Source organism: Scleropages formosus, chromosome 21 (genome assembly GCF_900964775.1).
Source record: "Scleropages formosus chromosome 21, fSclFor1.1, whole genome shotgun sequence".
Lineage (NCBI taxonomy): Eukaryota > Metazoa > Chordata > Actinopteri > Osteoglossiformes > Osteoglossidae > Scleropages > Scleropages formosus.
Window position 1 is genome coordinate 23,825,970 of NC_041826.1, and position 138,448 is coordinate 23,964,417.

At 46.9% G+C, this 138,448-nt stretch overlaps 10 protein-coding genes and 1 pseudogene across 29 annotated transcripts in view; 5 read left to right on the forward strand and 6 right to left on the reverse strand.

Annotated features, from left to right (window-relative positions):
• The first annotated feature begins 1,287 nt into the window (after window positions 1-1,287).
• On the forward strand, window positions 1,288-11,848 carry tgfa (transforming growth factor, alpha). The gene is made up of 6 exons (XM_018728732.2): window positions 1,288-1,543; window positions 2,341-2,397; window positions 5,917-6,031; window positions 6,236-6,385; window positions 6,964-7,073; window positions 8,988-11,848. Exons 1-6 carry the CDS (start codon window positions 1,489-1,491, stop codon window positions 8,993-8,995), a joined length of 495 nt encoding a protein of 164 aa, XP_018584248.2. The 5' UTR covers window positions 1,288-1,488; the 3' UTR covers window positions 8,996-11,848.
• Window positions 11,849-11,957: 109 nt separating this feature from the next.
• On the reverse strand, window positions 11,958-20,144 carry LOC108920140 (high affinity copper uptake protein 1-like; annotated as a pseudogene).
• A 2,083-nt stretch (window positions 20,145-22,227) lies between these two features.
• On the reverse strand, window positions 22,228-26,228 carry hdhd3 (haloacid dehalogenase-like hydrolase domain containing 3). Of its 5 annotated transcripts, none has more exons than XM_018728774.2 (3): window positions 26,177-26,228; window positions 23,623-23,957; window positions 22,228-22,793 (listed from the first exon to the last, which is right to left on the reverse strand). In XM_018728774.2, the coding sequence occupies exons 2-3, from the start codon at window positions 23,950-23,952 to the stop codon at window positions 22,398-22,400; spliced, it is 726 nt and encodes a 241-aa protein (XP_018584290.2). In that variant the 5' UTR covers window positions 23,953-23,957; window positions 26,177-26,228; the 3' UTR covers window positions 22,228-22,397. The 5 variants fall into 5 exon arrangements, with proteins under 5 accessions (XP_018584290.2, XP_018584288.2, XP_018584291.2 ...); XM_018728772.2 differs by lacking the exon at window positions 26,177-26,228 and adding an exon at window positions 25,420-25,483; XM_018728775.2 differs by lacking the exon at window positions 26,177-26,228 and adding an exon at window positions 25,412-25,452.
• Window positions 26,229-26,380: 152 nt separating this feature from the next.
• On the forward strand, window positions 26,381-30,360 carry coq4 (coenzyme Q4 homolog (S. cerevisiae)). Of its 4 annotated transcripts, none has more exons than XM_018728767.2 (7): window positions 26,381-26,699; window positions 26,973-27,125; window positions 27,317-27,413; window positions 28,516-28,618; window positions 28,779-28,908; window positions 29,115-29,208; window positions 29,631-30,360. In XM_018728767.2, the coding sequence occupies exons 1-7, from the start codon at window positions 26,540-26,542 to the stop codon at window positions 29,809-29,811; spliced, it is 918 nt and encodes a 305-aa protein (XP_018584283.2). In that variant the 5' UTR covers window positions 26,381-26,539; the 3' UTR covers window positions 29,812-30,360. The 4 variants fall into 4 exon arrangements, with proteins under 4 accessions (XP_018584283.2, XP_018584284.2, XP_018584285.2 ...); XM_018728768.2 differs by having other exon boundaries at window positions 26,976-27,125; XM_018728769.2 differs by having other exon boundaries at window positions 26,381-26,597.
• An 83-nt stretch (window positions 30,361-30,443) lies between these two features.
• On the reverse strand, window positions 30,444-34,935 carry trub2 (TruB pseudouridine (psi) synthase family member 2). Of its 2 annotated transcripts, XM_018728765.2 has the most exons (8): window positions 34,747-34,935; window positions 33,952-34,074; window positions 33,346-33,420; window positions 32,791-32,852; window positions 32,162-32,243; window positions 31,889-31,961; window positions 31,435-31,571; window positions 30,444-31,298 (listed from the first exon to the last, which is right to left on the reverse strand). In XM_018728765.2, exons 1-8 carry the CDS (start codon window positions 34,862-34,864, stop codon window positions 31,039-31,041), a joined length of 930 nt encoding a protein of 309 aa, XP_018584281.1. In that variant the 5' UTR covers window positions 34,865-34,935; the 3' UTR covers window positions 30,444-31,038. The 2 variants fall into 2 exon arrangements, with proteins under 2 accessions (XP_018584281.1, XP_018584282.2); XM_018728766.2 differs by lacking the exon at window positions 32,791-32,852 and having other exon boundaries at window positions 31,435-31,585.
• A 2,953-nt stretch (window positions 34,936-37,888) lies between these two features.
• On the forward strand, window positions 37,889-47,749 carry entpd8 (ectonucleoside triphosphate diphosphohydrolase 8). Of its 6 annotated transcripts, none has more exons than XM_018728791.2 (10): window positions 37,889-37,896; window positions 39,831-39,977; window positions 40,230-40,347; window positions 41,262-41,412; window positions 42,453-42,612; window positions 42,999-43,229; window positions 44,295-44,558; window positions 44,992-45,102; window positions 45,384-45,518; window positions 46,486-47,749. In XM_018728791.2, the coding sequence occupies exons 2-10, from the start codon at window positions 39,849-39,851 to the stop codon at window positions 46,678-46,680; spliced, it is 1,494 nt and encodes a 497-aa protein (XP_018584307.2). In that variant the 5' UTR covers window positions 37,889-37,896; window positions 39,831-39,848; the 3' UTR covers window positions 46,681-47,749. The 6 variants fall into 6 exon arrangements, with proteins under 6 accessions (XP_018584307.2, XP_018584304.2, XP_018584305.2 ...); XM_018728788.2 differs by lacking the exon at window positions 37,889-37,896 and adding an exon at window positions 37,948-38,188; XM_018728789.2 differs by lacking the exon at window positions 37,889-37,896 and adding an exon at window positions 38,214-38,412.
• Window positions 47,750-48,298: 549 nt separating this feature from the next.
• On the reverse strand, window positions 48,299-53,235 carry LOC108920119 (zinc finger protein 391-like). Its single transcript, XM_018728644.2, has 2 exons — window positions 52,742-53,235; window positions 48,299-50,778 (listed from the first exon to the last, which is right to left on the reverse strand). Exons 1-2 carry the CDS (start codon window positions 52,941-52,943, stop codon window positions 49,130-49,132), a joined length of 1,851 nt encoding a protein of 616 aa, XP_018584160.2. The 5' UTR covers window positions 52,944-53,235; the 3' UTR covers window positions 48,299-49,129.
• Window positions 53,236-55,906: 2,671 nt separating this feature from the next.
• On the forward strand, window positions 55,907-72,805 carry LOC108920168 (PH and SEC7 domain-containing protein 1-like). Of its 4 annotated transcripts, none has more exons than XM_018728718.2 (16): window positions 55,907-55,924; window positions 58,276-58,897; window positions 61,052-61,145; window positions 61,600-62,053; window positions 63,500-64,168; window positions 64,483-64,563; window positions 65,924-66,036; window positions 66,664-66,722; window positions 67,229-67,318; window positions 67,889-67,932; window positions 68,203-68,375; window positions 68,914-68,984; window positions 69,696-69,841; window positions 69,917-70,061; window positions 70,743-70,889; window positions 71,540-72,805. In XM_018728718.2, the coding sequence occupies exons 2-16, from the start codon at window positions 58,475-58,477 to the stop codon at window positions 71,825-71,827; spliced, it is 2,997 nt and encodes a 998-aa protein (XP_018584234.1). In that variant the 5' UTR covers window positions 55,907-55,924; window positions 58,276-58,474; the 3' UTR covers window positions 71,828-72,805. The 4 variants fall into 4 exon arrangements, with proteins under 4 accessions (XP_018584234.1, XP_018584233.1, XP_018584232.1 ...); XM_018728717.2 differs by having other exon boundaries at window positions 55,913-55,930; XM_018728716.2 differs by lacking the exon at window positions 55,907-55,924 and adding an exon at window positions 57,627-57,736.
• A 2,495-nt stretch (window positions 72,806-75,300) lies between these two features.
• Window positions 75,301-94,958, reverse strand: LOC108920169 (paired box protein Pax-8-like). 3 transcript variants are annotated; one of them, XM_018728720.2, is made up of 12 exons: window positions 94,890-94,958; window positions 94,241-94,354; window positions 82,244-82,409; window positions 80,460-80,500; window positions 80,055-80,252; window positions 79,896-79,972; window positions 79,493-79,618; window positions 78,781-78,959; window positions 78,218-78,312; window positions 77,937-78,032; window positions 76,686-76,772; window positions 75,301-76,549 (listed from the first exon to the last, which is right to left on the reverse strand). In XM_018728720.2, coding segments are annotated over exons 4-12 (1,080 nt in total). In that variant the 5' UTR covers window positions 80,462-80,500; window positions 82,244-82,409; window positions 94,241-94,354; window positions 94,890-94,958; the 3' UTR covers window positions 75,301-76,329. The 3 variants fall into 3 exon arrangements, with proteins under 3 accessions (XP_018584236.1, XP_018584238.1, XP_018584239.1); XM_018728722.2 differs by lacking the exon at window positions 94,241-94,354; XM_018728723.2 differs by lacking the exon at window positions 80,460-80,500.
• A 13,364-nt stretch (window positions 94,959-108,322) lies between these two features.
• On the reverse strand, window positions 108,323-117,357 carry LOC108920125 (VIP36-like protein). Its single transcript, XM_029247096.1, has 8 exons — window positions 117,165-117,357; window positions 116,008-116,126; window positions 115,428-115,545; window positions 115,154-115,236; window positions 112,386-112,547; window positions 112,053-112,167; window positions 111,473-111,595; window positions 108,323-110,214 (listed from the first exon to the last, which is right to left on the reverse strand). The coding sequence occupies exons 1-8, from the start codon at window positions 117,289-117,291 to the stop codon at window positions 110,072-110,074; spliced, it is 990 nt and encodes a 329-aa protein (XP_029102929.1). The 5' UTR covers window positions 117,292-117,357; the 3' UTR covers window positions 108,323-110,071.
• A 5,590-nt stretch (window positions 117,358-122,947) lies between these two features.
• The window catches only part of LOC108920175 (potassium channel subfamily T member 1-like), a 28,052-nt gene continuing 12,551 nt past the window's right edge, over window positions 122,948-138,448 (forward strand). For both annotated transcript variants that reach the window (XM_018728736.2, XM_018728737.2), the window contains exons 1-18: window positions 122,948-123,332; window positions 127,955-127,993; window positions 130,120-130,199; window positions 131,320-131,431; window positions 131,774-131,827; window positions 132,206-132,254; window positions 132,440-132,499; window positions 132,640-132,714; window positions 132,981-133,064; window positions 133,822-133,916; window positions 134,095-134,275; window positions 135,019-135,183; window positions 135,679-135,815; window positions 136,525-136,588; window positions 136,824-136,932; window positions 137,086-137,194; window positions 137,481-137,630; window positions 137,703-137,923. In XM_018728736.2, the coding sequence (XP_018584252.2) occupies window positions 123,169-123,332; window positions 127,955-127,993; window positions 130,120-130,199; window positions 131,320-131,431; window positions 131,774-131,827; window positions 132,206-132,254; window positions 132,440-132,499; window positions 132,640-132,714; window positions 132,981-133,064; window positions 133,822-133,916; window positions 134,095-134,275; window positions 135,019-135,183; window positions 135,679-135,815; window positions 136,525-136,588; window positions 136,824-136,932; window positions 137,086-137,194; window positions 137,481-137,630; window positions 137,703-137,923 (1,948 nt within the window). In that variant the 5' untranslated portion in view covers window positions 122,948-123,168. The remainder of the gene's footprint in view (window positions 123,333-127,954; window positions 127,994-130,119; window positions 130,200-131,319; window positions 131,432-131,773; window positions 131,828-132,205; window positions 132,255-132,439; window positions 132,500-132,639; window positions 132,715-132,980; window positions 133,065-133,821; window positions 133,917-134,094; window positions 134,276-135,018; window positions 135,184-135,678; window positions 135,816-136,524; window positions 136,589-136,823; window positions 136,933-137,085; window positions 137,195-137,480; window positions 137,631-137,702; window positions 137,924-138,448) is intronic.

Below are 138,448 nucleotides of genomic sequence, written 5' to 3' on the forward strand. Positions count from 1 at the left end.
AAAATATACATCCTTTTTTCCATTCAGCGGACTTCAAATTTCAACACGGCAGCATTTTACTTCTCACACAGTCATGTGACTTTCCAGTCCGCCGATGTGCTTCACGTGATCCGGAAAAAGATGCGCCACACAAGTACAACGAGGCACACGTGCGGTGAAGCCAAACTGGGGCTGAGTTGATGGGCAGCTGCTGTCACTTAAGAGGCCATCAACCAGGACTTTAGGAGCAGCTTTTGGCCTTTGTGTCTCGTTTAGTGTCACTTGTGTTTTACTTTGCGCTCAGGAGCGGAGGAGTGTTGTCCTTGTTCTATACCACTGGCAGTGATAACAGTAAATAACAACAGTAATAATAATAGAACGAAAAACAAAGGCAGCTGATGTGAGGACTGAACTCATTGCAACACCTGACTCCAATTACCCCCCCAAGGTCATTATCCTGGAGGTCCACAGACACTTTCCATCAATACTTTGATTGTTCAACGATTTGTTCAGTAAAGATGCGATGCTGTATCATTTGCGGTTGTTTATTGTAACTTACATGGAAACCTAGATCACGTTTGAGGAGTCATTGGTGCTCAAATCCAGATCGTTCCCAAGTGTTGGAAAACTTCTCACAGCACTTCTCCTGGTGAGCATGTAGCCGAAAGAGGGGAGGCCACACCTACCTCGCTGGGGGGCACGAGGCGGGAATAATCAGTGTGACCAGAGGAAAGTGTTTCGGTGAACAGCTCTTTCAGTGATGAGGGGCTGCAGGAAAACACAAAGTGCAGATGTCTCACATACGCTGGCCAACGGGGGGGGGGGATTGTTCGCAGGCTGAAGGTCAAGGGTTCGAGACCCCCCCTCCTGCTCTAGTGCCCTTCATCGAGGTACTGGCTGTGACAAGATGCTGCAAAAGTGATGCAGTTTCACAAAGGAGTAAATCAGGGTTGTAGGAAAGCCTTTAAAACATGATATGTGGTGTTTCCCAGAGGACAACCTGTACTGTAGTAAAATACTGTAATAACAGGAAAGGGTGACCCCCCCCCCCCCGCACAAGTAGTCAACTCGAAAGTGGGATCCAACCCGCTGCGATCAATTACGGGTCACAGCGCCTCTCTTCTGCCTGCCGGGTCACGAGCTGAGCGCGCGCGCTTCTCCGACGAGGAGCTCGCGACACACACGCGCGCTACTGGGCGTCCGTTCAGGAGTCGGAAATTGGGGGGGGAGGGGCGGAGCTGAGACACCTGACAGGTGAGGGAGGGCGTGTCGCTAACTGCTGCTGCTGCTGCTCCGGAGGAGGACGACGTGGTAAAACAGAGTAAATGGACAGATTCTCCCGAAGGAAAGGAGCGAACCGGTGAGTTGAGGGGGAGTCCGGCGACTGTGATGGTGTTGGTGGAGCGGTGGCGCACTGAGCTTTGAACCCAGCCCCCCCCTTCCCCCCCCAACACCCCCCGCGATCGGTGCTCGGACACAAGGAAGCCCCGGCGAAGTGCAGCGCGCGCGATGGAGCGCTTAATCCGGGATGTGATCATCAGCAGCATCATCATCAGCATCATCGGTGAGTCGAGCTCTTCTCACACATCCACAAAGAGGGGGGGGTGACCCGTTTAGTCCGAGCCATGGCATAGGGAATTTTTTTACTGACTCTGGTCAGTTTGGGCGAAAACGGCCCACATCCACCCGTGGAGAGTCAACCAAGTCCCTGTGACTGTGAGCAGGACACGTGTTGAGGTCGGGTGCAGGTGGCGCGTGGGGGTGGGGGTGTCGGTCATCTCTGCTGGATTTCCCGCTGGGGCCAGTTTACTCCGTTTACCCTCATCATTTCCCACAGTGATGGACCCTGCTGGTGGTGCTTCTCGGAGCGATTTTTTGAAAACCCAAGATAATACTAATAATATTATTAGTAATAAAACTAATAGCTGCTCTTAAGTGTAACATGGGTGGTTTATTACCACTTTGCAGTCAAGTTTTACCATGTTTCCCTAAGTTCTCCAGCACAACATGATTTCTTCAGGAAGTTCGTGTTTAAACCGGATCAGACTTTACTAATGTTGTTGTTATTATTATTATTAATAATAAATGATTAATATCGGCTCTACGCGCTGTAGTTAAGAGGAGCCGTAACGGGTTGAGTCTCTTGTGATTTTATCACCAAACTGCCCCCCCCCCAGTATGTTCGCAGCTGACACGAATGTACCCTGAAATACCTTGTTCACAACAAGTACCTGCTGTCCTGCAGCTCCTCTGTCTTCAGTCGCTCCACACGATTTCTGCTCTTTCTGCCATAATAAGATGTGACATTTTACATTTTAATCTTTTCAATATGTTCATATGTTCCTCTTCACTCCTCACCAGGGTCAGTGTTCACCTCCGCACAGCTCCAGGAAAATTCCACAACAGCCCCAGTAAAATGTAAGTTTAACATTTGGCACTTTTACGGTCTTTCTTGTGCACGTGACCAGTAATACTGGCTTTTTTTCTTTCCCCCCCCCCACACTTCTTAAGTACAGAAAGTGTATATGACAGAAATGTCTGCTCAGCATGTATTCCATTTTAGTCAATGCATCCGTGTCAATGGTGCAATTAAATATACCTGTGTAGCAATGGGCTGGTAGACGAATTTAAAAAAAAAAAAAAAAGGTAAACGGGGAAAAGGAACGTGTTCAAAATGTGTACATTGTTTTATTCTCAAGTGTGTGAACGAAAAGAGGTTTTGAGAAATTCTATTCACTCTGCTCTTGATTCAATGGAATTCCTGGTGTAATATTTCTCAAGTGTGTTTCACTGCAAATGATTTAATATCATCAGTGTAATTTTAATTAACCTTCTCAAATGTATGTCTGGCTCAGTGGAGTTCAGTGTGACCCATAGTGACTGTGTGTGTGTGGCACGCAGAGGTGCTTTACCAGCGCTGCCCTCTCACATATAATGGCTGTAATGATGGATATTATTCCTAAGTACTTCTGGTCGGAGGGGATGCGGTGGCGCAGTGGGTTGGACCGCAGTCCTGCTCTTTGGTGGGTCTGGGGTTCGAGTCCCGCTTGGGGTGCCTTGCGACGGACTGGCGTCCCGTCCTGGGTGTGTCCCCTTCCCCCTCCGGCCTTACGCCCTGTGTTGCCGGGTAGGCTCCGGTTCCCTGTGACCCCATATGGGACAAGCGGCTCTGAAGATGTGTGTGTGTGTGTGTGTGTGTGTGTGTGTGTGTGTACTTCTGGTCGGACTCCGGGAATCACATCTGTACAGGTGCCGGTCGCTCATCGGCTGGTTTGCCTGACTGGGAGGTGGGATAATGATGAGCTCTCAGGCTTGTTGTGTCCCCGCTAAATCTTCCCTTTATTTCGCCGTGACCCTTCCAGCATGTTGTCTCCGGGTACTTAAAGGAAAGATGACTGACTACAGTCATCGTTGTCCCCAAATACTCACTTCCAAGGAAGGAAAAGGCACACATTTGTGGAGTCGTATGATACGCCATCATCTACAGACACCGAATGATCTTTCATTTCCAAGAGAAGCAGAAACGCACAACTCCGTTTTACCAGCTGCTCTTTCAGTACCGTCATCGCTGACCAAAGCTGTGGGTCTGTCAGGTTATCTGACTAGGAAGTACAATTTTCTGTAGAGGTCCTCGGTCATGGTGAGTTGCGAGAATTCTCAGGGGTTGAACAGCTGTGCTCTCACCCCACTGGGTGAAAGCCAACAAATACGATCATGTGGGACTCGTGCATATCGCTGTAACGTAAACCGGATTGTCGCCATCGGGCGGATCTGGGCATGAGTATAAATCCCCGTGATCTGCTTCTGGTACCTCTGTGAGGTCTTCTCCCAAATGTCTGGTGTCAGCTGGAAAGTTTTGATTCCCAAGGAAGAAGTCAATTGCCTTTCGATACGTGGTGATCTGCCATGGTCCGACACCCAAAGCGGGGACAGTCGAGATGCTGCGCCGCTTAACATATTTCAGAATGACAAATGGGAACTGATCTGGGGCTCTGCTAGAGTAAAAATCCCACTTCCTGCTGGAATACCCTTGATTGAAGAGCTTACCCTATACTGATGTTGTACAAATGGATAAATCAGTCTTGGAGAGAAGTGTCAGCTGTAGAAATAAATGTAAAGTACTTTGTGGTTTACCTTATAGCAGCACTCATAGCTCTTCGTCATAGATGGTGTGAGTAATTTAAACCTCACTGGGTTTGGAGTTGAATTTGTCGTAAACTGGGGAACCCTTTTGGGCTCACGTTGGGTTCCGGTGCAGTTTTCCTGCCCCAGCTGCACCCTAAACTCCGCTGGGTGGCACTTTTGAAGGACTCATTTCACTTTGTTTGTCTTTGCTGTGCTGAAAAAAACACAAAAGGCTGAACTGAGAGTCACTTTTCAGAGCTTTCTAAGAAATGGGATGAAAGGGGATTTACCAGAGAAAAGGCAGCGACTCCCCAATGCTTCATTTCATCTGAATGCCTCCCATCCTTGTGCTGCCAGACTTGAAGTGCGAAGAAAAAGGACAAAGAAGGGTAAAAGTTGGTGAGCAAGGACAAGAATAGAGAAATGTAAAAAGGTTTTGGGGGAGAGCGAGGCTGAGCGCACATTCCAAAGGACTGATGGAAATGGATGTAGCTGCTATAATGCATCTTTCCTTTTTATAGACGTATATCTGCTTTCTTTCACTGAAACCATTTATAAAGCATCATTGAATGTCAATTTGTGACACTTGGGTGCCTGAGAAAGAGCACTTGGTGTATTTTTGGTGCAAATCACTGTCTCTCACTGTGTCTCCCTTTGGTTTCCTTGGTTGTCTTATAAAGTCAATGACAACTGGGAGGGGGGGGACTAGACCCTCGAATGGTCTTCAGAAATGAGCAATATGACAAAAATAAAGCCCAAAGGGTCTGGAAAGCTCCCAGAGCCAAAGACTCTTGAAAGGTTTGTCATTTGATTGGTCACCGTGCCCTCGATCAACGGACACGGCGAAGACGCCGCTCGGGGTCACGGGTTTTGAAACGCGGTGGAGAACTTCAGGGTTCGGCTCTCGATTCGCTCCGTTCGTTGCTCGCTTAGGCGACTTTTCTGCAATGGTTAAGGCACCGTTTTGACTTGATACTCGGACCTGTTGGGACCTAAACCCAGACGGCTGTTGAAGCGCAGTCCAGTAGCTCCTTTGGGGGTTTTCTTTGGCGTCGCTTTTGTACTTCTGCACAAGTTCTCTTTGATATTGTGGTTGTAATCGGAGAAAGGGCCGTACCAATTTCTGTGCGCGTTGTGTCCGTATTTGTGTTACTCAGTCGATGGGTCGTGTCGCATTTATTTTGTTACTTGAGGTTTTTACAGAAATTTATTAGAGTAATTTTTGGCTTTGATACTTGAGTTTTTCTCAAGTGCGTTTGTAAGGAAAAATGTACTTCTGTTTCTATAACTTTTTTTTTTTCTTCCACTTTTAACGTCCTCTTACACCACAAGCCCAGTAGGAACACCTCCTTACCGTATTACTGTCTGCTGTCCTCTGCATTTATTCTTGGCCAATCAGTTTATGGCTAAATTCTGTACCACCTTCACTGACAACCTACTGCATTCAGGTTCAAACAAGCTGATAGAAGTTGGGGTGGGAAATAATCTTTAAACTATTTGCCTACATTTTGAGAGGTGAACTTTTAAAATTTACTAGGATAAGTGACACTATCAATTCAGACACATGCATGATTTTTATAGAAGTAGCTTTTTATGTTTTACAAATATAAATGGCAGGTATCTACTGAAACTTCGCACTTTCACAGTCATCCTTTCTGGCAAAAGGTGAAAATCGGTGTCTGAACTGGACGTCTGCTCCGAAGCAAGTTGAGAAAAATATTGCAGTTGATGGTACTTTAATAAAATTGTTGGTTTTGATATTGTAGTCATAGGCTGCATTCAGCAGGGCCAAACTATCGTTGTCCCTGACAGATCCCTTGGCGGCGGCTGTTCGCTCTCACTTCGACGACTGTCCGCGTTCCCACGAGCAGTTCTGTTTCCACGGAACGTGCCGTTTCCTGGTGCAGGAGGAGACTCCGGCCTGTGTGTGAGTACGCCTCCAGACATCCTGCGTGCGGCGAAGCGGCGGCAGCAGAAATGGGGTTGTTTGCTTGCTTTATTTGAGCTTTGAGTTCTGAGACCCAGGATGGACCAGGAGCCGTAACCCCGTTCCCCAGTAGATGACCCGCCCTCTCCTCTCCTCTCTCCTCTCCCCGTCCCCCTTGCTTTCTGCTGCTGCCGCCCGCTCCAGGTGTCACGCGGGATTTGTGGGGATGCGATGCGAACATGCCGACTTGCTGGCTGTGGTGGCCACCAATCAGAAGCAGCAGCCAGTGGCCACCCTGCTGGTGCTCTGTGTGGTCGGCAGTGTGATGCTCATCCTCTTCTGCACCATCTTGCAGTAAGTGTACATTTGTATCCTGCGGGCACCCGCTGACACCGTTTTATATGGATACCGTACCTCCTCCCAGTATCTGGTGTTAATTAATTTCTGCAAGTCCTTTCATAAAGTGGGGGGGATCAAGATATCAAAAAGTTCTTCCTCTAATTTCTGCTGGTGGGGGGAAGATCAATTCCTGGACCCCAAATACACACATTTAATAACATTATTTCTATTCTTTATAATGAATGCTTTTTTTTTTTTTTTTGAGTCCCACTTATCAGCTTTTATAAGGTGGTATTATTGCTGTGGTGTGTGTGTTCGTTTTTGAAGTTCATAAGACGATGTATCTACAATGTGTTCATTTAATGGGGACACATATTGTGGTGGTGTATCTTGCTCTCCTAAAGCTCAGGCACCCTGGTACTTTCTAGGTGCAAAGTACTGCTTTATCTTTTCCTGATGCCATCTAGACTTTAAAATTTGAAGTCTCTCTCATGTAATGTTTGAAAAATTTTACCACGGCCTTTTTCCCCACATTGATATAGCAGATGGTTTTGCGCATGTGGCGGTATGAACTAAAGCCCTTCCTCCTGCAGCTGTTGCCGACGGCGGGGTCGCTGTGTGCTGGACTCGTTTCTGTCCTGTTGTGCTGACAAACCCAGCACTTTCCTGAAGGGCGGTGCCTCCTGCTGTCATTCTGAAACAGGTAAAAAAAAAAAAAAAGCTGGTTTGCAGTTAATGTTTATGACTTTTTAAACACTTTTTTGTCCAAAGCTACATCCAATGAACTCTATGTAGTGTTACCAGCCCACACACCTTATTCACTGTGGTAACTTACACTGCTAGATACACTACTTACAATGGGTCACTCATCCATACATTAGTGGAACACACGCACACGCCCTCTCGCTGTCACTCATACACTATGGGGAACCTGAAAAGCATGTCTGGACTGTGGGAGGAAACCAGAGCACCCGGAGGAAACCCATGCAAACTCCGCACAGACTGAATGGGCTGAGAGACAGCAGGGCTACTTGCTGTGCCACTGTTCCGCCTCCATTTAGCATTAATCTTTTAATATTATTCATAATTATCCAACCACTCTGTCACAACAAATGAAAGCTTGACAGATGGTCCTCAATTTGTTCAAGGGTTAGTTGTTAAATTGGATAAATGTTGTTCTATAGTGGACAAGATGCCACCTTCCTTTAGGCCTTTTAAGTTTTATTTTCAGACATTTTACAGAAAACTTGAAAGAAAATTAAATTGTCATTAAAAATCTCCACAACCCTCTTATTTTAATACGTACTGAGGTGTTGACTAATTCATCACATAAGCAGTTGTAATATTTGTCAACGTGGCCATTTTTAACTTTATTATATATTAAATACATATATAAAATCAATAGAAGCATCATATCTATGTACGTTTATTTATGCCCTCGTTAGTTTATATTGTTTGTATTAATATAGAGCTGCATTCAAACTTAAATGACTGTAAATAAAAATACTTTGTCCGGACAAACGTGGTGCCGACTCGGTCCCAGGAACATGTAGAATTCATCACGTCGTGGATGAGTGGCGCTGAGGAACAAGGAGGAACATCACCTGGTGGAACAAGGAGAATCTGTCGACTCCTACATGTGAATTACTGCCAACTACTGGCCAGGTGTAGAACTGCAGGTTATTGTTACTCGGTGACATTTTCGAAAATGAACGAGAAAACGCAGTCGTGCATTTTTTCAGTGCACTTATTTTCGTCCTTACATTTTTAAATTTTGAACCCTAACATTCCCAACGTAAGGAGTCGGTGTCCTCTGTCTTCTCGCTTGGGGGCTAATTGATCGCCTGCAGAAGTGTTTTTAACGCCCTTCTGCTTGCTGTATAGTTGAACGTCTGATCACAGCGGAAACTCCTGAGTCAGTGAAGATCCATCTGTTTCCATCATTGAGCCAATGACCCTTGCAGGGCTTCACCAGAACAGTGCAGAGCTCTTCGAAATATTTTACCAGGGTCCGTCTTGCCTGCATCTGGTTACTCTTCTATAAATATCCTTTTTTTTTTTTAATAAAAAAAAAAATTGCGATTCTACCGTTTGTCATTGCAAAGGTCCCCCCACACAGTGGACAGTGTAGTTTATGAATATTTTGTGCATATCATGTCTTGCGTCATATTCAATGGTTCACCTTCCTCACACCTCATGTCCAAGTTACCATGGTGTACCTACTTTTTTGTGCTGAGCTCTGTTGTATATGAGAGCCTGTAGATAGTAACCCTTTTCGTCACATTACTCAAAAATGTACTTGGGATGTCACGTTCCAAACAGTCCCCAATAACTGAAAATGGTTAAATTGAGCTAGTTGTACCTCTTGCTGGGTTTCAGCTGTGGAAGTTGCTTTTGGACATAGTGATGAGACAAAGTGGACCTAAAATCTATGGACACCAACTCTGCCAGGTCCCAAAGTTGGTTGTGTGACAATAAGCTGCTGTTGGACTTTTTTTTCCCCCGCCATCTTTTTAATGCAAAAAACCAAAATAGAGGTGGTTTAAATATATTGAATTTGGGAACAAGTGATTGATTGATGCAGCTCTTCTCTCTCTCTCTCGGAATCTCTTTCCAGTGGTTTAAGAGGAGGCCTTCAGCTTTTATCCCCCCCGACAATGCAACTGTCCCAGTCTCGTCCAGCAGCCCCTTCTCGCATCCCCCTGAAGCAGCACTACTGGTTTTGCAGAAATTTCTATGGATGTAGCGACTCTTGAGAAGCCCCGGCCATAAAAGACTGAGCTGAATATAGATTAGAGTCAGCTTCTCATGTTGGTAGAAAGGAAAAAGTTGACAAAAGAGAGGAAGTGGATGTTTATCAAAGTTTTCAAATTCCCAAGGATTTTTTTTTTTTTTTTAAATTTACAGTCACAGTCAACATGAATAGTTCTTCCGATTATCGTGGCGCTTGAACCTCAGGCCGGTGGAGCTTTTTCCTTGAAAAGAAGAGTTGTGGTGGCAGTCTTGGAGAGTGCAGAAGAATGAAGAGGCGCCCAGCCTGCATTGAGAATCGCTCAAGTGGCCTGCCGTCTTTTTTTTTTTTTTTTTGACGCGATCGAAACAAAGGGAAAGTCAAGCAGTTCGGCTGGACCGCGTCTGAAAAGACGACTGTTTTGGAGTTTGTAGCGTTTCAAAGAATTGCTTCATATAACAGAGACCACCTCTGGTCTGCAGCACTATGGCTCGGTCTGCAGGGAGGAGAACTTCTTTAAAATGCAAGCGGCAAAAGCCCCTTAAATCCCGCTGTCGCCCCATCGCAGAAATGTCTTCCTCGATAGGAGGAGGTTTCTGTGTTTTACACACCCGTCTCACCAGTGACTGGTTAAAGTATCGAAATTGCACAGATTGATTAATTTTGTGGCACGAAGGACAGGAAGAGGACTTGCACCTAACTGTTAGTTCACACCTCGTTGTCACGCAGGTTGCGAGGGGCTGAAAAACGCCTCTCTGACGGCTACTGATGCAAATAATTGCAAGGATGCGAGAAACTTTAGAAACTCCCCGTTCGGCTTCAGTAAAGTGCACTTTTACGTGTGTATCGTTCCAAAATATCGCCAGCTCTGTAGGACTGAACACTTTGGAAACCTGACTCTCGGGACCCAAATAGCTGATAGAGAAGGTGCCCAGTGCTTATTGCTCTGTCGTCTGAAGTACAGTACTTGCCAATGAATTTACCATGATTGGGAAAGTTGAGGCTGACGGAAGGGTACCGGACCGCTGACCTTGGTCCTCTTCACACGACGTGATCTTTCACGCACTTTTCTTGCCCACGCGCTCCAGCAGGACAGATTCATTGCGGTTCGAGAAGATCTCCGTATTCGTCCTGGACGTTGGGCGGAAGACGTGTTTGGTGCCACCGGGGCCGATGTGTTTAGATCAGCTAACTGACTAATCCGAAGCCATGAGCTGATTTAATTTAGCTTGCTAAAAGTTTAGAAACACTTGACCGTTTTGACCAACACTTGACTGTTGTTTGCACTCCAGGGTCATGATTACTGGACAAACGGTTTAAAAAAAAGTCACATTTACTCTTGCGATGAACACCTGCACAAACTGACTTTTTTTTAATAACGTCGTCTCATCTAAATCCATCTTTGCAATGTTCCTTTCGTCACGTTTACGGCTGCGGGAGTATCACGACCACTTTGACCGTGGAATCGACCACAGAGTGTTCGTCACCAGTGTCACACTGCTGTGTTTCTGTGCACTAGTGCCACGCCGCCACCCTTTCTCATGTACGTAGTTTTAATGTATTATTTATAGCAGCAGCATTATTTTAATTGGTACGTTGCAATGTGGTTTATGGGTGGGACGCAGACGGGGGGATTCGAACATGAGCGCCGCCGTTAAGAGGCTCTTTGTGTCCAAATAAGCGGTCGAGCTGTTGAGCGCAGGGCAGAGCCCCACAGAGCTCATGTTGGTTCTTGCTTTATTGGCGCTTTAATTCAAAGGCGAAAAACGGCTTCGGGTTCTTTTGAGATTGATCTCGTGAACCGGCTTTCCTGCAGGTTTTTTTTTTCTTAAATTGAAAACAAAATACCTTGGTAAAATTACACCTGCTACAGTCATGTAGAGAACTTTACTGGAGCTGAGCTCACCAGATGGGGGTCGCTTTGTCTCCAATGGCTCATTTGCAGCAGATAGAATTTGTGCAATTTTAATGCATCAAGCATGAAAATGTGTTAAATCTTCTTAAAGAATCCTTTGAGTAGCGATGCGTTTACACCTGTGTGATGCAGTACTTTACTCGTGGAAACAATCGTCTCAAAGCGCCGCTCAACTTTTCTCTTAAACTGTTGAAATTTGCTGTAAAATTGGTGCTAATAACCAGAGTGCCATCAAACGGGGTTTTCTCGATCCCTGTGAACGGTGCACTTCATCACTCTCACTTCCAGCAATAAACATGTTACACCGATTAGAGCAGCAGTTTTAAGCGCTTTGGTAGGAGAAGAATTGATCGTTACGCGAACGAAACTGTGGCTCTTCCAGTTGTCTCAACAGTAAAACATGGTGAAGTACTGTGGGCTTCCCGCTCGAAGGCCGTTTCGTCGTGTGTAACGTGCAGGTTGGACACACGGCACGGTGCGTGTCCTTTGACGCAGGGCATCATGAGAAGTACAAGCGCTGTAAACGATGGTAATTTTTGAGGTGAAGACGGTGGGAAAAGTAGAGGGATCATAAATGTGCGACACACCTTCGAAGTGTCCGGTTACTTTCTGTCCTGTAGACTAGAGTAAATTCTGCCTTATTTACCAGCTGTGTGGAGCCTCTGCTCAGCATTCCTTTAGCCTCCAAAGTGAAGAACCTGCCGGAAAGTTCTGGGATCGAAAGCGGTCTCGTGTTCGAAAGCATCGGCGCTGCTTCTTGGGTTTTTGGTCTCATCTCCCCCAGCGCCTGCTTTAGGGTCGCTCTGCCCCCACCCCCCTGCTTTTCTGTGCTCAGCACTACTCTGCACATTCATCTTTTATTCCCTTCTTCTGAATATTTTAAGAAGGAGGGAAAGAAAACGCAGGAAGTTGAGCTCCAGGCACAATTTAATTTATTCCTTTTTTTTTTTTTTTTTTTTTGTTTTCCCTCCATGTGTTTACCTCCCTGTTCACTACTGTGTTTGCACTCGGTCAACTGGAATATGGAGACACTGCTGTAGGAAATAAAAATGTCATTGTCTTAACGAGAACTGCTTGTTTGTGCTTTGTGTGTGCGTGCGTGCGCCCGCTTGCACTGCTAGCGTACGTTCTCCATCGCTGCCCAAGCATTAGTTGGGTGACCCTCTTACACTGACAGCCGGATTGCCGCAAGGCCTTTCGGAGTCTCCCGCCTGAGCTGCTGCCACACCCTGGCTGTGCTGCGGAGGGGTGGGGGGTCCCGGGGTCCCAAAGGTCTCCGAGCGAAGCGTGAAGGAATGAGGCGACGTGACGCCTGCCAACAAAGGGCACCGTGAAATGTGGGCGATGTCTTTGTAACCCTGTGTCGCCTCTCAGAACCATATGGCCTGGTGTCCATTGTCCACTTTGCTGTCCACTGTGACCCCTGATCACCCAGAAATTCATGTCAGTTTCATGACGTTTGCAAAATATTTCACAGGTACGGACGGGTTTGTGTTGAATGCTGTCGCTCCGCTTTTAACCTACTACACATTTTACCATTGAAAATGTCCTTGGCTTTACGCCTTAGGAAAGGGATGTTGTAGCTCTTTTGTGGTGTGTGTCTAAATATATTTATATATAATTTTCTTTTTAAGCTTAACTGCCAATTTTTGTGACTGGTACAAAGAGACTGTGTCATTTTCTTTGACTGATAGAATTAAAGAGCGAGAGTGCGCAATATTTGGAACAGCGTTCGAGGCGCCAATGAATGCTCTGTACAGTATATCAGCGATTCACAGAATGTCTGCTGTACTGGACTCAAAAAGCTTTTATTTCCAAACGGACGTGGAAATGTTGGCGTAAAATCGAACAGTGAAAGGGTGTAAACATGAACTGAGCGGCATCCTGCCATGATGTTCAATAAGTGCAGAATTAAATTCTAATAAAAATAGCGAAACTGCTCCGTACGAAGATTCTGACGTGAATTATACCATGTTCCACTCTTTAAAACTTCTGTCTCTAGGATTAAGGCCGAGGCCGCCGGACGTTTGCGGAAAAGGGAGGACGCACGCCTTGCGTTACCGGAATGTTCCTACAGCAAACGCACACACTTTCTCCTCCTGAAATACACATGTAAATAACCGTTGTCCTCAAAGTGCAGCTGTTATAATAAATGTGACTTGGGAATATTGGGGTTCTTTGAAGAATGGAAAGAGCGTTACTGTGTTCGCAGCTCTGAGCCCCATGTGACACAATTGATTTTGGTATTTAGAAAGAATGTGTCACTTTATTAGGAAGGAAGCGAAGGATTCGGCCCTCGTGCCACCGGGCGAGTCGAGATCAGTGGCAGTGCTCCGTCACGTCCACCACCACCGCCCTCCTCCAGCCGAAGAGGAAGTAGCCGACGCCGGCGCCGGCCGCCACCGCCATGCACAGGTAGCCGTTGTAGGTCATGAAGAGCAGCATGAGGAAGTAGCTGAGGACGACCTGGACGACGTGGAGCGCCGTCTGCAGCAGGTGGGGGGGGCTCAGCAGGCGCCGCCTGGTGGCGGGAGACAGAAGCGGAACAAAGGGCGGGTGTGGAAGGGACGCGTGGCGACCTTTACGCTCATCTCGCACTTTTCCCCACAGCCATTTACAGTGATTTACCCTTTTATACACTGGAGCAGTTCAGGGTAAGTACCTTATTGCAGGGTACAGCAGCTGGAGGTGGGATTTTGGGCCCAAAGCAGCGGCTCTAACCGCTAGATCTCAGATTAACTGGGGAATGAAGGAGTGAGATGGGGGTGTGGTGATGCGGTGGGCTGGGTCGGGTTTGGGTTCGAGTCCTGCTTGGGGTGCCTTGTGGCACGCTGGCGTCCCGTCCTGCGAGGCCGGGCTAGGCTCCCCTTTGCTGTGACCCCACTTGGACAAGTAGCTTCAGAGTGCGCATGTGCGCAGAGAGAAGGCGTGAGAATCGTTTACGGGTCTCTCCTGGGACATGTGACGAGCTGAAAAAGTGGTTCTTTGCGCCAAGGACAAACGTCCCATAGCGCCCCCCCCAGCTGACATCACCGATGATGCATACCGGTGCGCGCCCCCCCCCCCCCCCACGCCATTGCAGTTTCCATTCCGAGTGGGTGGTGTTGCCCTCTGGTGGCGAAGCGCGGTATTGTGGCAGAAATGCCAAACCCGACTTTGACAAAACAAAGCTGCAAAGAAAATGTAATAAAAAGCAATAAGAATGAACTGCGAAATGTTTGTATTGCCGATTATTTGTAACTCGGAGATTGGACACAAAGTACGGGTTTTACTCCGCCAGTTTCGGGCCGAAGGTCGGAGCAAAATGTTGCTGCTCATCAGTAAATTGCAAGGCCAAAATGACCTCCTCGTCGAAGCGGGGCTCCCGGTTCCGTAAACCTCTCGTTTCACGAAACGTTTGTTCTCGGCGCTCAGCTCCTCACGCTGCGCTGCCGAATCGATGGAAGCGCCAGAGAGGCTCTTCGCTCCGGAGGATCGGCCCCAAGATCCCCGGTCGAGCGGAGGCCTACGTGTGCGACGTGAACGTGGTCCTTTCCTGCATCCTACGCCTTTAACGGGACCTGCCAGCGCCGGTGTGCTTCCAGCTGAGTAAAACGACGTTCTGCTTTCCCTTCAAGGCGCACACGAAGACGCCTTGGCCCGAGGACACGGCTCCATCGCAGCTCCCTGGATTTCAAGGGTTAAAGGTGTCGCCTCACCGTGAGTGTACCGCGGTAAGTGTACGAATGGTGAGATGCTGTGAGATGAAGCGAAGGGCTGAATTAAGGACTCGATAATAACAGAATACGAAAAGCGACTCGTGATGTTGGGTTTTAAACACGTTGACCTTGTTGACCTCCTGTGTGTCGTCACCGATTTCCCGTTTCAGTCCAGCTCAACGCTGCGAACCGCTTCCTTACCGACGGAAAACTGCACATCGTGGGCTTCTCAGGAATGTTTCGGACTGCGGTGAAGTTTTACACACCGGCAAGGAAATGGAAACGTCACCGAGAGCGAAGCCTGAGCCGTAACTTTTACAACAAGAGCAATAATAATTAATGTTTTTGTCGAGGGACACTAACTGACACTGACCTGTCTTCCTGACAGCCTTAAATATGCGCCGTTTACCGAAATAAGTGTCAGGAATGGAATCCTGCTGATAAAAGCCTTGGAAATACATCATTACCAAAGTTTTTTTTAAAACGTTTTTAAAGAAAACAAAAATTTCCATAATGGAAAAATTCAAGTGAGACTCAAGGTTCACAATGTGCCCCTTGGAGAAGCATAAATCCAGATAAATGCACAGAGTCTGAACCACTTGTCCCATACGGGGTCGCGGGGAACGGGAGCCAACCCGGCAACACAGGGCGTAAGGCCAGAGGGGGAGGGGACACACCCAGGACGGGACGCCAGTCCGTCGCAAGGCACCCCAAGCGGGACTCGAACCCCAGACCCATCGGAGAGCAGGACTGCGGTCCAACCCACTGAGCCACCGCACCCCTATTCCAGATAAACACATAGAGTCTGAACCACTTGTCCCATACGGGGAACCGGAGCCAAACCCGGCAACGCAGGGTGCAAGGCCGGAGGGGGAGGGGACGCACCCAGGACGGGACGCCAGTCCACCGCAGGGCACCCCAAGCGGGACTCGAACCCCAGACTCGCCAGAGAGCAGGCGCCGGCCAACCTCGCTGCGCCCCCACCCCCCATCCAGATAAAGACAAATCACAGAATTTAGCGAGACAGAAAATAACACAAAGATGAATTACTGAAAAAAGTCACTTATAATGTCTTCACAGAGACGCATTCTTGCACTTTAACGCAGTTACATTTATTCATTTAGCTGACGCTTTTCTCCGAAGCAACTCACACTCTTGAGGTTGCAATTATTTACCCATTTATTCAGCTCGGTAATTTTACCGGAGCAATGCAGGGCAAGCACCTTGTTCAAGGGTGCAACAGCCAGAGGTGTGGCTCGAACCTCCGACCTTCGGGCCAAATGCGGCGGCGGCGGCACTAACCGCTACGCTACCGGTTGTCCCGCAGCCTAGTCATAGGACCCCTTTGGCTGACCCAGGACCGACCCAGGACCCACCCAGCAAAGAGCGAGCGACTCACCTGACGGTCCTGCGCGCGTCCAAGAGGACGTTGCCGTCGTCGAGCCCCGGCGCGTCCACGGAGCTGTAGCGCACGCTCACCCGGCTCCTGCGCAGCGCGAACTCGCGGCCGACCTTGAGGCCTTCGTAGGCGGCGGCGAGCAGGAACACGACGAAGCAGGCGCCCGCCATCTCTGAACCCGAAACACAGCCCGCATGTGGACAAGGCGTAGCGCTGCGGCGTAGCGCTGCGCCGCACCGCGTTTTTTATACTGCAGCGACCGAAGAGACGCGTGCGGTAAGAGGGGAACGATGAGCCGACCTCCAGGGGTGCGGATGATCAGCCCGGGGAACAGCAGCTCGACATCGGCGTAGCCCAAGTAGAAGGTCATGTGCTGTTGGGAGGCGAGGACAACAACAAGATCTAGAATGAGACAAGCGTTTCCTGACTAGTCTAGAGTCCACGTACGAAATATTTCATATAATATTTATTCTACTGACAATATATGTGAATAAATCTCGATTCATGATCATGCAGCTCAGTTTGGTCACGGCTGAAACTTGTTGAGAAGGCCGCAAGGCGCGAAACGCGAGCCGGCGTCATTCACGAGAGAGGAGCTGAAGCGCCGCTCGACTCCGGTCCCAGAAAGTGCCGTTTCAAGGTCATTTCCAAGCGACTCCATTGGACCGTAATGAGGTTTACTGCGGTAAAGAAGTGTAAGAGCCGGAGGAGTTTACATTATTTTAAAATCATTGCAAGTCCCCTGTTACAACTGATGTATTGGTCCTAATTAACCCAATTTGAGATCTTAGTACCTCTAGTCATGCTCTGAAAACAATATCTATATATATAGTCTCCCATATGCGGTATATACAGTATATAATATGATATGTTTAGACTACATATTGGAGAGTAAAACAAGTGTTTTAATGTTTTCTCTTATTCTGGTTCAACCTAATGTTGACGACGTCCTTAAACACTAATAAACCAAATGATACTGGATATAATAATGTAACTTTATATTTCTGCATTGTAGCGACCATGGAGAAAAATGATGTGTGCTGTTCCTACGAGGGAAATGACTCGGCGGTGTGCTGGAGGTGCGTGGAAACGCACTGCGGTCAGCGCTGATGGAGTCAGAACGCGGTATTTCCTCTTCCGTTTCCGGGTCCCATCCGGGGAACTCACCATCATCGCGGAAGCGTGGCTCCGAGCAGAGCCGCCCGGAGCTCCTTGGCCTCCACCGGAGGACTCTGGAGAGTGACGGAGACCAGGGGACTGATGGGAAGCTTCCATCGTACCGCGACCATGTGGAAAGATGAGAAGAACAGGAAATGGGTGAAGATGTAGAGCAGGAGAAGCCGGGGGCGCGGCGGCGCGGCGGCGCAGCGGGTTTGACCGGGTCCTGCTCTCCGGTAGGTCTGGGGTTCGAGTCCGGCTTGGGGTGCCTCGCGATGGACCGGCGGCGTCCCGTCCTGGCTGTGTCCCCTCCCCCTCCGGCCTTGTGCCCTCTGTTGCCGGGTTGGGCTCCGGCTCCGGCTCCGGCTCCGGCTCGCTGGGAGAAGCAGTTTCAGACTGTGCGCGTCGTCGTGTGTGTGGTGCAGGAGCAAGAGTGTGACGATCAGGGCTGCGTTTCAGCTCCTTGAGGAAACGCTCAGTCCCTGACACTTTAGTTTAAAACCGAACTTATTTTCGAGACTAAAGTTGGTTGAGGGAATAAACAGATATGAACTATTTTGTGAGGACCGTGACAGGTCTATACCGTGTTTACATCATAATAGGCAGTAGAGCTTCGGCTTTCTAAGAAATTTTTTAAACTAGTGCTTATTATTATTATTATTATTATTATTATTATACAGGCTATAAAAACAAGTCTGGTAGTGTATAGTAAATCCTCAGATGAAGTGGAGTGCAGAAGGACCACATTTCTTTGTACTTTCAGTAATTCCAATAGCTGGCAGTTGGCGCGCACACACACACGCGCGCGCACACACACATTAACAGAGAGGACAAATGTTTACTTGACCCCACATTATAAATTTTCTACTTCTGCTTCTGGGAACACAAACAAAACCCTAAGTCGGTTTTAGTTCTGTTATCCTTACACTACACACACACACCCATGAGCAACTTTTCATTGAGGAACTGAAACACACACACACACATATATATATCTATGATGCTGTTTGCATGTATTCATGTATTAAACCTTTGGAAGAGATGAGTAAAAATTCAGTTTTTACCCGTTTTCAAGTACCTTGGTAAACTTTACTATTGCCAAAGCTCTGCTCCACACACACACACGTAGGAGCTCTTCAAAAACACAGTGATGTAAATATTCGAAGAATGTAGTAAACAACACCTATAAACATCGTTTTCTTTCCTTCTTTCCCTCATCTGCACGGTGTCACTTTTAGCAACATTCCAAAATGTTTTGTTGATCTAAAACTATTACAGTAATGAACAGAACAAGGTATTTATACATCACTTTTACCATATTGACAAAGTGAATTGTTTTCTGCATGATTTTTTTTTTTGCAAGAAAATGGTCAAGTTCACTGTAAAATATTAACACTGGAGATTTCAGGAACAATCTGTGCTGTAATGATGAGTCTGCAGGGGGGCAGTGAACAACTGAAGGGTAAGAATGAGGAAGAAGCTGCTGGAGCACTGCAGTGTCACTCAGTCGCATGACTGACACACACACACACACACACACACACACACACACACACACCCCTTCTCGGAGAAGCAACATCTGCGGTTCCATCCACCTCACGAACCCCAAAAAGGACCATCAGTAAAATTCCCTTCCCTCCTCCCTTCATTAAAATAAATACCTTTTATTCCTTACGTCATACAGCACAGCTGCAGCAGGATAGGAAAAATAATTTTTGACAAAATCAGGTATTAAACTGATTTATATGCGATGAAATAAGACGACAGCAGGAGACCGGACGTGCGGTCCGCATCCGACCGTCTTCGGCTCGGCTCGGTGCCGTCCGCCCTGGTTGGAAACGTCGCTGTCGTGTTCAAAGTAGAAACCAGAGGCTGAAACCGAATTAAACTAAATTAAATTAAATTATTTTTTCCCTCGTTTTTAACATTTTCCCAGATACTGTCCCTCCAGAGAAGAGCAGCCAGCAGCTCTTTTGCAGCTCGCTGTTGCTCACATGACACCACTAGTGACTCTTATGACTCGTGCGATTTCCATATGATTTTATGATTCGAATGATGGTATGAGTCATACGAAGAGCTATATTTTTCATATGACTATATGAGATATGATTTTCTATGAGAAAAGCGTCTGCCAAATGCGCGACACAAATAAGACGTCGAGAGAAACATCTAGAATTTATGTCGAAGTTGAGGGCGGGGTTAACACCGTTCCACGCACTCAGCAGGGACACGGGGGACCCAACATGTTGAGTTCATGTTCAGTTATCTGACACTTTGCTCCAAAGCAACTTACCGTGTTAAACAACTGTTTACCCGTTTATTTATGTGGGTCATTTTACCGAAGTAACTTTTCGGGGTAAACAGCTGGATCAAGGCTGGTACGGTCACAGGTGAGATTCAAACCTGCAACCTTTGGCTCCAAGTGCAGCAGCTCGAACTGCTGCCCCACCACCACCACCATTGGAGAAAACTGAATTTTGTCAGAGTTAAAACGGTGATGTGGTGAGGAAACGGCTCGTGATTCAGTAGGAAAAGCCCTTTGGCGAACAATTGTACCGCAAAGGAGTGAAATACAAGTACAACGGTAAAAAAAAAAACACCACTGTCGTCATTCAATGTGTTTCTTAATAATTATCCACAACATTTTAGTAGTAAATGTACTAGAGAAACACATTCAGAAATATCAAAACACAGGTCAGAGTTGCCCCCCCCCCAGGCCGCCACTGTCTCTTATTTACCTTCTTTTTTTACCTCCTTTCTTACCGGGGTGTTTGGATGCAGCCGCTGGAAGGAAACTTGAAGCTGGAGCTTTGGGAACCCCAGGCCGACCGCTCTGTCTGTGTGTGTGTGTGAGAGAGACACTGCAAGGGGGCTGAGCTACTGGATCAAAACCGCCTTCATCATGTGATTTCCTTCACGCTCCAGGCTCCTGCACCGACTCTGCCCACAAGTGTCTCCGCCTCCTGCTGCTCCGCTCTGCTCCGCTGTACTCGGCTCCGCGGTAAAACCACACGTACCCTGACCTCCGCTCTGCTCCCCGGGTAACCCTTACCGTGCCACTAAAGCCATAAAGCTGTAGAAGTGGGCAAAGGCTGCCGCCGGAGGACAGCATTTACAGCAACAAGACTCTCTGGACCCAAAGGTTGCAGGTTCAAATCCCACCTCCCGCTGTAGTCCCCTCGACTGCGGTACTTACCCTGAATTGCTCCAGTAAAAAATGACCCACTTGCACAAACGGCTAAATAATTGTAAGTAACTTAAGACTGTAAGGGCAGCCTGTGGAGAAACGCACTTCACACCCCTGAGCGCCGTGGGGCTTCATCGCAGAGGAGCGGCAACAAGGTTCTTATGACACCTTTCAGGATGAATTATTGATTATCATTTTTGTCATCGTCATTATTATTGTTCTTGCTGTTGTCTTATATATATATATATATATATATATATATATATATATAGTTATTATAGTTTATATGTATAAATACTCCTGCATGACTCACATTTAGGTGGGTGATTGAAGCTTTCAAATGTGATTTAGTCTCCAGTAAAATTTATGCACACAGGTCCATCAAAAGAGTTTTAAGAATTATAAGGTCATTTCCCTCCCCTAGTCTTCCTGTATAGAATAAAGATGTTGGTGACGATGATGATGATGATGATGTGTGGTTTCCTGTATGAAAACATTGCTCTGTACAGTTTGGCAAGTACCTCCTGTAGGTGTGTAAAGCTGCTTGGACGACAGCGACAGCGCGCCGGTGGAGAAGCGCCCAAAACTGAACTGACCGCATTCCTCACCCTCCGCACCCCAGGGCCTAACGTTGTTGTCGTCTCCATGACAACCTGGCTCGAGATGAAAGGCACACGTTCGTGACCTAGAGCTTGTTTCATTCCGAGGGCAGCAGAGTTGAGCGGGAACGTCCCTATTGTGTCCTATCAAATCAGCGTCACGCAAACGCCACCAAGGACTGCGTCGATACACACCTTCGCGTTCACAAACCCGCAGACATAATGCACTACCCCCCCGAGGCATCGTGCTGCTCTGAAAGTACTCTACTTTACTACATGTTCTCACTTTTCAGTTTGTTGGCCTAGTTATTCCTGCTCACCTCCACGGCCTTTACCCTCGGGTGGCGACACGGCACTCGGGCTCTTTGCGCTCCAAACGTTTGAACGTGAAGGTCTTTGCGCAGGAAAATGATGCCATTTTTGGAAACTCTGCAACTATTATATTTGGTAGCATGATCCAAACTCTGATTCCATAAGTACAGCCTGTGGGAGGTGGACAAAATGCTTGACACTCAAAATAATACACCTGTCCCTCACCTAACGGGGTTCATTCATTCAAAGAAATCAGCCACATAGTCGATTTTCTGCTGAGATAAAATGACCCTCATTTGTTATGGGTCTACAGTTTAGAAGTAAAAAGTATCTCCAGGAGGAAGACTGAAAGGTGGGACGATACGCTGTCTGCAGTTTTGCAGGCACTCTACCGGTCCATGGCACACACACACACACACACACACACATTTTCAGAACCGCTTGTCCCATACGGGGTCACGGGGAACCGGAGCCTACCCGGCAACACAGGGCGTAAGGCTGGAGAGAGGGAGGGGACACACCCAGGACGGGACGCCAGTCCGTCGCAAGGCACCCCAAGCGGGACTTGAACCCCAGACCCACCGGAGAGCAGGACTGCGGTCCAACCCACTGCGCCACCGCGCCCCTCTCCGGTCCATGGCAGTGACGTTCAAATTATACTGTATATCTCGGTTGGCCTGGAACGCACCCCCAGCCCCCCCCAGCGGGAGGAAACTGAACGAGTGACTGACGTACAGTTACTTCATATACATGTTCAGTACAAAACTGACAAACAAAAACTGAATCGTGAAGAAAAATGTTGTTCAAAGACTTTCCTACTTCAGAATCATCTGAAACATTTTTATAAAAAATCATCCCTCTATTGTCATTGTATTTGATATAACATTATTTTATAATCATTAATACAACTACATACTTGCATTACAAGCATAATAAAATAATCTCTGATACAACAGGCAGAAACTTCCTGTGCATTCAAGTAGAAAGAATTGTTTCCGTCTCGGTGTCCAACAGGCGTCCACACGCGTTCAGTCCGCATCCCGCACAAGTACAGATGGCAGCTCGTCGAGGGAGTGGAGCCGATGCCCTGCGGGGACCGTCGGCAGCTCCTGGCCTCTGCTCCGGTCCAGAAGATAGCCTCGAATACCCAGGGAGCGTGCCGTGACATAGTCGTTGACGTAGCTGTCCCCGACGTGGGCCACGTTCACGGCGGGCACCCCGCACCGCTCCAGCGCTTGTCGGAAGATGCCCGGGTCCGGCTTCGCCACCCCGGCTTCCTCTGAGGTCACCAGGAACGAGAAATAGGGGCGCAGGCCACAGCGGTGCAAGATGACCTCGAGGCGCTTGTCAAAGTTGGACACGACGCCCTGGTGGAGGCCCAAGGCGACGCAGCTCTGCAGAGCCCGTTCGGAGTCGGAGAAGACCTGAACACAACAGCGCCTGAGGTTAGATTGACCACAAACCCGACTTGACCGGGACTCAAAGCCCTTCTTACCAAATACACAAACAAACGAGTTACACAGACGCTCCGCTATTCCGTCTCCTCATATGCTGCTTTCTATGAGTATCTGCTTGGAGATTATTAATACCTATTGATTATTAATACCTATTGTTAACTGGTCCGACCGTCAGTTATACAGTGCTACGCATCCAGTCCGGCCGCCAGATTTCACTCGAGAGGATTTAGAAATATAACAAGATACTCTGTGCTTTAATTGTCTTATTTTTTTAGTTTAATGTGACATATGGCCTTTGTCTTCATCCCAGGAAGTTTACCTCATGAAATCAATATTTTAAAAAATAGAAACTTAACAGATTTTAATTTTTGTACTTAGATTTAAAAGTAAAAGGAAAAAGCAGTTTAACATAAAATGCAGTGAAATTAAAACACATTCTCACATCTATTCCGAAAGTGGACTTTAAAAAAAGGACTGCAAAAAACAGTGGATGGAGGTACACAATGACTGTGTGAGTGTGTCTGAGAACGCTTCCCCTCGACACACAACGTTTTAAACTTTTTCCACTGCTTTGCAAAGCATGGATGTTCCTGCTCATTGTTTAACCTTCTTCAAGGATAATGACATAAGTAAAAAAAAATATAGGTCTGTGGTGGACTGGTGTTCCATCCAGGGTGCAAATCAAAGCCTTGCGCCCAATGTTTTCGGGATGGGCTCCAGAGCACCGCGACCCTCAGTAACCATGAGTATAAATGCATCTTTGAACTGATGAAAGGTGGCGCTGCAACCTCCTCACCTCCCAGGTCTGTGGTCCACTGAATCCCTGGTACAGATTGCGTGCTAACGTGTCCAGAAGGGCCTGGTCCCCCACCCCGCACTGGGAGAAGGTGTCCCGCACCACCCCTGACCACCAGGCCTTAGCTCCCAGTCCCTGGGCTGTACCGTAGTTGGGGTAGCGGGCAGAGTGCTGGCGATACGCTCTGCCGAAGGCCGTCTGCACCTCGGCAGCAGGGAGCCTGAGGCCGAGCCGCGCCGCTTCTTCGCAGTACTGCTGCCCTACTGACCTGCGCACCCGCAGCAGGGTGTCCTTCACGTCCCACAGGACGAAGCGCACGGCCCTCGCCATAGTGCCTGGAACAAGGGAGACACGGCGACACACCGCTGTTAAAAGTGGGACGTTGTCAGCGCGACCTGCCAAATTAATGGTGAAGTCGGCAAGTACATTTAACAAGGCAAAACAAGGTATGGCGGCACTCCGGGGGGGTACAGGCCATCGGTAAAGAGTGACATAAATAAAAATAAAAAAAAACAGGTGGAGAAACGGCAATGCAGAGGAGTGTACCATACCCATCACAGAGGACACACACTTAAAATATAGGGAACAGATATTTATCTATATTTATGGCTGATCCACTTACTGAGCTCACAAGCTATGAGTTTACAGTTTTTTAATAAAAGACTAATTAAGAAATGAACAAACAACCATAGAAGAGCTCACTAAGGCATTATGAACCAGGGGGATGTTGAATTCTGCTGGATTTAACAGCCCCTGCCCCATATGTACAGTAACACACCCTCATACCTCAAACATCATTAACACAACACACACTGTCTGAAACCACTTGTCCCATGCAGGGTCACAGGGAGCCGGAGCCTAACCCAGCAACTCAGGGCGTAAGGCCAGAGGGGGAGGGGACACACCCAGGACAGGACACCAGTCCATTGCAAGGCACCCCAAGCAGGACTCGAACCCCAGACCCGCCAGAGAGCAGGACTTGGCCAAACTCGTGTGCCACTGCGCTCCCTTCACAACACATCGTGCTCATTAACTTAAGCATAAGGTCAATAACACACACACTTACTCACTCTGCAGAAAAGCAAGATCATGGGACTACACACACACACACACACACACTTTCAGAACCGCTTGTCCCATACAGGGTCGCAGGGAACCAGAGCCTAACCCAGCAACACAGGGCGTAAGGGACACACCCAGGACAGGACACTAGTCCCTCACAAGGCACCCCAAGCAGGACTCAAACCCCAGACCCACTGGAGAGCAGGACTGTGGTCCAACCTACTGCGCCACCGCACCCCCTATGATCATGGGACTATATTCAGATCAATCCCTGCCCACTTTAACATTTAATGTAAATTTGCCAGATAGAATCTATAGCATTTAAATGTGTATTTACTGGTTCATGAGGATATAAAACGGACTAATTTCTCCAAAGCCTTAACTTAAGCCTTGTTGTTGAATGCGGCCTTTTTTCGTACGGATTTGATTTCCATGTAGTCTAGACTAGGGTTGTGGACGTAGAACGTGTCGATATAATAAATTACCGCGTTCTGGGTCACAGACACTAATACCAGGGTAAACTGGTAGTATATAATAATTAATAACCCTGAAAGAACCACGTTTTAATTCGAAATAACACCGCAACCTAGTAAGTGCACCTTAGCTCGCACCACAGGAAGCGCTCCCTCGTGCCGTCAGCAAACTGCACCGCTTTGACCCCCCGGGAGGTTCGCGACGGAAACGGCTCCGCGAGACAGCGCTCCGACTGCACAGTCCAGCACTGTACCTATTCACCTTGGGCACGCGGACCACCTCGTTCTCGCGGAGCCCCATCTCCGTGCCGCGAGGGCTGCTCGAACCCTACTGGCCCACTGCTGCAGGGGCGGGCTCATGGGGCGGAGCTACAGTGCGAGGCCGCTAGCGATTGGTTACGTCCGACGAACGTCATTTCCAACGTACATCTGCCCACCCTGCCATTACGCCTTCAATACTGTACATCAATGAAGACAGTCTGCTTAGGAATACGGTTAAAGAGGTGTCAGTTAAGGTGATCCGCAAAATTTATCCAGCAAGTCATTATTTTTAGAAATTCAAAAAAGACTTAAATCATTCATTATCTGAAACCACTGTCACTGCAGTGGGAAACCGGGCTGCCTGAGTTCTTACGATTGGTGCACTGCAAGGCCAACGAATCATTTCTTAATCAGTCTACGTATTTTAAGCCAATTTTCAAAATAAAAGTCACCTCTTAAAAAATAACATTTTATAACATAAAATTGCCGACAACCGCTTCATGTAGTGTCGGGGTGAGCCTATCGTAAAATGGCTATTGTGACATACAACGTTCTAGTTTTAAAATACTGTGCGTCACGAACATAGAAATTGCTCAAAGGATGGGAATGACTCAGCTGCTGACTGAATATTATATATGATAAAATATACGTTTAAATTTCTTATTTATTTAACAGTAACTTCGTACATTTCACCAAGACATGGAGAAATTTTTTGCTGCCTTCAGCAAGTGTACAGAAGGTATACTGCATTTACTTACAGCTCTAACTTAGGTTCCATATTTAAATTCGCATTTCATCAGCGGTAATCGCTTAACACAATGGGCATCGGGGAACCTGGTTCGACAGCAGAGCTTTACATAGCTCGATGGACTCCATCGCAAAATGCGCGTTTTTACCGAATATTACGGTAATAATATTAACCAATAGGCATCCAGGAAAGTAGTTCCTCGGTATGTGTTTTCGTAAGTTTGACCCATGCGGGCCTCCGTAGAAAAAGAGTAGCTTGATTCGTTCAGTCGGAGTAACCTCTAATGCTTAATAATATAAAAAGAGTATCTTCGGAACTGTAGGATTTATGTTTAACGGAGTTCATTTTCGGTGGTGTAACACATCGTGGCACAATGTCAGTGGTCTTCCTGCCTCGTGTCCTTCGGATTTCGGCTCGCGCACTTGGGACGGGTGCGAGCAGCCGCCCTGTGGGGTTCCGCGCGCATGCGCCGTTTCCACTTTCCCAGTTTCTTATTGCGGTCGTAGGGCGAGCAGTTCACGCGGGCTCTTTGTGTGTGTGAGAGATTCTCTTTAAGTTCTGTATTTGTCCTTAAGTCTGCATTTGTGTGACATCTTGTCATCCTGGCCCTGACCCTAGTCACCAGTGCATGAGGCCTCAGTCAGAAAATTGACTTATAGGTTGCTGTGTGAGATTTTTGTTGTTAACTTAATATTCCAATTTGCTGTCCACATCTGTCTGTTTACTGGTCATATTTACACGTCATGTGACCTGCTGTGGTGTGCCGGTCACTCCTCCTGTTGAACCCGGACCCTGCGTGTCTCCAGCAGGGTGGGCCGGACACCGCGGCTGCTCCGGCTGGACGTCTGATGGCGGTCCTGGACACCTGTATGGAGGCCACATCCCCACTAATCCTGTCCAGAAGGCCCTGCTGGCCGTGGGGTCGGGAATGGCGGCCCTGCAGAACCCATACAGACACGGTGAGAATGTCCACACGGCAGCTACTTGATTGAAGGAAATCGGAGCAACTTGGTTATTAAGATTATAATTAATTTCAGTTTGGAGAGTTTCCATCAAAAAAGATATGTGGTGTGTAATACATTTGGAGAACTTCCTGAAAGACCTTAAACAGGTAATGAATTAGTAGCCTCTTCTCTTCTTGTCCTTACAGACATGGTGGCAGTGCTGGGGGAGACCACTGGGCACCTGGCATTGCTGAGACTGAGAGACAGGATGAAGAGTAGCCCAGAGGGACACAGCATACTCAAGTAAGCTGTGCATCTCCCTTGTGCTTAATACACCAGTTACCACACCGACCCGTTCTTCGCATCACTATTCTGTGCCTCATTGTTTCATGTGCTGCATGCAGTGCATCTCAACATTGTCACATTTTAGTTAAAAAAAAAAAAACTGTTTTGGCTTCTTTCTCTGCCTTGCAATTATGTACATGTTTATGGAGAAACCAGAGGGTAAATCAGACACACAAAAATAACGTTCTGGTTGACAAGAGTCACATCCGGCTACAGTTCACATAGAATAAGACATGCTGAACACCTGTGAGTGAGTATATGTGGAAAAACTCGCATCATATTTGAAGTGCCTTGCAAAAGCATGAAGAACGTTAACCTGTTCTTTCATTTTACTGAATCACAAATAGTACTTTGAAATTTTGTCTCTGTGACGTGCGGGAGAATATTTTGGGTCCACATGAGACCAAGGCAGCGCTTTTAACGCCATCCCTACAGTGAAGTGTGGTGGTGGCAGTATCATACTGTGGGGAAGCTTTTCATCAGCTGAGACAGGAGGAATGGATGGAGTGAAATACCAGGAAATACTGCAAGGGAACCTTCAGTGTGCTAAAAACTGAAGCTTCAAAGAAAGTTCCGTTGTCAGCAGCACGGTGGCCTCAAGCACAAGGCCAAAGCCGCACTGGAGCGGCTCGAGGACAAAAAGCTGAATGTCCTACAGCGGCCCAGTCCAAGTCCTGTTGTCAGTCCCCCCTGAGAATATGTGGCACTGTCTATAAACTGTGGTCCACAAACATCATCCATCCAACATGAACAACCTGGAGGAAATCTTCCTAAAAGAATGGGCCCAAATTACTTCTGCACAGAGCAAAAAACTGGTACGTAGGTACTCAAAAGAGTTCAAGGTCTAACTGCAGAAACAGATGACACTTCAGATTTTTCTTAAATATTTTCTGGCGTTATAGATATATATTTTTTTATAAAATGACACGCAACAAAACTTCAAAGTACTATTTGTGGTTCAGTAAAATAAGGAATGGGTCAAGCATCTCAATACTTTTTGAATGACTGCATAAAACCTTAAATGATAAGACTAAATGAGACCGCGCTGTTTGTTTTGTAGGGAACGTCCACGCATTCGCCTCTCTACCCTTGATCTGACTGAGATGTCTTCGCTGCCAGATGGATCACTAGGGAGGGAGTACCTTCGCTTTCTCAAAGAGAACGTGAGATTCTGACTCCTGGAGAGAATGCTGTCTTTTTATGGTTGGAAAATCCTCTTTCCAAGCAAATGACTTACGTGAGAGAACATGCCTCAAAAGCATGCTTAAGCATGAAAAACTGAGTAGTAATAATTTTTTAACAATAGATAATTTTGTACTGTAGCGCGTTACGCCAGACTCGCGGGCGGATGTCAAGTTTGTGGACGACGAGGAACTCGCTTACGTCATGCAGCGTTACCGGGAGGTGCACGATCTGCTGCACACGCTGCTGGGCATGCCTACCAACATGCTGGGTGAGTGTACGCACAGAGCACCTCCACACGGTGCACTGTGTTAGTATTCAACTGATACAGTGCTGCTGCTTTGTGTGTGTGTTTGTGAGAGAGAGAGAGAGTTTTTTTTTTTTTTTTTTCTCTCTCCCTCTCTTCCATTTTTTCCCACAGGGACTAAGTGTGAGCTTTCCTCTCACTAACAATCCAAACCATTGGTCTAAACTTAGGTGAAGTGGCAGTGAAATGGTTCGAAGCTGCTCAGACCGGCCTGCCTATGTGCATTCTGGGAGCTGCTTTTGGACCCCTCCGCCTGTCTGCCAGGTATGTGTATGGTTTGTTACATTACAAATAATGTTTCACTGTATACTGTACCAGCTGTACATGGTTGAAATGACAATAAAGCCTCTCTTATTTTGTAAAAATAGCTTCTCTAACATTTTGAGTACATTAATACTGGAGTCAAGTATTCTTGTTGATCTTACTGAAGTTGCACGTTGCATTCTGGGAGACGGGTTCTTGTTAGATGGTTGAAATTTAGATTTTGCTGTAGCATAGCTACCTGGCTTTATAAACATAATAAATGGATCGTTTATGTTCATAATGCAAATTCATGTCTCAGTAGATAATATAGGTACTTCCTAAACCAGTTTATGATTAGTCTTAATCACCGTTTCCATTGTAATGGACTCCTGTACCACACTGTTGACGAGTGCAGCGTGTGACCGCTGGCGTGCTCTTTCCAGGCGTCTACAGCTGCTGACAGCCTCGCTGGGCCCGTGGGCGCTGCGCAACGGGCGACGTTCCAACTGCGTGCTGAGCATCTACTACGAGCACCGCTGGGGTCAGAGCTTGACCTCTCTAAGAGAGGAGCTGTGTATTGAGCCGCCACCACTTTCACTGAGCACACTCAGGAAGACCACCTAGCAGTCACGCCAAAGGGGTGGGGGGGGCTTGACCATTTGCTTTCGGCTGTGCGGACAGTGTGCTCAGTTACACTGCGACACTCTGGCTTCAGTTCTGTGAGAGAACGTGAGGGAGGTGCCAGAAGACCAGCGTCTGGACACATGTTCCTGAAGTTCCCTTTGTGGTCTCAAAGTTGTGTGTGGTCTGAGCTGTGAAGAGTACAAGGTGACTTTAGAGTCCAGTGGGAGGACTTTTACATATATTGTGTGATCATGCAAATTGTGATTGACACTGCAGTAGCCGTCATACGGTACAGCCTCACATTTGTGTGTGTGTGTGTCCCCACAGAACGCTGGTTGAGCCACACTGGTGTGGCATCTGCTGGATAATCAATCATTTCATGTCAAGGGTCCATCTTTTAGTACCACACCTGGCAAGAACTGTCTGAGTCTTGAATGTGGAAGACTTTTTTTTTAACCTTAGTTTTTTCAGTTGCTTAAACATTTAAAATTGATCAAATGTGAAACAAGATTTGATTAAAACACTGTCTCTTACTGTTAAAAGTGCAAACTGTTCTGTGCCTTTCATCATTTGCATTGATGCCAAAGGTTTTTAGTGAGATGCATGTTTCGTAAATCTTTCGGAATTTTGTGTGGACCTTCACCGTTACTGTCCCCACACAGCTACATTTAAGGCAAGAGGTAGTGTAGTGGTTAAGGTCCTTAGTTCAAATCCCACTCCTACTGCAGTATCCTTGAGCAAAATGCTTTGAATTGCTCCAGTAACGTACAGCCGAAATCACTGAAGAGAAAAAATGTCAATGTATCAACCATGGTGACTTACCTCAAAGGTATTGGTTAAATCAAGGCTAATTTGCTGATTTCTGTTGTATAAATAAATGAAAATTTTATTTTGCCTACGCTGCTTGCACTCAGTCATCAGTTTTCTAATTGCAGTGCAATTAGGATAATGTATCCATTTATCCAAATGCATAAAAAAAGTTTCCAGGGACATACATCACTGTAATTTTGTTACTGTAACATTAGGTTCCTGACACTGTCAACCATAGAAATATATTTTTATGTTTTAATGGGGAAAAAAAAACCATGTTAAAAAATCTGGGATTTTTCTTGACATTAAGAGGTAAAGTTATATGTTTATGAACAGAGGTAGCCAAAAAAAAAATCCACTGGACCAAAAGTTCTCTTCCAGTCTGACAATGAATGTGACACTGAGTTTTACTAACTTCTACCCCATAGTCAAGGGTTTATGGGGCTCTGGCTGAACCGTGTTCACTTCTCCACCTGTCCAAGTGGCCCACGAGCAGTGGACAGCCTGCGTGATGTCGGGAAGGGTCCAGTGCTGGCGTGTGAGGGCGTGCTGCAGCTTGAAGGGGCCGTCGCGCTCGCGCCGCACCCCCGTGCACACAGCCGAGCTGCGCAGCTCCAAGCCTATCTCATGCACCAGCCTGCGCAGGTACTTCTGGGTTTCGTTCACACAGTGAACCTCTGTTGTAGAAAAGAGGAAAGGGGCTGTGTCAGCGCTCTCTGCATCTGTCCACTCCTTGGCTCATTTACACATTTCTATTTTGGTGGATCTGGGCCAATGAACTGGTGTTCACGATCAGCCACACGCACGTCTTACCCAACGTGAAGTGGGGTGGTGCGAATTTCAGGCACCTCAGGCCAGTTATGATCGGGGGGGACTTGCTCTGAGGACGCAACGAGCCCTTGGCTGCCAGCTCGTATGCCTCTTGGGAGCGCATATCCACGTTGGAGTACCTGCAGACAGGCATCTTGTTCAAAGATAAAACACCAAAGAGGACATAAGCAGGTGGTTTGGCGCAGTATTCAAAATAACGAAAAAAAAATTAGAGCATTTAATGTATCACTATACACCATAATCCTGGAGAAATTCACAACCAAGCAAATGTCACATCCAGTTGTGTTACACATAAAATCCAAGAGATCAGCTTTGATGTGCTGTTGTCACACTGAGACATGGAATAACAACCAGGTGTGTCGCCCTGCTGCAGCGCTGTGTACAGTGTAGAAACAAGGCATGCACTGAGGGGAAGGCAATTGCAAGGTCCACTTACGTGAGAAGGGCTTTCTGATTGACGCCCTGGATCATGGCGAGGACGCTCTCCAACTTGTCCTTGGTAACATGACCTGAGGAGCACACAGAAACAGAAAAATTTAACACAGAAAGTTAGTCTGATCACAAACATTGACTAAAGCAAAACTCGTAATAACCATCAAATAGCTGTGTACCCCATTACTTTAGTTATGCAGCAGAACGATTATCGATGAACCAACCAGACATCTGTTTAATCAGCAAATTGTTTCAACTGTTCATTCATAGACTGTACCGTAAGTGGTTCTCTCTATGACACGGCCGTGACAGGAGAAATCGTCTGTGGCTCTGCCAAACTCCCCCTCGAGTGTGTAATCCTGGGGCAACCATAATGACACACTCAGTGACACATCACACACGTATGTCGCTCCCTGAACTCATTTCTGAAGACATAAACATTTTATAGTCTATTTTACAAGTCCACATGCTTCACTCATCAATTTTGTAAAATGTCAGCACAAACGCCACCTGCGTTTCTCCACAAAGTCGACGGATCTCCGCAGTGTTTACAGTTCTTATCCAGTGTTTTGTAAGCACTGGTCGTCCGTCACTACAAAAGTTTCACATTTTATGGTGTGAATAGCCAAACAGCACTGAAATATATTTTACAGTTTACTTCTTAATTTATCATAACTATCCAATATTTTTAGAGTGGCAATATCTGTATTATTATGCTTTTTATAGTATTGAGGGAGCAAATCATTTTGGAGTTACAAACAAATCAAGTTATAAACAGTCTTCAGGTCCCAGTTGTGTTCATAAGCCGAGGAGTCAGAGGTTTTAAACACCTCACACACACAAACAGATACGTAATACATCATGACCATTTTTCCAATTACATTCTACACACACAGTAATACCTACTCTAGTATTATGGGAATTGTACATCTCTGTCAGCCTCACGTTCCCCTGTCCAACACCTAAAACTGGGACACAAAGCTCATAGTTAGATTAAAAAAAAAAAAAAAAAGGGAAAAAAAATCTACCAAAACTTAAATTGCCTGGAATTCCTGGCAATTTCTTTTACTCAAACACTGTTAGTAGTACTATGTAATTTCTATTTTAGTGCTTCATTTGAATTTATATTCAGTCATTTAAATTTATTTGCAGTGAAATTTGTTTTTAGAGAAAACTGGTACCGCAAGCAAAAATGTAACTGGTAAACTTGTGATCAATAAATGTTTGTGTCGAGTTCCTGCCTATTAAAGGATATTTTATATTGAGATATTTACATATTTTTGTCCTTCCAAAATTGGATACGTTTAAAATTTGATGAGACAGGTGAAATGTACCTGTCCTGTGGAGTACCTGTCCAAACGCAAAAGTTCACGTCGAGTCCTAGACAGATGTTAGTTCCTCTTTGCTTTGTCCGATAAATACATATTCACGTGTGCTGACCTTTCACCGATGGACACTTACCAAGGATGCCTGAGGAAAATACGTCCAGCCGGTGTCCCACGCCGACACGCAGCTTCTGAAACTGTGGTCCTGCAACTAGTTTCAGTTTCCAAGTCAGAGACAGATAATTGTCACAGCCGACACTTATTAGTCACGTTTACCCTGCGAGACTCATTTACTACACACCTTTCTCTAGGGTACTACAGTAGAGAGGGTGGGCGGTTTTGTTAGGTTTACGTAGCAGTTCGTGCCCCATCCGCCAAGATTTATGATCTCCAGTTTAACGTCAATCTGCAGTTTTTGTTTTCCTCTCCTTAACCGGCGACTGGCCTCCACATCATCACTTAGTCACCGCAGAGAACAAACTGAATTTCTGCATTTATCGACAAGTCTGTTCTTTTTAAAATAATAGAAATGTGTTATTTGTGCGGTCCGCTGTCGTTTGTTTTCGGTCCGTCATGCGTTTTACCCGTCACCTGTTTAAGTGTTTAGTGTGTCTCGAGGACAGAGCGCTATATAAGAAAAAAGTTTGTCGAACAGTAGTTCTACAGCGGATGGACATCAAGTAATAGAAATGAGTGAACAAGCGCGCGCGCGCACGCACGCACAGACAAGGTGTACACTCACCAAGAGGATGGTCTGCCAGCACAGGGAGGACAGAAGCCTCCAGTGTAACTCGGTTGTCTCTGCAGGGCTCTGGGAGAAACTTCACCTGGGAACGGGGAGCTGGACGAGGAGCTCCGTTCAGTCCTACACACACACACACACACACACACACACGTGCATGCAGCATTGGTAAAAGTTTACAAACAAGACCTTGTACCTTCCCCAGCCAGGTTCTGGAAAACACACATATATATAAGGAGCGTCCGATTCAGACTTCTGTTTGGCGCTTCTTTGGTTCCTTGGGTTCAAGAGGTTCACTGTGATTCATGTACTTCTTCTTCCAGATGTGACCCTTCCTCTGCCACCTGTTACTCTTCCATTCTGAATCCCACAACAAGCGTCACACACTGCAGCAACTGAACACATTGATTCACTTCTGGAATATTTCTATATCAACAGAAACTAGGGTGTGACGGTGTAAGTGCAACAGTGATTCATGTAACCGTTTTCCGCTGTGTCTGTGTGCGGAATCGTCCGTGTGTGTGTGTGTCCGTGCTTGGTTGATGTGCTGTTCCTCCCACCGTCCTGTGTGCTCTTCTTCTGTAGACTAAATTCAACAACAACAACAAAAATAAATAAAAATAATAATAATGTGCTTCACGCGACCAAGAGAAGAGGCGCTCGCAGGGACTGTCACTGTCAGTCAGGGCGGTGTGTAACTACATTCCGATTCCCGTGAAGAGCTCTGAGGAACGAACACACACACACACACGACAGACAGAGTGAGTCTGACGTCGACGTCTCTCTCTCACTTACCTCTCAGGAGGTTTGTCTCCACCGTGTCACGGACGAGTTTCCAGTGAACTCCGGGCGGTTTGTACACGGCGAACAGCCCCTCCAGGGCGCGGTACAGCCGAGCTGCCGGCCTCCCCATGTCTACGGCGCCGCTCAGCGTAGCGGCCCGAACTCTTCCGCGGTTACTCGCGTCGTTCCACTCGTCCCGGAAACCACCGCCAGACGTGACCCGGAAGCGCAATCCATTTCCGGGTAACGCTGCTCTCCTTCGGTGCACGTGGAGTGTCCTGCAGCCGAACGCTAACCGCCGGCGGCCCCTTCTGGTCGGAGTGTGAAACGACAGGAGCCGCGTCGAGCTCCAGCGCGCCTTTCCCTTCCTGCGCTCATTCATTGAGATACGCATTTCACACACATATTGAAATATTTCATGAATCGCTCTCAGGCTGAGTTCCTCCATAGCTGCCCACCCTGAAGGATTCTTCGTCACTTTCTCCCGTCTTTGGGGCTGCCTTCCTATTCTTTCACAGTCCTTCAGACGCCGTTTGGCCCCGACTCGGCTGTCCATCTCCGCTCTTTATTCATTGGGACTGAATGAGCTGCTCCTCTCTTTTTACTCTCTCTTCTGGGTGTCCCATGTGAACCACTGTGTTTCTTGCAGTTTCTTCCTGCCGCTGTTCACTGGAGGTTTGCGATGAAACTCTTTTCTTTCCTCCTGTGATATAATTCGGTGCTTCTCACCGCCTCCTGCGCAATAACTTCAATTCCCCTGAAACACCGAAACCCTCCCGACACCAAGAGACGAGAAGCGGAAATCCTCCTCCAGTCCTCATATTTGGACGCAAACTCTGAGATGCAGTGGACGGCTTTACCATATTATGTTAGCTTTTACACCGATTTACCCATTGCTCAAGGTCAAGGCTCCTGCGGTGGGAAGCGGTATTTGATTGCTACTCTTTTCATTTCATTCTTAATTTATGTTTCTTCTGAAATTGAAAAAGGAATCGGCGCTTTTATTGTATTTATGCGTGTGTAGTATCTGCTCGGTGACTGGTGAACACACACTTCATGCTCTTTACATTTGCATTATCATTTACAGTACTGGGGGGGTGCGGTGGCGCAGTGGGTTGGACCGGGTCCTGCTCTCCGGTGGGTCTGGGGTTCGAGTCCCGCTTGGGGTGCCCTGCGACGGACCGGCGTCCCGTCCTGGGTGTGTCCCCTCCCCCTCCGGCCTCACGCCCCGCGTTGCCGGGTTAGGCTCCGGTCCCACGCGACCCCGTATGGGACAAGCGGTTCTGAAAATGCGTGCGTGTGTATTATTTAGAGTTTTTACTTTGAGTGGGATCTCACTAAATTGCTGCATGTGTGTACAGTAATGCCATAAATGACAAAATTCTTCTCTATAGTGACAGAGTGAACATTTTTCTTTTCTTATGCAATTATATTGTATTCTTATGTATCATTGTATAATTGTACGTGTTCGTAAGGGAAGAAATATTAAGATAATCTATCCGCTCGCCGAGAGCCGAGTTGGCGTGACAGAGGACAATTGGCTCCAGCGCGGGAATGTGAAACGAGGAGTTCCGGCGAGGCCCCGTCTCCGATTTTCCACAAATTCGGCGTCAGCGGACATAAAGCCTTGAGTGCGATTAGCAAATGTATAATTGGCCGTGACGGCAGATGATGGGCGCCCTTTGTGCGTTGGCAGCTCTGCTTTTGTGCCGCTCTAATCGGGAGTTCACGGCGGCCCGGGACGCACAGGTGCGGAGGACGTTGCGGCGCAGCCTCGGTCCGCACGAAGACATCGTAAGAACGATGCGAGTCGACGAGGTGGAGGGAAAGGGTTCGACGCGCAGCTCACCGCACACCACACCATCCCGCATCGCCTCCGTGTGCGTTTGCTGGGAATTAGTGAAAATAAAGATGGACGCAGATCGGCCGGAACACAAATCAACGCCTTTTGTTACTAAATTGGAAACGTCCCATTACAACGGTCTACGTGCTGTACAATCATGACCACGTAATACCATTATAGAGCACAATAGGATAAAACATATACATAAATATGTTATCTTTGGAGATATTTTCAGCTCTTTACCAGGGTATGAACATCCTTAAGTGGATGAACATCAGTAATAAGCCTCTTTGGAAGTTGTAACAAAACTGTGGAGCAGGTTGCACGTTACAGGCCTCCAGTGTTTTATTATTATTATTATTATTATTATTATTATTATTATTAAGGAGGGTGCAGTGGCGCAGCGGATTTGGCCGGGTCCTGTTCTCCGGTGGGTCTGGGGTTCAAGTCCCGCTTGGGGTGCCTTGCAATGGACTGGTGTCCCGTCCTGGGTGCGTCCCCTCCCCCTCCAGACCTGTCAGGCTCCGGTTCACCGTGACCCTGCTTTGGACAAGCAGTTTCAGATGATGTGTGATTATTATTATCATGGGCTAGTGGGTTTATTACTTTATGTGGAAAATATTACAGCACATTTTAACAAAATGCTTCCTTTTGAAACTGTCTTTGTTTATCGTTTATTGTATTATTATCTCATTTATTAGACACTTTTTCTCCAAAGCTACTTGCAATGATTTACTCGTTTGTACAGCACAGTAACTTTTACCGTATCGATTCAGGGTAAGTACCTCGGTCACGGCCACTACAGCAATAGATGGGATCCGAACCTGGGTCCTCCGAGCGCAGAGCGACACCTCGAACCACCGCACCCCCTGCTGTTCCCTTTCACTGTTTGAGCTGCGAAATACAGTTGCACTTTATTTGACATCATTATGAACATGGGAACCAAGCGGAAGGGACACTGCCGGAAGGACCCGGAGCCGCACGTTAGAGCAGCACAGGTGACGGAACTAAGGTGCGGTGGAAAAAAAACGTGAATGTTTGCTGATATCGGTCTCCTCTTTCACCTCGTGTGTTACCACATTTTACTGTGATCCTTACTCATGCAGCACCCTGGGTGCACTCCTCTCGTGCTGCGCACACGCTGCCGCCGCACTTCTCCGGCCGTCTTATTTACCAAAGTTTGCTTGCATGTGGACACATCATTACCAAGATGTGACATCCCAGCAGCGGTCCCTCCCCCCGGCCCCCCCCGGCACGATCCACCGCTATAAATTGCACAAGAGAGCGGGTGGACTGGTTGCGTTTCCTCCAGGTGCCAGGTGAGTAAACAGCCTGTAGTGCAAAGGTGCGGGTGTGTGACGTCACACTCGGCGTCGCTGGCGGGGCTTCGGCTCAGAGAGACAGAGGCCGCACGCGCAGCTGGCTATGAATAAATGATGAGCGCCGGTGTATAGCGGAGCACGCGACGGTGGCTTTTTGAGGAGGGGGGGCCCAAAGGGCCGCGCCAGGTGCTGCGTCGGATCACATCCCTCCGGCGAGGTCCCGTGGCCTGCGGTGTCATCGTTCGGTGGACGGTTATCTCCAGCTCCCAGCGGTTAATGCGTAACCAGGGTAAAGGAGCCAGCCTCTCAATTATTAGTTAACCTGCCAGCGCCGGGGGTTCCGAACTCTCGGCCTCTTCCTGCTCCGGGGCCCTGAACCTCAGCGGCGCTGCTTGGGGAACAAGGAGCCCCGGATCGGCCGGCCTGGACGGGTGGCGGAGGGCCGCGGGCGAGAGAGAGAGAGAGAAAGAGAGAGAGAGAGAGAGCAGCGTGTTGCGATGGAGTGACACGCAGGTTAGTCACACACTTGCTGCTCCTGTCCCGTCGCACGAGTGTGCGAGACACGAAGCGCGGACGGATTGGAGCGACAGCAGCGTGGACGTTCGGCCTCATCGCCCGCCATCGCTTTGGAAACGTCTATTCGCCCGTGCGACGAGCGTTATCATCCATACCGGCGGGCACCGGGCTGCGCCGCTACTGGGAACTGCAAGGTCACACACATCCCGAGGAGGGGATGCAAATACGCGGAGTGCCGCTGAGGGAGAACAAGCGTGTGTGTTGTGCGCGCGAGAAGTGCCGTGAAGGCTGGTAATACTTCGCTGTGCAGTGCAGGGTGAGGTGAACACAGTAAAGCTGCTGTCCTCACGAAAGAAGAACCGTTTTTGGGTTTTCCTACTGGTCGAATGAGCTGCAATTTCATGCTGCACTTTTGAATATTCCTGTAAAATATGAGCGTTTGTTGAAAGGATTCCGTGAAAAGGACTCGTTGCAGTGAATCCGTTTCCGTTAATTATTTTTGTCTTAAAATCAAGTTTTAATTTAAAGAGGATGTTGTGAAAAGATTAACGAATTTCCTCTAAAAGTTCAGTCATCTTGGAACATCTAGTCTCGTAATCACAGTTACAGTTTGTACAGTAATGACAAAATATGCTGCTTTCTTTAACACTCATGGACTATAAAATGCCAAACTGCTCTCTTAAAACCCTTTATTCTCCTTCTCTACTGGAAAGTTGGAGCCGCAGTGATTTCACTATATTTGAACATATTTAGTGATAAATTTCTGAGAATAACATATTTAATAAGAAATATCTGGGAACAAAACAGAGTTTTGGGATAGTGTTGCCAAAGCTCATTTTACATATGAAACAATTCGCTCATTGTGTGGAATACTATGGTTTCACCAGGGTACACTATACAATGCATGACTGCTTCCATTAGAACAAACAAAAAAAATAGTAGTGTTTATCATCTCTTTGTGTCTTTATTTTAAATGCGCTAATGAAGGTATTTAAACTTCATTAAAATGAAAACTGCAATAGGTAACGTGGTGAAACCTACAGCCTTATAGCCTGAATTCCACTGTTTCCTCTCCTCTGTGACTCTACTGCTCCAGTTTTCAGTGTCCAAAATGTATGAAAAAATTAAGAAATCACCTTCACAGGCACAGTCACTTATAATATCACTATATTATAATATTACTTTAATAGCATGCTTATTATCATTATATCATTACATTATTGTGATAAAGCTTTTAACTCTGAAACACACCATGGGTTTATTTTACTGGTAAGAGCACCTTTACAGAGCAACGATGAAGAGGTGATAAATGTATCGCATCCCTGGAAGTGAAATTAAATCGCATCCCATAAAATGATGCTTTTACTGCCCCGTCATTAATTTGGCCGTGTGCCTTTGCGTTTCCTTCAATGCAGTTTGGCTCTCGTGAAGTCATGGGCAAGTTGGCCATCAAGCAAACACTGGTGGCTGCGCTGGTGGCAGCGGTGGGATGTGTGTCCATCATTGCTTTGATCCTCACACTCGCCCAGCATCACAAAGCTGATTTACCACCTGGCTTTCAGGTAACTATACACAGGCGTCCTCTTCTTACGTATCGACAAGATAAGATAAGCTACTTAATTGTCATTGTATGCAGTAAAATGAAATTTTGTGTGGCAGAACAACAGCATCACTTTTCATTATTAATCTACTGATGATTCATTATTAATGTATTAATTATTAATCTATTAATCCATCAGATATTAATGAAGTGTAGTTGTTTGGCTAAAACCGAATGCGGCTCAATCGGTGCTCTGTCTCCACGGCTCCTTCAGTACGGCATGGTGTTTGACGCCGGCTCCACGCACACCGCCCTCTTCCTTTACCAGTGGCCGGGGGGCAAGGAGAACAACACGGGTGTCGTGTCTCAGGTCCTCGTTTGCCATGTGGATGGTCAGTGTCTGTCTAGTTCAAAGCTCCTCGTAAAGAAGCTACCTTTTGGCACATCGTTCTGCGTACCTCCGTCACGAACCGATTCCCGCTCTCCATCTACCCCTTTACCCTGTTCCTGTCTCCACACAGGATTCTTTTCCGAGAATCGGGACCTTTTCTCGTCTCTCTCATCATCTGTCCTGTTCTGTATTGTATACTGTAGTATTGTATTGTATTGTTTGTAATGTATGTATTAACACAATATGTATTGCACAATATGTATTATATACACAATGAATGTGTTACATTTTAGGTGCATATTTTCGCACCATGAAATGTGAATGAGAAAAATTGTACTAACTGTGGGTAGAAATGATTGCACATTTATAGTTGTATAATTGATCATCAATAATATTTATGAGCCGGTGGAGCCAGGAGAAGGAACGGAGGGACCGTCGCCGAAGCTTTTCAGCGTTCTTCTTTTCTCTTTGCTCCGTCATCTTGGTGCTTGTTTCTACTTCACACAAGGTCACGTCCTCCGTATCGCTTTTTGTTTTTGCCTACATAGCTCTTGCTTTGAAAACACGCTCCTGTCCCACCCACGCGAGCACCTCGACTCCAGAAACATCCGTCAGGTGTAATTAGTCCTTAAGACTCCGCATCTCGTAGGACTCCTCTTTAACACACTGCGATACGGCGCATTCCCGAAGGTTTCCGTCTGGAAAAAATAGAACGTATTACACACGTACATATTACGAGCTGTTCCGACACGTTTGCAGCAGACGCAGCACCCGGCCGCTGAACTTTACCCTCACATTTCTTGATAAACTCCACTCCCTCTTCCAAGTCACCTGCTCTTTTTCTTCCTCGAGCGCATGCGGTGTTCACTAGGTCAGTCACGTCGCCCTGAGAGTGACCCTCTCCCCTCCCTTTAGGCCCCGGTATCTCAAGCTACGGTCCCGACCCCCCGGGAGCTGGGCGGAGCCTAACGCCGTGTCTGGATGTTGCCGGGGATGCCGTCCCACCCGGGCAGCGGGGGGCGACACCCGTCTACTTGGGTGCCACGGCTGGGATGCGGCTTCTCGCGTGAGTCTCGTGCGTCCGTGAAGAGTGAAAAGTAGACTCGCTTTCCCACGGGAGACGCTGGTGCCGATCTACAGCAGCTCATCAGCGGGTCCCCGTCCTGCGCAAACAAGCACAAAACGTACAAACTGCGCTTTACACCCAGGACCAGGACAGAAAGGCTCATTTTAACTGATGTGTAAATGTTTATCTAAACTGCAAAGGTCCACAATCCAAATGTACATTTATATATATATATGTATTGTGGATATATACCTTACATATTTACTTTATAGAAATAGCACTATAATCACACTATACTGGTCTGGGCTCATTTTGTGGAGCTGCTGACTAGGAACTATTGTATTAAGTTTAATTATAAAGCAAATATTTTATACAGTATATACACTGCTGATACAGATAGTTATTAATCGTTGCCTCAGTGCAAACACTGCAGTTTTGTGCTTCAGTTCATTATTTTACCATAAACTGCTGAAAACCCTGGTTGTTCAAGAAATACACCATTTTATTGAAGCACCATTGAGAATAATGCAATCGTCAACTAATTTATTACTAAATCTGGAATAACGTGTATGCGAATGCTTTATATGTGTGTGTGTGTGTGTTTATATGCACACAACACAATGACTGAAAATGGACTGAACAAAGTTCAGAAGCAGTAGACATACTATAGATATATATTTACTGCCTAGATACTATAGATATATATTTACTGCCTAGACCAGCAGCGCAATTCATAAAAAAATGTTTCCTGCAAAGTAGCAATATTTCAAAGGAATAAGGTGGCGAGGCGTCACAAAGTGTTTTCACGGAATATAAGGCAGCAGATCTTATTCAGTTTTCAAATAAAACTGTCCATCAAGAAACAAGGGCTTCATTTTTTTTTCCAAGAAAATGAAACAATGAAGCAAAATGTTTGTTTTTTTTTTTTTTTTTCCAGTTTTTTGATTTTAGCAGCACCATTTGCCTAGAACCAAGTGGACCTAGTTTTATGAGGCGAGCCTTCTTTACGGCCCGGACGCTACGACTTTAACCCTTTGCAGTTTGCAGAATGCCACTCGGTCCAGCCAGGTGTTGGAGGAGGTAGCGAAGACCATCCAGAGATACCCCTTTGATTTCCGAGGGGCGAGAATCCTTTCCGGCACGGAGGAGGGGGCGTACGGCTGGATCACCATCAACTACCTGTTGGAGGGATTCATCAAGGTGCGTCCGAACCGGAAAACGTCGTAAGGACGGGATCGCAGCGAAAAAGTAAACCATGTGTCACGTTCGCGCTTTACTCTACGAATAGTGGCACGCGAGTAAATTTTAAGAACTTCAATTCAAAGGAACATCGAAGCTGCAGAGTTACACAGTGGCGCCGCAAACGTACCTTCGTACATTGATGGACTTTTAGCGAACGCGACGCAGGTGTCGGACGGGCCTTCGGTGTCCCGAAACGCGACCGCTCTTCGCAAAACGACGCCCGGATGTGTAGAAAAGCGAGTCGGCCTCAGCGTGTCGTGTCGCAGAAGAACCCCGGGGTCCCCGCGGCACCGGACGCCTGCGAGGCCTGTGACGCCTGTGACGCGCGTGTCCCTGTGGAACAGTTTTCCTTTCAGGGGAAATGGCTGCATCCCGCGGGAGCCGAGATCCTGGGGGCTCTGGACATGGGCGGCGCCTCCACGCAAATCGCCTTCAGGCCGCGAGAGCCCGCGCAGGAGCCGGAGTCGGCCGTCCGCTTCCGACTCTACGGCTTCGACTACGACGTGTACACTCACAGCTACCTGTGTTACGGCAAGGAGCAGGCCATGAAGCGGCTGCAGGCGGAGCTCCGTCAGGCAAGTGGACGGAACCGGTCCGGGGAAGCGACGACAGGTGGACGTCGCTTGGTTCGTTCGGCGACAATCTCAGGTCTTTAAGCGACAGAGCTCCGAATGACAAATGTTCAAAGATGCGGCAGTTTTTGAGCTCGCTTATTTATTTTCATTTCCATTTTTGCGACGGTCTCTTGCCGAGCGAAAGTTGGTCATATTTTCATTTAGGGCCACTAGTTGCCATTAAACACACTCGGGGGGAAGAGGAGGAAGTGGAGGGAGGGGGTAGGTACAGGTGGACTGTGCTTCGGCGTCTCACCCATTTTCCAGGCGGAACTTGTTCCGTGTATTTTTCTTTGTCGTTGCTATATCCCAAACTTACAGAAAGCACCCAATGAATAAATAAAGGTACGTGGCCATTATTACACTTTTGTCATCGCATTCCTGAAAGCGGCCAAATACAGATCGGTCGTTTCCTTGCGACCGGTGAAACGCAGTTCGGAATTCAAGGCGAAACGCTTTTCGATACTTTCTCTAACCCGCTGTCCTCCGTCCGCTCGGCCGATTCGTTCTCCTGGGGTCCTGAGACACAGCAGGAGCGCGCCGTCTGCTACGTGTCAGCACAACACGCTCAATAGGAGATGGAGAACCTGATGTATTTTTTTATTTCTAGTCATTTGAAAGCAGACATGTTTAATGCTTTAATGCTGCTTCACGTTAATAAAAGGTAAGAGCGTCCCGTCCATGTCGTGCCCCGTCTCACACCCTGTTTCCAAGCGCACCGAGACCCCGCTTTGTGTGAGCTACAGATGGAATCAGGTCTCAAAGCCAATTTTTACTTCTTAATGGCTTTATCTGATGTTTCTCACCCATCGTATCAGGTGAATAAAACAAAGGAATAAGCAGTAATATTGAGATTTTATCGATTGCGGCGTACAGCGAGGGAAGAACTCAGAATCATCAAAATCATCAACAGACATCCAGTCCCACTTGTGTTTCTCGGTTGGGGTAAATAGGACAACGGACCCCTTAAAAGTGGTTTTCTTTTTCAACTTTCACATGGGATACAAATGCTCTTATGTCACACAGGCAAACTTTTCCCAGAGAATCAACCACCCTTGCTACCACATGGGCTTTGAGCTCACGGTGACCCTGGGTGACCTCTACGCCTCTCCTTGCATAAGGAAGCCCGCACAGTTTGACCCTGCGGCCAACGTGACCTTTTTCGGAAGCGGCGACCCCCAGCGGTGTCTGGCTCTCGTCAGAAAAATATTTAATTTCACAGAATGCCGCTTTCCTCCGAACTGCGCCTTCAACGGCGTCTACCAGCCAGCTGTCAACGGATATTTTTTTGTAAGTCTGGGCCGTTTCTGCATATATTTTTCAGGAATGAATATAGTTTTCAACATGTGTAATGTGCAAAATATGAAAAGTGCAAATGGTAAATAGTCTAAGTGCCGAGTTTAAAAGTATGAAAGTTACACACAAATATTGTACAAGATAGTAGTTATTGTGATAAATTCACACTGATTATTTTGTTTATATAATTAATATACAGTATAAGAGCGAGGGGGAAGTAAGTGTAAGAGCCATCGACTCAAATTCCATTTGTAGTTTTAATTAATAAAGGCATGAATTATCTGATTAATGTATGTAGATATTCATACATTTATGAAATAACATATAGATGATTTACAGTATGTATGTAATCATATTATTGGTAATTTTTAGATGTGCAGACATATATCAGGATTGTTTTCAATGGCATGTCTGACCGTATTTTCAGGCCTTCTCTGCGTACTTCTACACATTCAACTTTCTTGGCCTGGCCCCTCGGGCTCCGCTGGACCGAGTCAACAGCACCATAGACGCCTTCTGCAGGAAGAGCTGGAAAACGGTGACACGCGCACATTTTCGCAGTCGCTCACGTCACGGTTCCATCGTACGCCGATAGCAGCCGTTTACCATGTTTATGGTTCACGGTGCAAGAAGGAACGGTGATGCCGAGCATGATGGAGGCGGTGCCGACGATAGAGCTGGCGATCCTCAATGAGCCGTGATAGCGGCGGCGGTTGTCAGAGGGTCGCTTCGGTTGCGTGATGTCGGAGCGATGATGGCGGTGATTTCGGGGAAGGATCGCAACCGTCGCGATGACGCAAGATGTGCACCTTTTCGCAGGTGAAGGCAGAGCATCCGAAAGAGAAAGAAAACTACCTTCAGGATTACTGCGCCTCGGCCGTCTACATGACGACTATTCTGCTGGAAGGATATCGTTTCAACGAGAGCTGGGACAACATCTACTTCCAGAAGAAGGTGAGCAGAACTCTCACTTGCGCATCCAACGCGGAAAAGCAACGCGAACAGGCGGCCGACGGCATCGGGCTCGGTCTGTGGCGCGTGTGCGAACGTTGCACCCGGCGCACGACGCGGATGTGTGTTTTACGCACTGAAAAGGGGCTTGAGGACCGGACTTACTTTCAAGACGGAAGTTTGTCATTTGAACGCAGTCATAGGGTAGATTTACGCCGTTTACCGCATAGGCCGACGGCGCACTTCCCACGGCGTTACCTGCAAACATTTCGAGGTGATCGGGTGGCGATGCGTCATGTGACGATTTCACGGCAAGTAAGAGAGCAGACCTTCGGCGTGTCCTGTCGCTGACATTTACATCTCATCTATCGATTGACCACGACGTATCGATTTTCCTTGAAGTGACGCACAACGAAAGGGCATTTCCTGCGCGGACAGGGACACGGGATTCGTGAAGAGCGCACTTCAAAATCACCGCTTTTGCACAAGCGGCGGGATATAGATATAGAACAGTCTAGAGCTGCGGAATTAGAGGAATTTGAATTTGAATCCGAACTAGAATAGCGAGCCCCTGAGACACCGTGTCAAATTCATGCTAACAACCCCATAGTGTGTGTGACAGAAAGAGAGAGAGTGTGTGTGTGTTCCACTGATGTATGGATGAGTGAACCAGAGTAAGCTGTGTATCTAGCAGTGTAAGTCATCACGGTGAATGAGGTGTGTGGGCTGATAACACTACATAGAGTTCGTTGGAAGTCGCTTTGGAGAAAAGCGTCTGCTAAGTGTAGAAATGTAAACGAAAATGTAAACAAGCTTTTAGAGGAATGAAGCAGCTCTCGGTTCCAGGTAAGTCTGCAGGGGGGGGAACCACTGCATTCCGCCGATACCCTCCAGATTCGCCAGGAAAATGAACAATTGTTTTATGAAGAACGTAATCTCCTTTCTGCGTGGGTGTCCTGTCCCCCCCCAGGCAGCAGACACCGATATCGGCTGGACGCTGGGATACATGCTTAACCTCACCAATCTGATGAGCAGAGAAACCCCTCCGGCGGTGACGGGGGTGCTTGCCGAGCAGTGGGCCGCGGGCATCTTCTTCATCTCCTTCGCCGTCTTCCTCAGCTTCCTCATTCTCATCCTCCTTTTCTCCTGGAATCCAGACTACTGACGGAAGAGCTCGCATCGTTTATCGATAAATCCGTACAGATTTTATTACTTCCAGCGATACAGGCTTTCGAAGCACAAGGCGAAGGACTTAGTACAATGTTTGTTTTTATAAGCAGCCTGTACTGATACAAACGTGCAGCAGCATAAGGAAAAAGTGATGGGTCTCATCATGTATCATAAGCTGGAAGTGGAATAGCACAGTGACACTTTTCACTCTTCTTTATAGTTACAGTAACTCATTTGTAAAGGGATTTACAACGTTAAACTACGTAGAGTTATTTACCCATTTATACAACAGGGTCATTTTACTGGAGCAATTTAGGGTAAGTACCTTGTTCAAGGGTACTAGAGCTGGAGGTGGGATTCAAACCTGCGACCTTGGAGTTGAAAGGCAACAGTGCCAACCACTGCGCTACCAGCTGCCCCAATTAGTACTAATCCATATGTTAATACTGTATTTAATGTAAGAAAAAGAAACAACGAAGCTAAATGTTTGCTTCTGAATTTATAGTAAGGAAAATGCTTCGACCGTCACATTTAATGGGACTGCTACTGTATCCTGGGACTGTCTTTGAGAACTTTATTACTCAGTGGCTGCAGCTAAGCATTTATGGTAGAAAAATTTATTTAATCTTAGCATTATTAAAAAAAATTCTCCAGTGGACAAAGCTGGTATGAGAACTAGAAACTCTCAGATCATTATTAACACTGTTTTATTAATTTATTAAGAAATTGTCAGTTCATTAATTGGTTCACTTGCATTTTCATCACGTGGCTCACAGTACTCCACCCATTTGAACAGCAGGGTATTTACTGGAGTAATTTGTGGTAGGTATGTTACTCAAGGGTACTGCAGCAGTAGCAGGAACTGATGCTTGAATGACCTTCAGCCTTCCAGTTACTCGTTTAGGTCCTTAATCTGTACACTTCCTGTTGCCCCGCTGGTAAAATTAATTCGGCAACTTATTAATCTAAAGTTTGCAAAAATGATTTAGAAAGATTTAAAGTGATGTTTCATAATAGCCTAAGAACACCGGATTATAATAGTAGAAAAACAGCTCAGCCCAAGAGCGGTTTATTGGCAGGAAAGTGTCTGAAAGGACAACTCGTCAAACCTTGAAGAGGATGGGCGAGAGCAGCACCGAAGGGCCGCGCCGTTTCCACTTGGTCAAGAACGAGAGCACGAGGCTACGGCGGGCACCTCTTCACCAACACTGGAACACTGAAGAGCGGTGAATCATTGTCCGGTGTGACAAAGCTGCCTTTGTGTCATCACATGCTCATACGTTCAACACGGAGATTTGATCTTGACGTTTCCCCTCACCAGTGAACGGGGCCATTTGGTGGCTTTTTCCTATTTTAATTGTTTATGCTTAACTAAAGGTATGATATCATTCAGACTTACAAATGAGTGTGTGTGTGAGGTCTTCTGGTTGGACCTTGTGATGTCCTCTCTTGGCTGTTAGAGGGGGTCACAACTAAGTCCAGCTAAACTTTCCATATATGGATTTGTATACTTTGATTTGCATGGAGTTTCATCTGAAAACTCAACTTTGAACCCTCAGTTCACACAAAAAAAATCAAGCTGTCTGAACAGAAATGAGACATTGCCTTCCGTCGGTAAAATTTTAATTATGCAACATTAAAAACCGAATTTGAACAGAGCACATTGTACAGACAACGTGGATAATACACTCAATTTAGATTCTTACTAATACAGAAGCGTAACATATTCTCACAAAATTTGTTTCAGTTAATGGGATCCTGACAAATCTGCTCATATTCACCAAGTATTTAGCATATATATATTCTTAAATCAACATTGGTTTGTTAACTTCCACTCAAGTTATTAATTTTAACAGAGAAAAAGCAGGAACAGATCTGCACAGGAAAAAAATACATTTTTACTCTTAATTGCTTCTTGCCATTTTTCCATCTTATTTTTAATATTTACACAGAAACTCACTATCTGACTTTTAAAGTTAACTAATACTGATGTCGTTTATCCATGGGGGCTGGGGAGGGGGGGCTCATATCCACAGTACATTCAATACAGACGCTCAGAGCTGCAGTAAGTGTCCTTATGGCCTCAAGTGTTTTATCGCCAAGACCTTAATGCACTTATGGAGGGGGGGGGTGTTCCCATTTAGACTATATGCAAACAAGTTTTCCTTTAAAATTAACTGCTATAAATAATATTTCAACATATTCACCTTTTACATGAATTACAGTAAAAACCAAACTTCAGTCACTGAATTTCAGAGTTGAATTAGTGTGATAGGACTTCTGAAAGAGCTTATGGAACAGAAAATAACAGCCATTCTATACATTTCAAAACCTGAGATGAAAGGAATTTTAAAAATGCAACCATCATGAATTTAATTAAAAAAGAAAAACTATTTCACTACGAATTAAGTGGTAAAATCTATGAAGACAGGCAAGTGTCGACATCACATTATCTCTACCGTTTGGATCTGTAAATCGTTGTCGAGGGAGGTGTCCGACTCGCTGGAGCGCTCCTGCTCCTGGTCCTCCTCCTGCTCCTGCTCTCCGTGGGGTCCGTCGCCCACGTGGACCTTCAAGTGCTTCTTCAGGGTCGACCGGTCGCTGTAACTCTTGCCGCACTCGGCGCAGGGAAAGAGCTTATCCTTTGTGTGAACCTGCTCGTGTCTTTTGAGATGCCCGGAGCGACTGAAGCTCTTGTCGCAGTAGGAGCAGCTGTAGAGCTTCTCACCTGTGTGTGTGCGCAGGTGCAGCTTAAGGCTGCTCGTCACGCTAAACTTCTTGCCGCAAACTTTGCAGCTGTAGGGCTTCTCTCCGGTGTGCATCCTCATGTGTATCGTCAAGTGCCCCGCCTGGCTGAAGGTCTTTTCGCACAGGGAGCAATGGTAGGGCCTCTCGCCCGTGTGCACCCTGTAGTGCGTTTTGAGGTCGCCTAAACCGCTGAACCTCTTGCCACACTGAGAACAGCCGTACGGTTTTTCCCCCGTGTGAATTCTCTGGTGCATCCTGAGGTTGCCTGCGTTGCTGAAGGACTTCTCGCAGACGCCGCAATGGTACGGCCTTTCCCCTGTGTGAGTGCGGAGGTGCACTTTGAGCTGGTTGTGCTCGCTGAACCGTTTACCGCAGTGAAGACAGCAGTACGGCCGTTCTCCGGTGTGAACGCGCTTGTGGATCCTCAGCTGCCCCGGCTGGCCGTAGCTCTTCCCGCAAATGTTGCAGCTGTACGGTTTCTCCCCGGTGTGAGTGCGCTTGTGTGACTTGAGCAGGTCGGCTCGACCGAAGCGCTTCCCGCAGTAGGTGCAGCAGTGCGCCTTCTCCCCACTGTGCGTTCGCAGATGGATGTTCAGGGAGCCCATGCGACCGAAGCTTTTATCGCACAGGAAGCAGTGATAGACGCCCTGAGCGGCTCTGGAATGTTCTTCCGCATCGACGTCCACGGCAGAACCGGAAGCCTCCAGACTGCCCTGCAGCTCCATGCCCTGTCGCTCACGTTCCGCGGTGGGACTCTCGCTCGTTCTTCTGCTCACGTCCACATCCAAGCGAGGGAAGAGCAGCTGGGAGGGGTGTCCCACGGCGAACTCGGCGTCGAGCTGCGCCTGGCCTCGCCGTCCGACCGACAGCTGCGCGTCGGACTCGTTGGCATCGGACTCCTCATTTTCGCCGTCGTCAGCATTCAGGTGATGGTCGGATATGATGGTCACGCTCACTTCGCAGTCACTCTCCCTGGAGTTGAGCTCCACGCTCCCGGGGGACTGTACACCGGCGTAGTCCGCTTCGGTTTTGACGTGCGCACCTGGCACGTAACCGGGAAACTTTGTTCTGGACAGATCTACGGCACACTCGCTGTCTGCACCTGCTGATGTAATCGTGGAAACCGCTGCATCGAGGTCACGTTTAACTCTGTTCGATCCAACGGGGAGCGATTCCCAATCCGCCGCTGTACCGCTGCCCTCATCACTCTCGCCAAGGTCCTGCCGCTGCGGCTTCGCTGCAAACTGGCACGCTCTTTTCCGAGTGCCGACGTGACCCAGCGGCTGCACCGTCTCCTTGGCAGTAACTTCATCACCGTCGACGCCGGCACCTCTGCCTTCAAGTCCTGGAAAAGCACATGGGAGGAGCACGGCGTAAGAGTGTTCAGAGCCCCAAGGGCTTGTGGGAAATAATGACACAAAAGGAACATGTTACATCACTTGCAGGTGTTACTTTTCAACAGTCTTGCTCCACCGTGCTACTCTTTCGTCTCTAGTTCCACATAACGGATCGTATCACACTATTGGGCTCCTACCACATAACCTCTCGGATAAATTCGGTCATCGACGGGATTCTTCAAGGGCCTCAGGTAACAAGTCCAACGCTACACTAAATACATCGGTGCTTTATTACTGACAGAGCCATTAAGTAACAGAGCACTGGTTAAAAGTATCGTGACATCAACTCTGAGCTCAGGCCACAAATTTAGTCTTGAAGTGTTATATTTACTATAGTACTATATTTGCTCTTACTGACTAAATAAGCTATGAAGCCAAAAAAGAGCAATACATTTACATTTTGAATTTAGGAGGCACTTTCCTCCGAAGTGACAGACAATTCCGGGGACATAAAGGTGCAGGTCCACAGATGGAAACACACACAGACACACACTACTGCCAGGCTGTCTGATGTCTGCTTTAACCAGCATACATGACTCTCCCAGTAGTTGCATGGTTAACTGGTAAAGAAAGTGCAATGAAACTTTCTAGTTACTCATTTCCTTGACGTCTTTCCCCAAAGCGACCGAGCAATATCACGATCAAGCTGTTTTTAATTATCGCTCCTCTATATAGCTTGTATACAGTGGAACAAAATGTCGTTTCTCTGCAGACCACAGTGCAGGAGTACAGGACAAAAAAATGGGCTGTAAACCGAAGGCAGTTTGTAGTGTATGGAGCGATGCATTATTTACCGATTTATACATCTGGGTAATTTTACTGCAAGAGCTCAGGGTAAGTACCTTGCTCAAGGGTACTACAGCTAGAAGAGGGATTTAAACCTGTGATCTTTGGGTCCAAAGGTAGAAGCTGTAACCCCTACACTAGCAGCTGTCCCAAGGTCATGGTGTGGACACGTCAGAAGAGAAGAGGGTCTCTGTAAGGGATGTGCTTTAAGACCCTTCTCCGACACTGTAAGGATTCAGCAGTTCTGAGGGACAGGGGGAGCTCACCGCACCACATTGCGGACCAGAACCACAACCGAGGACCACCAAGCGGGCAGAGCTGGAGTGGAAGGGCGCAGCAGTCTGCCTATAAACCACAACACACACACACACACACACACACACACACACACGAGAGGACTTAAGAAACGCAAATTATACTTTTGCGACATGATGATTATTGCAGCTGAGCGCACATTAAAACTGCAGGTTTGAAGAACTCAAGAATGGAACGTGCCTGGTGCTGGTTTCAAACAGACACACTGCTTAGTTCAGCATAATCAGGCTTCCATAATTAACGTTAATAATTTCGCGGTAGAGAGAGCACAACCTGAGAGACTCAGTCGCGCGCTGGAAGGAAGGAAGGAAGGAAGGAAAGAATTCCGCCCAAGTGAAGGAAACGCTTTAAATTTCAGGCTCTTAGTTTCTATCTTTCTTTTTTGCACCGTGACGGAAGGTTGTATTTGCCCACAAAAACAGAGAAAAACACTTGTCTTGACCGCAGGTTCACGACGGCACTGCGCCCTTCTCAGCACGTGCATCGACAACGTCGTTCGTCGCGCTTCCCCCCCCCCCTTTTTTTCTCCAGACTTCAGCCGTTTTTAAAACGGTTCGTCGCTTCTCGACGGACGAGCAGGACAATGACGTGGAGGCCGCGCTGCAAATGTGCGCAAGAAGCGGCACTTTGCGGTAAAAAATAAGGCGAAAGAGCGCGGACAAAAGAAGGTGAGGAAGCACGAGACAAAGGGGCGCCGGCGCGAGAGCGCTGAGCCGCTGTGCGCCAGGCTGTGTGTGCGCGCGCGAGAGAGCGAGAGAAAAGAGAGAGAGAGCGCGCGAGCGCGCCATCCCAGCGCGGTCCTTCTTTTACCCGCGTCCCCGCGCCGCTCGCCCCCGTCGCGCTCCTGCAGCCTCTTCCGCAGCTGCCGGTTCTCGGTCTCCGCGCGCCGGAGGTGCTCCTGGTACTCGCGCAGCGTCTCCTCCACCGACTCGAGGATGTCGCTCACGGTCGCTTTAAAGATCTCGTTGAGCGACGACTCGAGGAACACCTTCAGGTTGCGGCTCGCGGACATGATGGCGGCTCCTCGGCATAAATGAAAAAGAACACACCTGAGGCACTTTCTCGCAAGGCGGGCGCGCGCGCTTCTCGGATAATTAGCGGCTATTCTTTCAGGACGGCGGAGCCAACAAAGCAGCGCTAATCAGCGCGTCCCCCTCTGATGACTCGTGGACGCGTGGCCGCGCACCGCGACAGCGCCCCCTGGCGGCGCGGAGGAGCGCCGACGCCGAGCGAGGATCGACGCGTTTACCTTCACTTCACAGCTGGATCTGGTTCTTCTTTCCCCTCTTCGTGACCTTTCAAACTGTGTTTTTTTTTTTTTTTTTTTTTTTTGTAACTTTTGCACCTTTCCTTTTCTCAATAGAACTAAGACTAGAAAGCCCGGAATCACAAAGCTGTTCTTTTCTTTTCTTTTTCTTTTATGCATGCTGTTCTTTATTGAGAAACAGTTTTTATTCAGAAAATAAAGACCAGTCCCTTCTGCTCCTCTGGATGGATCAAACGAATGTGTTCATAACAACCCTTGATGGTGTGGTGTGTGTCCGTCTCCAACCCTAACCATAACTGTAACCGGGCTCACGGTAATGAGACACTCAGGGCACCGTGACAAGACTTATAATATGATCTATTATGTCATGTGAAAGTTATATAAAAAGCAACAGCTGAGGCTTACATGAGTTTAACATAACATATATAGCACAAAAGTTTCTGAAATGACGTGATGTCAGGAAGCAGCCAATCAGAGACCGCGAAGCAGAGGTATCGTTTTATACAGTTTATATACGTAGGTCTGCTGAGCCAAAATGCTCTCATGTCAGATCATCGTCTTGCTCTTCATTTCTCTTGTGTCAAATTACAGTAAAACATCTGAAATGTGACAAAAGAGCGTGGCGCAACGAGGAACACCGCGTGGCCACGACTTCGTCCTTTTGATACGGACCCCGTAACAACGTGTCGAAACCGGGGCTGTGGGGTCGGTACACAAAACCTTCAACTCCGACTCCAGTAACCCAATAATTGCCTCCGGCTCCGACTCCACAGCACTACCGAAAGCTGCACGTTATTTTGGGGATAGACTTATCCGGCGAATATAGGCCTAACTCTATATTATACCTCTAATTTTTGGGGGTTGACTTATACGCCGGATCGACTTATACACCGGCATATACGGTACCATCAGTCGGAGTCGGTACATTTTTACCGACTCCGGTAACCCAATAATTGCTTCCGACTCCGACTCCACAGCACTGGTTGAAACGGTGCATGAATGGGGTCAGCATTTCGAATCTGACGTCACCTTAGACAGGGCTGTGTACCGTCCATGTCGCCCTCCTGTAATTCTTTGCTTTGTGACTCACCCGGCACTCGGACGCAATTTAATCATTAACCGCTGCGTTGAGGGATTTCGGTCTCACGGTGGTTTTAAACTCCCACCCTCTCCCGGTGCCTGACCTGATGTAGAAGCAGCTGCCGCTCTGTCCGTACCTGACCTGTCAACTTTACCTGGCTGGAAACACAGAGGTGCTGTTTATTCAGGCACCTGAGTCAACAAAGGTCAACAAAGGTGTAACTTGTCTCATGAAACATCATTCCTTGTTTAAATCACCATAAGCTGCATTAAATTAATGTTTGAACAGGAGGTCATGTTTCACTTTTCAGAGGCCTCGTGCCCCCAGGTCACTATAGAAGTTGTCTAGTGGCAGAAGCTCTGGCTCTCCCATGATGCCTTGCTGCCATTTATGTTGCGCAATGGGCAGCTGTTACGGCACAGAGGGTTGCTCAGGTTGCTCGACCCCCACTCTATCGGTGTATGCAGTGTTAGCTCTAGTTGTGGAATGAAGGGGGCTGTTGAGACAGCAAAACAATGGAGACTGTTGATTTGGAGAAAGATGAGTTTTTTTAACCCTACATCACAGTGACATCTGGTGGCCATATGGTGCTCTGCGGAACCTGTCTGATGGGCAGATCACATGTGAGTCAGCAGAGTATTGAGGAAGCTGCAGGAGAAATGAGGTTTTCACTAAGGAAAAAAAAACAAAGGACAGAATGCCTGTGGCTTTATATTTTTTCTTTTTTTAGATATTCAATAAACAATTATTTGAAGCCATCGTTTCCTGTGGGGTCTGTTATCAAACTGCTTCCTTCGAAACTTATAGGCCGACGTTTGTCTGTGCTTCATGAACTGGCATCACACCATCTCTCACAATCACTTTTGTGTATTTCCTATCCTTCTATGTACAGCATGGAATGAATGAATGAATGAATGAATGAATGAAACTTTATTAATTCCAGAGGTAAATCTCCTTTGCTTGTAGCGGTGTAGATACACCACACAGATACACACAAACGCATCAAACAAACCAACAAGTGGAAAAATACTTTAGCTCATTTATTTGATTTATTCTGCCAATGGGCGTTGCCAGAAACAGTGGTATCGGGAAAAGTGACCATGCTTTGGCAAAACAAAACCATAGTGAAACGAGCGCTGCTCTCCCTGCCGTGCGGCCCGGCTCCCGTCCCTCACGGCCCCGGTGTCATTAGCCTGCGAGCGAATCACAAAGGGCGTCGCCACTCTGCTCCTGCCCCCCCAGCTTTCGTTGCGCCCTGGGGGGACCCGTCGCCAGCTCACGGACGAGAGCACGGACGCACGTGACGCGGGAAGGTCCAGCGGTGCGCTGCAGGTGCAGCGCTGCAGGTGCGCATGTGCGCAGGTGGGAATGCAGCTCGTCGGACTGGTCCGATGGGGCCGAGCTCCAGAAAGGGCCCGAGAAGCGCCGTTCGCTCCTCTCTGGCTCCAGCTCGGCCCCTGCGTCCATGTGCTCTTTGCGCGGCTCCGCTTGTGGGCTGCTGGTCGTGGGCGCGTGGTGCTCGGGCTCCTCTTTGAAAGGTGCAGCTCTCTTGCTGAATCCCTGGGAAGATCTGGACTCGCGTGTCGGCATTTCGGCTCATAAGTGCTCTGCAGGTTTGACTACAAGTCGACTGGCGAAGACTAATGTACGTGTGAGTTCACCGACTGTCTGATGCTTTCCCACACTGTGTGTGTGTGTGTGTGTGTGTGTCTTTTGTCTGCCTGTCTCTCTGTCTGCATCTTGGAAGCCACACGTTTGAAGGACACCTCTGGTCTCGTCTTCTGCCGAAAGGAAAATTTGGAGGGAAAAGGTAACGATACCGAGCGCTTACATGCCATTAGGTAAAATGCGCTGAAAAGTCCCGTGCAAGTCGATGCACAGAATCTCTCCTGTGTCACCTCCTGACCTTCAGGTGCACCGTGGCCTGTTAACTAGACCGGCGAAAGCTGACAAGAAAAAGCACCACATGAAGTTTCCTTGTTGTCACTCATGTCGTTTAAGAACCGTAAAGTTTCTGGTTTGAGAGGGTTAAAGATTAATGTTGAGCTCTGTGTCATTTTCGAGTCGAGCGGAACGCCTACTCGTGTGTGTGTGTGTGTGTGTGTGTGTGTGTGTGTGTGTGTGTGTGTGTGTGTGTGTGTGCGTGCACCTCTAAGAGGTCTGCAAGATGTGCAATGCAGACTATCGGTACGGTGTTTGATTTGACCAATCAGATTCCTGCCTGGGCTTGTCGAAGTTCCAGAAAGGAGCTCGGCTTGTGGTGAACCTGCTCTGCGTTTTGTAGGAGGGCTGTTCCGCTCAGACAGGAAACAGGAAACAGGAAACGTGGCGTGGTGTGGCGTGGCGTGGCGTGGCGTGCGCGAAACGCAAAGAACAGTACAGCCGAGGGACTGGAAAGAGATTCATTTACTGAGGAACGCATTTGATGTCACGTGTATGACAGCTCATCCGCGCACGACCGGGTCTCGGGTCACCGAGTACGGGATTGACCGGGCGGCCCAGCGCGCCACGCTCTTGTTTTCATCACTGTTTTCCAGAATTTTCAAGAAAAAAATCGTCAAAGTTGAGCAGAACTCATTAAAAAACACTTTTAAAGTGATTTACTTACAGATAAAACAGCAAATATATTATTAGAAATGCAGATTTGACAAGAAGTGTTATAAAAGCCATATGACAAAACACAGACTTTACAGGTGTCCGCTTCATTGTCTTTTTCAATTATTTTGTTACAGCATTGTATGAATGTATTACCCAAATAGTTCGTATCATACCAAAATGATGCAAGTGATACATTGGAATGAGCGGTCAATCTTATGACTGGACCCCTCCCCCCCCCCGCCCACTGAACTGGACTCAGTGACCATTAGCCTGTTTATGGTCGATTCATAATTTCAGTTCTCCTTCTACTTGTACATGTTTCTCCTGTACTGTAATTCTGTATCGGTGGCCTGTCGCCTTCCAAGGCTAAACACTGTAACTTGTTCACTGAGGCATTTGCTGTATTTCACTACTCAGTGCCGTACTCTGGTACTCTGGTACTTTCAAGCTGAGAAGCATCACATCCAGTAAGTGAACACGGTTTTCGGAATACGAGGCCGAACTTTTGCGTTCACGGCAAACAAGGTTTGAAGGAGTAGCTGATGCTAATATGCTAATATGCTAAAATGCTAATAGCTGATGCTGATGCTGATGCTCAACTCTCCAACAACGGTTGTCCGTGGAAGTGCTAGCGTAAAAACGAGACGCAAACGCTCTTTTGCTGCGTGGCCTCATGTTTGCATCGAGCTTCACTCTGCGCTCTGGATGCCTTCTGTCTGTGGGCAGGAAGTGCACGAGTGCCTTAACGTTTCAGCAGAATTCACTGCGAAGCACATCCGCCGAGGCGGCCGCAGACCGAACGAGCGGAAGGACCGATCGCCTCTAAGATTCATAAGATTTCAGCGAGGCGCTAACAGCAGTGAGTGTTTCATTGTCGTTCCAAAATTCCCAGGAAACCTTGAACTCGAGGATTTTTCTCCGAGCTCATTTTCTGGAAAAAGCGAGAAAAAAGGAGCTTTAGCACTTTTTTTCCCCTCTTTGCTTCTTGCGTCTTGTTCAGCAAGGTGTCGTTGAGGCTTCCGAGCAGTAAAGCGTGTGTTCCTTATCCTCTGGGTTTGCTGAAGGTCACACTTTTTGCCACTTTGCTGCTAAACACGTGGCGTTGCTGAGTGCAGGAGGTCATTGGGAGAAATACCGCTGAACTGACACCTGATTTATTTGCTCTCCCTCTTGAGAATCACAGGTGTTAACAGCTGAACCGGTTTCGGACTTTGACTGAATTTTTGGACTTCATTATGTTCTGATAATTATTTTGATCGCTCGGTGTGAAATTCAGCCATACGCTGAGTCGGGGGAAATGCACTTTGTGTGTCGGGGGAAGGTGTGGTCCTCAGAGTAGGAAGTCACAAGTGGAAGTTGGTGTGTCGCTGACACGTTGGTCTCGACTTTCTCCATCAGCTTAGTCGTGCTCCAGGAGAGAATGTTGATCGGAGCTCCGTGTGATTTGCTGGACTTGGCGAGACCATGGCAAGTGAACCAGCAGTGAGACCCAAGATGGAACGCTTTGCCGCTGAGAAGGAGGAAGTCTGAAAGTCAGCCTCGCGCCCAGTTTCCTCTGCTCTTGCGTTTGCCGGTGGACTCGGTGAAAGAGGACGACATGGAGGAGGAGCAGACCTGTCCGCTGGAACCCGCTCTCTGGGGGTCAGGCGCTCAGCTGCCCCCTGGTGTGTGGGCCTACATGGGTGAGTCAACAGCGATAGAGCCACAGCTTCCGGGAGAGGATGATGAGAAAAAGGGGGAGCTGGGAGCGCTGGAGCCTCTGGACAGTGGGGACTACATTGAGACAGACTCCCTCGCTCTTCCCACTGTCTCCTTCTCCACTGGTACGGAGCTGTGCCCCGAACCGGCCGACCCCTTGGAAAGACTCCAGTCCGAGATGCCCGACAGTCTGAACTCCAGTGAGGAGGACAGCCCGGACCTGGAGTGGACAGACAATCCCTTGTCTGTTGGTCTCAATCAGAGGGAAGGAGATGCAGGACATGAAACTTCCAGCCTGGACCAGAGGAGTGACTCTTCACAGGTGTGTGTTCCTGAGCCTCAAAGGATCTAATAATCTATTGCAAATTATCTACTAATCTAGACAGTCTTTATGTTACTTAAATTAAAGTGAAACTTAATTTGTGCCATATACATGTGTGTGTGTGTGTGTACATTACATGAGGAAACACACACGCACACACACACACACGCACACACACACACACACACACACAAATACGTATTACAAATTTTTACAAACCTGTAGCTTTTTGGGCTAGAATGGAACAATTCTTTGCGTGGTACTTCAGTGCGCTGCTGCTCGGCGTTTGTGTCCAGATCCAGTTTGGAATTTCGGTCGAGCCATATGAAGCACGGCAGTTTGTAACTGTTGACTTAAGACCGGAAGTTTCCTGGTTTGTGTCCCAATCCTGCTGTAGCACCTTTGAGTACAGCACTTATTCTAAAGGAAGACCATAAACAATAGAAAACAGAAGGAAGAATGGATGCATTAAAATACAGTAAAATATTGTAAGAGAACCTGTACATTCTGTTAAAAACTGATGTGTGACCCAAAATTTCACCTTTTAGAAAGACTGTGATTTCAAGCACAAGGCCAGTGCAACACTAGAATGGCTCAAGAACAAAAAGGAACAGGTCTTACAGAGACCCAGTCAAGATCGGTCAAATCCATCCATTCTATTTTAGGAAGATGAGAATCAACCCCACAGCATGACGCTCCCACCACCACAGCTCATTGTTGGGAAGGTGTTTTCTGAAGCATGAGCAGTGTTAGGTCTGCACCACACCTGCCTTATGAATTTTGACTATAAAGCTCTGTTTGGGCCTCATGACTCCAAAGCCTTTTCCCACATTGCAGTCGGCTCACTGCCGCCATTGGCAAACTCCAGATGTACTTTAAAGTGCTCTTTTTGACTAATGGCTTTTGTGCCTCCCTGCAATCCAGGCCAGTGTTAGGCATAGCTCTTGATATGTTGATTGGTCCTTCAAAATTTTCAGTTGTCAGCTGCAGTTTCTCTTATAGTTCTCCTTCTTGTTTTTACCCACTGAGTTTTAAGGGTTATTCTTTTCTAGACAGTATCTGGGTGGTATAATGTACCTCCCTTTTAACAGTGTCCACCTGGATATCCTTGAAAACTTGAATATTTTGTGCCATTTTCCTAATTATTAGTTTGATTATTTACTTTATTCTCTGTACAATGCTGTAACATGCCGAGGTATGTTGGCTTTGAGGAGTGACCAGGCAAGGGGGGATCATGGCTGGATTTCCAGTAGTTTTTATTCAGGAACTACATATGGACCTAACTTAAATCAGAAAACTGTTCAAGGCAAACAAACAAACATGAACTCAATGCTGTCTCTTCACTTGAAGCGAACACATCTCTCCGTCTTTAACAGCAACAAACAACAGCTTCAACATCTTGCCCAACTCTTCACGTCTTTCTTCACAGGGAATCTGAATCTATTGGCCACACCAGGAGCCCGTCTTGTAAAGACTCACACTCTGGTGTGGGACTTACTCTGTGTGGGAGATGAGCATGTCAGAAATGTTTTCAGTTTTCATTTTCACACCTTTTCATCACATTGAAACTTGACTAATGAACCTTTAGCGATGGGTTTTTATGCAGATAATGTAAGGCAGTTGTGCCCTTATTAGGGCAGTTCATTTTCAACCGTGCAAACCTGGCGCTTCCATAGCGCAGGGACAGAGTACTTATACAAGCAGCTTATTTTCATCTTTTATAACTTTCTTAAATGTATTTTCTAGCATAAAAACAAGTGCCACGAAAAAGCCAATGATCACTGTTAACTGGTTTAATATGCTTATCGTGAATTTATTCTGTAAAGCTCGTGTGCATTGAAGTAGTAAACTGCACACAAAGAAAATGACTTTGAACAGAAAGTAATGTTGGCTGGAATGAAAGTATAAATACATTGGCGGTATTACCATATTATCCTGTTATATCAGGCACTTTTATTAGCATTATTATTGTCATATCAGCATGTACATCATCATGACTTAATGCTGTAACTTCCGAGTGTTTCCGAATGTGTGTGTGTGCTTATGAGAGACAGCGAGATGAACTGATGTAGGTTGAAGGTGTTTCTGAGAAGAACACGCAGGCAAGCGTCACTGGCTGTTCACTGAGCTGCAATATGATGTTCTTGACTGCAGGAATATGAGCTCTCGAGCTCCGACAGGGAGGAGTCTGACACACAGATCCAGGAAGAGGAGATCTCTACGCCGAGGCTGCAGGAGGAAACCGAGGGTAAAGCCTCCGAGTTTAACCTTTACAAACGTACCGTAGCTACTGACTGATGTGATGAACATTGAAAATGGCTCAAGGCTCCATCTGCAACAAAAAGAGACCTCTTATATTAACAATTGGCTTGCAAAGACTCATATGAACAAGGAAGTTTATAATTTTCAGTTCATTATTGTAGTTTCCCTGTTTATTATTTGGATTTTCACTAATGGTGGTTTTTATTTGAGCGTGAGGCGAAATCGGGTTAAAGCTTTTGACCAACACTAATGAATGATTGATTTCAAAATGTATAATTCATTGTGTTTTGTTTTAATAATATACTGCATCATTACCTTTATTTTGTGGACAATAGCAGCTTTGCTGAAGTCTCCCCACTGCTGTAGTCGCACCATCTTCTGTGAATCAGAATCCAGATTACCTGGCAGTTAAGCTCACCTGTGTCATGTCTGTTGATCAGCAGAGGGCGAGACCTCCCTGCATGACTCCGAGAGGTGTCAAGAAGCCTTGCGTTGGACCGCAAACGGGGACGCACAGGGGGAGACCGTGGACCACAAAGCAGATTGCAGTGAAAACATTGTGAGCGATGGATCACAATTTCAGTTTCGAACCTTGGACATTCCAGAGCCCACTGAGTGGACCCTCTGGAATGGACTGCAGATGTCAGCATGTGTGGTGGACTCAGAGGCTGCTGTGGACGAGAGCGACTCTGTCCAAACAGGGAATGGAGGCGATGCTACCGCTCCAGTGGAAACGTCATCGCAACGTAGAGGCAGTTTTACTGTGGAGCAAGAGGGGGAGAAATGGGAGGAGAGCGAGAATGTGGCAAGTCCACCTGAGACAGATGAGGAAGAAGGTGATGAACAGCGTGAAGAAAAGCACTCTGATGATAGCGCTCAGAGCCAGGAGCAAAGGTCAGTCAAACGTGTGTGTTCGCAGTTCCACATGTTTGACCCTTACAGCATTTGCTGCTTTTAAAACATTTTCTCTAACAAACAGATCACCTTCTGGGTTGTTCCATCCTCGCTTTGAGCTGTCTCCCACTGCAGTTATATTATATTATGTTATATGATATTATATTATATTATATTGATGTCCACAAAGAGACACACTCCCTCAACAAGCATCCTTTGAAAATATACACCTTTTTCATGCAACAACCTTATTATTCAGTACAACAGTATCGCATTTTACCAAAATAAAAGCAGCTTCAATAACATGAATACCCTTACACTAGGGTAAATAAAGCCTTAGTCTTGATTTCAGATGAAGATCTAGTCACAGCACAGTAACACCATACAGCACAAAACTTTAGTTTTTATGTCATCAACTTTTGTGATCCAAATGATCACGAGTAGCCTGCTGTCTCACAGCGCCTGGGTGGTATGAGAGGACATGGGTTCAATCCCCGCTCAGTCTGCGTGTAGTTTGCATGTTCGCCCCATGTCTGAGTGGGTGTCCTCCAGGTGCTCTGGTTTCCTCCCACAGTCCAAAGACATGCTGTTCAGATTCCCCCATAGCGTGTGAGTGACACTGAGGGAGTATGTGTGTTCCACTGATGTATGGATGAGTGACCCAGTATAAGTAGTGTATCTAGCAGTGTAAGTCACCGCAGTGAATATGGTGTGTGGGTTGATAACACTACATAGAGTTCATTTTAAGTCGCTTTGGAGAGAAGCATCTGCTAAATAAATAAATGTAAATGCAAATGATCAAAATATATATGTCCAGTTTGTACCTTGCCTCACACCCTATGTTTTCAGGGTAGGTTCAAGACTACAGGGACTCTGCATTGAACAAGGAGTTACTCATAATGAATGGATGAATGAAAATATAGCGTTAACACATAGAATTAGATTTATTACATGTATTGTTTATCTAAATCTTTATCCAAGTTGATTTACAGTGCTAGATACACTGCACCGAACTGCATACAGTCATTCACCCATTTATACATCACAGTAATGTAACATAAGCACACCTGTATACGTACATACACACACGCAGTGGCCAGTTTATAGTGAGTGGTTTACCTGAAACACACGTCTTTCGACCGTGGGAGGGAACTGAAGCACGTAAAGGATACCAGTTTCTCCCACAGACTGAACTGGATCGAACCCATGTCCAAGCGCACAGCTCAGGCACTGTGAGACACCAGCGCTGTCTAATGAACTAATTCGTTCTTTCTCTATGAGAAAAGACAATGATTTCCACCCCCTCCTGATGGGAATACATGGAATGGGGTGATTTTACAGAGCAAATGAGCCCTCTTATATGCGGGACAGGTGTACTCTGGTACACGTTTTATTACTCTCTATGTGATTCCTGTGTGTATTTTTGAACGTTGTTTCTTTTGCTAGGGATCAACAGACAGCGTCAACAGTGGGAGAAGAAAATGAAAACGTAGAGGCGACTGAGCTCACAAATTGGCCGGATCAGAGTGCTGACTTTGCGCAACCTGAAGAGTTAGACTTAAAGGAGCAGGTGAGACGCTTGGAGCCGAAAGGACGAGCGGAGGAGCCGCTGTCAGAGGAAGGAGCCGAGCAGCAGCAGGCAGCAGACGGCACAGAGCTGATGAGGCGAGAGCAGCCAGAACACGAGGACGAGCCCTCGCACGCAGAACTGCCTGAGCACGGCGAGCAGTGTGGCCCACGAGAGGAGATGCCCGAGCCGACGGCACAGCTGGCAGAAACGTCTCAGCAGGCCCATCCGAAATGTCAGTCGGAGCCAAGAGAACCGTTAGAAGAGCCAAGCCAACCCGAAGAGCTTCAGCAGATGTGCCAAGTGGAGCATGCAGAAGGCTCCTCCTGGGGACAGCAGGACGGGCCAGAGACAGCAGGACAAGTGAACGAGACGGTGCAGACAGAAGACATGCGACAGGCGGAGAATCAGGGGGAGCCCACAGAGTCCAGTGCCACTCAAGCAAATGGAGGGTTGGTGGACAGGGAGGGGGCGCGCAGGCTGGCTGAGAGACTCTATCGGCTGGATGACGTGAGACGCACCGATGTGGTCAAGCACATGGACAAAGAGTAAGACGAGAGCTTCTCGCAGCGGTGCTGGATTGTGGGTCCTCGCTGACATTAACATTCAGTGTGATGCTGTTGTCCTGTGTTCTAGACCAACCGACAAGACGCACCAACACACGTCAGTTCAAAATAAGAATGAATGAATAAATGTCAATCGTCTCACTCCTTCGTCTCACTTTTGACCGTTACAGAATTAGCGCAAAGGATTCACGTCGGGCCCTGGATCAGACCACAGTTTTTCTAAATTGTCCTCAAGATTGAGGTCAGCACTTGGACGTCTCATCCTTGGTAACAGGTCTCTTCTTTCTTTTTGTCAGCAATGACTTCAGCCGAGCAGTGGGAGAGGAGTATCTCAAGTTCTTTGACTTCTCTGGACAGAATCTCGACCAAAGCCTGAGGTGAGTGTACCGCAGTAGCCATGGCTACGTGTGCTGTTTTTAAAAACGCTCAAAACCACTAAAAAAATAGATCATGAAGCACCTACGGATACAGGAGTTTCAAAAAGTACATAAGAAAACAGCGGCGCCAATAGACGTGATATGGCTCCATGTATTAAAAGCAGAAACAGTGAGGATGTAGCTGATGATTTCGTAACAACGCTGTGTCAATATCAAAGTATATCGTGAAGTTATTAAAAGTCTTTTTTGCACCTGTACAGAAGGAGTGATTGCGTAAAGGGATTGAGTTACAGCAGAGGAGTTAAAGTCGAACCGTTACAGTGGCGTCCAAACAGGTTCATATCCTCTAGTCAAAGTTAACTTTTTTATTTTTGTGCATTGATTTTGTGCCAGGGTAGTGTTTTTGTGATATTTTGACGCTTTTAAATGTGACTGCGTTCCTTGTTTTATACGTTGTTTTATAGGCTTTTGGAGAGTCGCATTTGAGCCTTTTGACAATGGATGTTCCACTTTGTCAAAGAGCTCTACTGAACGCACTGCTTTCCAAGCCAGTTGCTACTGTAATTGTAGTTGTAATTTGGCTTTCTGATACATTTTATTTTAAAATAAAACTAGCTCTGGGGAGAGCTAGAAGCATAGTGGTTTGAGCTGCTGTCTTTGGACCCAAAGGTTGCAGGTTTGATTCCCACCCCCTAGCTATAGTACCCTGGAGCAAGGTACTCATCTTCAGTAAAATTCTCCCATTCTATAAATGGGTAGATAATTCTAAGTACCTTAATGGTATGAGTCACTTTGGAGAAAAGTGTCACTGAAATGAATATTGATAAAATCAATGACTAATACAAATTTATCTTAAATTATTTTTAAAATGCATTTAATTAAACTAATTTTAATAAATTTACTTGACAAAACAAAAAGGGATTCTCTCCCCTGATTTTCTTGCTTATTTCTCTGAGAGGTGGCACTTCTGAAGCAGGATATTTCATTGCGGTTCATCATCATGTTAGAGGTGCAAAATGAACAGGAATCGTCGAAGGACGAACATTTTCAGACTGCTGTTCCCCTTGAACTTTAGCCAGTTGATGACATTTGTGTTTGTCAGCAGTGTGTTTACTGTCTGACATGGTTACTGTGAAATACACAGTTATTTATAAAAGTGTTTAACCACATTGCCCAGCCCTTGATTCATTTTTTCCGCAGCACCTTCTTTAAACGATACAATTTTCATGTAAATGTCATGGACTTACACTATTCCAGCACCCAGGTTTACTGTCTTTTACGACTCGAGTGCGATACCAGAACATTGAAGTAAAGTATAAACACGTGGCTGTCGCTGTTGTGCCCCTGTCCCGCACACCAGGTCCTTCCTGAAGGTGGTGGTGCTCATCGGCGAGACGCAGGAGAGGGAGCGGGTTCTGGAGCACTTTGCACACCGGTTCCATCAGTGCAACCCTGACAGCTTCTCCTCTCATGGTGTCGTGAACTACCTGCTACCTTCTTAATGAGGACAATGGACAGTAGACACTAGACAGTAGACAATAGATAGTAGGTAAAATGTAAAAGGTAATAGATGGGTGATAATAGAAATCAGGTAAGAGAGAACAAATCAAGAGAAAGCACTAATATTGTCATGTGTTGAGTGGAAACGTTTTTTAAAGTTATTTAAACTTCAGCAGGTAGGAAACCAGTTGGACAGTCCTTTGTCTTTAGGTACCGATGGTGTTCAGCATTATAAGCAAAGTACTGAAGTTGTTTTATTTCAAAAGCGTATTTCAGTCTTTATTAAATCAAACGTGTTCTATTCAGGCGGGGGCGCAGTGGTGCAGTGGGTTGGACCACAGTCCTGCTGTCTGGTGGGTCTGGGGTTCAAGTCCCACTTGGGGTGCCTTGCGACGGACTGGTGTCCCGTCCTGGGTGTGTCCCCTCCCCCTCCGGCCTTACGCCCTGTGTTACCGGGTAGGCTCCGGTTCCCCGTGACCCCATATGGGACAAGCGGTTCTGGAAATGTGTGTGTGTGTGTGTGTGTGTGTGTGTGTGTGTGTGTGTTCCTGCACAACGTGCATGACACTTATTCACGTACCGTGTTCTTCATGACCTCAGGTGCTGTTCTGACACTTACCTGTGCTGTGATGCTCTTGAACACTGACCTCCATGGCCAGGTGAGTGAACTGGTTACTCAAGGTCTGCGGCACTACAGAGGTGCAGCTATAAGCCACTCACTTCCTTCCAGTGCTCTCGGACCTTTAGTTACTCAGAAATCAGTGTTTGCAACATTCTCGGTGCAGCAAGTGGTAGGGAACAAAGTAGGTTTGCTTGAGACTTTCATGTCTGCAGCTATGTCTCCTTCTCTCAATGTAATGCATAAATTGTACTTTTGCTGAGATGTACGTCGCTTTGGACAAAAGCGTCTGCTAAATGAATAAATGTAAGTGTAAATGTAAATGTATTCAGCTACTGAATAGAGCATTTGCTAAAATGCAACGAAACACAAAAGTCAGGATGAGGAGTAATGCAGTGACCCAGGAAACTTAAGGGCTACTCAGCACTCCTCTCTCCCCCTCTGAGCCCTGAGAGAAAAAAGCCATTTTAAATCATTGTGAACCAGTGATGCTATTGGAACATGTGAAACGTGTGTGTGTGTGTGTGTCTTTGTCTCGGTTCCCAGAATGTGGGGAAAGCCATGACTGTGTCCAGCTTTGTGTCCAACTTGGACGGCATGAATGAAGGAGAGAACTTCTGTAAGGACATGCTGAAGGTAATGTAGACTTTGCCACAGAAAGTCTCCTCTTCTGTTACACCAAACTTCTACATGGATGTGAGGACAGCGCAGTTTCTCTTTGCCATCCCATATTGTTCTTTTTTCATTGTAAAGATTGTTACCTGAGGCAAACGCACCGGCTCCTCAAGTTATAAACACAACTGGCAGCACAAATCTGTTCATAACTCGTTTAGTTCACAACTCAGAAGTCACATGCTACAATTGCCAAAAGGTTATTGATACAAGGGTGCCTTGACTATTTGGGCTGTTACAGGTGCTTGATGTAGTGGTCAGAGCTCCTGCCTTTGGACCCAAAGGTCACAGGTTCAAAACCCATCTCCAGCTGTAGTACTGTTGAGCAAAGTACTTACCCTGCACTGCTGCAGTAAAATGACCCAGCTGTACAAATAATTGTGAGTTGCTTTGGAGAGGAGCATCGAGTAAATGAACGAATGTAAACAGCGGTCAATAGAGGCACCGCTGTGAGTATTGTTGTGGAGTAACCCATACATGCACTTTTACTGTCTGTGCATAACCATGTTTTACACTTCCTGTTTTGTCTTCCAGAATCTCTATAACAGTATTAAAAACGAACCCCTGGAGTGGGCCATGTAAGTGATCTGCTTCAAGTGCGCAAAGTAGCCTTTCTCTTTGTCTTTTCTCAGCGCTCCTCGTCACGTGTGTGTGTGTGTGTGTGTGTGTGTGTGTGTGTCTGTGTCTGCTTTTACTGCAGCTGTTTGGGGAACGATGGACTTGCAGCCTATCATTCATGTTTTAATTGCTCCACTAGCCCAGTTTCAGCTCGTTTCCGCACACATGACCGTTGTCCTTGTGTGGCCCTTGCGTGCCGCCCGTCCAACCCGTCCGTGTCTCCGCCGCAGCGACAAAGAGGAACTCAAGAGCTCCCTGGTGCTGCCGGGGGAGGAGAAGGCCGAGGTTGCGCCGCGCTCAAAGAGCAACCCCTTCCAGGACGTTCCCCACGACAAGAGGGCCACGGTGTTCAAGCAGGGCTTCCTGACACGCAAGGCACACGCCGACGTGGACGGCAAACGCAGTGAGTGCGACACCGATGCTGTCCAGTGTGTAACGTGGCACCGGCGACTTTCCCTCCACAGCTTTGCTCCTCTAAATGGTCACTGCAGCCTATATATGTATGTATATATAAAACATAGTGTGCATTTCAGTGAAATGCAACATGTAAGTGGGCATCGTTACTAGTGCCACACTGCTTCTGTGTGTCACACGTATCTTCTTCATCTCTCATATTCTCTACCTTCCCTAACAGCATTGAACACATCAGCAAGTGTGTGTATTTTAGGTGCGCTGCACCAGTCGATGTGCAGCTGGTGCTTTCTGTGGCATCATCTGTGGCGACGATGAAAGGGTTTGGGCAAATCTGAATGCAGATCAGTTCGACGCTCAAGCTTAAAACAGTGACCACAGGAGCTCAGGTTCTGCGGCCGTGGGCTTCAGGAGGACTCTGCTTTACAGGCTCATCTCACGCTGGCTTGATGGGGTGTGAAGGCTGCTTGTTGAAATCCAAGAGAGGAGCAGTCAAGTAATTCATATTTTCCATATTCTCCATATTTTAGCTCCTTGGGGTAAAAGAAGCTGGAAGACCTTCTATGCCGTTCTCAAAGGGATGGTGCTCTACCTGCAGAAGGTGGGAGTCTCTCTGCAGCAGCTGAGCTCTTGAGCCGCATCATTAAAGCCATAGACTCTGTGTGGTAAAAACACAGTACAGTTGAGCTCTGTGTGACCATGTGTGAATGGATACTGGAATGAACTCACACCCGCATGCATCTCAGTATTGGCTTTGATGAGAACTTTCAAAATTAATGTTAAAAAAGTCATTAATTAATCAGGGAAAAAACTGTACAGTGGAAGAGAAATTATTTAAAAAAATCACTGCAATATTTCAAGTGATTTTTTTGCATAAAGCTTTTAATAAGAACATAGAAATTTTTTACTATAAATGCACGGGGAAGTGTCGTAAATGCAGCATGTGCAGCATGGCGTCATTTCTGTCATCATTCAGCTTCAGGTTTTCAGGAGAGAGCAGGGAAACCTGAATTTAATTCTAATTTCTTTCCAGGATTTTTGGAAATGTTGCCAAAACTGTCTTATTTTATTCCATTTTGGGATTTTTTTTAAAAACAATATTATTCCCATAAAATTCCTTTATCTTACACACCTGAGTACTGACACCGTTATAATAAAGGGTTACAGTTAATGCTGAAGCACCAGCTCCATGGTGGCTCTACCTCTGATCTCTGTCTTCTTACCCCCTTGTGTGTGTGTGTGTGTGTGTGTGTGTGTGTGTGTGTGTGTGTGTGGTGGCCGCTTGTCCCCGAACTGCGCCTCCTGCTGGCAGGACGAGTACAGGATGGAGTGGCAGTGCTCGGAGGAGGTGGTCAGCGTGCACCACGCCCTGGCAGAGAAGGCGGGCGACTACACCAAGAAACCGCACGTGTTCCGGCTCCAGACTGCCGACTGGAGGGTCTTCCTCTTCCAGGCTTCGTAAGTGCGGCGTGTGTGTTTGTTTTCTTCAGCACATGTTACATGCGTTTAGTTCACATCTGCTTTGGCTCTCAGGACCGCAGAGCAGATGAGCTCCTGGATCTGTCGCATCAACCTGGTGGCGGCGCTCTACTCGTCTCCGCCGTTCCCTGCCGCTGTGGGCTCTCAGAGGAAGTTCAGCAGGCCCATCCTGCCAGCAACGCAGTCCACGCTCTCCATGGTACCGTGCCCCCCCCTCCGCCCACAGGAAGCTCTCTCAGAAAAGAGTCATTGCAATAAATAAATTAAGTGGTGCACCGCTGTACCTCAGCTTACAAACTGAGCTGGGACCAGAAGTGGGTTTGTAACTCGGACTTGTTTGTAAGTGCGTTCGCTTCGTCACAGTTAATCAAACTCATTAATAATTTCGCTCAGTGCCTCAGTTTATTCACGGAATAGGTTAGGTGAAATTAAAATTTGTTCGGACTTCCACAAGAGAATGAAACAAGGGAGGGTTTACAGTGTAGTGGAGGACTGTGTGTCTCACCTCTCACACCGGAGGAGTAACAGAAATGTACCTCTACTTACACTCTGGGTAGTTGCTGCAAAAGTCTCGGGTAGAGCAGTAATTAATTTAGAAAATATGACTGAAATCAGTCCATGAAATTACCACCTCCACTCCCCCCCACCACACAGAGTCTCCTTTCAATTTCTATTCAGTGTGTTTTGCTCTAACCCTTTTCATGACTTCACCCTGTTCCCAATATGGATTCTGTATCATTTTAACTTAGAAAAAATATTTCCCCGTTTTATTCCCCTTATCTTAAGCGAGGCCGGTTTGCGCTACTAATGTCTGCAGTGCCATTCTTGTGTGCGTCGCTTCTGACTGCGCTCCCGTTTCCTATCATCCCCTCGCCTGCAGGACAAACAGCTGGAGTCTCACAGCCACATGCTGGAGTCCTTCTCCCAAGACCTGGCTGAGCTGCTGGAGAAAGCGCCCGAAGGACGTAAAGCCAAAGCCCGTGAGCTCGAGGAGCACAGGCTGAGGGAGGAGTACCTGCAGCATGAGGTCGGACCCTGAGCATCACCTCTTTACTCTGGTGCACTGTTGTATACCTGTGTGTGTGTGTGTGTGTGTGTGTGTGTGTGTGTGTGTGTGTGTGTGGAGGGGCCTTCCAGCTGGTCCCGGTCGACACCCAGTGTACGCGGGCTGCACCTCCCAACTGAGCACTTTGATTATTATAATGGATTTGCATTTACATTTACATTTATTCATTTAGCCGACGCTTTTCTCCAAAGCGACGTACATCTCACATTGACAGATCTCGGATTTAGTTGATATAATGGCCATCAGCGCAATACCTGTATCAATAGGTTGTTTATTTATTTCCTTGTTTGCTTCTTTGTTAGTTCAATTATTCTTAACTTACTCATATTTCACTTTATGTACGGAGGATGTCAGCAATGAGTTTACTGCTTCTTTGCAGCTCTTTCCAGTATTACGCTATTTTGTTGCCTTTGTCTCTGTATGTTACAGTGACCCAACGTTGTTGTTGTTGTTATTGTTGTTGTTGTTGCAATTTTTAAAGAATGTCAAAAAATGTTTGCTTTTACATTTGGGCAAATGCTGGTATCCTGAGGTTCTATAAAGTCTGGTCAGTTGAAATGGATCTCGAAATTAATTTCCTCTCTCGCTGCCGCCCTCTCGTCCTCGCGCAGAAGAGCCGCTATGAGATTTACAGACACATGCTGGAGAAGTGGAAGGGACTCGCCGGGGGGGGCGGAGCGCCTGTGAGCACGGCACAGCTGGACATCTTTGACAGCCAAGTGTGTGTGGAGACCGGCGAGGAGGACGAGGAGGATGGCGCAGGCCTCAAGAAGTCCCACTCGAGTCCCTCCCTGAACCTGGAATTGGCTTCGGCCCCTGTGGTCAAGGTGAAGCGCAACATCTCGGAGAGACGAACGTATCGCAAGATCATCATCCCGCGACGCAACCGAGAGCTGTGAGCGCCGTTGTCGCTCGGCCTTGGCCCGCATCCCCAGAGTTCGGTTCCCCTTTTCCCTCTGCGGTGGGACAAGGTTTCCGCACACGTGTCCCGTGGCGATGAGGTTCACGCCAAGTCAAGGACCGGCCAACACGTCCAGTATCTCTTTCATCATATCTTCATTTTCACGCGGTACTTTTGTTATTCTTTCAAGCTCACGTACGAACGTAGATTAGAAATGACTTCTGACTCGTTCAGCGAACCAGAAAGGAGTGAATGTTTTCGAGGCAAAGTGGAATTTCGAACCTGTCAATCTCGCCACGAGGTCGTGCCATTTCGCAGCGCCGGGAAATGAAGGTCCACCTGTTGTGCCGCGGTCCTGAGCCCTGGGCTGTGCAACTTTATCCATTATTAATTCCACTAATAATATCCTTTATTAATCAAGTCCCTGTTTAGTGTAACTGTTGCATGTGAAAGCCATGCAATAAACGTCCCCCCCACATATTGTACAAGAACCGGTTTTAATAGAAAATTTTATATGTACGCTGTATCACGTACAATGGGACCGACCCGGAACCAGAGCGCCCAAGAACCCTCTTATGGCAGATTCCTTGTCCAATTGTTAGACAAGTGAAATATGTCTGAACGTGTATGTATATCACTGCAGTCATCCACAGTATTTCTAACATTGACATGTGTTTGTAGGTGTGATGTTTCGGTGAGGTCTCCTTCAAAGTATTCGGGTTTAAAATTTTGGAATTTTCAGGGTAAATTATGAATAGCGTACATGTGTTCATATTTATTGTTCGTGCTGCTTTTTTGGAGATGAGCAGGATGCAGAGGACCTGGCGTCACGTTACGTAATGATTTATACTGTACTTTGCTTTAAATAATGTTGTTTATGCAATAAATAGCCCGCTGCTTCAGTTAGTAACTCCCGTACATTTTCCAGGTGCTCTGCAGCATATTTTCAGCACATGCAGACACATTTAGGTAATGAAGAATTTTTTAAAAATAAACATTTTTTTTTGGAAATGTTTGCATTGTGTTTTTAGCTTCTGTTCTTCTTTAAAAAGAAATGTTGTTCTAAAGCCTAAAGGACACTCATTAACAGTCATCTTCACCGTCCAGTTGTCTTAATTTAGCTAAATTAATTTGCTATGAAGAACACAGAGAATAGACCTAGAAATAGGCAAGACTTCCTATTTCTTTTACATTATAAAGTCCGCATAAACATTACAAACATATCACAATACATATTTGTATTTCAAAAAAACTACTTGTTCATTGGTCAGACAAATCCAGCCATCAAGCCTGATGTTTCAGTTAGTGGGGGGTAATAAAATACTGCTGTTAATTAATCCTCATCTTCCCTCTCCAGTAGTTCTGGGGGTTGGTTGGAAAGACATTACATTCAAGTTCTCCTCTTGTATTCCAGAAAGGTCTAGGCCATCAGGTAGGTGTTCTCACAGATTTCCAGTAGCCGCAGGCCTGAGGATCCCACAGGAGGCTTTTCCAGGTGCCTCGCAGGTATCCCACAACAGGCCATCTTGCTCAGGATTCATTTTTCGTCCTGGATTGAAGCTCTTGGGAGGAAACGAGTACCACACACACGTTGTCTGAACCGCTCGTCCCCACACGGGGTCGTGGCAAACCAGAGCCTAACCCGGTAACACAGGGCATAAGGCTGGAGGGGGAGGGGACACACCCAGGACAGGATGCCAGTCCCTCACAAGGCACCTCCAGCGGGACTCGAACCCCAAACCTGCTGGAGAGCAGGACCCAGACCAACCCACTGCACCACCGCACCCCCTGTGAAATGAGTACCAGGTGCGGCCAATTCCTAAGAGCAAGAACTTTAAAAAGTCAGAGTGGACACTGCGCTCCTTTTCAAACATTTTTTTAATTTGCTGTTCTTCGGGAGAATAAAAGTGGCTGGAGGGAACGTAGCGTGTTAAGTCCAAGTCAGAACTTTTGGGATTGTTTTTGCGACAGAATTGAAGTGAATTGAGGGCAAAATTGAGAGCTTTATGTTAACGGTGTAAGTAGAGCTGTTTTCCTGCACTCTTTTACTAGAACCTCAGCGAGTGTTTTTAAAAGCAAGGCCGGTCGCTTGCGGCTCGGCAAGAGACTCGGGCAGGACCCGGGTGCCCCGCAGCACGTCTTTCAACAGAATAGGGTTCGTTGTAGACCAACACGGGCAGGAGCAGCAACAGCGCAAAGCGTCGTCCTCCAGTCGTCCCTCAGTCGTCCCTCATCCCCTTTCTCTGCTCGCTCCCACATTCCTGATGCGTGAAAGCGGCGCAGCGCAAACCAAGTTTACAGGCCACAGACACAGAGGAGCTAGAAGCACCAGAAGTACTAGATGTTGCAGCGGAGACATGAGCTCCTGCTAGAACACAAGTGGAACCGACAAATATCCGGGATCCTGGTTTGCGATGCTTCGTGGAGCCGCGGTCATTGTGTTGAACAGTGCCGGGGACGAGGGTGAAACGCCGGTAGGTGGTGTTGTAACGCGTTTTTTTTACTCTGGTATTTACACCATCTTTACGTTTCAGTTTTACTTTGTTCTACAGTGGGGGGGGTGACTGCCTCTTATGGAGACCATCCATCAAGGGGTCCCAGGTGGACCGTGGTACTAAGGTATTAATGTCACACAGAGCAGTTGAGTACAGAAGAAGTAAATGGCAACTTGTGAACTGCATCATTAAACTTTTAATGTAAAGGGGAAAAAAAAGTAAAATAACCAAAAAAAACAAATAACAGCGTCCGGTGATGTGTAAACTGCCCAGTTGGTGATGTTCACAGGTACGCGGGGAGCACCATGAACTCAAGCCGAGGGGCTTCGCTCCCCTCCCCCTCTGCTGAAGACCCCTGAACTTGGGTGGTCCTGATGGTATTGTTCTCACTGCATTGGCTGCCCCTGAAGGACCAGTGAGGATGGGGGAGGGGGGGGGGGTGTAAGGCTGTGAAAGGGCAGGTAGCTGGTATGTCAGGGGTGGTGGGGAGAGGAGTGGAGAACAGGGGAGGGGGTCTGGTCACCAGCTGGACGTGTTTGACATCTTACGTCCCATCGGGGGATTTGTTGCAGACCAGACCGGTGAGGTTCCTCCCATGTAGCTGGGATTGTGGAGAACGGTACCAATAGGATGTGGGATCTGTGACCCTAGTGACTGTGCAAAGGCTACTGGCACCGTAACACACATGAACTCAATATTTAAGCAATATTTATTTTTGGCCATGCTTTGTTTATTTATAGAATAATTAGAAATGATTTGTTTACATGTCGGGGGGCGCGGTGGTGCAGTGGGTTGGACTGGGTCTTGCTCTCTGGTGGGTCTGGGGTTCGAGTCCTGCTTGGGGTGCCTTGCGGCGGACTGGCGTCCCGTCCTGGGTGTGTCCCCTCCTCCTCTGGCCTTACGCCCCATGTTGCCAGGTTAGGCTCTGGCTCCCCATGACCCCAAATGGGACAAGCGGTTCAGAAAATGTGTGTGTGTGTGTGTGTGTGTGTGTGTGTGTGTTTACATGTCAAAATACCAATATGGGGATCTTAATTTCAGCCTTTATGACACATCACTGTGACCAAAAAGATGTTCTAGAGGTAAAGTTCCTAGCCTCTTGAGTGTTTGTCTTGCACAAATTGTTCCTCACTGTGTGCGTGCATGTGTGTGTGTGTGTGTGTGTGTGACAGAAACCAGGTACCCAGTGCAGAAAGATTTGGGGGATTTTCAGGGTGGCACAGTCGCGGCCCATACGGTGTGGTGAAGAGGTGTGCGGTTCCATCGGTAAATGCACTTGATGACCCCACCCTCGCACCCCGTTACACTCATTAGATCCCTGCACCAGTCACAGGTGCGTTAGGAAGCTGTGCAGGTAAGTGACTCCTGTCCTGCCCAGACACCCATTCTGGTCCAGCGGTGCAATGTAGAGTCAGTGTGATCGCTGGCAGTTTGGGCAACGATGGAATTTCTTGCTATTTTGATCCTAAGGTGCCCCCCCAACCCAGGTTCACGAGTGATTTAAAAGCCCTTTCCAGAGACCCATCATTAAGAAGAACCTGGTCGACATATAAATAAAAGCAAAAAGGGCAAATGATTTTCAACGATAAAAACTGTACCAGTAACAATTTGCGTCTTTGTGAGCAGGTCATACGTGATCGTACCGTGGGCATTTCCACACGCGGGTGGCCAACGAGGAATGCGGTCATCAGAGTACCCGGTGAAGGTCCTGTGTTGAGTTCCAGTTCCGTTAGGGGAGGAATTTGGGTTCGGTTCTGTTCCCAGCTCTACCGAACACCCCCGACCCCAAGACTCTGCTACGGTGTTGCACCGTGGACCAGTACCCGCCTTCGGTTTCTTCTTCTCTTCATCTCCGAAACGTATAAAACGGTCTTGGTCACGGTGCTCCTTCACCGCATACAGCGATGAGCCCTGACTAATGATGACCCGTGATTCGTGGTCCTCACTGGAGTCTCAAGAGGTGAACGTGCACCCCCGATCTATGGTCGTGGTCACTAGAGCGTCACTAGAGGTGAGTGTAGACTGTTGACCACGGCCCTTGGTCGCGGTCTTGAACTGCGATCGCTGTACGATGACTGTACGTCATCGATTGCGGTTCTTCATCTCGGTCAAGAGAGGTCAACGCGGGTCGCCGATCACTCTTCCTCGCGGTCGCTAAGGGTGATCGTAGCCCGCCGTCGAGGAGGGTGCAGCGCGTGAGGCACAGCTGTAGTAAAAGGGTGACCCTGCAGCAGATGACCGCAAAGCGGAGAAAAGGAGAAGCAGAGAAATATGAACCGCGTAAATTGCCATCTGTTACGGTGGTTCCCTGCACTGCAAGGGTCTGTTCTTCCGGGCGCTGCGGCGATCGGCGAGTGTTACCCAGAATTCTCGTGCCGGTGAATCTCCACGCCTCGGCGTAGGAGGCATAGGGGGAGTGTGTGTACGCTGCGCCGGAGTAATTGGAGCCTGTTGGACAGACACACACACATCAGTGTGTAGCGCATGCACGCAGGGCCCTGCTCTCTTATTCGCTCCGCGCGCGCACGCGCGCGCGCGTGTGTGTGTGTGTGTGTGTGTGTGTGTGTGTTCCTTTTAATGATGTTGGAACACATAACACACATGGTCTAAAGGTATTACATAAAAACAACACAGACTGAGATTTTGCTTTACACACATGTGTGTAGCTGTGTGCAGAGGTGTGCAGAGGTGGCGCTAGAGACTCTACATCCAGCAAACCCACAGGAAACACAGTAAATCTGATCCTTCATTTCATGCTTCGTAGGGCACACTTCCAAAAAAAAAAAAAAAAAAAAAATCATCATCTCAGCACCCTCCCCCCCCCACCCCCCTGGCTGTGGGCCCCTTTCCTTCCCATGGTGACCGTGGCACTGGTGTGGAACATCTCGTCCCCGCAGCCACTCGGCCGCGCCGTCGTCGGTAACTGCTCGTTAACCCCCCCCGAGCCTTTCTTGTTAATTTCTCGTATCTCCCTGTGCTCTGCTCAGGTTCTCCACTCCAACTGTGTGTGTGTGGGGTTTCTTTTTTAAATACATCCATGCTGTGTTTAGTTCTGAATAATCCAGCTGTGGACACCCGCACCTGTTTCATGGCCCATCGTCAATTCAAAGCTTCAGATTTTTCACGCTTTAATGGCTCCAAAAATCAGGATGCGTCTCGCAGCCAACGCCGTTTTAGAATCTCCCTCCGCTGTAATCGCATCCGTTTCACTCTGTTTACTATAGTCCAGTCCACCGCTACCGGCCCACGACTCCACGTACCCTGAGTGCGGACCCTCAGCGCCCTTCCAAACGTCCTCGATCCCGCAGCGACCCCCAAGAATCCCACTTTGAAGAACTCATAGTAAATTTCTTTAATTCTGCATGCAAATTTTCTCCAGGTGTTACACTGAAAATTGACCTTATGGAAAACTGAGCTGAAAGAGCAAATCGCTACTTAACCTTTATCATTTGCTTCATCCATTTTTTATAATAATTCTCTGAAAATCTGGGCTCATTTACAATTGTTGGCATCTCACACATGAGTAAACAGTGTAAGGGCTGAACCTTCACTTAGTGAAACACATTCCTTTGTACACCCACTCCCGTCCGGGGTCGGGCACCGATCTCTCACCTGTGACCACGCTGCTGATGCCCCCCTGAGCGCTGCTGGGGAGGTGAGTGGGGTGAGGGGGGTAACCAGGAAGCGCTGAGCTCACCACGTCTCTGCCTGCGACAACAAGGTGGTAAAGTGAGCCTCCGACTCGACCGTTTCCAACGTCTACAAATTCCTTCCTTACTCTAAACATCATGTTGCGTCACGTTCAGCTCCCCTCGGGGCTCTTGGCTTTACGTTTCCGTCTCACTTTTTCACTTTATCATGTTGTTCTTGGGGGGGGGGGGGGGTGATCATACCCGCTACCACGGAGTAGCCCTGTTGCGCAGCGGGGTTGCGCCCGATGCCTGAGCTCGACGCCGAGAGGCCGCTCTTCCTGTCTTCCAGGCTTCCGCTGATGAGTGATAGAGGATACAGAGCCTGACGATGAGGTAGAAAGGATGACCGTGGACATGGCGCACAGAGGCGGTTAGCTATCGCACACCAGCGTATGATGTGTGACCATCGGCAGTGTCTCTTCTCACAAGGGGCACAAAAGCCTGAAGTCCATCAGTTCTGTCTCGACTCTGAAGCGGCGGAATTTAATCCCTCTGTCCCTCAGAGCTGCTGAATCCCTTCCGGAATTCAAGAAGGGACTCAAAATTCAAAACAGGAGTTTGCCAAACACATACTGTCAATGTAAACGGAAAGCTGGGACCCTTTTTTTTTTTAAATAAAAAAGAAACTGTGCCAATTTGGGCCCCACACAACTGAAATTCCCGCAGCGGGGTGATGGTTGTGTCTGAGTGGAATAAACTGGCAAAAGTGTGTGTGTGGGTGTGTAACGGATGCTCTGGGCTTCCGCGGGGGCTGCGCCACATACCTGCTCTGATTTCCTCCGCCCCGCTGAGACGAAGGCCTCGGGGGGGTAACGGTGCCGCTCGAACGCGCAGTCGAGTCCTTCCAGGTGTCGAGGAGGCAGGATCTCCAGTCTCTGCTGCTTCCTGGAGCCGTGAGCTCTGCCCTGGGAACCCACACTGTGCTGGCAGCTCTCCTGCTCACCTGAGCCACAGGACACTTGAGTCACTCCTGTTTTTGGTGAACTTCATCTAAGTTTAGATTAAGTGGTTTTTTTTTTTACTGCTGCCACTTTCAACAGAGATACACATGGAATAATTACTATAGTAATTTGCATTCAAGTATGATTTTCTGTTACAATCTGAACATTCATTTTTTTGCTTTTTTTTAATTAAATTTACTCGACTGGAATAATTAATACTGCATGGAAAACGAAATGGCTCATCCATATTTAATTCAATGAAGTAAAGAAGAATGAAAATATACACAAAAACATGTTTGTGCACCAGGTGACACATTCCTACTGTACGGATTTAACAAAGGTTGATAAACATTTATCTTTTTTGAGAAATTTGACTGGTGGGGGAAAAGATTTCATTCTGGGGATTTAATTTTTTCTCAGTGAAGAACATCTGGACAGGGTTAAGAAAGCGCATGTGTGTGTGTGTGTGCGCGTGTAATATTTATAGTATGTACATATACAGAGTGAGGACAGTGACATGAGAAGAGGAACTCACTGTCGTCCTGCTTCCTCTTGCCCTCGGCACCGACCGCTACGATTCCCAGAAGCCCGGTGATGGTGTAGGCGGAGCCAAGATAGTCTGACTGCGGTGACTCAGGGGGCGTCACCGCAGAACTAGGAACTGAAGGCATGTGGGGCAATTTACCATCATTACCACACTGAGTCAACTAGTTGCTGAAGAGTGTCCACCTGTCGACGACACGCTGCGCGTTTATTGGATAAATCGGCCAACCATCGTTTAAACTGTTTTAAGCTGTTTGCGTGTGCGTGTGTGCGTGTGCGTGCACGTGACACAGCTAGCTGAGATACCCTATGAGGAGACACTTGTCCCAGCGCAGCTCCAGATGTTACTCTGAATGGGACGAGGAGTCGGCGAAGGTCAAGCGAGAGCCACTCACTGAGTGTGTGTCCGGGGCTCAGTCCTTCAGGGTCCAGGGGCAGGTTGAACGGCTGCTGTATCTTCGTCCTGATGATCCTGCGGTTCAGCGGCAGGTTACGGTCATGTTGGCCCCTGCTGGGAGGGACGCGCGCGCTCCGTGAGTGAGGCGGGCAGGTACCTGTTGATGGAGCTCACGCTGGGCACCGTGTCGCTGTCACACACACCCTCGGCCAGGAGCCGGTCACGGATTTCCCACGCGAACATCGTGGGGTTTTGTCGCTTGTACTCGGCTATTTTCTCCACCACCCTGGGGGTGGCAACTTTGGGCTTGGAGCCTCCGATCACACCTGGCTTGATGCTGCCCGTCTCGTAGTACCTGTGCCAGAAGAGCACGGTAAGCCGGCAGTGGGTGGGGAGGGGGAAGGAGGGAGGGATGACTGCAGCCGGAGGGCAGTGAGTGTCTGCATCACAGAACTGCAGGTGACATTTAATTTACTGCAAATTTCAAAATTATGATGTATATAATGGAGCTGAAAAATTCTTATAATCGACCAACGACGTCATAGTGCAACGTGTTACTCACATGTTCGTGGTGGTGCTGCTGCTGTAAACAAACCTATTGCGCTGAAAGTCACATAAAAGTATAGCACATACAATTAGGTACAGTAGATAATACTTGATAATAAACACATATGTTATTGGTTTATGTATTTACTACACTGTACTTTTTATCCTTATTTTACAATGCACTCTTTCTACTTATAAAAAAGTTTACTGTAAAACAGTATGCTGCGTTACACGGGCAGCGGCGTCAAAATTTCGTGTTTACCGTGTCTCTTGGCTGCATCGAGGCTATACCATGTAGGTGTGTATAAGTACACTCTGTGATCGAGGCTATACCATTTAGGTGTGTATAAGTACACTCAATGATCGAGGCTATACCATCTAGGTGTGTATAAGTACACTCTGTGATCGAGGCTATACCATGTAGGTGTGTATAAGTACACTTTGTGATCGAGGCTATACCATGTAGGTGTGTATAAGTACACTCAATGATCGAGGCTATACCATTTAGGTGTGTATAAGTACACTCTGTGATCGAGGCTATACCATGTAGGTGTGTATAAATACACTCTGTGATGTTCGCACAACAACGAAACGGCCTACCGACACATTTCTCAGAAGGGATCCTCGTCATTAAGCAACGCGTGTCTGTATAGTTGTAAGATCTAATTATTCTGGTATCATTTTCAACACTGTCCATGGTAGCATGACAGGGTCCTTAGGGTTTGTCGTACTGTACACTGCACCATCCTGCCTGCTGCGTAACACACATGCAGTTTACACTGTTTGTCTCTCTTGTTTACCACATTCCAACAGAAATTAGGTCCACTCTTTGCTGGAGGTCAGATGGACACGAGTCATGGCAGAAAGAGTTTAGTTACAAAGTAAATAAGGATGTTAAGACTTAAAATAACTGGTTTACTGTATCTCTTCATATTAGTAGCTGTGATGTGAATATTACCAAATATTTTTAGTTAAATCAGTATTTTCTTTTGTTCTCAGGCCCTGACACTACTGCTATTTATCTGTGCACCGGTGTACCGAACGTTAAATTTTCATGCAGGTATTACTACGATTTGTTGTCATTTTTAATGATTTTTGCCAATTTAAACTGCGTGAAAAATTCTTCTTTTCATTGTTGCTGGCTATATAAAAAAGTAGTGGTTTAAATTTTTCAGCTTTCTTATTTTCATGCAGAGAGAGGAGGAAACCATTTCAGTCGAACCCATGTCGTCGAGACAACCAAAGACCCATGACCCAAACTGTAGCGCTGTCTGCCTTACTGTAGTAAAGTCAGTGTGACTCACTCTACTGCAGTGCTGATGTTCATGGGTTCAAATCCCATCTGTCATTTTTAGAATAGAAAAAGGGGACAACACTCTCACACTTAAAAAGTATATTTTTAATTTCTTCTTCTTCTTATTATTATTATTACAGTGTGTGTGTGTATTATTATTACAGTGTGTGTATGTGTGTGGGTGTGTGTGTGTGCGCCTAGTATGGCAGTTCTGTCCCTTTTCTCCATTCTACACATGAGCCTTATTGCCCAGGCAAACGTTTCAGCTGAGCGATCAAATAGCATCCAGTGACTCAGCAGGTATTTCGTAACACAGTAAAAGATAATAGAAGATGTGTAAAAAATACCAATGGCTTGTATTGCATTGCTGGGTACATTTTATTCCCGAAGAATATAAAAATTAATGCGCAGTAAGCCAACATTTACCTGCACTGGAAGGAGTGCGTTAATACAGCGAAGGAGCGGAAGACCGGTTTGCATGCCTGTTTGTACCGCGGTACGCTCACCGGCCGAGGATTTTGCTGACGCAGCCGTGGCTCACGCGCAGCTGGCGGGAGATGTCGCAGGGGCGGACGCCCTGGTGGGCCATGTCCACAATGCGCTGGCGGATCGCTTCCGGAAGCGGACGTCCGTTCACAAACATCCCACCTAACTGGTTCAGGCTCCCGTGGCCTGGAGGAAGAGGAGCAGTAAGTTCCTCGGTGCCACCGAGCACCAAGGTGTCAGCGTGCAGGTTCCCTTCTGTACTTCAAGTGCTTTAGTGGCATCACAGAGTGTGTATGCTTGTATTGGCAAATCAGTGGTTGAACAGTCTCATCAACAGCATTTTGTAACATACATAAATACAACAGTCAATCAATCAATCAATCCATTCATTCACTTGATTAAGGGGTGGCACAGTGGTACAGTGAGTAGTGCTGCTGCCACACAGTGCCTCAGTAGCACAAGAGAATGTGGGTTCAATACCCACTCAGTCTGTGTGGAGTTTTCATGATCTCCCTGGATCTGTGAGTTTCCTCTGGGTGCTCTGGTTTCCTCACACAGTCCAAAGACATGCAGTTCTGGTAACTGTAAATTACCTGTAGAGTGTGTGTGTGTGTGTGTGTGTGTGTGTGTGTGTGTGTGTGGCTAGCCTGGACTGGTGTCCTGTCCAGAGTGGACCCCCATCAGAACTGTGCCCAATGCTTCAAGGACTGACTCTGGATCAGACACCCTGAGCAGGACAAGTGGTTATTGAAAATGGATGGATGGGCTGATCTTCAAATTAGCCCTGTTACGTGAGAAACGGGTCCCTCTTTCACATCTGTGTGGTGAGCATCAGTGACTTTGGATGTATCAGCTTACTTTTTATTAAAGCCAAAGGTGGACCCCCCCGCCCCCCGTTCCACTTGCACGCTGGTCCATGAATAACCTCATTCAGCTTTTATTTCCACATGAAAGGGCTGCGGGAGGAACCAGGAGGGTTCGCCATTAATGGTGCCAGCGGAGTGTGCAAGAAACCGTCGCCGAGCTCCACTGGTCAGGAGGATATTAAACTGGGGCAACTGGATGAGGGCAGGAAACGCATGGGGTCAGAACAGCAATTGCCCCTAGTATGTGCACCTGCCCCTGCCAGTAAGGTGCAGCACAATCTGTAACAGCGAAGCATCTCCTGCAAAAGTGAACCGATGGGTGCGAAGGACCCTCCTCGTAAGACAACGGTCCAATTTGTCGAACCCAAGTTCAGATCACCATGTTGGGTCTCATACCAAAATGCTCGCACTTCCTCCCTTGCTGATTTCCCACTTAATCAGGTGGCAATTATGAATCACCTATTGGTGACAAATTATTGCCCAGCAAGTTTATAAAGCAGGATGGAAAAGCTATCAAAAATATATTTGTAGCGAAAAGAAATGTTGCAAAAGTCACTTTTCATACTTTCAGTAACAAGTTAGTGAAGTAACTGGTAAACGGTGTCTGTATAATTCACAAGAGTAAATACCTACTCTGTGTGTGTGTGTGTGTGTGTGTGTGTGTGTGTGTGTGTGTGTGTGTGTGTGTGTGTGTACATTCACACACCCAAAGGAAAACAGAGAGTGATGGCTACAGACTGTTTTGTGAAAGACCACTTAATACTGTATGTCACTATGAAGGAGTTACTGTGTGTGTAACTGTTAAAACTACGGCTACACATATTACCATGGTAAATACACGTGTGTGTGTGCTCGGATGGCACCTTCCTTTTGCGTGCTGCTCTGTACACCGCTGCGCGTGCCATCACCTGTCAATCAACGGCCTCATTATCGGCTCTCCGATGATCAATATGCTCCCCTCGCGCTTTATGAAAATGGCTTTCACTGCCGTTCGGGAGCCGTAAAACCTTCTTCTGCGATCCACTTCGATTCGAACCCGCGTCCGCCAAATCGCCGCCTCCACTGGCCTTTCCAACGAGCCCACGTGCACAGCGCTGCGCGCTCACAGCTGTATAATAATAATAATGTACATATTACTATACAAACACCATATTACGAATATGAATCCATGTTTAATCGGGTTCAGTCCGAGAACCTCCTCAGCGGTACAACAGCAGGACACCTGGCTGGGAGGTAAACCGGACCGGCAGTAGAGTACAGTATTTTACTGCAGTGCTGTGCACGCGCCTGCTGCCTTAGTAACTTTACCCTGAGAGCGCGACAGAAGGAAGAAGCGGGAACATTCTGGAATGCAGATCCCGGCAAGAGGCAGCGCAAATTATCATCAATGTGAGAAAACGCGCGCACACACGGAACAGCTTGTCCCTTACGGGGTCACGGGGAACCGAAGCCTACCCGGTAACACAGGGCGTAAGGCTGGAGGGGGAGGGGACACACCCAGGACGGGACGCCAGTCCATCACAAGGCACCCCAAGTGGGACTCGAACCCCAGACCCACCGGAGAGCGGGACCCGGTCCAACCCACTGCGCCACCGCACCCCGATCGCGCACATAACAATCAGGGCTAATAAAAGACAGTCATTTGTCGCTCATATTCGGAGTGTGCGGCAGTGCGAGGACTGAAAAGCTGTACTCATCGTAACCTAAGAGTGCGATCGATAATCGATATGGACGTGTGTGTGTGTGTGTGTGTGTGTGTGTGTGTGTGTGTGTGTGTGTGTGTGTGTGTGTGTGAGAGAGAGAGAGAGAGAGAGAGAGAGAGAGAGAGAGAGAGAGAGACTGTTATTAACGGTCCTGCAAAAATGCCCCGATGGATCATCTAAGACTTAATATGTATTTAAAAAAATATATTTGTAATGTAAATTTATATGTAGCCCACCCACTCGATTCTGATGTTTTTTTCTCTAGCATGGGAGGTGAATCGGTGGTGTCTACAGCACAACTTTGGGATGCGTGTACTGTCGCCCCCCCCCAACTTCGGGGTATGGCTCTTGCTAGGGTGAGGAGAGGCCCAGTTAGCGTAGTACAGCTATACTGTTATATTACAGGCGTATAAACCTCCCATACTTCACACACAGCGACCCAGCCCCGCCTTCCTTTGCCGTAAAAAAGAACATTCACACCTACACAGGGACGGTTACAACATTCAGGTGAAATAAGCCCAACAAACATTTAATATAAAACGTCCACACAAATAATTCACACCACCAAAACGAACACGTTTTTTTTCCTTTTATGCAACTCAGTCTCTGGTGCCGGCGTCGTCTCGTTGGCGCGCTTTAGTCTGGAGCTCCTTATCCACCACCGAGGGAAATTCCCGCCGTTACTCACGGTTTTCGTGCAGGGCAGGAAACCGACAGCGACCTGTCCTCACAGCCACTCTCTCTCCAGTGAGGATGGCGGGACGATGATGGCGAGTCCTGGCGACCTTCTCTCCGGGGCCAGTCGCGCTGGCCAAACCCTAATCCTCCACTCCCCAATCCTCGCGGGCTGGTTGTCGCTCGCGCCGGTTTTTTTTTTTTTCACAAAACCCCCTTCGCGCGAGAACGAACCCAAAACTCTCGTTCTCCTCGCCCGGTCTCCCCCAAAAAAAACAACTCCCCTTTTTCCCCCGGAACATCCCGCCCCCAAACATCCAACTACACGAGAACAAGTTGCGTAGGGGCTACACTCTTCCCCCACCAAAATTTGTCATGTCCTCATGACAAGCAACCCACATCACGTCCCATCCTTTCAACATCATATTAGAACAGAATATATACATTCCCTTCAACCTATCCACTTGTACAAAGTGCTGGTGTATCTCCGGATAGGAGGTGAAGAGAAACTAGCGAAACCTTCCCCAACCTTAACTGAAATAGCTCTATGTGTGCTAACAGCTACTGTAGTGGGGCTCCCCAGCTTATCATAGGTGAGTCGGGTAGGGGCCCTTCTCAGTCGCTGAGGCCGCGCAGACCCCGCCGAGTTCTCTGCGACATTATCCCGTCCCTCACTCACTTCTTCTGCTGTCCGTACCCCAGCACCACACTCGACTTCATCTCCCGGAACATCCGTCCTACAAGTTGCAGTGGGTCCATCCACGTCCATCACTGCCGGCCCCTCAACCGCAGTCATTTCCAGCCCTGAGCCATTCGTGAGAACATCCAGACCCAAATCCAGGTCAACGAGTTCAACAGATCCACTGCTTAAAGGCTCTGGCTCCGGTGACCTCCTCTGAGGATAACAGTCATACCAGACCCCCGTTTCTTCTTCTTCTGAATCAGACTCAGGCTCCCTTGCACATTCCAGTTCAACCGCTGGCAAGCATGAGCGACCACAACTCTCATCTCTCGTTTGGAGCCGCTTACTAGCCCTCCTTTTAAATTTGGATGCCTCTGTAGTCTTTTCAGACCGCCACCGTACCTCCTGCCCAATAGGCAGAATGTGATTGCGGTGCAGTACTTTCCCAGGGCCCAATTCACCCTCTGGCTTCAATCTGAACACAGGCAACCCAGGAAGTTGATCCTCCACAACATAAGGGGTGTCCTTCCAGCGGTCAGCAAGCTTGGCCTTCCCCTGCAGTCCAAGATTTCGAATCAAGACGCGGTCACCAGGAGCTAAAGGGCAGTAACGGACCCTCTGATCGTACTGTCGCTTGTTCCCTTCATTCCTCTTTTTCGACACACTCTCAGCCAACTGATATGCAGCTTGAAGCTCACGCTTCATGTTTTTGACGTATCTTGTATAGGATTTGTTGGAGGTACCGTCACCCGATGCTCCAAATGCCACCTCTACTGGCAACCTAGCCTCTCGACCAAACATTAGGAAATACGGCGAGTAGCCGGTTGACTCATTCAGCGTGCAGTTGTACGCATGTACGAGATAGCCAATGTGCTTACCCCATTTCCTTTTGTCTGGCGCGTCAAGGGTCCCGAGCATATCAAGCAGAGTTCGGTTAAACCGCTCCGGCTGGGGATCGCCCTGAGGATGGTAAGGTGTAGTTCTTGATTTCTTTATGCCGAGCATGCCCAACAACTCATGGATGAGCCGACTCTCAAAATCCCTGCCTTGATCAGAGTGCACCCTCTTGGGCAGCCCATAGTGGATGAAGTATTTCTCCCACAGAACCTTAGCGACAGTTTCCGCCTTCTGATCCCTAGTTGCAAAAGCTTGAGCATAGCGGGTGTAGTGATCTGTAATCACAAGCACGTTGAAGAGGTTGCTGGAATCAGGCTCAATCGTCAAGAAATCCATGCAAACGAGATCCATCGGTCCATCACTGCGAAGATGCGACAACTCAGCAGTTCTCTTGGGCAGTGTTTTCCTCTGAATACACCTGAGACAGCTTTTACAGTACCTTTCAACCTGTGTCTTCATGCGAGGCCAATAAAACCTCTCTCGTAGCAGCCCATAGGTCTTCTCAAACCCAAGATGGCCCGACTGGTCATGTAGAGACTGGAGTACTGTCTCTCGGAACTCTTGGGGAAGCAACAGTTGCTGGCGAGGCGGCTTGTTGGGTGGCTTACTCATCCTGTACAATACGGAATTCACAACCTGTAACTTATCCCACTCTTTCAGCAGCAAAGACACATCAGGATGTCTCACTTTGTTGGCACGCTCGGCATTCTTCTGATTAACCGCATGCCACACTTCGCCAATGCAGGGGTCTTTCTGCTGTGAATATGAGAGGTCTGTTGGAGTCAGTTGGGGCAGCTGCTGAATATTCAGGAAAGACAAGTTGCAATAGGCTTTGGGTACCGCCCCTTTTGATGAGCCCATGAGATCAATCACTCTGCAGTGACGATAGCGAGGTGGTCTGACTGAGGACATCTGGCAGATAGCTTGGACTGAGTCAGCTGGCATGGCCCCTCTCCCCTGAGATGCCTCAGGAGGGACATGTGAGCGCCGTGACAAGGCATCTGCCTCAACATTCTGCTTCCCGGGGCGGTACTTCAGGCTGAAATCATATGTGGCCAGTTCTGCCAGCCATCGATGCCCTGCTGCATCCAACTTGGCTGTGGTCAGGACATAAGTCAATGGGTTATTGTCTGTGTGCACCTCAAACTTAGCTCCATAGAGGTAATCATGCAGCTTGTCGGTAATCGCCCACTTTAATGCCAAAAACTCTAGCTTATGGGTGGGGTAATTTTTCTCGGCTGGGGTAAGGCTTCTGCTGACAAAAGCCACAGGGCGCAGGCCTGCTCCCTGATCCTGATAGAGGACACCCCCCAAACCTTCTCTACTAGCATCAACATGTAGCACATAAGGCAGTCCTGGATTGGCGATGGCCAAAACTGGGGCCTCTGTGAGACTCCTTTTTAGCGTTTCAAAAGCTTTCTCGCAGTCCTCATCCCACCTAGGACCAAACGGCTCTGAAGGGTGGTGCCACTCCTTTGGACACAGACCTGATGTTGGTTTCCTTCCATGCTGAGAGGCAGTCTTAGCCCCTGCCACTCTTCTTGGTCCTCTAGCTACGATGCAGCCCTGCAGCAGCTGATTTAAAGGATAACAGACCTTGGAGAAATCTTTCACAAACCGTCTGTAGTACCCACAAAACCCGAGAAAAGAGCGAAGAGCAGTAATGCTCTCTGGGCGTGGCCACGACTTCACTGCGTCAACCTTCGAGGGATCTGTAGCAATGCCATCTCTGGACACAACATGACCAAGGTAAGTCACCGAAGGGCAGCAGAACTGGCACTTGTCCAAAGACAACTTCAGTCCCTCCTCCTTTAGTCTGTCCAGCACCTTTAGAAGGCGCTGCTCATGCTCTTCCAATGTTCGCCCAAATACAATGATGTCATCAAGATACACCAGGCATTCCAGAAGATTCATATCTCCTACAGTCCGCTCCATGACCCGTTGGAAGGTTGCTGGGGCCCCACATATCCCTTGGGGCATCCGCTCAAACTGGTAAAATCCTGCGGGACAGATGAATGCGGTCTTTTCCTTGTCTGCCGCGCTCAGAGGGATCTGATAATAACCACTTCTGAGGTCCAGCACACTGAACCACTGGCTACCACTCAGGCAAGCCAAAGCATCCTCCACCCGAGGGACTGTGTACTGATCAGGAATTGTTCTCCTGTTCAGGGTTCTGTAGTCCACACACATACGTATGGTTCCGTTTTTCTTCCGAACCACCACTATCGGAGAAGCGTAAGGACTCCGAGATTCTGAGATGATTCCAGCCTCCTTTAGATCATGGAGATGTTTCCTCACATCCTCTAGATCCCCTGGCGGTAAACGTCTAGAACGCTCTCTGAAAGGCGTTTCATTCGTCACTCGAATGTGGTGCTGCGTACTCTTAGCACACCCTACATCAAACTCACTGCAAGAAAAGACCTCTTTCCTCTCCATCATTTTCCAACACAGTCTATCCTTCCACTCAATAGACACAGGAGAGTCCCCAAAGTTGAAAGAGGAGGGGGATAGTTGAGACATATGTGGCATCGTCTCCTCCCTACCTAGCCCCTTATTCATCACATCCACTGGGAATAGGTGCGCAATAGGCATTCCACGTTTTAATGTCACCGGCTGCTGAGACACATTCCTCAAAGTGACTGCGAGGTGACGGCACTGGACAGTTCCTGGCTCCTCTACAACAGGCATTACCAGCAGCCCTTCCGGGAAAGGGCCCTCCTCTGGGTGATCTACAACCACGGCCTGACTATTCAGGTGCCCAGGAAACTTTGGAGTGCCAATCACTGTAGCAACACCCCCTGGGGCCAGAGTGAAAGGCTTGCTCCTCGTGAACCAGACGGTCCCTCGCCTTTCCTCGGCCAGGCCGTCAGAAGCTTCCTGGAACTTCTCATACGCTTCTTTTATTACTGGGTGGACAGCAAGGGTAGCTAAGAAATTTCCCCCCTTTTGATTTATGCAAGACTGGAAGAGCCTCCTAACTATGGAGGTGTTTGTACCAATCACCCCAGAAACCTCCCCTTTCACAACCGGGTCTGGACACACAAGCACAAGCGTTTCTATGGTCTCCACTACTCCAACTACGTCTCCAGTGAACTCCAGTTTCACGCACAGATAGCCATCATATGGATATTGCTCCACACTAAGGCCCCAAATCTCTAGGCACTCGATAGGGGTCAAAGGCAAGTGCTTCAAATACTGGTCATAGAAGGAGCGATACAGTAGAGTAATCTGGGAACCGCTATCGAGCAAAGCTTTAGCGTAAATGCCCTCAATTTGTACCGAGACAATAGCACTGGGTCCAACTAAACCCTCTGGCAATATAGCCTCCCTTTGCCGTAGCATATCACACCTGGTGGAACGTGTCTTCTCCGGGGCGGCAGGCCGTTCCTTCACTGGGCCCCTGGGAAGTTTCCCGGCGGCTGCCTTAATTTCAATAGTCGGTTCGTCACCTTTCGAAGGTTCTCTGGATTAGGACACTCTCGCTGGAAATGCCCATCTTCACCACATCGATAGCAAAAAACACCAGCACGATACTGGGGTCTGGGAGCACCCTCCCTTCCGCAGGCATACAAGGTCCCTGTACCCTTCGGATTGAGATTCTGCATGGTCTGCTGTGGTATGCCATCGGAGGCAGCTATCGAGGCAGAAAACAGCCGGGCAACCTCCGTCTTTAGCCCTCTGAACTCTTCCCTGAGCCGTTCTATTTCCTGACCATTCCCCGCTACCACAGGTACTGCAACATTTTCAGGCTGCACTGGTACGGGGGAGGGTGTAGCGCACCCCACACACCTAACCATTGCTGGAAGAGCAGCGTTCCCCACACTTTGCCTTGCCAGGATCATTTCCTCTTCTTCTCGGACATCACGGAGCAACTCTGTGAAACTTGGAGGAGGTTTAAGCTTATACATCGTTCGGATGCGCATGGCAACAAGATCATGGGACAGAGCTCCTCGTGCAACCTGCTCAATGCGAATTTGGTCCAGGTCGGCCACCTCAGCCCCACCTTTACGATGAACTGCATGCAACAGTTTGTCTAGACGGAACAAGTATGCTGATAGTTTCTCACCTTCCTGCTGGAATGTACCACGGAACCTTACCATGAGATCAGCCGCACTGTCTGTGGTCCCAAAAGCTGCCTCCAGGGCTTTGAGGTAATCATCGGCAGTGACAGAGGGGTTACTAACCCTTAAGCACCGGACAATGTCTGCTGCTGGCCCTTTGAGACTCTCAGCTATCCTCTGCTTCTTGACAATATCTGAACACTGCCATTCATCCAACATGTGAGTGGTCTGCTCAGCCCAGGCATCATACTCTTCCTCTCCCGGTGGAGTTGGTTTCACACCGGAGAACAAGCGAAGTTTACGATAGCCGAGTCCGTCCATAGGCGTGGCTTGGCATTTCTCCACAAGTGAAGAGATGGCATCCACGAGTTTGGTGTTCAAGTCTGGAGCGACAGGTGGCGCTGGAGTAGGCCCAAACCAGCCTGAGACATCAGCTAGAGTCTTCCCTTCACTTGCTAGGAATGACAGGAATTTTGCCTGGAAACTGCCTCTTTCACCAAGTATTGGACATTCTCGGGTCTCGCTGACATTAACCACCCAGGGCCCCGACTCACCTCCAAAGGCTAACTGTTCAGGTATGGTAGCCTTAGTCATATCATTTGTGGTTTCAACTAACACAAGTTGGTTGTCTCCAGCTGGTTCTAAACACCGTCCCCTTACCTTACAATGACCAAATACTCCCACCCCATCCAGCACCTTGTACACAGTCTCATCAGTAATGTCAACAGAAACCCCACTAAGCACAACAGCTTTTCTTATATCAATACCCTTGTCGTTACACCATTGGACTATCTGCTTTGACTCCATGTTACAACAACTTTCCAGACATCAAACCACAAATCATATCAAAGAGACATCAAATCATACAAAAATATACTCACAAATACAGAAAACAGTAATCATATCCCGGACGAGCCCCCAAGTGTAGCCCACCCACTCGATTCTGATGTTTTTTTCTCTAGCATGGGAGGTGAATCGGTGGTGTCTACAGCACAACTTTGGGATGCGTGTACTGTCGCCCCCCCCCAACTTCGGGGTATGGCTCTTGCTAGGGTGAGGAGAGGCCCAGTTAGCGTAGTACAGCTATACTGTTATATTACAGGCGTATAAACCTCCCATACTTCACACACAGCGACCCAGCCCCGCCTTCCTTTGCCGTAAAAAAGAACATTCACACCTACACAGGGACGGTTACAACATTCAGGTGAAATAAGCCCAACAAACATTTAATATAAAACGTCCACACAAATAATTCACACCACCAAAACGAACACGTTTTTTTTCCTTTTATGCAACTCAGTCTCTGGTGCCGGCGTCGTCTCGTTGGCGCGCTTTAGTCTGGAGCTCCTTATCCACCACCGAGGGAAATTCCCGCCGTTACTCACGGTTTTCGTGCAGGGCAGGAAACCGACAGCGACCTGTCCTCACAGCCACTCTCTCTCCAGTGAGGATGGCGGGACGATGATGGCGAGTCCTGGCGACCTTCTCTCCGGGGCCAGTCGCGCTGGCCAAACCCTAATCCTCCACTCCCCAATCCTCGCGGGCTGGTTGTCGCTCGCGCCGGTTTTTTTTTTTTCACAAAACCCCCTTCGCGCGAGAACGAACCCAAAACTCTCGTTCTCCTCGCCCGGTCTCCCCCAAAAAAAACAACTCCCCTTTTTCCCCCGGAACATCCCGCCCCCAAACATCCAACTACACGAGAACAAGTTGCGTAGGGGCTACATATACGTAATGTAAAAATTCGACAAAAATATTAATGAGAAAAAGTAAAGTGAAGGTCGGGCTGAGACAAAGCAAATTTGATAAATATTATATTTAATTCTAAGTGTGTATATGAACATTCACGAGACAGACACACACGCGCAATACGCGTACAATTCTCTTACACTTATTTTATTTTCGAAATAAAACGTACTTGGTTGAGGCTCTGATTTATACTAGCTTATTTCAGCAGATCACATGTCCCTTCCTAGCCTGTTTATATTCATTCAGTGAACAAACAAACATGTAAACATCAAATATTCCGCCGCATTGCTACAAAAAGTCCGATTCGGTCAATAAGTAGAGTTTTGTCCAAAAGCGGTTTTAAAAGCAGAAACAGTTTTTCACGTTTCTGTTGCAGAAGCAAACCACCGCAGAGCCCAAATATGAGCACAAAATAAAATGTGCAATAATTATAATCTGTCTGCTTTCATTTCATGAAGTGCCTCTAGTCTGGAACAGAGAGGGTAAAACATGCAAAACAGCCCTCGGATGGAGCGCGATTACAGTATTTAATTCGCTATATTAAACAATGTAACGTAACGTGTCACGGGTTCAAAGCGCTTTACACTCTGTCACTCTTCTGCATTATTAAAACGCTATACTTTATTTCGCAATCAGGGTTTATTATGAGGAATACTTAAATGAAATAATTTCGCAACACCGTAAATTATCTTAAGAATGTTTTTCTTACATTTCAAAAGTCTTTAAACAATGTCAGCCATTGTTGCACAATAGGCAGTTGTGCGTTTCCGAAAAAAAAATTACACGGTCCTTACACATGAAGGCTTTGGTTAAGACTTTAATTAGTAATATATATTACTAGAACAGTGGAAATTTAAAAAATGAAAACAGAAAAACGACGAGTAGTTTCTTTTTCAGTTTTTAAATAGCCGAGTTAAGCCAAATGTTAAAGTACAAGAAAGTTTGTGAGAACGGAATTCACTGATAAATGTACACATCATGTCAACATTTACATAAAGTTGTAAAATCTAAACGAACCTCGTTATAATTAATCCAGCAGACGTTTTTCTCCAAGGTGGCGCACAATGATTATGTATTTATCTCACACCTTTGTTCAAGGGGACTTAAAGCGCTGGATACACTCCTGTCTACTCACTGCTCACTCGCGCATCTATACAGCGTCTCCTGATTGTGAGAAGAAACCGGAGCACCCGGAGGAAACTCACCAGGACACTGGAACAGCATACAAACTGCAAACTGCACACTGAAATCTACTGTACGTCCGAACCCCCAGCCGAGGATACTGAGGCCTCGGAGGCACCAGCGCTACCCGCTGCTCCGCGGGGACCTGAACGTTTCAGGTCGCGGTGAGAGACAGACTGGTCAGTGGAAGGAGACGAGGCTGTACCTCGTCCGGGGCCACCGGACATGTCCTTCCCCCTGGCCTGGCGGTGGACACTACCCTGCCCCCCCACCCGCAGTCTCCTAGTGGGGGGGCGTCAACAGTCCACAGTGTGACACGCTGGAAAAGGACACACCGGCGTCAACGTGAATGTCTTCTTTCACCGGCGAAAGTCTCGAGTATGGATGGATATTATCATGTCTCGGAGCGCGTGGCCCCCACTGGCGTCGCGTCCGCTTACCCTGTCGCCGGGTGGGTGTTATTACTGGCACGCGCGCTTATGTTTCCGTTGGACTTTATTAACGTCATTATTAACGTGTTTAAATTCTCTCTATTATAACACAATGCAGGCAGTTTAGTGACCGCGCCAATATGTTCTTTAAATTTAAAACTACAGATTTTTAAAAATAATTTTTAACAGCAAATCAATATTATAACAGCTTTTTTTCGTCATTTTAGATATTGTAAAACTACAAGTGATTAATTTAACCTAACGTGCAGCATTCGTGACAAATTCGCTAATAACGAAGGACACGTTCGCTAGTCACACACATCATACACACATTTTTTCCAATAAATCAGTTACCGGCTGCCCGCTTTATTTACCTGTTTATTTATGCATTTATACTTTCATAATTTTAAATAGATGGTTTACCTGCTCAGTGTAAAACGATCCACGGCTCTCTGTATTATCCAGCGATATTGCGAGATTTACGAGTTCGTGTGTGTGCAGCGAAGTTTCTTATGTTCTGCGCTGTTATATGCCGGTGACGCCCTGGATTCTGTTCGCTTTTGATTGGGTGAGAGACTGGAGGGGGGCGTGGCGAGAACGAGACTTGGTCCGCGGAGTGGTGGCCTCGCGAAGAAGGCGTGGCTCAATGAAAGGCGCGCGCGTGGCGGGAAGGCGCGTCGGAGAACCGCGCGAGGAGTGTTTTTTATCGATCGATCTGAGCACTTTTATCGGACTTAGTAAGAATCCGGTCACGTTAACCGTGGGCTTCTGGACGAAGTGACGTCACGGCCTGGAAATAAGAAAAATACTTAGAAATGATCTTAGCAACAAATTCGAAGGAAACATGAGGGGCTTTGTGTGTGTGTGTGTGTGTGTGTGTGTGTGTGTGTGTGTGTTTGTCGGGGGTCCGCGGTCTGACAGATCGAAAAGCTGTTCGCTATTTTATAAACCAACAAATTATTTTCACTGTCACTCCATAGAATTATTAGTTTAGTCTGTTTTCAAACTGGCTTCTCACACTTTAACCCCTTCATATTTTCCCCGAAGTTTTATTTAGAAAAATGTGATTTTCTCTAGGGGGTGCGGTGGCGCAGTGGGTTGGACCACAGTCCGAATCCCGCTTGGGGTGCCTTGCGGCGGACTGGCGTCCCGTCCTGGGTGTGTCCCCTCCCCTCTCCGGCCTTACGCCCTGTGTTGCCGGGTAGGCTCCGGTTCCCCCGTGACCCTGTATGGGACAAGCGGTTCTGAAAATGTGTGTGTGTGTGATTTTCTCCACAGAGCAGCGCTAGAAGTGAAGAGAATGTGACCAACAACAGCAGCTAAAGAGTCTAATTTGTGCTTTTTGTGTTATTTCATGTGTGGCTCCTGTTGTTGCAACTACCAGTCTTCAACACATTTTCAAAAAAAAGGTATTGCTATTAGGACTATTTAAAAAAAATAGCATTTAATTTAAAAATATGTCATCACTTTTTTTACTCATAATGTCATTACCACAATGCGCTCGTATTTAAAATGCCTATAATCAAATGACAAATGCATAGTTCTTTTTTTTTTTATTTCAGCAAACCAATTAAAACCTTTTCCACACATGTCAAATAATGCATAAATATTTTTAAAAAATATCAGAGGATGGTGTCCGGTGTTAAAGTGCTTGTCATGGATACAGAAAAGGTTCAAATAAAGTTTAATTTTCCATGATCGCTCATGAAGAGGTGAAGATTTTTTTAAGACTGATTGATTTTTTTTTAATACCTTGAAATGCCACTGTTTGCTGTGTACCCTAAAAGCAAGGTCTTGCCTAAAACGTCAAGAAAGTAAAAATAAATGTACTGATGATGGGTAAAGACACTGAGTAACCATGATGTTCGCAACACCTTTGCTGGATCCTCGAAGAGCGAAGAGCTTCTCCAGGTTCCTGAGACCCTTCGGCACAAAAACGGAGGCAACTCTCGGAAAGACGCGCTGAACGCACCGCGATGCGCTGTGTCACGTGCTCAGGTGCTCAGGCGCGAGCTGCGCGTTCGGGATGCTCTCTGCGATCGCGCTCCTCGGTATCAAGGTATAAAGTAGAAAATAAAGGTTCCCGTAAAGAAGGTCAATAAGGAATTGCCTTCATGGTGGATTTCATCGGAACTGGTCGCGCGTGGGCTTCCCATAAAACTCGGTCCTACTCGCTGAAGGTCTTTCATTGGGAAAAGCCAGGTGTGAAAAAAAGTTCCCATTTTCTCCTTCGCTCACTCTTCTCTGCTGGGCTGAAACTCGGAAACGTGTTTCTGGGATCGTCGTACTCGGAAAAAACACAGGTTTCTCTTGTGAGCGCCAGGTGTCCGCCGCATTGTGCTGTATATTCTGGTGCCTACAAACAAACAAACAAACAAACAGGATCGGGCACGAGCGCCACCTGCACGAGCCCCGCGGATACAGTGAGTGAGGCTCACCGGCGTCACAACTCTACTGCGCTCCACAGATGGACACGATTTCGGATTCGAGACACTTCCACCGCAACGTGGCCCCCTGTCAGGTCCAGCTGGTGATGCGAGTCTCATGAGAGACTTTCCTCCTCGATCTTTGTCCAACCTCCTTGATATAACGAGCAAGGTTCTCTTACCGGGGCAAATCAGGGTGAACAGTGTCGTCGAAGGCAGTGCACCGAGCAGGGTTCGACCCAGCAACCTTTCGGACAGAAGGACGTTCTAACCACTGCGCCACCTGCTGTTCAGGCGACGTGTAAGCGGGACAAAAAAAAAAAAAAAAAAAAAAGAAGAGTGAGAAACTCGCCCTGAAGCTTCTCTCGTCGCTCTCCAGGAAATCAAGGACTCGACACTTTTCTTTGCGGCTTTAGGTGTCGGCATGTGGCCGCCTCTCGTCTCGTGCCGCGCGCGGGGACCAGAGAAATGAGCGCGCGGAAAAAAATGCTGTTCCGTGTCGAGTTCAAGAAAGCCGCCCTCGCGCCTGTTTGTTTGTGTTGAGTGGCGCGAGACGGACAAGATGAAGATGATTAAAGACAAAGTAACGGCTGAAAGTGACGATTCCATGGCATGAGCAGCGCTCGCGCGCTGACTCATATTTAGTTCATACTTCATAATATCCGCCTGTATGAACCACTTGATGCTTCCTGCAGTTTTCCCTCCCTACTCATTTACCTCGTAGGAACGTTAATTTTACTCTCGGATTTACTCCATGATTTAACTGATCTCTGCTGCTTAATGAAACATCATCATGTATCGCGTTCAAAGTCGCGAAGTATTTTTACATTTCAGTGAGTAAATGTGAGAAATACCTGAAACATTAATTTAAAAGCCGCTCAGAAAACTGCTGGGAAATTATACACTCATTTTTTACAATTACAGCAACTGATAAAAGTTTCAGAAACCCTTCAAACGGAGCTTCACAGCGTTATTTACGAGTCTTGTGGTTTTCTGACGACTCTGCTGAGGTGAAGAATATAATTTGTATGTAATTTATGGTGCGTATTTTCACACATAATTAATTATTTCCATTAATTATATATTCATTTATAGAAGGGACTGTAGGAATCCTGTTTCTGCGTCCATAATTTACTCTGTAATGACACACTGTTACACCACCCCGTGTGTGTTCAGCTTAACATCGAAGTGTAATGACACTAATGTAGCGTAAAATTCAACTGTATTATAATAATATGAAAGTGGTTTCCTGCTGCTTGTGGATGTGCTGTGTGTGTGTGTGTGTGTGTGTGTGTGTGTGTACATGTATGAGTGTTTGCGTCCCCGTGTGTCCAGCCCACAGTCTGTTCTCTATGTACCGACTCCCTTCCATTGGACCTTTCACTGCTGGACTTTCTTTAATGGCTTCTCTAGTCACTGTTTCTGGAGAGCTGTGAAAAAGACCCCCCCACATGACCCATCATCCCTGACAGCTGGTAATAACCACCAGCACAGGGGATGGATACACACAATTTACCATACTGTACTGTACAACACCTTACCTTTACTATACTGTACTGTAGCTGCTCCTTGGCCTTGAACCAGGGGTCATTCATTTAGTTTATTCAGGAAATTAAATATAAACACAATACAGTATGCAGTACAATATGAAACACATTCACACAGTTACCGCACCGGGCTCTTTCCCACTTTTCTTTTTAATTCATCAGTTCTCTGCAGGATCAGCAATAAATCAAGCAGGGATCCAGTGAGCGTTTGGATTTATTGTGAACAACTTTCTAAAACTGCGCACTGCTGCTAAAATGCACATACCCACCCATCAGCGGAATTTTTCTTGCTAATTGCTCTACTGTCTCTGCAACTATTCAATGAAATAACACACTCAATATGGGAACAGACACTCCTGTGGAACTTCATACGCTTCCCATAATCAACACACATTCCTACACCAAGGGGCGGAGATCTGTGTGGAGATGCACAAACTACAGTACATCGCTACACTTGTGCTTCACTTGCCTGATATGTGACTAAAATTTTTCCATACATGCTTCGGATAAATTCCATGGTGCTGTTTCTTTTTTTTTGTTTTGTTTTGTGAATTCAAAATAGGGTATGAACGTTTGAAATAGACATTTATGCATTTAGCTGACCATTTTCACCAAAACAACTTACAGTTAGTTACCCATTTACACTGCTGGGTAATTGTTAGTGCAGCAACTTAGGGTTAGTGCCTCACTCAAGGGTACAACAGCAGGAGGGGAGATTCAAACCTGCAACCTCTGGGTGCAAAGGCAACAGGCGTAACACTGCGCTGCCAAAGAGTGGAGTAGTGTCAAAGAGTGTTTGTAAACTGAGGGACACCTTTATATTCAATTACTTTGTTTATCGGGGGGTGTGGTGGCGCGGTGGCGCGGTGGCGCAGTGGGTTGGACCACAGTCCTGCTGTCCGGTAGGTCTGGGGTTCGAGTCCCGCTTGGGGTACCTTGTGACGGACTGGCGTCCCATCCTGGGTGTGTCCCCTCCCCCTCTGGCCTTACGCCCTGTGTTGCCGGGTAGGCTCCGTGACCCCATATGGGACAAGCGGCTCTGAAAATGTGTGTGTGTGTGTGTACTTTGTTTATCATTTAATTTTTTTTACACTATTTAAATTTCTTTTATTAGTCGGTCCAAATATTTTAAAAGTATTGTACAGAGATGAGGCTCTTGCTTTTCCACTGCTGAAAATCAGTGTGTCTGTCAATCACGTGACAAGGGACAGGGCCATTTGGGGGGCGTAAGCAGCACCCCCCCACGGCAGGGTTCGGGGAACAGCGGTGCTGCCGGATTCCCCTTTCAGCATCTTGTTTGTGTTTCTGTGAATGAATGAAGGACAGGAGGGAGCAGCGGCATGGGGGGGGCAGCAAGTGGAAGAGTTCAGAGAGTGGAGAAAAGCAGGAAAGAGCAGCTTGGGGGGGATGACGTCTCACCTGGTGTAGCGGGGTCTCCCCTGCATCACTGCTGTGGAAGAGATCTGTTCATCCAGTGACTCTGTTAATTTACCTCTTTTTGTAACAGCTCTATAAATACTGGAGACAGAAGCTGAGCCTGGATCTGAGGGGTGTGTCTATGTGTGTGTGTGTGTGTGTGTGTGTGTGTGTGTGTGTGTGTGTGTGCACTAAAAAGAGAAGCAGCAGCAGCTCCCCTTTCTGCTCCCAGAGGACAAATCCGCAGCACAAAAACTCATTTTCCGCAAGTAGTTTGTCTGCCAACCAAGGAGGATTGATATATTATTGCGGGCGTTAAGCGAGGGAGGCTGGGTGCGAGAGCCGGGGATTTCTCAGTCTCTCTCTCGGAGCCCCAGCGGAGGGTGGAGGGGGGGCTGCAAGTGGAGTGTGACTCCCTGTCGCCGGTGATAAATCGACGGGCAGTGAAATGGATTTGTTTTAAACTGGTAACACATGACAGAAATAATAATTGGGAACGGGCTGTGTGACACTGTGATGGATTGGCCAGGCAGGTGGATCTCTCTCTCTCTCTCTCTCTCACACACACACACACACACACACACACACACACACACACACACGCGCGCGCTGGAGTGCAAGGAGAGAACAGGGACGAGGAAGACATAGAATAATGAAGGGAAAATCCACAAACAGTGTATGGAATCGATGAGAAAATTTGCTTCGCATCACAAGAGCAGCGGAGCCAAGTGGCTCGAGGGGAGGCAGCAGCGCCGGGGAAGGAGATAAATGGAAAGGTCTAGAATGGCACACGACCAGGTGTCCACACACCCTTTCTGGGGAAATGGTGCTGTTCGTTGGCTCATTTGATGCCAGATATGTGATAGAGCAAAACGCTGTGATTTACACCATAGCTTCAGAATGAGCAGCCATGCAAAAAAGTAAAATAAAGACACTGTTTACCACATTTACATCATTAGATCTCTTCTTATCGAAACTGGTCCCTCTGGTACAAGTCACACGCACCCGAGTCATGTACAAGATTTAAAAATGTGCCACAGTTACGAGGAGAAAAGAGTAAAAGCTCCTGCAAAAGAGCACAAAACATTTAAAGTGCAGGAGCTCGACCCTGATACCATGGTGCAGCCCACACAACACACCACAAACCAATGTACTGGGTGTGTGTGTGTGTGTGTGTGTGTGTGTGTGTGTGTGTGTGTGTGTGTGTGTGTGTGTGTGTGTGTGAGACAACGGGGAATGTTTGCAATTTAAAAAAGTGTTAATTACGAAAGAGAGTTATTTTCATGCAGCTTTTACTTCTCAGAAAGAGGCCTCAAGTGACTCCAGTGCTGGAGCTGTAAAATCAGAGTAATAATAAAGTGCAAAATGACATGTACAGTAAATCGTGGTGTGGAAACTGAGCCTGCTGGACAGAAGCAGCAGAAAATGGAACTGACTTTGAACGGAGTTGCTTACCTGAAGTCGGTGGTTGTGCTGAGCTCGCAGCCCCACCTTTCCGTTTGTTCTGCACCGATTCCGGCTGAACGGAGCCCTAAATTCATACATTATATTCATGCGGTAAGTGGTCGCAGAGCCTCTGCCAGCCGGAGGAGAAGACAGACCCCCGACGGGCACCGATGAACAAACTGCTACGTTATTAGTGTGTCGCAGTCCTTTGTCCCCAGACACATTTCCGTAAATGTTTACGTAATATTTCCAATATTTCCAATTCCAAATTATTTGTGTCGGGACCCCACTCCTTCCCTGTGGTGCTGAGCTGCAGGGGTCTTCAGTCGAGTAAAGGCACCGATATGTGAAAAGAATGTGGTGATCTAACATTTTGACACTGTGTTCAGACTGTGCTCTCTGTGTGTGTGTGTGTTGGAAACTGACAATACTACACTGGTATTTAGCTTCGTTCTCAGTATCTTTATAACAGCCGTGCTCAAATGAGCAGCACAAACAGTAAAACCCGCAGCTGCCTAATTTTACTGCAGCAATTTTTAGCTCTAGGGCACTACAGGTGGAGGTGGGAGTCGAACCTGTGACTTTTGGGTCCAAAGGCAGCAGCTGTCCTAGTGATATTAATGATAATTAGAAAGGTCATCAATGCATTTTATTGCTTGACCACTGTAGTGCTCTCTCTCACAGGGCATAAAAAGCGTCCTGAGAAAAATAATCTCTCTCTCTCTCTCTCTCTCTCTCACACACACACACACACACACACACACGTCCCAAATGGGGCTGTGACAAACCAGAGCCTAGCCCAGTGACGCAGGGTGCAAGGGACACACCTAGGCAGGGCTCGAACTCCAGACCCACCAGAAAGCAGGCTTCGACCAAACCCACTGTGCCCCTTGGGAAAAATAAATTGGAATTTAATTGAAAAACAGGAAATGTAAATGTCTGTGCAAATACGGGGTCTTTACACAACAATAATGTCCTCTTGATTGGCCTTAATTGCAAATTATTTATTGTTTATTTTTAGTGTTAAGTGGTCCTGCAGCGGTCAGCACTGGTGTCTCACTGCATTTGGTTTGTGCGGCTGGACACGGGTTCGATTCCCACTCAGTCTGCGCAGAGTTTGCATGTTCTCTCGTGTTTCCTTTGCGCACTTCAGGTAACTTGTGTGTGTGCGTGTGTGTGCGTGTGCGTGTGTGTGTGTGTGTGAGGGAGACGGGAGCTCAGCTGAAAGCCACAGACTTAATCCTATGCACCATTAAGCAGTCCCAGTGAAGGCAACGTGCCCAATACATCATCCATGCTCGGTAAACACGGTGACGGCACCACATTAGCAGCTGGAAATGAAGTCTCTTTTCATGGGCAAATGGAGAATTTACTCTCAGCGACTCTCCGACTCAGCTCAAGAACACACACTTTCCCTGCACATCACTCCGCACACATATTTGCGCGTTTCACAATAAATATTTGTCAATGAACGCGGCCCTGGGGCTCCAGTCCCAAGCGTGTCTTCGCCGAGGACGTTCGGTGGCTCCGGATGAGGGTGTGCGGAAGGCGAGATGATGATGATATGATCATGGGCAAATCTGAGCGTAGGAGTCGGTTCCTTGTTCTTAGACGCATGAAAGAAACGCAATAAAGTCGATTATTTTCTTGTTTGAAAGCGTGTTGCATGAGCGGCTTATTTGTGAATTACATTCAGCCCCCCGTGCAACAAAAACTGCAACAATGATTTATGAAAATAAATCTTTTTTCTCATGCAATAAACTCAATATTGAGCACAATGCAATTTGTATCGGGCTATGCCATCATTTTACTCCATTTTACCCCCACAGCAGGTATTTTACTCTGTGTTTCACTCTGAATCGCAGGAGGACACTGTGCTTCTTACAGAACAAATCCAACCACTGCACACACTTCACGCTCCCATCGCACTGACAGTGTCAGCTAATCACAGCCCTTGACTGTGGTAAATATAATATTGTAAGTAAAGATATCTTATTATTATTGTTGTTGTTAATTTATCTGACACTTTCTCCAAAGCAACTCAGTGTTAAGTAATTTACAAGTTTGTTCCCCATTTAAACAGCAGGGTAATTTTACTGCAGTAATTGAGGGGATGTACCTTGCTCACGGGCACTAGAGGAGTTGATGTCAATCATTGGTTAGTGCTGCTGCACAGTACCTGCGTTCTGTGGTTCACTGAGTGGAAATGAACTGGGGGTGAACTGCAGCGTGTGTGTGTGTGTGTGTGTGTGTGTGTGTGTGTGTGTGTGTGTGTGTGTGTGTGCAGAGTGAAAGACACAGGCAGTGATCTCATCGCCTTTGTCTCTTTAAGTCGTAAACATCTTTGAGCCAAATGATGAGGGTGTCTCCACGCAGGGGGTGTCCTGCCTCACACCTGCACCTCCAGGACTCTCTGTCTCACGAGAGCTTATTGATCATAACTGAACGAAAATACACAACGAAAACACACGCTACACAGAATCGTTTTTGTCACCAACGTTGTAAAATACATTATATCGATCGTTTCATTGCGAATGTCACGCATACCTTCTATTTTGGCATTTTGATGAATTTCATCTGATTCATTTGCTCCCCCCCAGAGGAGAGGATTTTGCTTTCACGGCATCAACGAATGAGCTGTTTGACAGGAGCTGCTCTCAGGAGTGAAAGAAGCCCGAGAGCCTAAAATACTGTGTTTCCCACACGTGTTTACAGCGAGCTCTCGCTACAGGGTAAACTGTACCTTCATTACCGCGCTCTCCTCCTCTGGGAAACAAGTGACTCCCAGCGGCTCTAGATGTGCAGGAAGGAGAGGGCAGTGGGTCAGTGAACAAATGGACACACTCTTCTCTACATGTCTTGCTGACGGGAGGGTGGGGAGTGGGGAGTGGGGAGTGGGGAGTGGGGGGGGGTGTTACTCCACCACTGCGCTGTGTGTCTGCAGAGAGTCACTGTCCTGATACAGGGGGGCAGCGATGGGTCGGTGGGTCACCGCACGGTCATCTCAGCACAGTCCGTACGTCAGGCCCTGCCGGCGCTCATCTCCTCTGTCCAGCCGATGAGGACCCTCCCAGTGCATTCTGGGAAGGCGACTGTCTCTGAATGGCCGGATGGTGACTACACTCCATCCTGTGCTCAGGTGCTGTGGTACTATTATTATTACTATTATTATTATTATTATTATTAGTAGTAGTAGTAGTAGTATTAGTACAGTATTGGTATTATTATTATTAGAGAGGAAGCTTAGAATATTAGGTTTGCTGGTCGCATGGATGTGTCAGAGGTCAGGTGTGAGTGGGGGGGGGAACACTCATTCCAGTGAGGATTACATGTTTTTTGGAAAGCAGGCAGTAAGTATGAGTCACGTTCATGTCGGTCTTTACTCTCCTAACTCCAACCATTAGAAACAGTTTAGAAAAGACACGGGGAGGTGTGTTTCGTGGGGAGCTACAGTGGACCCCACAGTGGACCCCACGCTGGACCTCACGCCGGACCCCACGCGGCCGACTGGTCCGGCTCGTCCCACGAGTCACTTATCGGAGCCCCGGCTTCTGCTCTGCGTTTCACCGACTGAGCCGGGTGTGTGTGAGGACAGGAGTGTGTCGCTGCGCGTGACTGGGTGGCTCTGCCCACCTCTGCAGGTTACGGCCCAGCTCATCGCGTGGATGTTTTATTGCCCCCCGCAATCAGAGAAAGCACCATGTTTACCGTGTTATTCTCAGAAATCACCTCCAGAGCCGTAAAAGTGTTGGAGGCACCAGATCATGGAGAGATAATCCTCAAAGCAACAATGGGAGGAATGTCTCCCTCCTTGTCTACATTATCATCGAGAGCTGGGAGGTGGGGGGGCTTCTCTTGCCAAACGAGTCAGTGATCAAACCCCTGATGGCAAACAATGGGTTAAATTACACTAACGCTCAATATGATCATAATCATTGATCCACTAAACATGGGAATAAACGCAGTGGAAGCGAACGCTTGTCAGCCAACTGCTTCACTGCTTTTTCACCTTCTGAGAACCAACCGTCGCCATGGAAACAGTACACACACTGTTGTTTTGGGGAAGGAAATAAACAGTTTTAGCTGCAAAACAATAGTGGCGAAAGAAACAATTTCAAAGAATCTATAGACAATAAACTGGACATTCGGCACCAGGGGATTGTGGTGAGATGCATACTTTACATTTGAAGGATCCGGGTTCAAATCCCACCTCGAGCTGCAGTCCTACCTTCCACTGAGATACTTACCCTGAACTGATGTGGTAAGAATTACCCACTTGTATGAAATGGGTAAATGAGTGTAAGTAGCCTTAAGTTGCCTTGAAGAAAAGTGTGAGCTAAATGAACAAATATTAATATGCAATCTGGGGTAAGTGAAGCAGGTCACTACAGTAAAATACAGTGTAAAAATGTTTCAGTGTGTGTCACTGATATTGAATATATTGATACTGAACGTTATATCATAAAAAGTGAGTGAGATCACACCTGAGCAAAAAAGAGGACTTTTAAAATTATCTAAGGGTTAATGGGGCATATTTCTAATAGTCTCGCTTTTTATTTATTTCAGTGTTTTTACTCCCTCATCCAGACACTCGTGATGCTTCCCATCGTGCGGAGTTTCTAAGAGCGTGTTGGAAGCTTCTAGGTTCCTGCACAGTTTTCATTCAGTGACTTTGTGACAATTGCTGGTTCTTGTCACAAGAGACCAAACTATTTGTTTGTTTGTTTGTTTGTTTGTTTGTTTGTTTGGTCATCAATCAATCAGTAGATCTGTGTGTTTATTCACTTTATTTATTTGTACTGGGAGCCAAATGTGTGAAGGTGTGTGTGTGGACCTCAGTGTTCACTCCTTCCGGCACACCCTTGGTTTGCGGAGCACTGCAACCCCCCCCCCCCACCCCCACCACAGGCCCAGCCGCCTCTCTGCTCTGCCGGCGAAAGACGTGCGACTCGATTGTTTTACTCCCTGGGATCATTTGCCCATCGTTTACTTTACAGGGTTCGCGCTCTGATCCCGCTGCTGTTGTGTTTTTATTTTTATTTACTGTATTTCAGGGACCACAGGTCAACGAGTTACTGAATTGTCTCTCGTTGGGCCGAGTCACACGCTCCTTTCTTTATCACACAGCATTTCTGTAACAGTGCAGCTAATGTCTCAAGAGAGGTACTGCGCAATCGTACCAGTGTAAAAGTAAGGGTACTGTGCATTCGTACCGGTGTAAAAGTAAGGGTACTGCACATTCATACCAGTGTAAAAGTAAGGGTACAAGTGGAACTGAATCATTTCATGTGAAACACAGCTGCACTTTCAGCAGTGACTCCAGATAATAATAATACAATAAGGGAAGCGTTTGAAGTGCGCTGTACTATTTTGACTAAAAAAGCATCATTAACACTTTAGTGACTTTTGAGCACAAGAGCAGTGTGATGAGACACATTTAATGTTAAACCTGTTTTGTTAAAGATTAAACTCAAATGTTTATCTTTGTATATTATCTTTATTCCTTTTGATGCTGTCTTTTTGGACAGTCTTGCTATGTTCCCTTCCTTCAACGTATTGTTATTCCACCAAAATGGTGAGCTGCTGGGATAGGCTCCCGACCACCCCGACCCTGCACGTTGACCCCAAAGGAAGAGAACGCGGAACAGAACTGTGACATGGAGCGAAGCTGCAGTTTGACACAGTTGTGTGAAGCGGGACAAAGCAGCTCGAACCCCTTCTCTGAGCTCCAGACCATCGAAGGCCCCAAGTTGAGGGTGGGGACACTTTTTGAACTTCCTTTGTCCTACATGCTGTCAGTGTGTATGGACTGTTTGCTCTGGATCAATTGCAGAGCCAACTGCGCCCCCTGGTGGCTCTGACTGACACTACAAAACTCCAATCAGGTTCATGTTCCTGTTACACCTGAACCACTCCAGTCCAGCTGAGCAAAGCACAGCAAATATGAAATGTGCAGAAACATGTGAACTGGAGTAATGGGCCCAAAAGCTGCAAGCAGGAAAAGTAAGCGAAGGCACCTTGTAGGGCGCCGCACCTGCAGCACACCTGTGTGGAAACAGAGCTGACTGGGTAGAAAGAGGTTTGGACCAGAGAAAGTTCAGGATACGCAGTAAAATAAGTCCCCAATGAAGACAGCAGTGATACATTTGCTCATTTAGGTGACACTTTTCTGGAAAGCAACTCATGCCATCCCATATATACAGCCAGATAATATTTACTGGTGTAATTTAGGGTTAGCACTTTGCTCAAGGGAACCACAGCAGTAGGTAGGATTTGAACTTGTGACCTTCGGATGTGAAGGCACTGTCATCAGCCCATTCCTGCAAACATCAGCTCTGTGTCAGTGTTTTGTTCCCTTTCCTCAATTTATTGCCGCTCAGTGGAGAAAAACGAAACCAAAACGCAGTAAAACGTGAACACACACACGCACGCACGCACACACACACACACACACACACACACACACACACACACAGTCTGAACCGCTTACGGTGTCACAGGGAGCCGGAGCCTAACCCGGCAACACAGGGCAAAAGGGTGGAGGGAGAGGGGACACCAGCCCGTCGCAAGGCACCCCAAGCGGGGACTCGAACCCAAGACCCACTGGAGAGCAGGACCTGGTCCAACCCACTGGACCACCACCCCTCCCCAGTAAAATGTGAACAAGTATCTTCAAACCTGTACAGTCATGTGGGGACAGTTGGTAGTGTAGTAGTTAGCAGTGCTGCCTTTGGAACCAAAGGATGTGGTGTTGAATCCCACCTTGAGAAAGGTACTTACCCTGAATTGCTCCAGTAAAGTTACCCAGCTGTATAAATGGGTGCAAGTGTAAGATGTACATGATGCTGTAATTACATGTTTGTACTACAGCTGCAGTTACACAAACATCAAAGGGGTCGTGTTAATTACGGTCAATAATAATGCTTTTATGGAACAACAGCAGTGTGTGTGTGTGTGTGTGTGTGTGTGTGTGTGTGTAAAAGGCAGTGGTTAAGGACACTGCCGTTCTCATGTTTCACACTTGGGGGGTTTAACACTTTTATTGGCTCAGAACTGGCACAACAAACACAAAAAGAGGCAGGATGCACACACTTTACCACAGTGTACTACAGTGTACCACACAGTACACAGCAATCCGTCTACAGTCTGTCTCTTTATCTCAAGATCACAGGAGTTCATAGTGCAGTAAGAAACATGAGGTCCATTTTCATTACAGCCCAAGACAGGAAATAAGGAGGAAATGTCCCCGGACAGGGCAGGCTCATTGAGTCACGGTAAATACTATTAAAAAAATACAATTTGTTTCTATGTTTCTCCACATGAAAGACGACCGGCGGATTCTCCAGAACGTTCAAGTTGAATCGAGATGCCCCAAACAGGCCCCCGTTTCCCAGAAACACAACCTTCACCCCAGTATGAAATTTAAAGCAGGAAAAGGAAAGAAAACGAAAGGTTAGTGCAACATACTGTTCAAGTTCAATCACAGAAATCACTTTCTGTCTCCTTGTGCAGCTGAAACTGAAATCAGAATACCTTCAAACACAAACGAACACACATTTTAAACTACATTCTAGAGCTATTAAATACTTTTTTTTGCAATCTGGCGCATTTTCACAAAGGCACTCAGTGAATTTCAAGCTAAGACTTTTTCCTGTTATAATAGTTTCGTAAAACGTTCTCAGGGCGCTTGCAGAAACAGTAACACTCCACACGGCTCATGTACGTCCCCATTTGTTTACCATCACTCTACTTCTACTACGTTGTACGATTAAAAAAAACAACACTATTTACAGGAAGTTAAATCTATCCTATTCAGGTTCTCAGTTATCACTGTAATTATTATTCATCCATCCATTTTCAATAACCACTTGTCCTGTTCAGGGTCACGGTGATCCGGAGCCTATCCTGGAACTGCTGGTGCAAGGCTGAGAGGGGGGTGGCACCCTGGACGGGATTATTATTATTATCATCATCACTCTCTTTACTCAATTAACAAAGTAATACAGCAAAAACCCAGTTTCTACAAAGTTTGTAGAAATAAAGAGGAAAAAAGTGCATTACAGCGAATTACAGTCAGTGGACAAATGAAAACTCTGCCAAACTTTAAGCGGAAAAGTTACATGGCGGCTGTCAGCAGCCCATCGTCGCAGTCACTGCCAAGGCTGTAGAAAAGTGCAGCATGATCCATATGATTACTACGGTAAGTGTAAACATTACCGTACCTTTTTCTAACAGAGAACTCAAAAAGGACAAGAGCCACACATGAAGAACAAAGTGCTACCAAACCTCTACACCACATGAAACGGAACAAAGTGTGTTAATACACAACAAACTGGGCAGAAAGTGGTGGCGGAAGCGGTGAAGGAGCAAACGGGCGTCTTCACACTTTGTTAGGACTTCGTCGCACCCCGAGTGCAGCACTCGTACCAAATGAATCCAAACTGCAGCGAAAGAAGAAGGGAACTGTGGCGCATTCGGGCATCGCGTTTCCTCCACTTTGAACGTGAAAGTGAAGCGAAGTGTCAGACCTGTCAAAACGAATCACGACGAGCTGTTGAAGGACACGGTTCAGCTGCACCTTTTTTTTACTAACCTTTTTTTGGCAAATCGGACTTGGACTTGTGGGACGCGGTCAAGGCACTCGGGTCTCTTTGGCTCAGACTCAACAGATTACAGTGAAGGGGCTGGGAGAGGTCAGAGGTCAGAGGAGGAAGAACAACAGCGCTCCCTTGGGCTCACGGAGCGCCGTGGAGAGGGCATGACCCCGGGGTCAGTAGAAGCGCTTGCGGCTGCTCTCCCTCCAGCGGCTGTACAGCAGCAGGCCGACGACGGCGAGCAGGAAGCAGCCGACGAGAGAGAATAGCAGCGTGAAGAAAAGGGTGATGGTGCTCATCGCCTCCTCCTGGATCTCCACTGCAACAGAAAGCAACATGTCCAAAACGGAGCGTGAGCGCCGACACCTGCATTCGTCCACCTAGGGTGACTTTGAGAGCGTTCGCCAGTCGCACTCATACCCGTGTGGAACACGTCTCAAACACGTCCACAAATGGACCAAGTCCCAGAAAATTTGAGAATTTAATTACTCATTCAGGGAAAATTCCTATTCATTCCAAACACTTCCCAAAGTCACCCTCAATAATGCATAATATGATGTATAAAAAAAACACAGTGCAGTACAATGAACTTTTTCATTCCCTCAGTGTTCGGGTTCCCTGCCTCCACACAGCGTTTTACAGCCCTGCACGTCTCAGCAGTACTTTTTTTTTTTTAAATAAATCACACCTGTCTGTAGTAGAAAACATGGACTTGTATCTAAAAAGCTTGACATTCCACACAAGTTCATTTTTTTAATTCTACAATTGAACATGAGTCAGAAAAAATATGATGAAATGAAAGAGCATGAATGTTTAACTGTTCTCCCCATGTCAAAATTATAAATAAATGCAGAAATTAAAGATTATATCTTTTTTTAAAGTTTATTGGGTCTTTGGGGGTAATAGCCTACTGTTTAGCAAAATTTTTATCAAATTAATTTTTTGAAAAAAAGGAGTTATCAGAAGTGTGGGTACACATTTCCCACAATGCACTCTCTCTCACACAGCTATTTGAGGCAATTTTCAAATGTGATTTCGGCTAATGTCACGGTACCCAAACCGGGAAAAAATGGTGGTATTAAAAATTCGGGAGACTGAATAACAGGGATCACTGTTTAACCACACAATTTAATTCAGTAGCAGTTTAAATTTAATTAATAAAATAAAGTAAATTAGGTAGACTTGTCTATCCAGGGAGCGGCACGGTGCCAACGCGTGTAACACCTCACACCTTAAGTGTGACACACACACATACACACTTTCAGATGAAAAGCTGTGAGGTGACTTTTCAAAGGCAACATGCCCTGCACCTAGTACTACGGTTAAAGTACAGCACTGAAGTATTTCCAGTGTACGTCAAAATCCAAACGTACATTTCAGCAGCACTTTCTGAAAATATTTCTCAAGTTGATTTTTCAGATTCAGTGCCTCACTTTGGCTAAACTACTACAAAATGAACCTTATATGAAAAAAGAGCTTACGCATGACCTGAAGTACCTAAAGACGTCACAGCAGTACTTTGTACCTCAGGACTTGTGGGACAGGGGACTAAGTACTAATGTGTGCGACTGTCTCACCGCGCTGCTGCTCCATGCTGTCCACACTGGGAAGTGTGACGTCCTCGTCCTGCTCGTCTCGCCCCTGCGTATCGTCCCGCACCGTCAGCTGGTAAAGCTTCAGGGAGATCAGGTCGTGGTTGTCTGAGGAGCAGCAGATGTAAAGAACGAGAGCAGGAAAGCAGAGTGAATGTCGGGGACACGAGGCGAGGGACAGCTGGACATGTGCTGTTTGCCACGAAAAGACGTGAAGAAAAAGGACAGAAAAGGCAACACTGTGTCTCTTAAGAATTCGCTGTGTGTACAGGTTTTGGAATACACATATTTCTATATGTGATCTCCACAACAAACAAAACACAAATGATTCCCCACAATTTTTAAGCAACTGTTTAAAACTGTTTTAAAATATCATTGGCCTTAAAATAAAGTCACTACTCATTAAAAAAATACATTGATGATCTCTGACTAGAAGGAGAATGAACAATAAACGAAGGCTTAATAATGACAACAATTTTAAAAAAATGAATTTTTGAAGGGCGGTTAAGGGGACAGATCAGTGGACGAAGACCTCCTTCCTAGAGCACTGCAATAACTCCCGTACCGGACAGGTCTCCGGTGACAGAGGAAGCGCCAAAGTAGTAGCCAAGTGGCAACCGCACCCCAGGCACATCTAGACAGTCCCGCCACTCCTGCTTCCCATCAACATCGATTGTTACCTGGGGGGGAGGGGGTTAGAGACCAAGTAAAACACAACACCAACACACAGTGATATCTGTCCATCAGCAGTGCCTGGCATTACGCCACTACTCGTGTTTTTACTGTGTTTCAATTACATATATTGTTTATTCTTTTAAGTTATATTCTGCCAGTGGCAGGTATACACACTCAGTGAGCGAGCATCCATCGCTTTCTGATCTGCGTGCCACCATCTCACCGTCAGCCTGCGGCGAAGGTACCGGATGGAGAGAAAGGTATCATGGTTGAGGTTGCGAAGCACAGCAGTGCACCCCCCCAACTCCGTGGGTCGCCCGTCCCGTTCGTGATCGTACTTCACGCTTCCGTTGCCCACCATCGCCGACACGTAAGGGAATATCCGCTGGAGGGAAAACATGCACAAGTACATTTAGAAACATAGTGCAACAGCAGTACGTTACCAAGTAATGAAGGACAGCTGTACAGCAGGTTGGCGACGTATCAGCTTCACCAGCACCAAGAGCTGTTTCCTCCCTCGCAGATTCTATATGTAGCAACTTGTGCGATGGGTGCCGGCAAAAACAGTGGTTTTGATCTAAGTGATTGTGCTTCCACAACTGCATGTGCATCTGTACTTCTCTGCTGCTGAAATACACTTTTGTTTACTGAGTTGTCTGCTAAATGAATAAAACCACAGACAACTGCTTGGAGTGATAGGGAGCAGCATGGTTTATCAGACAGGAACCAAGGGGCACAGAAGACTTCCTCTCTCTCCCACCCAACAGACCGCGGGAGGTCAGGGAAAAGACAGTTTCTCTCTGTGGTGGGCCGGGATGCATCGTGCACAAAGCTGCGTTCCCAGTCCCCTGGCAGGGGTATTTATGACACGTTGCAAATAAAAAACCACAATAAAGAACTCTGGCCAGAGCTACCCAAGGGTGCTGGTGCTCTCCTGCAGCTTCTCAATCCCTTTTTTACCCCACACATCATATGAAATGAACTAATACTCAATACAAAACAAGCATAATTATAAGAAACAGAAATTTAAAAAAAAAAAAAAAAGACGTATATCATTTACTTTGAAGCACAGACAACAAGTTCATATTAACCCAGAGCCAGAGGAGTCACATGGCAGTGGAGTTGGAAGGAGAGGCAGCGCTTCACTGAGAGCTCAGAAGTGTTAGATGTAGAAGCCACAGGATGATCTACAGCTTGGTCACTATCTGTTTTCTTCTTTTATACCTTTGCTACTCCTTTGAATCACTTAATATAGCTCTTCTTACTACGATCACTATTAGTTGGGGTATTTCTTTAAAGCAAAAAAGTTAGGATCCGGCAAAAAGTCTGTTACCAGGCTGTTCTCAAGTCGGGGACCGACTGTAACTAAGAGAAAGGGCCGAACAGAGACAAAGTCTTTATTTCCCCCCAATTTATTGACTAAATGTTACTGAGTATGATGGAGGTTACAGACAGAGACTAAAGTATTTCAAGTCCCAGCAGGACTTAAGGAAAATGACCACATGTATAAGTGAATAAACCTGTAACCATCTTTGGGTAAAAGAATCAACTAAGAAAAGAAAATTACATCCAGCGTATGAGGAGATGGGCTTTAGGAACAGACTAAACGAAGCTGCTCACACGTAATGAAAGGAATGGATTTCTCAGAAAGCAGGGCGGGAAGCTGCAGGAATCATGCTCCTGATTCTGAGAGAGGGGTACCTGTGTGGCAGAGCTGGATTTCTTCTGCTTCTATGTTTAGTCCACAATGAAGCACAAAACAAAAGATCACAACACAAGTAAGTTCTGCACCGAGACTTAAGGAACACAGACACAGACCTTGTTTCTTTACTGAAACAATACCAAGTAAACACATTCCCCGTCATTCAAATTCCTGTGAGGAGATGGAATCACTTCTTATGGGTTTCAAAAAAAAAAAAAAAAAAAATCAGGTCCTGGACTGACAATGTGCCATCTAATTAAAATAATGTTTTTTTGCATGAATTTGACACCATCTACAATATTTTAATATTACTTCTCTGGTCACTACCAAAAACCATTTGTCTAGGTTTGAGCTGAAGAAAGAACTAAGGAGCTTTTAAGTGCTGTGGAACCCCGTGCCAACGATGGAAGGAAGAGCTGTCTTGTCCAAGTCTCTTATCATTCTAACTCATTCCTAACATCTTACAGTGTTTTAACAAAGCAGATGGTTCTAACCTTTTCCCAGATGGCGTGCGTTTGACTCATTCTGAAGAAGTGCTTCACTGGTGAGTGCTGTTTTCCTCTTTTCAACTAAGAACACAGATACCGAAGGGCTCTATTCCAAGGCCAAGTGTGAGTCATAGAATGCGCTTTATTTCATTCATTTATTCCACTAAATATTCCCTTTTACTCACTTTCAGTTGGATTTTTGAACTTGTAGCAGCCATCTGAGGTGAGTGTGGGGTTTGTGAACTAAACAAGAGTACTGCAAACACACTCATGAGAGGAAATACATAAAATCACTGACAGAAAGTCTCTGACTTGTGTTTTAAAACATTACAAGGGAGTTTTTTTTACTTTGTTTTAATCAAGCTGTCCTTATACCAGTTTCACGAGAACTATAATGAAGAAACTGCTATTTCTTTTCAAGGCTTCACTGACAACGTGGGTCAATGATGCTGTGCTCATGGTTTAAGTCTAGGTTTTATATGCACCTACTTGTGCGATGAATATCGGTGCATAAAGTGGAAAGAAACAAACTAAGTTTACTTAAGAATCACACATCTGCAACAATGTCTTTTTCTCCTAATGTAATGCACAAATTGTATTTTCTCTGAGATGTACATCACTTTGGAGAAAAATGCCTGATAAATGAATAAATGTAAACGTAAGTCGGGCTGCAAGTGTGTGAAAGTGTTCGGTAGGTCTAAATGTCTAAATTCAAACGTGACTTTGCACAGACAGGACGACCACCAGCTTGCAGAGAACGCGCAGAGAACGCTTAGAGAACCTCTGCACTAGTAGCTGTACCTCGTGTTGTTTCTCCTCATTGGGGTAGGTGTCCACAAACACTCCCAGTCCAGTAAAGAGGTCCATATTACCAAACACCGGACCTGCAACAACAAAAAGTGAGAGAAAACTTCCGCATTCCAAAATGATGAACAACATTATCTTTGGGATTTGGGAAACTTGACCTGCTTTGAATTGGCACTGTGGAGAACGGTGAAGACATCATCATTGCACACTTCAATGCACAGCGTGTTTTAAAATGTTTCTGAACAGGTGTGTATATCAGCACTGTTACCACTCTGCATGCGCTCCTTGGTGTACCACAGCGCTAGTCCGTCACCGATCAGGTTCTTCTTCCCGTGCCCGTGGATTCTGAAGTGAACGCGCAGCTCCCAGTCTCGCAGGTAACAGGGCTGCGGGCACAAGCTCACCACAGTCAGCACAATGCCAATATAACGCAAGTCATGAATGCAAATAATACATACAGTAATATCTTCCAGGACTCACTTGAAAATTCTATTTAAAAGGCAATACATTCCACATTTCGTCAAGACATGCACAAAAAAAATACTTTTCCCCCATTATTTATTCATGAATGTCCCTCAAAATATAAAGGCAAGCTCTTGACTTAGAAATATCATCATTTCTAATTATTATGATGACTGATTATTTCTATTTCATACAACTGTAGAAGTTAACACTTGCTGCATCCTCAAGCGCTGCAATTAGACACAAAAGACTACATATGATGCCAAAGACGCCCAAGTTTTTATTTTTCTTTTTGCGCCCTTCCTGCCAACAGTAGTGGAGAACGAGTCGAGTGACTGTGTGCTGTGGAACAGTGATACTGTACACGTGCGAACTGGCAGACTCACAATTCGGCTCCACACGGCACCCTGCATGCTCTGCACGTCCGGCGTCAGGCGGATGAAGTCAGTGGTCATCACCGCAGTGCCCATCAGGTCCCAGTGGGAGAAGCCAGGGGACCCCACACCTGCACAGGTCATGGTCACTCTCTAACGGTCACTAATCACACTGGAGGCGTTTGGTCCCACAACTACCTCCGTGTCACTTAGGCGACACAGCACAGACAACAAAGGCAAACAAAAGGAAACAAGAGAAGCGACAAATGGGGACAATACGGAACAGGGCCAGTAGGTGGAACAGCGCTTAGAGGCGCTGCTTCCTAGTCGGAGGACATGGGCTTGGATCTTGTCCGATCAAGGTACTTAGCCTGAACCGATACAGTAAAATTTACTCTGCTGCGTAGATGGGTAAATCACTGTAACTTGTAAGTATAGCATGGCAACTTCAGTCATTGTGATCTACCCATACAAACATAGAGCAGGGTAATTTTACTGTGTCAGTTCAGGCTAAATGGCCTAATCATTTACATTTATTCACTTAGTACACGCTTTTCTCCAAAGCAACTTACAATGTATACTATGTATGTAGGGTTACTAGCCCACACACCTTATTCACCGCAGTGATTTACACTGCTAGACACACTACTTAGAATGGGTCACTCATCCATACATCAGCGGAACACACTCTCTCTGTGACACTCATACACTGTGGGGAACCTGAACAACATGTCTTTGGAGTGTGGGAGGAAACCGGAGCACCGGGAGGAAACCCACGCAAACACGGGGAGACCATGCGATCGCCACACAGACTGAGTGGGGCTCGAACCACGGTCTCTCGCACAACAGGCGCTGTGAGGCAGCAGCGCTACTCAGTGCCAACGTAATCATGGTAAATCGTGGTAATCATCATGCGTACACACGCGGTGAATATACCGCTACCGATGCAGCACAGTTTGGGGTTTGTTTCTCAGAAGTAAGATGTTAAACTTGAATGAAAACACTGTGTAAGTATTTTTCTTCTCTCCAAAGTCTGACGACAGTCGCAGTAGCCCGACTCGATCGGTTGTTAAAACAGGGTACTTTCGAGGTATTTTCGGGGGTCGGGGGGGGGGTGGGGGACAGACTCTGACCCCAACGCTGACTGGCTGTTCTACTGAGGCAACTACCTTGGTACGGCTTCGTGAGCGAGTACTCCCGCTTGAGAAACTCCTCCGTCTCGTAACCATGGCCCCCAAAGGACGTTCCTACTAGGAGGAGGAGGAGGACGAAGGTCCGCAGCGCTCGACCGCTCATTTTTACACCACAAAACACAGTAAAGAGACGCGTCCCGCGAACGCACCGCAAATCGCACCGAATTGAGGTGGCTACCATTTTGTTCCGCCCACCTGCGCTCCTCTCGCTGCTATTGGCTTGCGTGTTCAAGCGGTTACTGCTTATTTGTTCAAGCAGCTGTCAATCCAAAGAGCCAGCCTCGCCGTTGGCCAGCAGAAGTCGAGTTGTAGCCACGTCTCATTGGTTGAGCCCTTGCGCGACCGTTGAACTGAAGAGAAGTGAAGAGACGAGTTTCTCGACGAAGTCGCCGAGCTGTTCGTTTTGTAGCGGCCGCTTTTAGCGATTCTTCACTTTTACTCACTTAACTTTTAATTGTGTACCTTTACAGAGTTAGCTTTTACAGACTCTTAACTTTCAGCAGTTAACTTTCACAAACGTGGCACCAAATTTGACCCGTTTTGAACCTCAACAGCAGTAATAAATGTGAAGTTTTCAACTGGAAATTTGATGACTTTTCCTCGTCACGCAAAATTAAAACAATTTTAAAAAAGTAAATATTTCCAAATTCACTGCTGTTGTACAGCTTTGTGTTTTTGTACAAATATTATGTTTGGGGCCAGTTGTGATCCGGCCTCAAGCACGTTATACGGTTATTAACCACACGGGGTAAAATGGCGAAAAAAGGCTAATTTAGTAAAACCCACAGTACGGTACTACAGTAGTAAACACAGTAAAAGTGTGACACACGTGTGTGTGAACACAGGAAGCTCAGGAAACATTTTCTCATTGACAAACGCAAAGTCTTTTGTTAAGTAACCAAGAAAGTGTTGAAGATAGGAGAAGTGAATGCAGGTTTCCACCGGGTTGATGTTGGTTACTGTAGTAGTTTTACCATAGGATCTGTGCAGCGGCACAGCGAGTAGCGCTGCTGTCTCACAGCGTCTGGGCGGTGCGAGAGGACATGGGTTCGATCCCCGCTCCGTCTGTGTGGAGTTTGCATGTTCTTCCTGTGTCTGCATGGGTTTCCTCTGGGTGCTCTGGTTTCCTCCCACACTCCAAAGACATGCTGCTCAGGTTCACCCGTAGTGTGTGAGTGACAGAGAGTATGTATGTGTTCCACTGATATATGGATGAGTGACATAGTGTATCTAGCAGTGAATAAGGTGTGTGGGCTGATAACACTACATAGAGTTCATCGGAAGTTGCTTTTGAGAAAAGCTTCTGCTAAATAAATACATGTAATGCTGGGTGGTGAGTGATAATGAGAGGAAATACTCATATATCAGGATCCCTCAGTAATACCATGGTGATATCCTTTTTACTACATGTATTTCAAATCATTTTCCAGTGAAGGTGGCGATAAACCTTTACTTTGCCTTTCCCTTACACCCCCCCCCCCCCCCCCAGAGGCTTAAATCTCTGCTTTTCCCTCAAGAGCTCGTTGTTGTCAATAAAGAGAATAGCACTGCAGCAGGACTTCATTTATTTATTCCATTTTATTTATTTCTAATCTGTTATGTATCTTTAACAAATCTATGCTTGAAAAAAGCGAAATGAAGCAAAGGACACTACGTTATATGTTGAGAGGCGTAGGCCTTGGTGGGATGGAAAACCTAAGCTTTCGGCTGTTTTTTTATGACTTGACAGTTACTGTTGTTATCGAGGCATCAGTATTCATGCTTTTATTTTCAAACTTCACAAGTCTCAGTCAATTTATTTATTAATCATGGAAGCACTATGTCTCTTTCTCCTAATGTAATGCACAAACTGCATTTTCTCTGAGATGTATTTCGCTTTGGAGAAAAGCATCACAACACACACACACACACACACACACACACACACACACACACACACACCATCTGAAACTGCTTATCCCATGTGGGGTCACAGGGAGCCAGAGCCTAGCCCTGCAACGCAGGGTGCAGGGCTGGAGGGGGAGGGGACACACCCAGGACAGGGCTTGAACCCCAGATCCACCAGAGAGCAGGACCCGGTCAAGCCCACTGCACCACTGCACCACTGCCCCCCCCCCAGAAAAGCATCTGCCAAATGAATGAATGTAAATGTAAATGTAATTATTTTGGGACTTAACACAGTGTTTATTAACAGAACGGATCACACATTTTTGTCACTTATCCCACTTATTCAATGTATTTTAAATTCAGGTTTATTTTCAACTGGGGGTGCGGTGGCGCAGTGGGTTGGACTGCAGTCCTACTCTCCGTTGGGTCTGGGGTTTGAGTCCCGCTTGGGGTGCCTTGCAATGGACTGGTGTCCTGTCCTGGGTGTGTCCCCTCCCTCTCCAGCCTTGTGCCCTGTGTTGCTGGGTTAGGCTCTGGTTCTGTGTGTGTGTGTGTGTGTGTGTGTGTGTGTGTGTGTGTGTGTGTGTTTATTTTCAACTTGCTTGCAGTCTGTCTTATTTCTTTGATTGGCAGGTGCTTTAGTCAGGATGAAGAATTAACTTTCAGCTCAGTTTATTTTTGTGTTGCACCCTTTCCCATTTGCCTCAAGGAATGAAAAAGGAAGACAAATGCAAAATGCACAGAAACATCAGCAAATAATATAACAAGAAACACGATGCACATGACTGGTGTTGGAGAAAAGCCTGAAGGCAAAGATGGAGAGGAAACAAAACTCATAATGGAGTTACAGGAGGAAAATCCCCCGGGGGGTCCAAGGCCAGCTGGTGGCCCGACTCTCCTTTCTACGTTAACACGGTACATTTATGGTAAAATGTTTGTCAAGTGATTATATGGCAATCACCAGTGGGGCAGCGATCAGTACTGCAATAACAGCTCAGCTCACTCACCCTGGGCAAGACAGGGTTTCAGATCAGAGAAGAACATTTAAACATCAAGTACATTTATCTGATGCTCTTCTCCACAGCAACTGATAGTGTTAAGGTTATAATTCTTTACCCATTTATACAGTTGGGTAATCTTACTGGAACATTTTAAGGTTAGTACCCTGCTCAAGGGACTACAGCCAGAGGTGGCCAAACCCTCCCAGTTACCAATAAGACTGGCTTTACCATAGTAAGTAAGTGCGTGCACCTGTTCCATTCTTTTTGGAGAAGCCAGCGAGATGTTCTGCATGATCCATTATAATCTTTTCCTTCCTCATCACCAGCGATCTGGATTTTGACGGCTTGAATCTCATCCCAGCCCACAATTAGCTTTTCAAGCACCTGTAAAATCCACCTGCTGTACATCCTGGAACAGAGGCTGCAGTCGTTGTCAAATCATCCATTATGCATCACGCTTGTCCTTTGTGTGTATAAATGAGTCGTGCAGAACGTCTCTGTGTGTCCGGTGTGCACCTGTCTGTCACTTCTTTCATTAATTCATAGGTAAAAATGATAGCAGTTTCTCTTACATCTGAGAAATAGTAAGTACAGAGGTTATCGTGTATGCCATGGTTTGTGTTTTTGTGGAAAATATAACAAAGACAATATTTATGTGACGGTGCACAAAAGATGCTGATGAAGCACATGAAACCTCTCAAACGGGCTGTTTGTTCTCTGCGCATTGTGTCATATTTACATTTACATTGTGTCATATGTATCCAGGCTGCTGGTTTTTTAACTTGTGAGTAAAACACTGAATTTGCTTGTGTTTTTATAGCGCGCCTTCCAGCAGGCTGAGTGGTGCACAAAATGATAGAGTCACCAACAACCTCCATCATTGTGGCACATGATGAAGAAGGAGAGAACAAGAACGGTGCATCACGCCCTTAAGAAGTGGTGCAGGGTTTTCGCGTGGGCTGGGAAAACATCGTTATTGCTTTTTTCCCATTTCAATTAATGCAAAGTGGGCTTTCGGAATCAAAAATTTTGGCATTTGTGCCGTTTTTAGAAACGGATTAATTTCCTAAATCGGGGGATATCTGTACTTACCTGCAAATGCTGTCAGTGGCACAAATTTTTCTGCAGAAACTGACAAAATGATGTAGGTAACAGTGAACTGGCTTTTGCGTGAGAGCAGACGGGCGAACAAAGGGCCACATTCTATGTATGAAAAGAAAACGGTTTATTGCAGTGAAGGAGTCCTAAGATCTGGGAATATTGCTATAGTAGAACTCGCTGTTTTCCACAATAACTACCTGCCGTCGGCTACTCTGGTAAATGCAGCTCCAGCTCCGTGGTGTTCGGGGAACCGCACTGAAATGTTTCTGGTGCACTGTTTCTAGAGGAGGCACTGATACTTTTCCACATTAAAATTAATAATTACAGCCATTGCTGCTGTTGAGTTCACTTTCGGTTGGTTTTTCTTTGCTAATTATTGGTGCTCTTTCAGTGCAGGTGAATATTTTATTCATCAAAGGCAGTATTTTTAAGAAACTCCTTCCAGGAAATTGAAGAGCAGGTAATGGCAGGTAATGATCAGTGTGATCGGTTGATTCCCTATAAGAGGAGTGTCAAGACCCTGGTTATTGTCTGCAAATGCATAAATAGAACTGCTCCCAGCTATTTACAAGACTTGATCAACCGCTACACCCCAACTAGACCCCTTCGCTCGTCTACTTCTGCCCGCTTGGTGGTCCCACGCGTGAAAGGTAAAGCACGGAGGTTCTCGGTTCTGGCTCCGTTGCGGTGGAACGACCTCCCCCTCTCACTCAGAACTGCTGAATCTCTGTCCACATTTAAAAAGGGTCTTAAAACTCCCCTCTTCCGGACTCACGTCGCCCAAGATCTCTCCAACTCATGTATGATGTAAATGTTCATGCACCGTAGCTTCATGATCATCCCCAGATAAGCCTTTATAAGCTGCTACTCCGGCATTGTATGTGATTGTTTATTTATCTTATGTTCTAAAAAAACATGGTAGGAGGTTATCAGGATTCATCTATCCTGCACCAACTCAAGCGATGAACATCGGTGCATCAAGTGGAAAGTAACAAAATAGGTTTACTTAAGAATCACATGTCTGCAACCGTGTCTCTTTCTCCTAATATAATACACAAATTTGTATTTTTGCTGAGATGTACGTCGCTTTGGAGAAAAGTGTCTGCTAAATGAATAAATGTAAATGTAAATGTTAAACCGAAAAAATGAAGGTGTGTAGATGAGCTGAGCAGGATGTGAGAGCGCAGCGGAGTACATTGTACACCGGCAGTGTTTATCACTCAGCAGAGGACACAAAAGAAGGGATGGAGCGGTGGAGCACTGCTGACAGCAATATTTGAACATATTGACTGATGGCTCCGAGAATTAGTCTCACCGCTAACGATACCATGAGGCTCCAAACTGGGAACTACACAGCGGCAGGAGCAACTGCTGTTAGAAACACCTTGTAAAAAATGTCAATATCAAGTTCTCACTTGTGATCTCTTCTGAAAGGATGTTGAGCGCTGCCCATGAAGAATTCATTCCTGGGGGAACCAAGTAGGAAGCTCCCAAGGCCAAGGGCCCCCCCCAGATGTTCAGAATCAGGCTTGCGTGTGAAACACGTGTCTTTGGACTGTGGGAGGAAACCAGAGCACGCAAACTCCGCACGGTTTTCTAGACTGGAGCCCTTCTGTAGCTGCGGTGGCCCCGTGTCGCCCGAGAGCAACAGAATAAAACAGCAAAAGAAAAAGATTAAACGATCGTAACATGAATGATGGGGAGGATGCGGGGGGGGGGTAATTTTTGCATGTTTTGTGAAAAAAAAGAGCCGCACCTCCGTCGCCTGTTTTGCCATTTAAATGAACAGCAAGCAGGGGTTCAGTTTTGGAGCCGCGTTCTCGTCACGAGAGGCAGGCGCGTGCCGTTGATTGGCGGGGCGTTCGGTCAATGCGCGCGAGGAGGAGCGCGAGACCGCCGTCGGCCCGGGATGCGGAGCGGATCGTAGCGGATCGGAGCGGAGGAACCGGAGGAGCGGCGGCGGAGCTCGACGCGGACGGAGGGGTGAAGCGATGGCCGGAGCGAAGCTGACAGCCGCCGGCGCCGCCCCCCCCGGGAGGAGCCCGGTGCCGGTGCGCACGGTGGCTCACAGGGTCCCCGAGGTGCCGTGGAGCGTCGCGGCGACGTACAGCGAGGGGATCGTGGGGTCGCTGGGGAACGACACCGATCAGAGCAGGTATTACCGTACCGGCCGTGTACCTGGGCTGGGGGGTCGTGGAGGGGGGGTGGCTCTCCGTTATGATACGCTAAAAAACAGCCGCTGAGCGCTCATTGAGTACTAATTTATTCATTTCCTTCCTTCCTTTATTGTTATTTATAGTATTCTCTTATTCCACGTTATTATCAGTGTGATTAGTATTATTATTATTATTATTACTAAGTCATCAGTTCTTCACACCGCAAGAAATTGTGTTGCTTGTCTCTACACACCGTGCTTTACCGGGGTACTGCACCTTTTTTCGCAATTCTGTGCATCTAGTCCGAAACATAAACACACACACACACACGCTGCAGAGCGCGCGCCGCCAGGTGGTCTGTAGACTGTAGCCTCGAGCGAAACGGCACATTTCGGCACTGTCCCGGGACACACGCGACACACACACACACACACACACACACACATCATTGGCACAACTCAACTCAACTGTACAGTGAGTGTGCGGGTGTCGCGCGCTTCCACGGACACGCGACGCTCACACGCAGTGCACGTGCCGCGGACACAACGACGCACGTTGCCCGAGTCCGTGATTCATGTGGGCTTTTTTTTTTGCTATTTGCCCCTCTCCTCCCCACCCCTCATGCCCGCCCCTTCCTTCGCTTTGCTCGGAACCCTAATGAAATGTGTCATTTGGGTGCACATGATTTGTTACGGCGTGTTGTTATGTAACGGAGGAGACTCCGCGATTCCTTCCTCCTTCTCTTTGTGTTTGGCCGCAAATCATGTGACCGAGTTATAACATTATTATTATTGTCATTGTTATGACAAGCGGTCCGTGTACGACACGACTGCTTGATGAATCCTCAGCAGCCCCGGATCCCTCTTGTCCCATCATGGCATGTCGATTCCTCACACACCATGATGTCACACACACCATATTGCATGATGCGATAGATACTAACTAGGCTATGGCACGCGCACCCATTAATATCGAGCATAGCGTTATTGCTCGCAATGCCAGGTATGGTCTGCTACTTACATTTATGGTTCACGGAACAGCACAATAAGCTGAAGTTGCTCGCTCAAGGCTACACCAGAAGGAGGGGGGTTCGAAGCCGGATCCTCCGCTCGTCCAGCCTGTCCTACATCATGAACTTGTGGGCACGTATGTCGGGTCACTTGTTTAACGTACAAGTGGTGCCGCTTAACTGTCCCTTAGTTTTGGAGTCCTGCTGGCAATAAAAATAGAGACACATGATCATGTGTTTGTGCGCACTGTATAATACGTGTATTGATCAGGAATCGAGTGGTTCTGAACCACAAAGTCGAGAATGAAATGATGAGCTTTTTTGGGGGACTCCACCCAATTTTTTTAAAACATTCAATTTCGCGATAATCACACTTTGGTTTATATGTATTATGGTCTATTTAAACTGAACAGGCAGGGACTGGAGGCACAGACTACACAAAAGCCTGAAAGATGCACAGTTCAGTGGGTCGGTGGAGTTTTGATAAACTCTTAGCCTAAGGTAGCACCATGAAACACAGTAAGGAGAGCTTTTTTTTACCATTAAATTTACTTTTATGAATGTGAAATTTTACAAGCAAGATAAAATTAACCAAAAAATGCTTTTTCTCTCCTCCTATGTATATTAAGCAGTACATCTGTGGAGAATAAGAGTCTGTGGACAATAAAGAAATGTTGTTACACAGATGCTCATCATGAAGTGGTGTATGAACAGCTCCAGAACAGATGTAGAGAAGTTTCAGAGCAGGTATCATGAAAAAAGCAACTCGTCACACTGTTTTCTTGCAATTTTATAGCCTTTAGTTCCATAAAACCAATGAATATGAAAGGACAGTTCTTTCAAATCCTTCTTGCCTTAATTACCATATTGCCATTTCTTGAGTCTTATATTAGCATCTATCAATATAAGCAAATCTTCTTAGAGTAAAAGGGTATAGTTAGTAGCATAGTGGTTAGAGCTACTGCCTTTGGACCCAAAGAGTGTAGGTTTGATCCCCCTCTGGCTGTAGCACCCTTGAGCAAGGTACTTATCCTCTCTAGCTCCAGTAAAACTACCCACATGGGTAAATGATTGTGACTTTAAGAGTGTAAGTTGCTTTGGAGAAAAGTGTATAACCACTGCTTTTTCAAGGGGGCGGCAGGAAGGTGCTCCATAGTTGCCATAGTCTGGGAACATTGAACACTAAAAGTAAATATTCATCTTGAGAATTCAGCTGCGATGGACTGGCCCAGGATTTACTCTCCTTTTGCGAGAGACTGCGCTGCTGTGACCCTGCACTGGACTAGTGGTACTGGAATTAAAGCATTTTAAGATCATTTGTGACTAACTCTGTTTAGTTTGACACAGTTTACTGCAGTAAATGTAGAGCACAGATATGTATTTTAATGTTCTGGTAAATATGTCCAGTAAATATGAGGATGACCGGAGTGTTTAATCTCCGTCCCTTTCAAAAATGAATATTTGATCTGTGTGACAATTCAGAGGAATTCTGGAACTCGATCACAGCTGTGAAATATTGCAAACATTTGATGTATTTGCAGTTGTGGTGTTACGTGTTTTTTCTGTGGACCGTGTGGAAGAGAGCTTGGTTCATACGTGTCTTTTCTGCTCCGAGTCTCCTCCGTCCGCGGTGGTTCGGTACACAGAGGGTATAAGCTCTTCCATGGCAGCGACTACAATGGCAACACGATCCGTCCATTTCCACTTCTGAAGTCTGACACATAATGGAAAGAGTAACAACCGATCATGTAGCCATAGCCATAAGCCTCTGAGCAATATTCTGATTATGTTTCTATGCATTATTTATTTGCTATCTTTGCCTTCTGTTTCTACTGGTCTGTTTACTTCATTAATCACTTTGAAAAGTTATAGTGCTGAACTTCGGGAATTCATACCATCCTTCGGGTGAGAGGGCCACCTCCTGCAGAATGGCCGGCCATGCAACGTGCCGTTTGTTTAGTTGTCAGAGCTTTTCCGCTCGCTTCACTCGCCTGTTTCTGTGTTATTCGCTGATCTCGTGCAAGTATGTCATGTGACCGTGTCCCTGGCTGGGATGAATGGAAAAATGAAGATGGATAAATACACGCACGCATGCACTGTCTGTCCCAAGCCGGGTTATGGCAAGCTGGAGCCTAACCCACCAACACAAGGTACAAGGCTGGAGGGGGAGGGGACACACCCAGGATGGGACGCCAGTCCACCACAAGGCACCCCGAGCAGGCCTCGAACCCCAGACCCGCTGGAGAACAGGCGCCACCACACCCCCCTGACATGGATGAATGGAAATGGGAAAAATGAAAATGATGAATGGTTCTCATGCAAATCCAGTGACTGAGATAATGATGTCACGGTTCTGTAAAAAGAAATACAACACCAAAACCTAATATACGATTAAAGGGCAACTAAGTGAACGAAGACCACTTTTTGCTGAAATATATTTAATCAAGTTATCCTACATCAAATGGCACTTTGTGAAATGTAATAACCGACTGCGTCACCTTGAGCTGCAACGACTGCGACCGAAGGCTTCCTGTAGTTCACTCTCAGTCCTTCCCATCGCTGTGGAGGGATTGTACTCCACTCTTCCTTGCAGAGCTGCGTTAAATCAGAGACGCCGGCAGCTTTTCAAGCGTGAACGGTTCGTTTCGTGTCCTGCCGCAGCATCTTTGCAGGGTTTAGGTCTGGACTTTGAGTAGGTCTCTCCAATCCTCTGTACTGGTTTCATTTTGTCTGCAATGAGGGGAAGAGAAGGGCTGCTGCTGCAGGAACGTGTCCCCTGCCCTGCTTTCCGTAGACGGACAACGAAGGATGCCGCCCTTTTTCTTTTATTGCTTCACATGTTCATCTTTTGCGTGTGTCTTCAGGGAACTCAGTTTGTTCCACGGTGCAGTGAGGCAAGAAGAGTGAAGAGACACGAGTTCCCTGAGCTGCTGGATGCTGCCTCCTCCTCCCCCCCCCCCAGATTTTTTTTTTTTTTTTTTTTTTTGTTTTTTACTCGAGCTTTTTAGAGGGAAAAGCTGTTGGGAAACAGTTACTCTGTGCTGGTTTCGTTTCTATCGCTAATTTGTTCTCACCCAGATATTAAGTGTCTTCTGCTTTTGTGGTGCGCTCTGAATTTATTTCTGGCTCGGCTTCCAAAAATGAACGCGGAAAGTTGACAAACTCTCTTCTGATCCATCTCCTCCACCGCTTTTCTTCTCACACCGCAAATCACGTGGTGCCGTGCAGCGAAGCTCAGCGCTGGGTGGAAGAATGACATGACAAATGTGTAGAATAGTACTTTGAGGAAACCTGTCTGTTTAGCAAGTAAATAACAGTAATACCGTAATACAGTCAGTCACTGCAAATGTAAATGTGCATTTACATTTGTTTTCGTTCATAATTCCATGTGCTTTTGCTCCTGTTGAAGGCCTTGGCAGTGAAGATGGAGACCCAAACACTGTACATCCCTCCAGCTGAACACATGTTGTCAGTGTCTGTGATTTGCATTCAGAATACCCTCCTAATATGTAAATGTCGCACCCAGAGCTTAACCAGGTGTACGAAGACCATCCGTCTGTAGAAGCTGAAAGCATCTTTCCTCCTTGCTGACCTCTTCCTTTCTGTGTCCAGGTATCTGGAGGAATACAGTATGGACTCCACGAACGCACAGTAAGTTGGAGTAGCGTGCAAGCGTGACAATGATTTAAGGGGGGGTTTCTGTTGGCACGCCCCCTCCATAACCAAAATACACTTGTCCCATATTAACTGCTCCTAATTTGTTCCTGATAACAGACAGAATATAGAAAAACCAGATAATTAAATTACACACACACACATTTTCTGAACCGCTTGTCCCATACGGGGTCACGGAGCCCACCCGGTAACACAGGGCGTAAGGCCGGAGGGAGAGGGGACACACCCAGGATGGGACGCCAGTCCGTCGCAAGGCACCCCAAGCGGGACTCGAACCCCAGACCCACCGGAGAGCAGGACTGCGCCACCGCACCCCCCACATAATTAAATTACTTTTTCCATTATTTTTTTTACGTGGAAAAATTTTATTTTTCTCATTTTGCCCATCCCAAGTTCATCTCAAGATCACCAGAGATGATGCCTAGTATCGTAACGAAAGAAAGAACAAATTCTACTACTTTAAAAAAAAATTGAATGGTGTCTGATGGTTTTTTTAATCTTGTAAATAAGATTCTCGTATTCTCCTGGATGAAAAATTTGTGATCTGAAATTAAAATGTAACCAAAATAAATGGTGTTTCTTTATACCTCACAGTGATAACACAAATGTTCTATCTTTGTAACAAAAATTATTGACTTCTGTCTCTTTAATAATTACCCAAAAGATTAATACTGGTTTCATGAGTTGTGCAGGAGAGTAAATCATATTTGGGCCATCAGTGTCACCTTATATGAGTAAAATAATTGGAAAACTTTGAGGATTATGCAGTTTTTTTCAAAAAAATAGCATTGAACCTGCCGTTCTAGTTGTAGGTTACATCTACAGTGTCCACATCCTTTGCAGAGTGAAAGTCATGTGAATAAAATAAGACAGTGAATAAAATACTTCTTCTGGACACAAAATTGCTGCATTACAGGGGGCAAAATGCTGTTGTACTGAATAATAAGCCTGTTGTATGAAAATATTATATTTAATTTCATTTTTAATGACATTCCCCATTATATGAGGGAAAAGTGGACTCTGCACTGACCCATATCCCCCTTGAGCATCACTGGCTGCCTTATGTTGGACAGTAAGTACCTTGTGGCCAGTTTGCGATGCTGAAAATGAGGACCGTGCACTCTGGGTTTGCTGCATAACGATGGCGTCTCCGTGTCTTCTAATGGCCCTGAGCGATAAGGACATTCGCTTCAGGCAGAACGAACCGCAACCGCACGACCACATCCACAGACATCCTTCAGTCCCCACTACTGTCAGACATGGTTTCATGGGTCCTGGAGGAAATAAGTGGTATTAGAAGCAATGAGCAACCCCACCATCAATCCTCACTACTTGCGGAAATTATACATTAACATACGCACTCACTTTCAAGTCAGGGTCCTGGGGGTCAGGAGACTATTCTGGCACCACTGGGCGGGTACACCCTGGACAAGACACTGATCTGTTGCAGGGTAGACACTCACTCACTCACTGCGGGCAATTTAGTGTCACCAGTTCACCTGAACTGCATGTCTTTGGACTGGGGGAGGAAACCAGAGCACCCAGAGTAAACCCATACAGACATGTGGCGAACGTGCAAACTCCACGTAGACTGAGTCAAATTCAAACGGCTGTGAGGTGGCAGCACAACCTGCTGCACCACTGTGCCGCCCCATCACAATACATTTAATTGTTAAAATGTATATAGTTTCCAGTAGCTGTGAAAATCAGTTCCTGGAAGTCATGTGACAGAGTACCTAATAAGGGCTATAATAATAATAAGGGCTATTATAATAATTAGCATAATATTTGTTTCTGTTTAGTACAAAACAGCATAAAAAGCAGTAGTTTTGTTTTAGAAACTTTTGTTGCTTGATTGAATCTCACCATGACCTTTTAATGAAAAAATATTACATTCCAAAATTAAAGACCTGGCCATTTTGATTCAGTCTCAGACATGTTATACTCATGTGGCAGCGAGTCCTGCAGGCTGGGATTCTCAGTGTGTCACTGATTTATGGGCCCAAGCAGTGATGTTAAATGCAAAGGTATAAAGCAAATTATATATGGCAGTTTGGCGGAGATGACGGCACCTCACTTAGTGGTTTGCTTGTGTCTTTCAGGGTGCAGGTGGAGTTTTATGTGAACGAGAACACCTTTAAGGAAAGGCTGAAGCTTTTCTTCATCAAAAGCCAAAGGTCAAGTAAGTAAGAGTGGAAGACATGAGTTCTGTAGAAGGCAGCAGCTTGTCGGAGCTCCCAGGGTAGGAGGAGGCGTCCCTGTCGGACCGTTTAGCGTCAGCACGCCGTTGCTGACCATGACTTTGTTCTGTTACGTTACTTTTTGGTAGACAGAAACATAGTTAACAATCCCCAGCCACATTCATACAGCGGCTGTTTTACCGGAAGTTTCCACCGAAGCAGATCAGATAAAGTACCTTTATTAATGTGTCATCAGCCACACCTATTTATGGTTCGTTTCTACCTCTGTGGCCACATCACTCACATCATGTCCATGTAGGTAATTGTTCTCTACTGTATCTATAGTCGTTATTTATTGCACCTTTTTCTAAGTGTCTTGCTATATGGATCGTGTTCGATGTCTCCGAAGGGGCGTCCAGCACCTCAAATACTCTTATACTTAACCGCAGTGCCCAGGCAAATTTGCACAACAATAACCGATGTCCTCCTCCATGGGCGAGGGAAAGGGCAAATACTCATGAAAAAGATGAAAATACTTGGCACTGTCACCCCTCAATAAACTCTGTAGAAACAACCATCTTTTCGAAACTTACTAAGGTGCGATTCTGGGATCTTATTTCAATGCTCCGCCCAGTTGTTATAAGAAAGGTTTCACAGCTGTAAATTCTCAAGGGTTATTCTACTATCTCAGTGCTTATCATGTGGGATGGATCTCTCCCGTCACTGGATATCTAAAGGATGCGACTTGAGAAGAAAAATGTTTCGGGAGGGCAAACACAATTGACTGAACTGGCTGTTCAGGACAAGGTTGTACTGTAGGGTGTTCTTCTACGTAGAAGGTCCATGACTCTGCTTACAGGATAAGCAGTTTCAGGAGAAATTCTTCAACTGCACGTCCATCACTAACACCGGATCCAGGTACAACTTTACACCGAGCATCGAGAATACCTCATAATGATGATGGGTTCCCTCTAATACTTCCATGTTGTGCACATACTGAGGTCACCAAGGCATTCTTGGAGTTTTGCTGAGAAATAATACATAACATTGGCTGCAGTGACCGCACTGTGTTTGCTTGGTTGCCAGGTGTTTGCAGGGATCCTTTGCTGCTCTGTTTTTCAGGTCTGAGAATCCGGCTTTTCAATTTCTCGTTGAAGCTGTTGACATGCTTGCTGTACGTGATCCGTGTTCTCCTGGATGACCCAGCAAATGTCCACAGTGGATGTTCTGTGCTGTGAGTTTCAAATCCCGTGCCGTCGACACGCTATACAAGACATGAACTCTTCTGGAATATACACCATACGTACTGTATGTAGTCATTTTTGAAAGTGCTGTATTGAAGGGGCATATGTCTAGTAACATATTATTAAAATACATTGTAATTTAGAAAAAAATGTGAGGACACTTGCGTATCTTGCTGTGTTTGACCTGGTAAACTCCACCTTTGTATATAATCGTACGGACAAATGAGAAAGGAAAAGTCCACGAAAATGAGAAAAGTTGGGTCGGTTCAGGTTGGGTCACCTGATGGGTCACTTGATACTTGACCTTTTTCCGGTGCTGTCGACCCCCTCAGCAATGGCAGCTGTGGCTCTAGGAACACCAGCACAGACTCCACCAAAATCAACTGGTAAGGCTACCGCAGGTCTTCTGGAAACCATTGTCTTCAGCTTAGCTGTTTTGCAGCATCTCCTTCATACACAAAAACCAGCAATGCAATATGTCGTTCATATTTCCATAGCTGTGCACAGAAGTAAAATTCATGTGGGATGTGTGACTAGTTATTAGCTAAACTTGTATACATTCTTGGAGACGAAGAGGACTCACCGTCTGGGCTTGGGGACTCAACGCAAGGTCCCTCTAAGCTCATGTGCTTTCTGCAAATTGCAAAGAAAATGCAGCTCTATTTTCAGCTAAAAATAACATTGTAACTGTTTTTCAGTCATCTAAGTCTATGGAACACTTTTTGGATGTTGTTTAGATGTAAATGTAAATTCTCTTCGGACAGGGATGTGATCTTCTGGGTTGACAGGAGGTTTCCGGTGTGGGCAATACAGGTGAGCCCACAGTAGGAGCAGTACCGGTGTGATTAGTCACAGTTTGTTGGCCAACATCACCATAGAGCAGCTGTTTACTGCCAGCTCATTTAGAGGAGAAAGTTCTGGAACCGATGTGCAAATGTCATGGGGTCATCTGGAGCCTCTGGAGTGCGAGTGAGACTGACTCTTGGCCCATGTCCCAGGTAACAGTGGCCTTAATCAGCTTCCTGGAAACCATGCTTCTAACTTATCTCAGTTACAAGGTGAGTAGACCGGGAGGCCTGGAGCGTGCATAGCCAGCAGTTTAGTTTTACTTGTTTAAATCTGAGCAAAAGAGAGATTAAATAAGCTGTTTGGTTGGCCATAAAGAGCATCGTAAACAAAGATGTTTTCCGACTTGCAGGGAAATGTTTGGGAGCAGATCTTCCAGATGTCCTTCATCCTGGAGATGATCAATACCGTCCCCTTTATCACCACAGTGAGTTGGTGCCGTGGCTATATATCTACACCAAGTGTGTGTCTGTGATGTTGAAGAACGTGCCATGTGTCTCCACACCTCATGACAAGAAAGTCATGGTAACTGGAGCTTCAGTTTCTGCTGTTTTCCTTTATGGTTCCCTGCACTTAAAGGATCTCCAACCTTAATAGTTTAAGAGTGAGGATCAAGACTTTTCCTTGAAGAGGGTAGTCACACTTTGTTTATCATCCATCAGAAATATCAATATTTAATATTGTGTTTTGCAGATCTTTTGGCCTCCGCTGAGAAACATCTTTATCCCAGTGTTTCTGAACTGCTGGCTGGCAAAGAGTGCCCTGGAGAACATGATAGTAAGTAAAGTGCAGGGGGACGGACTACTGCTAGGCACCTTGGGTAACGGGTAGCACACACTTCACCAGAAGACTTTGTCTTTTATTGTGTGACAGTGGTGATGACAGCTGAACCTTCTCCGAAGAGGTTCTGTAATACAGGTGACAGGGTATAACACAGCCCTCGCAGGGTAGGGTGTGAACCACTGTAAGAAGAGGCGCCAACACAATCGCGTGGGTTGCTGGGGGGGGTTTATACAACGGTGGGAGGATCAGCAGACAAAAGGATAGGGGGAAAGGGAGGCACAGGGAACCGGTGTCTCGTGGGGGTGCTCGGGATGAGGGGCTGTGATCGGGCTCGTGCTCTCTCTCGCTGACGTCTCGGGGTCGTCTCCCGAGTCAGCTCCTCACTCGCTCGCTCTCTCTCACTGGTCGAACCGGGGGAAGAAATAGAGGCCTTCATTAGGTTTAGCTGCTGTTGTTTTGTCCCGGGCTGCGTCCCCTCTTCAGACCGCCCCGGCGTGTTACAACCACATTCCCAAAAATGTCACTTACTCACTTCGGAGGTAAGCGCACAGGGTCCTCGACTTTGTCTCGTGAATTTCGACACTGTGAGGTGTAAGTAGGAGGTGTGTAGTGTTTTTTTTTTTTTTTTTTTTCCTAGAGAAGTGTGTGTAGCTCTTTTTAAATGTTATTTAAAGCTGTTTCAATTACCATCCACCATCAGAAGCATCTGGCCTCCACCTTTTCGAACCCTGCTTTTACACTGTTTTTACAGAACGACCTGAACCGGGCCATACAGAGGACGCACTCGGCGATGTTCAACCAGGTCCTCATCCTCATCTGCACTCTGCTGTGCCTGGTCTTCACCGGGTGAGTTCTCCATTCCCTGGGCCATTCCTCTAAATTCGGTGACAGCCGTCACACAGTTTTGGAGTTTTCGTTGAAGGTGTGGAATGGCTTGTGTTGGTCTATCATGTGGAACTATATGAACCGCATGAGTGCAGTTATAGCTACCGGTTATTTGATTCCGTACGTTTCTCGTTAATAGAGCCTGCGGTATCCAGCACCTCGAAAGGGCGGGGAAGAACCTCTCTCTGTTCAACTCGCTCTACTTCTGCATAGTTACCTTCTCCACCGTGGGCTACGGCGACGTCACCCCTCGGATCTGGCCCTCCCAGCTGCTGGTGGTCATCCTCATCTGTGTCGCCCTAGTAGTGCTCCCCCTACAGGTGGGGTACCGGAACTGCCCAGCCGGACTGCTAAGTACCTCTCCGTACAAGTGGAGTCACTCCGTACCTTTTTGCTGTTTCACCACACAGACAGTGTAAAGCTCACACGGAGGGACCATTTGCTCTACAAATGAGCTCTTTATTTTAAATGTGCCCAACTGTAATAAATGATTTGCCACCAAATGAGCAAGAGTAACCATTGCTGCGCATGAATGGACGTGTAGCTCTGATGGCCACTTGCACCGCTCTGAAGAAGGCTGTCTACTGAATAACCATATTTAATGCAAATTTACCACCAAAAGGCTCTGTCTGCAGTCAGACGCATAGAAAGGGTTTCGCTGTCACAGCTGCATGGCCAGATTTCGAACGCTGCCTGCTGCAAATAGACCAGAGCAGTTATTAAAACCATCCATATTCAGATTAAAGAGCACGTTCATGCGCCGTGTTCCTGCTCAGTGGCAAAACTGTGAGCAGAGCCACAGGTGTGGTGGATCTGGCGGAGCCCTGTTCTCACTCTTAGGTCCAACACAAGGAAATGAAAGATTTTCAGAGATGCAAAAGATCTGTGTGACAGCCAGTCATTTTTTTCTGCCTGGGAAACAGTTAAACATTTTACTGAATGTTTGAGCTCGGTCTACATCTCAGCTCCATCACTAAGTTTATTTCCAGAATTTGGTGTTATGTGCTCGATCAAAGTTATCAAAGAAAGCATAGCGCTGTGCTCTGCTCATGTCGCCCCGCAGTTCGAGGAGCTGGTGTATCTGTGGATGGAGAGGCAGAAACTGGGAGGGAATTACAGCCGCCACCGTGCACAGACAGAGAAACATGTGGTGCTGTGCGTGAGCTCCATCAAGACTGATCTTCTCATGGACTTCCTCAATGAGTTCTATGCCCATCCCAGGCTGCAGGTAATGGCTCTCAGGGGGTACAGCACAGTGAATGTGTAGCTCATTAGTCAAATGGGAAAGATGGCAACCAGTCTAGCTAAAGCACACATGCGTTTCTTACAGGCCTGCAGTGAGTAAATATCAATATACGTCGGTTACCTTCAGTTACAGACCTGAAATGTGCATCACAAAGTACTAGTATTGCATCACACGTTACTAGTTTTGCATCACACGGTACCAATATTATGTCACACGGTACTAGTATTGTGTCACACGATACTGGTATTGCATCACACACTACTAATATTGCATCACACGGTACTAGTATTGCATCACATGTTACTAGCATTGCATCACACTGTACCAGTATTGCATCACACGGTACTGGTATTGAATTGTGATGGAAAAGACGGCTTCTGTGTGTCTTCATTTTATGCTTTACTGAGATTATCTGGGTAGATTAGCTATCTCGTTACTCACTGTGTTTTTGTACATTTTCCCTTGTGCCCCCCCCAGGACTACTACGTGGTGATCCTCTGTCCAACAGAGATGGATATCCAAGTGCGGCGTGTGTTGCAGATTCCGCTCTGGTCCCAGCGGGTCATCTACCTACAGGGCTCGGCTCTTAAGGACCAGGACCTGATGAGGGCAAAGTGAGTCGGCGCCGAGGTCACGTGGACACAGAACAACCGAGTCGGCGGCAGTGATGTGACGCTTGTCATTGGTCAAGTAAGAAGCAACTGACGTGATGCTGCAAAAAAGCTAAATCAACGCAAACTTTAACAAGTGAGGCTGTGCTGCCGAAGCCAAGTGTGTCCCTAGTGACATGATGGACCATTTAGACAAAGCTGAAACGCAGGAGGTGACGCTGACACCTGCGGAGTACCACGGTAAACCTTGTTTCCTTGTAATGCCAGGGATCAGGAGAAGATTGACGCAGGAATTTTCCAGTCAGTCTCTTTATTCAGTTCTGCTCCCCAATCAAATCGCTTTGTTTTAGTCACAGTTGTTGTTCTCAGCTTTTTCGCCAATGTTAGTTAGCGTTTTAACTGAGAAAGTAGCTGTTGCTCACTAACCCACACGCTATCCTTGAGTAAGGGCTGTGGTCGTCAGGGCTCAGCATGGTACAGCGCAGATGGGACACCGGTCCATCGCAGACAACCTATTGTTTCACGTGCGAAATGCTGCTTATTCCATCATTATACTGCTCATCGTTGCCCTTTATCCCATGCAAACATTCTTTTCTTAAATGTCAAAGACCATTCTTCCTCGCCTTACCCAAGATATATTAAACAGATTATTCCAAGACGAAAATGCTATTCGTAGCACGTGTGAAGAACGGTGGATTATTTTTTCCTCCAGGATGGACAATGCGGAAGCTTGCTTTATTCTGAGCAGCAGGAATGAGGGGGACCGCACAGCTGCTGTAAGGAAACTCACGGGAGCGTCTCTCTGCGCTGTCTGTCAGTACCACACACACACACACACACACACACACACACACAGGTTATGCTGTAATCGACACTGCAGTAACAATTCTTGATAAGTCTTTATACAGCTGTTACTTGTAACTTAAAGCGATTCCTTTGAAGTCCCAGGATAAAATTATGAGCCATTTTTTGAACCGAGGCCATTTTACCCTGTTTACCTTTTCCCCACAGGACCACCAGACCATCTTGAGGGCTTGGGCCGTGAAGGATTTTGCCCCAAACTGTCCGCTCTATGTGCAGATCCTGAAACCCGAGAACAAGTTCCACGTGAAGTTTGCCGGTGAGTCTCTTTTCACCGTCGTTCCAGCCACCTGAGCTCAAGGGGGATGATCTCGTTGCCCTTCCGAGGAGCTCAAGTGCGGAGAGCCTGGTGCCGGTACGTGCGGGCCGGGCTCGCTGCTCGCCTGAGTGCGTCCCGTGGTTCTCCTGCCAGATCACGTGGTTTGCGAAGAAGAGTTTAAATACGCCATGCTGGCTCTGAACTGCGTCTGTCCGGCAACGTCCACGCTGGTCACGCTCCTGATGCACACGTCCCGCGGACAGTGAGTAGCCATCGTCCCCAAAGATCCCATCCTGCCGTCCCTCGTCTTGATTTTTTTTGTACTATTTCTTAAAGTTCTGCCAACAACTTTTGACATTTGCTAGTGATTTTAAATGAATCCCACCTCTTAATCCTGGGTCAAATATGATGTGCGGTACACTTGCGAGCACATCGCTGCACGTTGATAAAATACCACAGTAGTGTCGAATGTGGACTGACTGCACAGAGCGCCGCCTCCCCGAGGTCCGTTCTCGTGAGAAGGTGTTTCGACGATCGTCGCGTTGCAGGGAGGGCCAGCAGTCACCGGAGCAGTGGCAGAGGATGTACGGCCGTTGTTCGGGCAACGAGGTGTATCACGTCCGCCTGACGGACAGCAAATTCTTTGGAGAGTACGATGGCAAGAGCTTCACCTACGCCTCGTTCCACGCGCACAAGAAGTGAGTAGACGACGTCCGTCGCGGTTCCGGGTCATTCCACGCATCTCAACTCTCGTCTGCCGGGTTCCCCAGGTATGGCGTGTGTCTGATCGGCGCGAGGAGAGACGACAACAAGAGCATCCTGCTGAACCCGGGACCTCGTCACATTATGGCAGGCTCCGACACCTGCTTTTACATGAACATTACCAAGGAGGAGAACTCCGCCTTCATTTTCAAAGAGGAGGAGAAGCACAAGCTGAAAGGCATGGCGGCAGGGTCCCGCCTCCCCGTCCACAGCATCATTGCCAGCATTGGTGAGTCAGATGGGCCACAACTTCTGGGATTTGTACATTGCTTTAGTTTTGGCTCGGTTTGCTGAAGTCATCACGCTTAAGACCTGTTCACATCATCGGTTCACACCGGTTTTCATTCCAGTAGGTATTAAGGGGTTAATTAGGCCTGGGTAACTGCCGGTAAAGCGGCACTTCGGTGCTGTATAGCGCTAGAGCTGCTGCTGCTGCTTGTCGACCCGAAAAGTGCGGGAAAACACTTATGCGTTAAAATACCTGTAGGCAGAGGGAGATATTTTCTTATTTGCTCTCAAGTGGAAGTTTCTTGAACATCCACTCTAAGGGGTTAATTGGAACTCTTGTAAAATTACTGCAGGACACTATATGTAAAAGGTCTTTACTGTCAGTAATAGGTACGACTGTTGATGCTGTATGGATTGCTGAGCGGGTAGCGGCGCGACTTGGCTGCGCGACCGGACTCGGGTTCAGCTCCGGTCCGGTCAGCATGGACTTTGCTCGGGGACAGATCCCCTACGACGCCGATGGATG

Coding starts and splice junctions, on each gene's coding strand:
- tgfa (XM_018728732.2), top strand. CDS start 1,489: ATGGAGCGCTTAATCCGGGATGTGATCATCAGCAGCATCATCATCAGC. Junction 6,032..6,235: donor GAGGAGACTCCGGCCTGTGT/GTGAGTACGCCT, acceptor CGCCCGCTCCAG/GTGTCACGCGGGATTTGTGG. Junction 6,386..6,963: donor CTCTTCTGCACCATCTTGCA/GTAAGTGTACAT, acceptor TTCCTCCTGCAG/CTGTTGCCGACGGCGGGGTC.
- hdhd3 (XM_018728774.2), bottom strand. CDS start 23,952: ATGGCGAGGGCCGTGCGCTTCGTCCTGTGGGACGTGAAGGACACCCTG. Junction 22,794..23,622: donor GTGGACCACAGACCTGGGAG/GTGAGGAGGTTG, acceptor TGTTGTGTTCAG/GTCTTCTCCGACTCCGAACG.
- coq4 (XM_018728767.2), top strand. CDS start 26,540: ATGTCAGTGGTCTTCCTGCCTCGTGTCCTTCGGATTTCGGCTCGCGCA. Junction 27,126..27,316: donor GCAGAACCCATACAGACACG/GTGAGAATGTCC, acceptor TTGTCCTTACAG/ACATGGTGGCAGTGCTGGGG. Junction 29,209..29,630: donor CCCCTCCGCCTGTCTGCCAG/GTATGTGTATGG, acceptor TGCTCTTTCCAG/GCGTCTACAGCTGCTGACAG.
- trub2 (XM_018728765.2), bottom strand. CDS start 34,864: ATGGGGAGGCCGGCAGCTCGGCTGTACCGCGCCCTGGAGGGGCTGTTC. Junction 32,244..32,790: donor ACAATTCCCATAATACTAGA/GTAGGTATTACT, acceptor TGGTTGCCCCAG/GATTACACACTCGAGGGGGA. Junction 31,962..32,161: donor CATAGAGAGAACCACTTACG/GTACAGTCTATG, acceptor TGTGCTCCTCAG/GTCATGTTACCAAGGACAAG.
- entpd8 (XM_018728786.2), top strand. CDS start 39,825: ATGCAGTTTGGCTCTCGTGAAGTCATGGGCAAGTTGGCCATCAAGCAA. Junction 39,978..40,229: donor ATTTACCACCTGGCTTTCAG/GTAACTATACAC, acceptor CGGCTCCTTCAG/TACGGCATGGTGTTTGACGC. Junction 40,348..41,261: donor CCTCGTTTGCCATGTGGATG/GTCAGTGTCTGT, acceptor CCCTCCCTTTAG/GCCCCGGTATCTCAAGCTAC.
- LOC108920119 (XM_018728644.2), bottom strand. CDS start 52,943: ATGTCCGCGAGCCGCAACCTGAAGGTGTTCCTCGAGTCGTCGCTCAAC. Junction 50,779..52,741: donor CGAGCGGCGCGGGGACGCGG/GTAAAAGAAGGA, acceptor GTGCTTTTCCAG/GACTTGAAGGCAGAGGTGCC.
- LOC108920168 (XM_018728718.2), top strand. CDS start 58,475: ATGGAGGAGGAGCAGACCTGTCCGCTGGAACCCGCTCTCTGGGGGTCA. Junction 67,933..68,202: donor GAACCCCTGGAGTGGGCCAT/GTAAGTGATCTG, acceptor TCTCCGCCGCAG/CGACAAAGAGGAACTCAAGA. Junction 70,890..71,539: donor AGGAGTACCTGCAGCATGAG/GTCGGACCCTGA, acceptor GTCCTCGCGCAG/AAGAGCCGCTATGAGATTTA.
- LOC108920169 (XM_018728723.2), bottom strand. CDS start 94,262: ATGTCCGGTGGCCCCGGACGAG. Junction 79,619..79,895: donor GAGCCCCGGACACACACTCA/GTGAGTGGCTCT, acceptor ACATGCCTTCAG/TTCCTAGTTCTGCGGTGACG. Junction 78,313..78,780: donor GGCGGAGGAAATCAGAGCAG/GTATGTGGCGCA, acceptor ATCACTCATCAG/CGGAAGCCTGGAAGACAGGA.
- LOC108920125 (XM_029247096.1), bottom strand. CDS start 117,291: ATGAGCGGTCGAGCGCTGCGGACCTTCGTCCTCCTCCTCCTCCTAGTA. Junction 116,127..117,164: donor GCTCACGAAGCCGTACCAAG/GTAGTTGCCTCA, acceptor TGACCTGTGCAG/GTGTGGGGTCCCCTGGCTTC. Junction 112,168..112,385: donor ACCTTCGCCGCAGGCTGACG/GTGAGATGGTGG, acceptor CCTCCCCCCCAG/GTAACAATCGATGTTGATGG.